Genomic DNA, 144,179 nt, shown 5'->3' on the forward strand with positions numbered 1-144,179 from the left:
TGACCTGGAGAACGAGGGGAAATGCAAGGAAAGAGAGCCTACAGAGACAGGAAAGGGGCAGAGAAGACAGGGCACTGGGAATGCCAGCGCGTGAAAGGCTGGCGAGGCTGAGGGGAGTTGGGTGACGGTGGCCGCCTTCCAGATACCCCATTGACTCAGTGCCCAGCCAGGCTCATTTTCCAACCCCAAGAGCCAATCAGCTGCTCATCACTGCTGCACAGGGAGAGCATCAAAGGGATTTAATAATGGTTGGCAAATGTCAAATTACATTGAATCTAAACCAAATTCCAGACATTTAGGGCTGCGTAGTCATTAACAATCAATTAGTGCACTCAGCTTTCAGTCAAAGCATTTTTCACACCCTTCCCTTTGCGTGACAAGGAAACACAGGCATGGCTTCTTCTCCCCTCGAGGCAGAGCAGGGCCTCACTCCTTGAGAGCAGGCAGTGGAGGAACAAACCGCCTCCTGTTCTCATTGTTTGCATTTCCTCACTTTCAGGAGTGGAAGGAAGCGTTAAGTGCCATTTGTACATCCCGTCCTGCAAGCAAGGGCTAAGGAAAGAGACATGGTCATTTTTCTCTTTCTGTGGAATCCTGAAGTAATAAAAGGGTAAAGAAGATGTCAAGAATCATCTAAAACCTTCTCTCTAGCTGGAAGCCAGGGACGTTGGGCTGCTGTTTGTGGAGGAGGGATGCATACCAATTACACACCGAGGGCATTAGGTGAACTCATTTCACCTCTAATGGTCCATGTTCTGATGCAGCAGGATTTCATTCCAGCAACAGAGCCGTAAACATTTACCGCAAAACAAGTCGTTGCTCTATCGATTGCTGAGTATCTGCTTCATCCTTCCCTTTCCAAATCAGCTCAGATTTATGGTGATTCCCTTCCCCCTTCCTGTTCCCTGAGTTACTCCCCACCTCACCCCACCCCCATCGGTGGGGTGCTGCGGGTCAGAGGAAGAAGATAAACAGGAATCTGTATCTGTACATTTTCAGGAAGAGATTTCACAATCATTTTTTAAAATGCCTTCTTTGCTCCTATTTTTCCCTGCTAGGTCTTCCACAGGCCTATTTTTAGAACAACTTCCTCAGAATATAGAAAAGCCCATATTCTCCAACTGTGACATGGATTCCTTCCACTAGTTTAGTTGATAAAATCTGGATGGGAAACTGAGCTTAGCTCACAGGGCTTTGCTGACAGACAGCGAATTCCTACAGGCTCCTCCAAGCCCTTAGTCGCAGGGGACTTCTACTCTATGCATGAACTTCAATGGTGTAAAGGCTGCAAAGGTTTAAGAAACAAATAAGGCTTGATTCAGAGAAGGTGTCGTTGGTGTCTCGGAAGCCAGGGATAGGGCCCAGACTGGGGCCTTAAGCCCAAAGTGGGTAGGTTGTTAGGTCCTAATAACAGGCTGGTATTCCTATGCCCCAGTTAGGAACTCTGCCAGGGACTGTCTCAACACGGGGCATGAGCTGCCAAGGCCAACTGAGAGGATTGAATCAAAACCAGCAAAATCAAAATGCGCTATCCCAAAGAATTACCAAAGACCTCCATCTCAACACATTTTCGGGAGAGGCTTCCTGGGACTTAATCTGATCCACTACCTCCTTGGAAGTCACCCAGTGTAACTGATGACAGACAGGCTGTCCTTACTGTGACAGATCCCAAACATATGCAGTGTGATGAACAGCCATACCGCACTCTGAGCAAATCAGAGTCATAGGTACCTATGAAAATCCATATTTTTAAGAATCAAAACTAAGAACATAATAGCAAATCTTCTACATTTAAATGCGGCTTTGTTTCGTATGTTTCTCAGACTCTGAGATGCTCTGAAAATGACCTTAAGAAAACCTCTCAAACTGCAGATGTCCAGGCCTTCCCCCAAAGAATGTGATTCAGGTTTGGGAGGAGATTCAGAAAAGTGTCTTTTTAAAAAGCACACTTGGTCATTCTGATTCAGGTGGTCATTTGTTTGCACCCTGAGTAACACTACACACAGCTTCTGTGTACATTTAAGAGTCAATTTCTATTGTGGGGCCCTGCGTCAGGAAGATTTCCCTGGAGAAGGGAATGGCTATCCATGCCAGTATTCTTGCCTGGAGAATCCCATGGACAGAGGAGCCTGGCAGGCTACAGTCCATGGGGTCATGACTGAGTGACTAACAATTCTATTGGGGGAGGGATAATTATATTGCATAATCAAAACCCACCTATATTGTAGCGGGAAAAATTTATATTTGGTATTCTATAATCCTGACTGTCTAAGATTCATCAAGTAGTTATTTTATTATTATTTTATTATTGCACATGTGTCTTAGAAACATTCAAGTGGGTGTGTATATGGCTGACACATATTACACAATACACACAAAGCAGTCACTGACCTACTGCCTGGCAGATCACAGTGTTTAAAAAATGAGGATGTTCTGGAAACTTCCATGTCATCCTATAGTTTTCTAACTGTACCAAGGAAACCAGGAAAAAAACCACAACCATTCTCTTAGTAGCAGTATCTTAAATAATGCTGAAAATGGACACCATCCAACTGGGATATAGTGATACTACAAAGGTATGTAGGAGGGGAGGAGGAGAGAGGAACTTATGGGATGATGGGCCAGGTCTTTGGGATAGAACCAGAGAGAAGTCCAATACGGGCTTGGGAGCTACTTTCTAATACCAGATACTAGGAGGCATAGAGGCGGGAGAAAGAAAAGAGGAAAAAAGAATAAATAGGAACAAAAATGAAAAGAAAAACATAAAGATTGGGAACAGAAAGATATTAAAAGTTCCATGAACCAAAGATAAGATTCAAATTTTGGCCATTCATTAATATAGTCATATTAACATGAGAAATAGAGTGTGGTTAGATATTTCTAAGCAGGAATAGAAAATGACTTTGTATGGATGTGACACTGAGTCAACTCATTTAAGATTTCCAGTGGCAAATCTTTTTTTGTTTCCATGAGCTCACCAGAGGATGTACGATTAGATGCTTATTTCTTACAGCCTGGGCTCTTTGAAAGTTAATCCCATTACCATGTACTTCTCAGAACAGTCTGCAGACTTAACCTTAAGAACATAGTATGGTGTAGAAATGCAGAAAATATATTATCATTGCTTTGTCTCTTAGTGTCTGTTAATGATGATTTTTTAAAAACTAGTTTCACAGAGACTCAAGTACATTTCCATCTTCATGAAGGGACCTTGACTTTCTGCTTACAAGACCAGGCCTCCAGAAGTAGTTGCTTCAAGGAACAGAATCAAGCCCAGCAAACAGTAATGTCTCATCGCTGTTGTATCTAAGGAGTGGCCACAGATTTGCTGGTAGCTGTTTCCTGTGTTTAGTTCTGCAGACCCAATTTCCTGCAAACTTTCATTTTGATCACATAGGAGACTTTGCTGGCAACAAAATAATTGCTTCCTTCTCTTTATGAAGTCATTTGCCTACCCTGTAGCTCTGCAGTGATGGACAGAGAACTGCTTGACTGACTGCTTCCCCGTTCCCCCTCCTTAAGTCCTGAGGTTAGCCACCTACTCTCCTATCCACGGTCCCCATGTCGCTCATCTTCTTTGCACTTCAAGTCTTTTCTTGTGAAATGACAGAATGCACTTATTCACATTAAAGTACAGATCATGGATAGAGTTACCTCCTCCTGGCTGGCTAAAATTTTAAAATAGAGAAGTGTTTAGGCAAATAAAATGATTTTAATAGTGGAATATCAGGTGCCTGAAAGCCAATTGGAAGAATATTTTGGGGGCTGAATCGTGTGTATATGTGCATATACATGTGGTGGGCAGGGAATCCCAGGAAACATGCCATGAAGTTAAACACATCTTTGATGCCATGTTTCATGGCATGCATTTGTTTCTAGGCATTGATTGTTGATTGAGGGACACAAGGAAAGGGTGATTTCCTTGATGCGGTCAACGCATGATGTTCAAGGCTCCATTCTCAGAATAATGGCATGACCTGGCCATGAGCCCGTCCACTGAGAGCGCCTTTCCATGAGGGAAGATGGGTGTCCCAAGGATGGGAAAGCAAGGCAGAGAATGCACTCTCACTCCACTCATGGCTGCATTATCTTCTTCCTCCTAAGAGACCTCTGGGTCCTTAAGTAACTTCCCAGTCATCAAATCAGTCTTTATTAAATTTTCACATGCACTTAGTCTTAGATTCAATTTGAAATGTGCTCCAAGGAGCATCATATGGACTAAATAATTAGCTAAAGAGAAATGGCACAGAATAGATTTTAGAGAATGGCACAGAATGATGCCTCTCCAATACTGCCAGTAGTAATTGAGTCTTACAATGTAACACAATTATGTGAATTTTTTATTTTTGAGTTATACATTTATTGTCAATTATACTTAAAGGGGAAACAGTCAAATCAGTGTTTTTACTTAGGACAAAGGCAATTTTTGCCTAGGACAAAGCTAAAATAGGTGTTTAAGATTTTAAAAATGGGGTTGACTTGAAGAAAAATATTAAGGAAGTATTTGTGCAAGGATATCACAAGAATCTCGAAGGCCATATTCAAGCGACTAAAGTTTAAGAAGCATGGCCAAGGCTAGTTGATCATTACTGCATATCAACAACCCTGGGTTGCCCCTTGTTCTGCAAAGGGTGTGCTGTATGACACTGGGAGGGTAAAAAACCTCTCCGAGCACCAGTATGTGCATGCGTGCCTGCCAAGTTGCTCTTTGCAACCCCATGGACTGCAGCCTGCCAGGCTTCTCTGTGCATAGGATTCTCTAGGCAAGAACACTGGAGTGGGTTGCCATTTCCTCCTCTAGGAGCACCAGTATACTCAAACACAATGGTGGCATTAAAAGAGATCACCAAGGTCTGTTCCAATTCTAGCAAGTGATGATTTATCTACACTATAGGTTACCATCTGTGACTAAAGGGAAGGAAACTGGGAAATTAAGTCATTGTTGTCAATGGGGATGTCATGGCTAGACATGCAGAAGCAGCAATTTGGTTCTTGGGTCACCAAAGAAGAGTAAGGGGTAGAGGAAAATCCAGAGTAAGAAGACCAACGCTATGTGCCAACGCTGTCCCCTGGACCTTCACAAAGTCACATGCCCTCCATCTGTGGGCCCTCTATCAAAGTCACATGTCCTCTATCTATTGAGTCCCAGTGTCTCTGTTTAGGCAAAGGGCCATGGTAGTGAATGATACCTATGCCGTTATCATGCAGTCTTGTTGCATGGCTCCTATGCAATGTATGTGAAGGGAAAGTTCTAATCAAATATAAATCTTGTTCTCCACTACCTCTTGTAGATCTTTGTTGTTTCAGTATTTTTAAATATAGTGGGGTGGTATCTAACCATATAATGGTTAAGCAGGATTTTTAAAACAATAGGTTACATTCAAGTGAGTCAATACTGATAGTTTTGAACAGCAGGGATAAAAGGTTTAATGCTGAAGAAGGAATCACCAATTGGTTCATAATGGGTAACCCCCAAAACCTTCATCATTCACCAATCACCTCAAAATCCTCTTTCAATTAAAAGTTTTAAACATGTCCTCTTCTAAACCTATAATCCTAAGTAGAAGATGAGCTAGCTATACTAAATTATTTATCCGTTCCACTGAGCTTTGCTTTTTACAAGGCTCCTTTCTATTAGCACAGAATTTCCAATCAAATATGTAACCTCAGATTAGAGCTGTCACAAAACCTATTCACTTTACTCCCCAGGTTACCCAGGGTACACTTTGTGATTACTGCCTGTGAAATTAGAATTATAGTTACTTTTTGCACTTACTAAGTTATCAAGCTTGCTTTCTTGATCTGTGAGTTGAGGAGGAGATAAACATTGGTAGAGGGAAACACAAAGAACTTGTAATTTACAAATAGGGAGGATGTAACAGAGGAAGTAGAATCACTCACTGTTAGGACTGGAGTCATTTAGTGTTGGGTCAGACAACCTGACAGTCTGTACTCATACCTGAATTTATGTTATATGATAAAAACAGATGCTTAAAAGTGTTGTGAAGTGGGTAATGTATTTTTAGACATATTTTAAACAAAAGTTATATCTCTAAATATGGAAAATTCAGTCATCTAGAATATTCAGACTAAGAAAGACTCATAATACTGGTGGTGGTGGTTTAGTCACTAAGTCATGTCCAACTCTTGTGACCCATGGATTGTAGCCTGCCAGGCTCCTCTGTCCATGGGATCCTCCAGGCAAGAATACTCGAGTGGGCTGCCATTTCCTTCTCCAGGGGATCTTCCTGTCCCAGGGATTGAACCCAGGTCTCCTGCATTGTAGGCAGATTCTTTACCAATCGAGCTATGAGGGAAGTCCTATACAGATGTCCATCAACAGAAAATTGGATTAAAGATTTACTGAGCATGGCCCTACACATCTGAACAAGACCCAGTTTTCCCCCTTAGTCAGTCTCTCCCATCAGGAAGCTTTCATAAGCCTCTAATCCTTCTCCATCAGAGGGAAGACAGACTGAAAATCACAATCACAGAAAACTAACCAATCAGATCACATGGACCACAGTCTTGTCTAACTCAATGAAACTATGAGTCACGCCGTGTAGGGCCACCCAGTTTGAACAGGTCATGGTGGAAAGTTCTGACAAAACATGGACCACTGGAGAAGGGAATGGCAAACCACTTCAGTATTCTTTCCTTTAGAACCCCATGAACAGTATGAAAAGGCAAAAAGATAGGACTCTGAAAGGTGAACTCCCCAGGTCGGTAGGTGCCCAGGAGATGCTACGGGAGATGAGTGGAGAAATAACACCAGAAAGAATGAAGAGATGGAGCGAAAGCAAAAACAACACCTAGTTCTGGATGTGACTGGTGATGGAAGTGAAGTCCGAAGCTGTAAAGAGCGATACTGCATAGAAACCTGGAATGTTAAGTCCATGAATCAAAGCAAATTGGAAGTGGTCAAACAGGAGATGGCAAGAGTCAATGTCGATATTTTAGGAATCAGCGAACTAAAATGGGCTGGAATGGGTGAATTTAACTCAAATGACCATTATATCTACTACTGTGGGCAGGAATCCCTTAGAAGAAATGGAGTAGCCATCATAGTCAACAAGAGTCTGAAATGCAGTACTTGGATGCAATCCCCAAAATGACAGAATGACCTCTGTTCATTTACAAGGCAAACCATTCAATATCACAATAATCCAAGCCTATGTCCTGACCAGTAATGCTGAAGAAGCTGAAGTTGAATGGTGCTATGAAGACCTACAATACCTTCTAGAACTAACACCCCCAAAAGATGTCCTTTTCATTATAGGGGACTGGAATGCAAAAGTAGGAAGTTACCTGGAGTAACAGGCAAATTTGGCCTTGGAGTACAGAATGAAACATGGAAAAAGCTAATGGAGTTTTGCCAAGAGAACGCACTGGTCATAGCAACCACCCTCTTCCAACAACACAAGATAAGACTCTACACATGGACATCATCAGATGGTTAATACCAAGATCAGATTGATTATATTCTTTGCAGCCAAAGATGGAGAAGCTCTATACAGTCAGCAAAAATAAGACCAGGAGCTTGACTGTGGCTCAGATCATGAACTCCTTATTGCCAAATTCAGACTTAAATTGAACAAAGTAAGGAAAACCACTAGACCATTCAGGTATGACCTAAATCAAATCCCTTATGATTATACAGTGGAAGTGACATACAGATTCAAAGGGTAGATCTGATAGAGTGGCTGAAGAACTACGGATGGAGGTTCGTGACATTGTACAGGAGGCAGTGATCAAGACCATCCCCAAGAAAAAGAAATGCAAAAAGGCAAAATGGTTGTCTGAGGAGGCCTTACAAATAGCTATGAAAAGAAGAGAAGTGAAAGGCAAAGAAGAAAAGGAAAAATATACCCATTTGAATACAGAGTTCCAAAGAATAGCAAGGAGAGATAAGAAAGCCTTCCTTGGTGATCAGTGCAAAGAAATAGAGGAAAACAACAGAATGGGAAAGACTAGAGATCTTTTTGAGAAAATTAGAGATACCAAGGGAACATTTCATGTAAAGCTGGGCTCAATAAAGGACAGTGATAGTATGGACCTAACAGAAGCAGAAGATATTAAGAGGTGGCAAATACTCAGAAGATCTATACAAACAAGATCTTCACGACCCAGATAATCATGATGGTGTGATCACTCACCTAGAGCCAGACATCCTGGAATGCGAACTCAAGTGGGCCTTAGGAAGCATCACTACGAACAAAGCTAGTGAAGGTGATGAAATTCCAGTTGAACTATTTCAAATCCTAAAGGATGAAGCTTGAAAGTGCTGCACTCAAAATGCCAGCAAATTTCGAAAACTCAGCAGTGGCCACAGGACTGGAAAAGGTCAGTTTTCATTCCAATCCCAAAGAAAGTCAATGCCAAAGAATGCTCAAACTACCACACAATTGCACTCATCTCATACCCTGGCAAAGTAATGCTCAAAATTCTCCAAGGCAGGCTTCAATGAACTGTGAAATTCCAGATGTTCAAGCAGGATTTAGAAAAGGCAGAGGAACCAGAGATCAAACTGCCAACATCCGCTGGATCATTGAAAAAGCAAGAGAATTCCAGAAACACATCTACTTATGCATTATTGACTATGCCAAAGCCTTTGACTGTGTGGATCACAACAAACTGTGGAAAATTCTTAAAGAGATGAGAATAACAGGTCGCCTGACCTGCCTCTTGGGAAACCTGTATGCAGGTCAAGAAGCAACAATTAGAACTGGACATGGAACAACAGACTGGTTCCAAATGGGGAAAGGAGTACGTCAAGGCTGTATATTGTCACCCTGCTTATTTAACTTATATGCAGAGTACATCATGAGAAATACCGGTCTGGATGAAGCACAAGCTGAAATCAAGATTGCAGGGAGAAATATCAATAATCTCAGATATGCAGATGACACCACCCTTATGGCAGAAAGTGAAGAAGAACTCAAGAGCCTCTTGATGAAAGTGAAAGAGGAGAGTGAAAAACTTGGCCTAAAACTCAACATTCAGAAAACTAAGATCGTGGCATCTGGTCCCATCACTTCTTGGCAAATAGATGGGGAAACAGTGGAAACAGTGGCACACTTTATTTTGGGGGGCTTAAAAAATCACTGCAGATGGTGATTGCAGCCATGAAATTAAAAGACACTTGCTCCTTGGAAGAAAAGTTATGACCAACCTAGACAGCATATTAAAAAGCAGAGACGTTACTTTGCCAACAAAGGTCCGTCTAGTCAAAGCTATAGTTTTTCCAATAGTCATGTATGGATATGAGAGTTGGACTCTAAAGAATGCTGAGCACCGAAGAATTGATGCTTTTGATCTGTAGTGTTGCAGAAGACTCTTGAGAGTCCCTTGGACTGCAAGGAGATCCAACCAGTCCATCTTAAAGGAAATCAGTCTTGAACATTCAATGGAAGGACTGATGTTGAAGCTGAAACTCCAGTACTTTGGCCACCTAATGTGAAGAACTGACTCATTTGAAAAGACCCTGATGCTGGGAAAGATTGAAGGCAGGAGGAGAAGGGGACAACAGAGGATGATATGGCTGGAAGGCATCACAGACTCAATGAACATGAGTTTGAGCAAACTCTGGGAGTTGGTGCTGGACAGGGAGGCCTGGTGTGCTGCAGTCTGTGGGGTCACAAAGAGTCAGACACGACTGAGTGACTGAACTGAACCGAGAATATTTAATTATGTAAACCATCTCCTTTCCTTATGGCAAAAAGATTACAGTTACCAGCTTCCCCTCTTATTATCTCAGCACAGTGATGCTGTCGCCCACTTGAAATGTTCAATTTGATATGCTTTGACATGTGAGGCTCATTCTTACAGAAAAATAAGTCTTGTTCTAAGTAATACAGCAATGTTATCCTATCCTTCCTTGAACAAACTGACTTCTAAGCCAATGACTTTGGTTATGAGATGGTTGAATGACTTCACAAGTCATGGATCTACTAAATGACCAGAGAACCAGGAGGTAGGGCCAAGGACTCTGGGCCCAGTGTTTTTTTCCCACCGGAGCCTGTAGTTTTTTGTCAGAAGGCTTTGAGTTGCCTGGTTGCCTTGTTGCCCAGCTCACCTGCCTACTTGAAAGATGTGGGCGCAGATGTTTACAATGGTCACAACCATTTTCCTGACCCCTGAAGCATCTACTGTTCTTTCCCCTTCAGTTTTATTAGATGGAGGTCACAATCATTCAGTTTCCCTTCCCAGCTCACTGCAACACTCTTCACACCCATGTTCCTGTTCAGAGACATGCCTGCGCCCACGCAGCAAGTTCAGTCACTATAGTCACGATCTTCAATGGGAAAATAGAAAACTCTCTCATGAGATTCATCGGAGGAGGGATAGAAGTGATTTGCCATTGTTATTTGTTTCTGTAAACTGAAGTGTGAAAGGAAAGCTTGAGAGCCCTGTGGCCTTGGTAGGTGACAAGTGAGGGGTTCGCTGTTGCTCCCAGTTAACGATAGCACTTTTTTCAGAGATTTGCTCTCTGAGGGGTCCCAGGATTCTAACATCAACTAGGTTCTCTGCCTTCCTGCTAATGTGGATGTTCTTTCCTGGAAGTGTATGGAAGAAAAATTTTAGAAAGTATTGTTTTCTATTCTGAGACTCTTTCCCAGGCTCTCCAGCTCCTCCTTTTCAGTGCTGGAGGCTGCTTATGCTTGCACCTACCTTCCTGTACTATGCCTAGCCACACACATGGCTCTATCTCTGGTGAGCCATCTCGTCCCCACTTTGTCATTGATCTTCCCCTTCAATTTATATTGACTCTCCGACCCCTTACCTCAATGATTCCTTCTCACTCACCTCTGTCCTTCTTCCTTCCTCCCTCCACCAACTGCTTCAAGTTATCGTTTCCAAAGCTGCTGTATTTAATGCCATCACATAACAATCTTTCCCCTTCTCTCACCAAATAAACTGCTTTCAATAAGTTGCTTCTAACCCCCAAAACAAATAACATCCCACAATCCACTTCGTTCTAAAATATTGCTTTTCATAACTTCCAACCATTTGCCGTCTTCCTCTCCTTGAAGAAATAAACTGCCTTCAGTGTTCCTTCATATTTGGGATCTGAGCTACCTCACTGAAACCATAAAATACACACACACACGTGCGCGTACACACACACACCCAACAGCCTCCCAAAACGAAGAAAAATGATCTAATACAATCTTTCACTTTCCTTTTCTCTCTCTGAGAAAGAAAACTCTCATGAGGCATATAAGGGCCCATTTTAGTCTCTTTGAGGATTTTTTTTTTCTCTCCAATGAAATAAGCTAAGGAGAAATACAGTAAGGCATTCCAAGGCCAAACACATTCTACTGTTTATTACACATATTACATTCTTAAATAAAAATGCGTCACATAACATTTTTTGCATAGATATCTTACAATATACCAATTTAAAAAAGAATTATGAAACAGACCAGTAACAAAAATAAATTTTTTCTTCATTAATAATTTTGTAACATTAACATACCACCATCATATAATACAAATAATAGTTTTAAATCTTAAGACTTTTGTACAGCAAAAAAACTTGACAAAGTAATATATTTATATATATATATATATAAAAAGCTTAAAAAAAATAAAATGTCAAAAAAAGGCATAACCGAGGGCTATAAGACTGGGTACTTCTGTGATATATTATAAATACCAGAGAAGGCCTGAGAGCATGTGACCGAGGGAGGTGGGGGAGGGGTGGGGGCTGGGAGTAGGTCTCTCCAAACACACTTGTTAGACACATCTGGCAAAAGAAAATGTATAGTGCAAAAACAAAGTTCTTCAAGCAACTGTTAAGAGGATAAGAGAGATTTGAAAGAAAAGTGGTGGTGGCTAGGAAGCCATGTGGTGGGAGGAGGGAGGGGGTGACAAGAGAGAAGGAGTTTGGGGAGATTTATGGAAAGGAAGGGGGAGGCTTCAAAAACATTAAACATTTATTTTTGCCTCTGTGTTATCAAGGAGATCTTGGCCATAACAGGTGTATTTTTCCTCCCTGGAATGAAGCAGAAGTGAAAGATAAATTCAACTAAGTCTGGGTTCAGATTGAAAATGCATGCTGAGAAAAACAAAAATAAAAAAGCTTGAGGACCAGCCGATGAGCCCCAAAGCCTTTCAGGACCGAGATCTGCAGAAATCATTCTGCCTGGAGTCCAAAGGCCTAGGGTTAAAATGTCCCCTCTCCCCACCCTCAGCCCCTCCCCTCTATGTGGAACTCCCAGTGTGTTTTCAATATACTGGCAATTATAAGCATCCATCCCCCCAAAAGATATTAGGCACTGGTGGCTACTCCTCGTAAACGTCAGTAGCCTAACTGTTTTCCTTCTGCGAAGGTACATTAGGTACACGTGCACACGTGTCTAGCTGCATGCACACATACCACCCTCATTATTCTGGTGTGGGGTCCTTTTTTATGGCAGTAGACAGAAGCTGGAGTCAAAGCAGTTTACGATTCCAAAGCTCACAGTTGAAAAAAAATTGTATAAACAGTCCCCAACAAAGAACGCATCAACGTCCCCTCGTGACTGCTGAGAGGGAGCCCTGTTTGAAAAAGAGTATCTCGTTTGGGATATTCGTGAAGTGACAGCCTGGGATTTCTCTCTCCATTTTTGATACCTGTTTCCCGAGCACTTATACGTAAATGCAAAACACCTGAAGAATACAGTACTATCTTGGAAGGGTGCACATAAGAAAGTTAAATTACAGCTTTATTTTTCCCTTTACTGGGATCCATTAGGAACCAACAGAGGAGATTTAAGCGAGTGTTAAAAGTAAGAGAAAACCCTGAAGCCTCAGGCAGTTAGTCATGGGATCTCACATTTACAAGGAGTTTTTGCTTCCTTTGACACATTTTCGTTGTTCCATCTCAAGTATTTCCAAAGATCCTCACTGAGGAAAGTAGACCATCAAAGAGGCATTGATGTATACTCAGAACAGCCCCTCTAGTTTTCAAACTGAGATATCACCATGTTTACCGAAACACATCCAGAGCTGGAATGCAAATTCTCTCCTCCTGCCTCCACCCCCGACTTGGCAGTGGCCACTTCAGGAAGATGCCAGGAAAGTGTCCCCAGGTAGATGTCAACCAGGTTCTACTTAATGAATTTTCACTTTGGCAAAGATCTGGGTGCAAAACTGTAGCCAGAAATGCTGGACCTCATAAGATTTTTTTTTTTAAAGAAACAATGAACCTGGTTTTTGTAGTTAATATGTTGCATCTCCGACTTTCCCAACCTTCCTTCTCCTAAAACCAACTCATGCAAAAGAGAAGCCATTTTGCACTTTGCACTGTATTTTATATTTTATGAAGTGACTTCCATACAGGAAACCATTATGAACCAGTAACATTAATCACCAAGTCCTGTTGTTCTTGCCATTTGAGTTCACGTCTTTTGACTTTGCCATAGAATTCAGGAGTTGGGGCTATAGGCAGACATCCTGAATGCACTGGGTGAGCCGCCCTGCAAGTCCCATTTACTTCCCCTTTGATGCAAATAGACATGGCTAATCTGGAAGCTTATCCCAAACTGAAGTCCTTAAAAAAAATCTTCTCTGGCTTCTAGATTCAAAGATTTTTTTTTTAACATAGGAATCAGTTCTACTAATCATGCGTGAGGTTGGCTGTCTTTTTTACCCTGTTATCGTCAGGCAATCAAAGATGTAAAAAGGGCACAAGAGGTGCAGGAGGGGTGGACAAGGGATACTTGAAGGGCTTTGTAAGGAAGAGCACAGAGAGGAGAAGGAAATGGTCAGCATGAAGTTCATTTTGGGGGGTCTCCGATATATTTATAAAACGCAGCTTTGTCATGGAATCCAAACATCTCTTTTTCTGGACATAATACTCATCAACCACCAGGCATTAAGCTGGGCCAATGAACCATCAGTGGGGCAGGAGGCCAGTAGCTAGGAGCAGCATTATAATTTCAGGTTTCCACATCTTTGACTTACAGTCATGTGGTAGGAGAAAGAAGCACAAATTGAAATAAAAAAAAAACTGTCAATGGCTTCGAAACACTCTTTTTCTATACATTACACTCTGAACCCTGGATAAAGCGTGCTTCGGAGGACCACTACAAGAAACACCATGACAGGTTTTTCCTTTCAAATTGGAGATATCCTGGAATGCTGGGAGTTACCAATTTAAATGAGACAATGGTTTAATATGTTTCAACTGTCCACTAAAGCACTGCTTTGAATAACCTGTCCTCTTGGAAGCAAACTAGCTTCAGGTTATTTCCCAGAAAGCCTGTTCACTCCAGCAGGCTCCTTCCAACCATCTCTGCCATTTCAGAGAGGATGGATACTTGATAACATGCCCAAATGACTACCGCTCTCCCCACCCCACAACAGACAGGACTGGTTAGCGTTCAGAGGTGTCAATCGGGCTACACAAGAACAGTTTCAAAGCCATACGCTTAGCACCCACCAAATTCTCAGGCCAATTCTCGGTCAACAAATGCTTGGAGCCAGCAAGCCCCACCATCAAGGTTCAGTGCGCCCTGCTTGGAGAAAGGTCAGGAGCAGATTACAAAGGACCTCACTGATATAAAAGAGAGGAGAATTGCCCAATATTTCAGACACTGATGAAGACCCAAGGGCCTTTGTTCTGTCACATTCAAATGAGATCTTTTCAAGACCATAGATGACAACGGGGAGCGAACAAGCAATGATTACTCTTTTGCATTTTTTTAAACTTTCTTTTTAATAGAGCCTTGCATTGGTCAGTTCAAAAATTAAATTAAGTATTATAAACCCTTAATAATAGCATTTCGAGAGGCAAGAGCAGCTCCAGCGGGGGAGAGAACATTTGTAAATCGTGGCAGCCACGGCTAATGCCATCACTGGGACTGTGCGTGCAGTCATGCTGGAGGCTGCTCTAGAAAGGGAAATCAACAAACCAACAAAATCTGGGGTGTCTAAAGTTTCGTCTAGTGCACTGACTGGAGGCGCTACAGTTTAATACAGCTGAGGTTCAAGGTCCCTCACACATCCTTCATCCAGAAAGGATGAACCACACATTCAAATATAATCCCATGGTCCGCCCTGATGGACTGGCTACAAACGCACTCAAATGCAGTCGAGAACTACGAGATTGTCAGCAAGCAGTGCTCCAGAAATGTTTCTAAGTCATGTCTAGTTTTAAATCTTTGGAATAAAACTGATTTTTTAAAATACCCTCTGACTAACATATACATAATTGCCTCTGGCAAATGGGCAGATTTTGTGTGTGTGTTTAGGGTGGTTTTTCTTTTTTGTTTTTGGTCTAAATTGAAAAAAGGAAAAAAGAGAAAGAAAACTTGAAGGGCCAGACCTCAGAATGCCCCAAGTGTCCAACTGGCAGCTACAGCATTTGTGATAAGGAGGCTCCTCTGCCCTCAGACGAGTAGTTTCAACATTTCAGTGAAATCAAAGTTTGCAGAAAGCTGAGAAACCAAATGCCAAGGATCTTGAAGTTTGCTGTCATAAATGAATCTGTGTTTCTTATATTTCCTTTCAAAGACTTCAGTTTTGCATCCCAAATAGGTATGGGGTGGCATTTTAACAGTCAATGAGTCAAACAGTCAAAGGAGGGCAGGAGAGGAGCCAGCTGGTATGAAGGAGCAGCAACCATGGGCGGACCAAATGCCATTTTTGTTTTTTTAGACGTGTCTTGAAGGGATGGTCCCAGAATATACAAAATATACAATCTGCCCTAATAACCACCCCACTTGCTTGCATAGGCCATTTAATGGTCCTAAAGGCAGTCTTTGGAGTTGAGGCCAGTGCCAACTAGCTAAGAATGCGGGTAGATGATGGAGACCGATACTGGATGTGTGTGGGGGATGGAAAGTGAGGCATGGAACCCCCTCGGAGTCAGCTTGCAGAGTAAAAGTGAGGCCTCTGTTGATCCCAGGTGCTCTAGGGCACAAGTCATGGTGGGCCTAGCCAAAAAAATTAAAAAATCAGAAATATGTCTCTCCTTTTACACAGACCATGAGAGAAATATCTCAACCCTTTCCTTAAATGTCCACCCTTTATTCCCACAACAGCATTTTGAATTGTGTGTTTTAACAAGTGGGGTGACATGACTCAGTGGGTATGAGACAGGAAGAGAGGGTGATGGTTTTTGAAGCCACTAGACTTGGGAGGCATCCTCCGTTCTCCCCATTCCTGGAAAGAGGGATATTTTTGGCTTTTTTTGTCAGGTCATAACCCAGAGTTACGTTCAATATGCAGCTGCCCTTTGAGACTAGCGACATCTACGCTGAAACTGGTTGTTAGGGTAGCAGTGACACACAGCACGGGGTTGATCACTATGAGCTGAGGTCAGGATGCCTCAGGGGGGATGAAAAAAGTGTGATGTCCCATCTGATTGGCTGCTTCGAGAGCTGGACATCCAGGTGACGAGAGAGAGAGAGTCCTGGAGAGGTTTAGTCCATGGAGAAAAGATAAAACATTTAAGCTTCCAAATAAGCTTTTCAAGTTTTCGTTAGCAAAAAACAGAGAGATTAAAAAGAAAAAATCTAGCACTGGCAATAAGGTGAGGCTCAAGGGATACACTGTGATTGATCATCAAGGACTTTATTCTCTTGGCCACTTTGCAGTCATGCTAGAAGTTTCCAGAATCCCTAGTGCATATGGTGTGCAAGAGTCAAAAAGTAAGAAAAGAACACTCTTCCCTGGAGACCTGGAGAGTGAAGTCTAGAGAAATGCAGGCCAGAAAGGTGTAAGGTGTTATTCCGGAGTCTGCCGCCGCTAAGGCCGTTGGTATCGACTGGAAAGATCTCAATAGTACTAAGAACCAAAACTGATCAACAGTTCTGTGAGGAAGTCGGACGCACGGAATAGTAGGACTTTTCACACACAAAGGACAAATAAACCGAGAGTTAATTTTGGCTACCAAACTGCAATTTGGTTTGCTAGGTCATTTTCCCCCAACTATTGAAAAAGAAACATTAGTGCTACACATATGCAACTTTAAGACGTTGTATTCTCCTATCAAGTTGCACTGAGAAGCAAGTTAAATAAGCCCCTCTTACTGCCGTCCACCTGTAGAGACGTCACATCCATTTTCTTTGATTTCCATTGGCAACAGCGGGAAATAATTCCAATAGCGCTGAAGTAAGCAGCCAGACTGCCTTGCTGAGTTCACCTGGTTTCTTTCTTCTTCTTCTTCTACCATCTGGCTAGGGCAAGGCATAAAGATAGACGTATATATTTTAAATATAGCTGAGTGCATGACTGTGTGTGTGTGTGTCTATGTGTGAGTGCGTGTGTGTGTGTGTGTGTCTGTGTGTGTGTGTACACAGAGGTTTAATAAGTGAGAACTTTCTTCTGCGAGGCAATGGGTCCCCGCCTGAAGTCCAGCCCCCTGCCTCGTGGCATTTCCTTCAGACAACGGCCAGCCGACGCCATGGCAACTCTGGCCTTCAGGTTTTTTAGATATGTCTCTTCATATGGAGGGCGAGGTGGTCAGACCTGGAAAAACACCTAGAGAAGATAAGAAAAACAAGGATATTACAGAGATCTGCATAAAGAACTCAACTTCCATCACCCCTTAGAAAATGAATTAGCCCTAAAAGAGAGAGAGAGGCAGTGCATGTGTACTGGGAAACGAGGTATACAGGGCAGGTGAGCTCAGCAGTCAGAATGCTTGGGTTCACCTCCTGCAATAGCTGTGTGATGGAGCAACTTAACCTCTCAGTGTCTTAAGTCTTAGTTGCTTAGTTCTGTCTGACTCTTTGCGACCCCACAGACTGTAGCCCATCAGGCTCCTCTGTCCATGGAATTCTCCAGGCAAGAATACTGGAGTAGGTAGCCATTCCCTTCTCCAGGGAATCTTCCTGATGCAGGGATCCAACCCGGATCTCCTGTACTGCAGGCAGATTACCATCTGAGCCATTAGGGAAGCCTGGTATCTTAATTCCTCCTCAATAAAATGCGGAAAATTGAGAGCACTTATTTCATAGATTGGTTGTGAGGATTAAGTGAGATGATCTATGTAAAGTGCTTAGAAAATTGCCCAGCCAATGGTAAAATCTTGATTAATATTAAATATTATTATTGCGATTGTCATCATTAAAGAAGAAACAAATGTAAAAGTGTTTTGGAAATAATGTGTGTCATGCTCATACACTACAAAGAACGATTAGCCTGTACTATCAAATGATGACACTCTTAACATTTCAACACCCAGATTTCAGTCTTAAGTTTTACAATGGAAGCCCAGAAATGCTGCCTGTGATATCTGCAGGTCTATATGGGCACTCCACATTCAAAGGGAGGAAAAGCTCATGTTTATTAATAATGGTGTCATATGCAGGCATGTGCTTGGTGTTTCTCCAGTACTACCCTAGACTCAATGGACATAAATTTAAGCAAACTCCGGGAGAGAGTGAAGGACCTGGAAGCCTGGCATGTTGCAGTCTATGGGGTCGCAAAGAGTCAAACACAACTTAGCGACTGAACAGAAACAACAACAATATCCTCAGATTTACCATGGTAAATCTTCACACTCTTTTCGTGGGCATTCATGTGGTAGGGACCCTGAGGCTGGGGTCACACAGCCAATGAGTGGCAGTCGTGGGGTGAGAAGCCAGGCAGATGTCTAAACCCATTCTTTGAACGGTTTCTGGAACCCAAGGTTGGCCACTGAATCCCTTTGTCAACCTCAGAGTGAAAGCAGTGGCTGTTTTCACTCCTTCCCTTCTTTAACACCACCCACTTGATTTTGCCCTGGGTGGTAACTCTTCCACATTCTCAGCTGTATGCGGCTAACCCACCTCCTAAGGCTGAAGTGATGGCCACAGTCATCTGCTTAGTGACAGTCATGTGATCCACAAAGGTCAATGAGAGCAAGTTCTGGGACATTTGCTGAAACTATTGGAAGAGAGACGCTCTCTTTCCACTGGGGCTTAGACACTAAGATAGGAGCTGTGGGTGTCCATGCGGGGGAAAGAGCCTATTTGAGAATGAAATTAACAGAGAAAAACAGGCGAAGGGGTAGGAAGGAAGAGAGTTTCTAGTCCTAAGGACAACATCTAAGCACCTGGACTCAGCCAAGTGTGAAGACAAATCGAATTCTGTTCGTCTTAGTTATAGGAGCTAATAAAAAACCCTGGAAGCTAACTCAGGACTGAGTCAGGGTTCTCTACTTATAGAGTGGCCATTTCTGCATCTCCAAGGCCTACATACAGTCTCAGGTTCTTGGGCTGGAATCCCAGGGAAGTCAGTGCGTCAGACAGCAGTCATTCTGAGTTCTGGGTGTGAGTTCTCCCTTAGATCCAGCTCTAGACACTGGTCTCCATCCTACCTGGGAGAAAGTTCCCAGGTCCCCTGAGACACTTCCTGAGACATCCTTCCAGTTCAAAACTCTAGCTGGTATGTTAGTAAGCTGTTCTGCTCAGGTCAGCAAGGGTTCCTGTTCAGGGCAGAATTTCCCTGTATTTGTTCATTCCTAAAACAAAGAAAGAGAAAACCCCTGGCCCTATCTGCTGACCCCAGCACTCTCCACGCACTGTTTGTGTTCATTTCTCAGATACACATGCCGGATAGAACCTCAAGAAAATGAAGCAAAATAGAACAAAGTAAAATGAAAAAAAAAATTATCATAACAGGAAAAATAAGAGTAGAAAGTGATCTAATTCAGTAACATATTGAATAACAGTAATTCTAACCATAACTGCTTATTTGGGGCTCTGATTTTGGTATAAGCAAGATACTTGAATAATTCCTTGGCATAGCATCTAAAGGGGATTTGATTTACTATAGAAGAGTGATAAATTTTCTTTAAAAGCAAGTACTTGATGTCACCGGTATAAGAAAAAGCAGTACAGCCTGCAGGGAATTTAGTGTTTGTCCTGTGCCGAGGGCACACTTAGTACTATCCACTGCCTCTTCTCTTTCTTTCCCTTTCTCCTTTCCCTCTTCCTTTCTTCCTTCTCTCCTTCCTTCATCTCAACAGCGTAGAGAAAGAAGATCTAAGTCGGGAAGTTCTTTTTGTAGGTATTTCTCTGAAATTAACATTCTTACAAGAACTCTATAAAGAAGGTACCATTCTTAGCCCCATTACCAGATGAGATATTCATCAAAAAGAAGCAAAGCCAAAATCTGAACCCAAGTAGCCTTGACTCCAGAGCCCATGCTTTCAGCCATACCCAGTTCTCAGGCTGAGCAGAAGGTCAAGCTGAACTGTCCGTTTAAAGAACTGGTAGTAGTCACAATTGATGGACGGTCTTCCCCAAATACCTGCACCTCATCCCCAGAACTTGTGAATATGTTATGTTCAAAGGCAAAGGGGAATTAAGGTTGTGGGTGGAATTAATTTGCTGGTTAGCTGACTTTCAAATGGGAAGCTTACTCTGGATTATCTGGGTAGACCCAATGTCACTGCAAGGGTCTTTAAAAATGGAAAAGGGAATTAAAAGAGAAAACCAGAGAGAAGGACTCAATAGCTTTGATGATGAAGAAATGGGGTCAGGAGCCAAGGAACATGTACAAAGCTGAAAGCTGGAAAAGGCAAGGAAATGGGTTCTTCCCTTGAGCCTCAGGAAGGGAATGGAGAGCAACCCACATCTTGATTTTACCCCCAGGGAGATCTGTGTTGGACTTCTAACCCAAGGAACTGTAAAATGATAAATCTGTAAAGATAAATAAGGGTGATACTAAACTTGTGACAACTGGCAACGTCAGCAACTAGAAAATGAATCCAGAAGTTAATCTGGTCAAGCCTGAGCAGCAAGGCTCTGCAAGAAAGCCACAGAGCATGTACCAAGAACTCTGTGTGTTCAAAAGAGGCAAGCAGGGATTCGAGATGGTAAGGAGCAAAGCAGAAGTCTTTGCTACTAGTACAAAATCTTTCTCTTTTCTTTTCCACATCCTGAGAACATACGGGACAACAGTATTTTTAAAAAATTAATTAATGAATTAATTTTTGGCTGTCCTGGGTCTTTGCTGCTGCACGTGGGCTTTCTCTAGTTGCAGCAAATGGGAGCTACTCTCTAGTTGAGGTATGCAGGTTTCTTACTGCGGTAGCTTCCCTTTTTGCAGAGCACGAGCATTACTAGGTTTCATGGGGCTCAGGAGCTGCTTCATGGCATGTGGAAATCTTTCCAGACCAGAGATTGAACCCATGTCTCCTGCATTGGCAGGTGGATTCTTAACCATTGGATCACCAGGGAAGTCGCATGGGACAACAGCATTCTTGATTTAGGACTTCATTTGAAATAACCACTCAGTACTGTATGTGTTCCATACTTTCATTCTCCTTTAACCAACTGCTTAACCTGTGCTGAGTAACTAGCAATCTGTATAAGCATCTGTCTTTACTCTTTAAATTCTTTCAGAAAAAAAAAAAAAGTGAAAACCCAACCAATCCTTTAACATGGTATAAAATATGATCACACCCCTCCTGAATCAAACTAGCATCATTGTTTGTTAAAATTCTAGGAAGAGCATGGATTTAGAATGAGACTGGGTCCCTCACCGTTGAGGTCTTATTTAAATCCAATATACCAGTAGGATACTTAGTCATGATTAATTTATATTTATTAAATTATACTTACTGAGTTCCACATAGGAATAGTAAAGTAAAAAGTAATAGATAAACTCTGCATCTAGAAATGCAGAATCTAGTAATTCTAAGGGTAATATACCCCCAGCGGGTATTTAGGACTGTACAGCTGTCAGATGACCTTAAATAAGAAAGTTCTTAATGACTAAAATTTGTTTACTGCAGAGAACTAGCCAAACCCCTATTTTCATTTCTCTTGCTGATGAAAAGGGCCCCCTAAAGTCACATGGGCATTGAGCCAACAGCAACGCACCAGGGCCCCAAAGGGCTAGGTATAGGTTGATGTTTCTCACCACCTATAAGTGGGCTGACCAAGAGATCAAAGATCAAAATGCCTCCTCTGAACTTCTAGGATCTTGGAGGTACTACCGTGGAGCAGGCTCCTTGGGTTATAGCTGCATATGGCTACTTATGGAAACAGCCCTGCTTACTACCATCAGCAGCCTCTTGCTCTATGGGCTGAGAAACAACACTCATCCCTTTAAGCACCTGATCACTGAGTGGGCTCTTCTGCGCAGTTTGATGGTAAGACAGCCCAAACACCTCATTGCTTTCTCCCCAGACCTGAAGCCAGAGGTCACAAAACTTAATGTCTTTAAGGTCAGGCAGATAAAGTAAATGGGTGCAATGGGTCAAGAGTAAGAAACACACAGCATTTTTAAACCATCTGATTCTACTTCTGTGAATAAAAGAATGTTGCTCTTCATTAAAAGGAGATAACTGGACATGCTGCACAGCAACCGATGCCCTGCCTTCACGCTGGGAGACCGTGGTGAGGGAGGGGGAAGAGAAACGAGTAATCACAGGACCATTACCAAAGGCAGCGGTGACTATTCAGCTCCAGAAAACTATGGCCACCTGTGAACGTGAGTCCACTGTTACCAGATCTTCCAATTTTTCAAAGCCAGGAACAGAGGCTTTTGTGACATTTAGCAATTTGAAATGTTAGCGAAACAAACAAGAACTCATGTATTTTTTAATTTACCCTATAGGCAAAATAAAAGTATAAGTTAGACTTGGTACCTGCTTTAAGGTCAAGAAACCCCAATCTTACTTAGTTCAGCCTCTAAGTAGCACAGTCTGAGGGCTTCCCAGGTGGCGCTAGTCGTAAAGAACCCACCGTTCAATGCACGAGACCTAAGAGATACAGGTTTGATCCCTGGTTCAGGAAGATCCCCTGGAGAGGGAAATGGCAATCTGCTTCAGTAATCTTGCCTGGAAAATCCCACGGACAGAGGAGCCTGGTGGGCGATACAGTCTGTGGGATGGTAAAGGGTTGGGCATGACTGAAGTGACTTAGCACGCATGCCGACAGGGCAGTCTGATTATTCAATTGTATGAGGCAAGAGAGAGATTTCTCAGGCTCATACATACTCCAACAGGATCCAGTGCTCTGCTAAGGGCTATAAATGTCCTCTTTTTTTGAAGGTAAAAGTCTTCTAAGGAATGCCAAGTCCGCGGTCACTCCAGGCTTTCCTTCCATCACTTTGGGACCACTCCAGCTCCCCGTGCCACCTCCCAGACCTGCTCTATTTTCAGCACAGTTCCTGCAGCTGAAGTACAAGGTGCTGCCTGTCAGGAGACACTAACGAGGCTCCACCCCCTGGTTTCTGACACTGCTGAAAGGCACTGACTCTCCTGCCACAGAAGTTTGAGCTACTCGCCAGCTGCCCCAAATACCATATCACAGAGTTTGTACCATCTGCTCAGCAAACTTCTAGCTCCAGAAACCAGAGTATATTTTGATGAGGAAAATCAAGCAAAAGACTAACTGAACTACCCATCCCTGACATCTCCTACACTGAAATATCCAGTCGGTTTGAAATTATTTCTCCATATACATCAGTCAGGTTTAATCCTAATATGTTAAGTGCTGGAGAGATGCATTGTTGTTGTTCAGTCGCTCAGTCGTGTCTCTTTTTGACTCCATGGACTGCATGCCATATCCTTCACTATCTCCTGCAGCTTGCTCAAATTCATGTCCATTGAGTTGATGATGCTATCCAACCATCTCATTCTCTGTCATCCCCTTCTCCAGCATAGACAGTTGAATACTGCTTAATAACTCAGTTGACTTAAGAGGAATACTAAGTCTGGCAATTTCCCCATAACAATTCTTTGCCTGTTTCCAAGGCTTATGGCTATCCATAAAGCACGATTTCCAAATAATAGCCTCACCACCTTTCAGGGAAGGATGACTCATGTGTACCTACTACCACCACACTCTGATAACTCACAAAGGATATATCTTCACCCCCACTGATATAATGCCCTTCCTCATAGGACTGTGGAGCAACATCAACATCACTGAAATATAATCTATAGGAGAATAGCTGCTGATTTCTATAAATTCAGGGGGACTCTGAGGTGAATGGGGCAGAAATGACAAACAGGTTGTATTTTGGAGTAGCAGAAGAGAGCTCTAAGGGACGGACAGACAATAGCTTCATGGAGTATACTTCCTCAGCCTTGGGGTGGGAGGTTATCTTTGGGCTCCAGGAGGCATGGGGGCTTTATTTAGTTCTTCCAGAATGAAGATAAGAGGAAAATAGGCTCTTCAGGAAAAAGGAAAAAAAAAAAAAGGGGGGAAGAACAACGTGAATGCTTCTTTATAAGCATCTTAAAGAAGCACCAAGGCACTGGCCACCCATGAAACGTGGCCACTCCTGTCCTGCTCTGCACCAGAGGAAGGTCTGGTGAGGGGGCTGGGGGAGGCAGGATGCAAAAGCGATCGCATTTCCTCCACCGGAGAGCCAGGCCTCTGCGGACATCCTGCACACCCCTCCTGCCACCCTGCGAGCAAGGGGCCGAGCCGGGGAACCCTGAGGCTTTCAGGGCTTTTATCGTATTAGAAGCATTTTTCTCATCATAACCGAGACCTTTAATATTGCATTAAAAAGATGGTTAATTTTCTTAAGCTTCCTTTTAAACACAGAAATAGGATTAGAAGGATAACACGCTCAGATGCAAGCCCATTATTTGATTACGTCTAAACCTAATCCTGCCTTCACCTTGGCCTGCAGAGTCTCCATTTTGGGGTTTATTGGTTGATAATGCCAGGGCTGTCAGATACTATTACTTGTGTAGTGTCTGTTGCTACGTGCTCTTTCTTCCACTATCAAATGCTGAAGGTCTGAAATTGAATTATAGGATGAGTTCTCAAAGCCTCACCATCTTTTAGACCTTTGTACCTACTTTCAAAGAAGAAAGGATGGCTCAGGCCCCCCAAAACAATGGGAACTCTCTTCAGTAAATTCATTTCTAACAATGCTTCAAAGGAGTCTTATAACTAATCTCTCCTCCTTCATGCAGGCTTTCTACTTCTCACATTGAGAAAAACGGTATTGATATTAATAAAAAGATCAGAAACTACCGGCGACCATTCTCTAGTCTATTAATTTTCTTATTATACTAAAATTATCTGTCACATTATCCCCTCGAGGGTAGGAGTTAGGTCTCACTGATATCTAGAGACCATCACAATTCTGGTGTTCATGAAATACTCATGTAACTGACCTGAGAATCCATATCATCTCTTGATTGTATGCAAGGAGGCACCCTTATCTAATTGGTTTTCTCCATGGAGAAGTAAGAGGCATCGCCAGGCCCGATCTCTTCGAGAGAGGCTTGTGATGAAGCCAGGAGCGCACGACCAACCCAACCTCCCACCCACTTCACCATCTCCCGTTCCCTTCCCGCCAGCTTCTAAGTTTCTTTACCTGTCGCAGTGGTTGCATTTAAAGGGCTTTGCACCTGTGTGTTTCCTGTAGTGCCTTGTGAGCTCATCGCTTCGTGCAAAACGCCACTCACACCCTTCCCATGAGCACTTATAAGGCTTCTCACCTGCAAGGAGAGATGGAATGACCATGGTCAGTGACAGGAACAACATGATCTGGGTCTGTTACCTACTCTTCAGTCTTGGAAAAGGGCTATAAAATCATTCCTGAAAGGCTAAATTTCCTAACATAGTGTGTCACATTTTTTTTAAGCCTCTTAGTGCTTTTGTTGTTGTTATTTTTTTTTTTAACCTTCAAAAGTGGTTTCACAAGATCTTCAAATCTAGAGCTGTCATTTCAGTTCCCAGAGTCAAAGCATTTCCTTCGACTGGAGAGGGATCAATTTTTATTTATTTTCTATTCTCTGGAGCTCTCTGACCCCCCACATTCCAAGCAGAAAGGAAATGTGCTATTTTCATCAGAACCACAAATGCTTCTAATTCTATTTTTCTCCAGAACCTAGAGTAATTTACCATTTCAGCCTTTTTAGTCTTTTCCCCTCTCTTCTCTCCTACCACAAAGTGTAGCCAGGCAACTGACTGACAAGGCAAAGAGCTCAGGGCTCCCAGAACCTCGGTTCCTTCCAGTAAATGTGAGTGGATGGACACTCATGAGGAAAGGCTACAATTTAAGAGCAAAACAAAAAATCACTTAACGATTCCTGGTATTTATGTAAAATATAGTCACGAAAGTCCCATTTAAGAAGATCATCACTTAATGACTCTAGCACATTCATATTCGAGAGTGATACGCATTATTACAAAATATTTTTAAAGTCAATTTGTAGAGCAAGGTTTCAGGCACGCTGAAGCTGCTTAGAAGCATGAAATCCAAGCTCTGTGCTCAAGTGACCTTTCTGAACAGTAAATACAGATGGAGGAATATGGGAGAGAAAGTACATGACTTTTCCTAAGACCTTTTTTTTTTTTTTTAACCCATCAACGTCTGTCACCAAACATGACAAATATTTACTCTTCCAACTGTATGGTGGGCTGGTTCTAAAAAGAAGAAAAGTGATCTCTGAAATCATGAGAGTTACCCAGCCCTGTCACTGAGAGGCTGGTTAGCATAGAGGTTAACAGCCCTCTGAAGCCAACTTTCATAGGCTCAACTTTTGGTTCTGCCCTTAACTATCTATCCTTCGGCAAGATGATAAACTTCTCTGTGCCTCTGTCTTCTTTTACAAATAATAGTAGTATGTACCTCAAAGGGAGAGGATAAATTAATGTACAGATGTACTATATATTAATCAGAACAATGCCTGGCATAGATACAATTAACATAACTGTAAAACAGTATAAATGACCAAACCCGAAATTTCCAGATACACAAGTGCCGAAGTTGTCCGGCTGCCCCATTACTTCTCCACTTTTAATAGCTCAATCTTTCACCAGGCAGCAGTTTAGGAGGCCTTGCCCAGATACTATACTTGACCCGCTTTCTTCTTTCCACCTTTCTCCTTCCCTTTAAACCTAACTACAAAGTGTTCACAATTCTTTATTTGTATCACCTAGAATTGAACCAAACAGGATGGAAAATGTTATTTCATTAAATCGGTGCCCTAGTGAGCCGCTGCTCTGTAAGACCCACGGAGAAGAGGAATGAGAAATACAGGCATCTCTTTTCAACTGAACCAAGAGGACATGAAGGTGGGCCAGAGGCGCAGGAGGAAACCCATTCAGTTTTGGAAACCAGAAAAAAAAAAAAAGAATCACTAAGCAGAGTTAAAAGTTCACCTTCTAGATCCTTACAGCCACAATTTTAGAAAAGTGTGCCTGCTGCAGAGAGAGAAGGTGAAGCGTGATGGGGTCAGGTCAGCTTCAGAGTTAGCACACCTGGGATCTTACTCTGTTTGTTATAGACGCGAGGCCTCAGGGTCCCCATCTGTCAAATGGGGGTGAGATTCCTGTGTCTATTGTGAGGTTGACGTAAGGTGTTGTGTATCAGGCATTTCTGGAGCCTGGAGCAAGGTAAATGGTTAGTTAATCTGAACCCCTATTCCTCCCCATTCGCCTGTATTCTCAGAGGCAGCTAAGGAGACAGGTCTAAGTGGCGGTCAAAGAAACTTCTAGGACTCAGGCTCCAGCCTGCTGAGCCTGGAGTCACTCTGGGCAACCTAAATATTGAAAAATGGGAGAGTCTTTTTAAGTCTGAAGTGTTACCTCAGTATACTGACGGAGAATGGACCAGAAAGACCATGTCCTTTAGATCTGCTCTGAATGAGTGGGATGTTGAAGGGGAACTAAGAGACCCAAGTTGGAGAGAGAAGTACCAGAGAGGACTGTTGGCATCATTTACTTAATGCTACTAATCACCCATGAGCCTCTGTTACTTCAAGGAAATCTGGCAAACACAACAACAAAAAATGGAGAATGAGGCACCAAAGACTTCAGAAATTCCAAATGCCCCTTACTCCCAAAGGCCTTCATGTACAAGTAACACTGGAGGGTCCTGGAACCTTGGGTACCAAGCACACCTCAAAAGCAACAATGAGGCATCTGGAAATGCCATGACATTCTGCAGCAACAAGCAGAAACATCCGGTCCCCAAAATCAATCCCACAATCGAACAGACCCATCCATCATAGGCAACCACACTCTGAAGGACACAGGAAGGACAGAGACAAAATGGAGATTAAAGTGGATGTCTTTGGGTTTTTTTATTAATTTCTAAGTGTTTGCTTTTTCCCTTGCTGTATTTTTTAAAATTAGTTTTGTTCTGTTTTATGCTGACAAATAATGTCAAGGATTTAGTTATTTCCCAGAAGATAACGTGGATGCTCTGTTAATTCCTGGCACAAACCAAGCACCCTCTCCCCAGTAGCTATTTCACAGCATGCTTCCAGTGGCTGTGTCCCTGTTGCAGCTGTAAGACAGAAACTACACGCAGCTGGACTTGGCTCTGAACCGTGTCGCCTAACACTGTCTCCTGCTTCAGCAGGTACTACACAGAGCAACACTGAGGACAAGCTCCCCCGCCCTGCCAGTTTAGCCAAGTTACGCTATTGCGATTCGTCAAGCTATTTTCCCAACATCTGATTAATTAACCCACAAGTTGTCATTTCTGCAAATGCTCATAAAAAATGTAAAACAACTAAGAAAGAACTCAACCAAATGAAGGAGTAGTGCCTGAAACAGGGAGAGTTCAGAAATCAGAGGGACAGGAAAAATAGAATGGGGAATACAATTTCATGTTTAAAGCTCACTCATACCGCAGGGCACAAATTCATGCTTCCTCACAAAATGGCCTCTGAAATGCAATGTGGTCGAAAGCAGAGTGGGCTTCTATTCCATTTCTTACAGAATAACTCTCTACATCGTGATCATCACATTTGATCAAAAAATAATGTCACCATTGCCTTCTGAACATGTACCTCCAATACATGTAGATTAATCCACGAATTGTATAAATGTACTAATGTCCTAATACATTAGGACATTATAAAACATAAACTCAATATAGAAATTTAAAGGAATTAGGGTCATTTAAATATAAACAGGGTCTTCCCCGGCGGCATAGCAGTAAAGAATCCACCTGTAATGAAGGAGACGCAGGTTCGATCCCTGGGTTGGGAAGATTCCCTGGAGAAGGAAATGGCAACCTACTCTAGAAACTCACCTGGAGAATTTCATGGACGGAGGAACATGGTGGGTTATAGTCCATGGGGTCACAAGGAGCTGGACAAAACTGAGCGACTAACTGCTCCCCCCCCACACAAATATAAACAGAAGTTATCAAATTTTCTCCCTGCATTCAAAACGACAGTGTTGCACAACTGTACTTCGAGACCACTGCCCTACAGGGTAAATGAGAAGATCTTAGCTCCACGCTCACTGGTGTCTGTGCTTCCAGCCTTGGTCCCTACAGTCTATTCTGCCTGCAGCAGCCAAAAGAACTCTTTGAAAATATAAATCGGAGCATGTATGTCCCTTACAGGGGACTTTAATCTTTCTATTTCCATATAATTATTTTCTTTAACACCCTCTGGGATTTTATTTTATGCATTGAAAAACATTATTCTGTAGAGGGTTCCACAGGCTTCACCAGACTGCTAAAGAAGTTCATGACCCAAAAAAGGTTAAGAAGAAATTAAAATGTAAATGTTCCACTGGGTTCCTACTGCTTTTAGGATAGAAGTCAAAAGCTTGTAAGGTCCTATTGTATAGAATCCCCACGATCTGCCCTGGCCAACTCGATTACTCATGCCCTACCTGACTGCTCCCACCTCAGAGCTTTTGCACTTGCTCCCTGTTCTGCCTGGAATGCTCCTGTTCCCTCGCTGCCATCAGGTCAATGCTCAACTGTCTCCACTTCAGAGAGATCTACCCTCGGCATTCTCTTTTGAGCAGCAGCATATTTTGTCATCTTCTGGGACCACTTAGTTGCGTCAGACTTTATTTTTGGGGGCTACAAAATCACTGCAGATGGTGACTGCAGCCATGAAATTAAAAGACGCTTGCTCCTTGGAAGAAAAGTTATGACCAACCTAGACAGCATATTAAAAAGCAGAGACATTACTTTGCCAACAAAGGTCTGTCTAGTCAAAGCTATGGTTTTTCCAGTAGTCATGTATGGATGTGAGAGTTGGACTATAAAGAAAACTGAGTGCCAAAGAATTGATGTTTTTGAACTGTGGTGTTGGAGAAGACTCTTGAGAGTCCCTTGAATTGCAAGGAGATCCAAACAGTGAATCCTCAAGGAAATCAGTCCTGAATATTCATTGGAAGGACTGATGCTGAAGCTGAAGCTCCAATACTTTGGCCACCTGATGCGAAGAATTGACTCATCTGAAAAGACCCTGACGCTGGTTAAGATTGAAGGTGGGAGGAGAAGGGGATGAGAGAGGATGAGATGGTTGGATGGCATCACCGACTCAATGGACATGAGTCTGAGTAAACTCCAGGAGTTGGCGATGAACAGGAAGGCTTGGTGTGCTGCAATCCATGGGGTCACAAAGAGTTGGACATGACTGAGCGACTGAACTGAACTGAGTCACTTTGAAATGAGATTGCATAATGTTTGTGTGCCATACTGTCTGCTTCCCCTAGGAGGGTATAAGCTTCATGCAGGCATCTCTTTTGTTCGTTGTGATACCGACAGTACCAAAGTGGGGCCTGGCTCAACCTTGTAGAACACACTGCATGAATGAAGCATCCTTTCTGATTTGCAATGAAGACCCAAGTCCACACAGAGGAGCAGGACAGTCTAAGCGATCTCAGTCCCTCTCTACGTTCTGACCTGACTTAAGAGCAGAAAATAATTGCTGGCTTGTTTAAACCCGGCCATACCTCTGTGTCAGGGACCACACTGTGAAACTCTACAATGGATTAAGTATTACTTCACCATCATAGCTCACTCCCCACTTCTTTCCTATCCACCTGAGCCTAAAAAAGGAGTATCCTGAAAATCTTCCTGTAACCTTCAACTCACACCTGGGATTGGTCTCCTGAGCAACATCTCCTCTGGGAAACCACGTGCGTCATTTTACGGAATTCATTTGTAAAGGTTCTCACTGAAGAAGAGGCTGGGAGAGTGTAAGTGATATGTCAAACGTATTGCACTATACATTTGCCTCTAAGACAAAGACTGTAGCATGAAGTATGAACAGGTGTCAGAATCTTGCATTAAAAGTCTTTTGAAAATAAACATCGCTAATGCAAATTTTCTGCATTCACTTCCTGATCTGAAAAATTTCAAGTTCCTAATCCAATTCCTAAGGAGACCAGGACCTTGACGTACCCAGGTTTCAGTTAAAACTAATTTCATCTATTTACTTTTCTTTTTTAAAAAAATGTAGCTACTAGATTTCTGTTGTCTGGGCATGTTAGGGTCCTAGTCCCCTTAGGACTTGGATTAGGAATTTGTAATTCTGTGGATCAGGAAATAGAAAAGCAAAATAGAAAGGAGGAAAAATACTCTGTAATGGGTTTATATTGCTACTGAGTACATCTAGAGGGAACCAGCAAAGACCTATCAATTGCTTTCACATCACACTCAGCAGCACTAGAGAATTTAAGCTACCTGGGGAATAAAGACATTGAGAGAGAAAATGTCACTACGCTTTCTTAACATTGGAAAAAGAGTAACCAGTAAACATCACTCCATAGTTTGGCAATTGCTTCTCAGGGGGTACCTGCTACAACAAGAAAATACTCCAAGTTCTTAACTCTGCTTTGGAAAACTGTCTCAGAGTTCCTCTTAGATTCAAGATGAATCTTAAATACTTTCTTTAGGTGACTGATGGAAGAATGAGACAAGGACTTTATTTTCCATAATTTCAAAAGCATTTATAGTAACTACATAAAATAAAACACATACTCTTTTATTTACACTACATGTTGATTCTTTTCATTCATTAATCACTTGCTCATCCAAAGGCCAAATAGATGCTATGACCTGAGTTACTGAATTTACAAAAAGCACTAGTCACTTTACAGAGCATGTAAACATTTACTCTATTTTTTTAATTTTTAAAACAACTAATAAAATAAAAACTGGCCTAGGTTAGGTTAACTCCTCATCACTTGGCATGTGTGTGTCCTTAGTCGCTTCTGTTGTGTCTGACTTTTTGCAACCCCTTGGACTGCAGCCCATCAGGCTCTTCTGTCCATGGGATTCTCCAGGCAAGAATACTGGAGTGGGTTGTCATGCCCTCCTCCAGGGGATCTTCCCAACCCAGGGATCAAACCTGCAACTCATGTCTCCTGCATTGGCAGGTGGGTTCTTTACCTCTAGTGCCACCTGGGAAGCCCCTTCATTGCCTGGATTACCACCTTAAAATGGTTCTTTAAAGATCTATAATCTAGAATTTAAACTTTATGTCCTTAAGTAGCTATAGCTCCTATTTTAGAATGCGGAGAGAGGTGAGAAAGGATTTTGACTTAATCCCACAACTGCTGACACCTGTGGTGTCCAGTGTAGTAGTTACGAATCATATATGGCTGTGAGCATTCAAGTGAGCCTAAGGCAACTAAAGAACTGAACTTTTAATTAAAATTTAAAAACTGAAGCAATGTAAAGAATATTTTACACTTTTGTTTTGGTTAGTTAACATATATTGTTAAAATTATTATCACTATTTCTATTTACTTCTTAAAAATGTGGTTACTAGAAAAATTTAAATCACATATATAGCTTACACATATTTCTATTTTGGACAGTACAGGTTAAAATATATCTTCTATGTGGAATTCCCACCATTAATTCAAGTGTAAGGGCTCATCCTTTCTAAACTCTTCCCAATGCCCAGCCCAAAAGCTATGTTCAGATGAGATCAGATCAGATCAGTCGTTCAGTCGTGTCCGACTCTTTGCGATCCCATGAACCGCAGCACACCAGGCCTCCCTATCCATCAGCACACCCAGAGTTCACTCAGACTCATGTCCATCGAGTCAGTGATGCCATCCAGCCATCTCATCCTCTGTTGTCCCCTTCTCCTCTTGCCCCCAATCCCTCCCAGCATCAGAGTCTTTTCCAATGAGTCACCTCTTCGCATGAGGTGGCCAAAGTACTGGAGTTTCAGCTTTAGCATCAGTCCTTCCAAAGAAATCCCAGGACTGATCTCCTTTCGAATGGACTGGTTGGATTTCCTTGCAGTTCAAGGGACTCTCAAGAGTCTTCTCCAACACCACAGTTCAAAAGCATCAATTCTTCGGTGCTCAGCCTTCTTCACAGTCCAACTCTCACATCCATACATGACCACAGGAAAAACCATAGCCTTGACTAGACGGACCTTTGTTGGCAAAGTAATGTCTCTGCTTTTGAATATGCTATCTAGGTTGGTCATAACTTTCCTTCCAAGGAGTAAGCATCTTTTAATTTCATGGCTGCAGTCACCATCTGCAGTGATTTTGGACCCCAGAAAAATAAAGTCTGACATTGTTTCCACTGTTTCTCCATCTATTTCCCATGAAGTGATGGGACCGGATGCCATGATCTTAGTTTTCTGAATGTTGAGTTTTAAGCCAACTTTTTCACTCTCCACTTTCACTTTCATCAAGAGGCTTTTGAGTTCCTCTTCACTTTCTGCCATAAGGGTGGTATTGTCTGTATATCTGAGGTTATTGATATTTCTCCCGGCAATCTTGATTCCAGCTTGTGTTTCTTCCAGTCCAGCGTTTCTCATGATGTAGTCTGCATATAAGTTAAATAAGCAGGGTGACAATATACAGCCTTGACGTACTCCTTTTCCTATTTGGAACCAGTCTGTTGTTCCATGTCCAGTTCTAACTGTTGCTTCCTGACCTGCATACAAATTTCTCAAGAGGCAGATCAGGCGGTCTGGTATTCCCATCTCTTTCAGAATTTTCCACAGTTTATTGTGATCCACACAGTCAAAGGCTTTGGCATAGCCAATAAAGCAGAAATAGATGTTTTTCTGGAACTCTCTTGCTTTTTCGATGATCCAGCAGATGTTGGCAATTTGATCTCTGGTTCCTCTGCCTTTTCTAAAACCAGCTTGAATATCAGGAAGTTCACGGTTCACATATTGCTGAAGCTTGCCTTGGAGAATTTTGAGCATTACTTTACTAGCATGTGAGATGAGTGCAATTGTGTGGTAGTTTGAGCATTCTTTGGCATTGCCTTTCTTTGGGATTGGAATGAAAACTGACCTTTTCCAGTCCTGTGGCCACTGCTGAGTTTTCCAAATTTGCTGGCATATTGAGTGCAGCACTTTCACAGCATCATCTTTCAGGATTTGGAATAGCTCAACTGGAATTCCATCACCTCCACTAGCTTTGTTCGTAGTGATGCTTTCTAAGGCCCACTTGACTTCACATTTCAGGATGTCTGGCTCTAGGTCAGTGATCACACCATCATGATTATCTGGGTCGTGAAGATCTTTTTTGTACAGTTCTTCTGTGTATTCTTGTCATCTCTTCTTAATACCTTCTGCTTCTGTTAGGTCCATGCCATTTCTGTCCTTTTTCGAGCCCATCTTTGCATGAAATGTTCCTTTGGTATCTCTGATTTTCTTGAAGAGATCTCTAGTCTTTCCCATTCTGTTGTTTTCCTCTATTTCTTTGCATTGATTGCTGAAGAAGGCTTTCTTATCTCTTCTTGCTATTCTTTGGAACTCTGCATTCAGATGTTTATATCTTTCCTTTTCTCCTTTGCTTTTCGCTTCTCTTCTTTTCACAGCTATTTGTAAGGCCTCCCCAGACAGCCATTTTGCTTTTTTGCATTTCTTTTCCATGGGGATGGTCTTGATCCCTGTCTCCTGTACAATGTCACGAACCTCATTCCATATTTCATCAGGCACTTTATCTATCAGATCTAGGCCCTTAAATCTATTTCTCACTTCCACTGTATAATCATTAAAGCTATGTTACTACCCTGCTTTCCACATTCACAAACCCTAACATGCATCATCTCCAAAACACCTCATCTCTGTTCACGTGTGAGCAGGTCAAGTCAAATAATGAAACTTCTGATCTAACTCACTGACGGTGAAAATACCGTTGACCTCTTTGGTGTGACAATCTGGATGCAACCAACCTTAATTGTTGATTCTATTAATAAGATGTACTGAACAATGACAGTGTTGGAGATTAAAGTGAAAAAGTCTCAGCATTAGAGGCGTTCCCAGGTTGGGAAACCCCATGTGTACACACAAATAATACAAACCCAATGTGTCTGATAAACACCTGTGTATGGATATGTGGAGGAGTCCATCCCTAAGACTCTCTAGGACCATCGGGGTAGGCATCCCTTGATGTCTCAGTGAAACCTGAATTACTGGTTTGGTGGAGAAAAATGGACTAGACATCCAAAAACAGATTCTTCTAATTCTGGCTTTGCTACGTATTAGCAATACGGCCTGTACAGTCAGTTAACTTCTTCATCCCAACTTACTGTTCTTCACTGTGTGGAAAAGATATTTTAAAAGATCTGTCCTGCTTCCCTTGTCGTTATGAAGATTCAGTGGAATCCAATACATAGAAGTGATTGGTCAATTACAAAGTCCTAGATGGATAAAAGGTTTTGACGATGATGGCAATATCAAAAGGGAGTTCACAGATGTGCAGGAGGCCAGGGAAGACTATGGAAACAGAGACCATTGTTACCTCTATGTGCAAGGCAAGGGCACAAGGGCTCCTCCACGAGACTTAAGCTGGAGCCTAGGCATCACACCAAATTACTCTTCAGACCCACCAAGCTTTGTGAATCACAGCCAGGAAATACACAGGATGAAACAAATCTTTGGGAACTTCTTCCCAGGTGGTGCTAGTGGTCAAGAATCACCTCCCAATGCAGGAGACATAAGAGACTCGTGTTCGGTCTCTGGTGGGGAAGATCCCCTGGAAAAGGGAATGGCGACCCACTCCAGTATTCTTGCCTGAAGAATTCCATGGACAGAGGAGCCTGGCGGGCTACAGTTCATGGGGTCACAAAGAATCAGATACAAATGAGCAACTAACACACTTTTTCCAAAACATTCCTTTTGGAGGTGAACTGTTACATTCTTGGTGAATTTGTCTGAAATGCTGAAGGAAGAGTGGATTGGTCATGAAACTGGCAACCATCACAGATGCTGGAGCAAGTACAGCTCTCAGCAATTAGAATTTTTGCAAGTGTGCAACCTGTGATTCCAATGTAAGTATTTTTAGATACTGCAGCATGTTTCCCACAGCTCAGTTGGTAAAGAATCCGCCTGCAATGCAGGAGACCCTGGTTTAATTCCTGGGATGGGAAGATCGCTGAAGAAGGGATAGGCTACCCACTCCGGTATTCTTGGGCTTCCCTTGTGGCTCAGCTAGTAAAGAATCTGCCTGCAATGTGAGAGACCTGGGTTCGATCCCTGAGCTGGGAAGATCCCCTGAAGAAGGGAAAGGCTACCCACTCCAGTATTCTGGCCTGGAGAATTCCATGGACTATAGTCCATGGGGTCACAAAGAGTCGGACACGACTGAGCCACTTTCACTTTCCCCTAAGGCTAGGGGTATCATGATATTCTCAAAATCAAATTGATTTTTTAAAAATTTCATCAAAATGTGTATAGTATTCTAATATTTTCAGTGAGGTACAATTAATTCTGTTCCCCCAACAAAACAAAAACAAACTCCTGCAACTCTTAAGAGAATAATTCTCATACGATTATAAACTCATTTAAAAATTTAGACCTCAACACTCATACCTTAAATTATATGTGCTCAAGTTTTAAAACAAGTAGTTTCTCATATTTTACTCTGGGGATCTAAACTATTTTCTGGCAACATGGTTAATGTTTTCTGTATTTTTTTCTTATTTTGCTTTGATTCTCACTGGTTTAATTTGGTTGTTATCACCCAATATTAATTTTTAAAAATAGTTTTATCAGCTTTTTAAGGATAAATTCAAAGAAAGTTTAATACCAATTTGGAAATTGAAGTACATTTTAGTGATTACCAAAGTTACAACAAAGTTAAAAGCTAGATAGAAATTAGATTTGAAAAGTTGTTAAAACATTCGTCTCTGTCACCATAACTACACCATGTGAATTATTTGAAACTAATTCATAGGACATTTCTTCCATTTAGCAATAAAGATATTACTCTGTAAATCAGGTTCCCACAATTCAATGTGATATTTAGGTAGGAATTTGATTAAGACCTATGAATTTCAAACACATGGCCAATCTTCAATTTTCGCATTCAAATATAAAGATAGCATGATTGCAAAGGATACATGCAGGAACAGTCTATTACTACAACCATGACTAAAGTATTAATTTCTTAATCATCTTAAAAAATTTAAAGAATGACAAGGAAAACACTGTAACTTTAGCCACAAACAACATGTTCCAAGCTTAACTGACATGAAAAGTATCACCAAGCCACTGTAAGAGTAACAGTATCTCTAATACAAGAGTGTGCCCTTCAGAAGCAAACCAACTTAGAACAGGACCCATTCCCCCCAAAGATCCAGTATGTTTCAAAGGCTGGGAACTCAGGTGTAAAACTTCAAGTGAAAATCAGCAGGAATTTATTCTTGCATGGAGAGAAGTAGTAAGACAAAGAGTAACTGTGGAGCACAGAGCTTTGAAGGAGAGTAGACCTGATATTGAGGAGGATTTGGGGGAGCCTGAGGACAGTGGGAGAGGATTGTGTATCTGGGATTCATGGCAAAAATAGATATATGGAGGTCCAGTACCGGTGTGTAGGGAGGGGAGGCTAAAACACATCTGACCAGATCCCAGACACATGGCAGTCATCAATTGGTACATATCACATTAGTTGATGATGCCCAGTCTACTGTCTTAGAATAACTGTAATTTTCTTTTATTCCTAATGAAAAATTGGATAATATAAGCTCAAAACACTTACTATTAGAATACAGAATTAATTTCCTGCTACACAGGTGGTATACATGAAAAGAGGAACCAATGGTATAGAAAACCCGTAAAAGTGGATAATCCAAAAACCATGTTAGATCTGACTTTGGTAGTTATCTAATGACTAGTGTCAGCATCTTGAATTTGTTCTGATTAAGCTAATGCAATCATTAATTGTTATTCCCTAATGTAGACGGTAGAGATGGTAGAGAAGTGGCCTAAGCAAATCAATATTTGATAAGGTAATTTGCCTTAAATCAATAAACAAAAAGGTAACTTTATCAATCCTCAAAAAGCCCAAATTTGATCATTTACATACAGGTGATGGAGATATGGGCCCTCCCCTGGACCAGTTACCATTCAAGTTGAACAGATATGAATCCAATTCCCTAGAGATTTTGAGTCAAGATTTAAAACATCAGTTTGTCTATATAACTTAACTCTCTTCCAAGATTAACCCCAGGTTTTTTTTTTTTTTTCCCCAGAGACTGAATTTTCCCACTAAATAAGGCATCCCAAATATATACCTTATCCAGGTATGAAGTTTAAGAAAAGACTAACACAAAAGGAAAATATTAGTTTCTTATTTTGACAACTGATAACCTAAACAAGATGCTCTTCAAATACCACTGCCTGGATTTAAGAAGAAATGTCCACAAAACCATCTTACTTCTTTTTCTACCCTCATCTATCCACTACTCTTTCCACAAACCCCTCACTCTCCAACATCCCTAAGCAGCCCTCCCCAGCCCATCCTGCTTACTGGGATGTCATCTACTCAGGATGTGTCTTCCACACGTCACCCCAGCCCAAGCATTTCTTCCCCTCAGAAACCTATAGCTTTATCTAAGCTTTCATTCTCTGGCAACTTTTTGCTATTTCCTGTAGATATTTACCCTTTTATGCCTTGATCATTTGCCCTACTTTTCCCTACCCACATTACATGGAAATTGCTTTTAAAGCAGGGAAATCCTACACCTCCAACTCAATAAATTCAACTGAGTATCCAATGTGTGTCTGGGTACAGGGCTGGATGCTTTCTCACTTGCTTCTTCGTCATCACCTCCTGTCCAGCACCAGCTCAGGCACATTATATGCACTCAGTATGAGACCTGTTAATGAATGGGTCAGTGATCAATCAGAAATCAACAGTAACATACTGTCTTCCAGATGAACAAACCCTAACATGCATTGTTTCCGACACACCTCATCTCTGTTTGCAGGTGAGCAGGCAAAGTTAAATAGCAAGACTTCTGGTCTAACTCACTGATGGTGAAAAATACCATTGGCCTCTTCAGCGTGACAACATGGATCTAACCAATATTAAGTCTTGATTTTAATATGCACTGAGCAATGAAAGTGCTGGAGATTAAAGCAGCAAGGGCCCCTATGTCAGAGGAGTTCCCAGGTGGGGAAGCCCTACCAGTGCACACAAATGACACAAGGTCCGCTGTGTCTGATCAGTGCATGGATGTGTGGAAAAGGCCATCCCCAAGACTCTGCAGAACCATCGGGGAAGGCTTCCCAGAGAAGAGACGTTTCACTCAAACTTGAAGGGTATCAGGGACAAAGGCAGCGGACATTTCAGGGAGCAGGAACACGAGATGAAAAGGGCCAGAGATGAGGAACAGGGGGTTGTCACAGCTGAGGTGAAGGATGAGGATATGAAGAATCGCAAGAATGGCCTGGAACGGTGGTAAGAACCACAGCCTGCGGGGCCTTGATGACACATTCCCACCCCCTCTCAGGAGGCTGACTGCCTTGAGGACAGAGCCCATGTCTTTACATAGCCGGATCCTCAGAGCTTCATCTAATGTGTGGCACAAGGACCTCACAAAGCACCTTCTTGGGCAAGTGATTCTATGCCAGCTCTGATAGAGGTGGGCACCCCTTCCTCTCTGCTCCTGTAACTTCTTTTAGAAGAGTCTTATCTTACTACTTGAGTGATTTGTTTACATGCTGTAGCTTCACAGATTGGTCTCTTCAAGGGCAGAGGCTGGGTTTATTCACCTTACTATTTCCAAGACTTGGAATACTGGAGACATTCCACACACTCTTGATGAATTTGATTGAACAAACATGCATTCTATGACTAGTCCTTATTCAAACCTTCCTTCAAAACTCTGTAACCTAGATCCTCCTACACTCTCTTTCTGTTGCTCTGTAGTAGGAATTAGGAAGAAAACACAATGATTGAAGCTACCCATGGAGTCTATATTAACACACACACACACACACACACACACAACCACCTCCCCTCAAATCTGCAAACAATTCAGCACAAACATATTGACACCCACATATGTAAAAACACCCCCACACAATCTGTCAGCCTATATACCCCTAACCTCAAACAGTCTTAATTTTGTCTGTGCTAAACCCATAGCTACAAAATACTTTTCATTCTCCTACTACATTTTCATCCTGGGATGAAAATGTCAATGCAATGTGACTTTATACTTTGGAAGGGAAAAAATGTGCAAGAATATTAAGATGAGGTTAATTTGACCCTACAGGCTTACTATCTCAAAGTTATTCATTTCCCAGTCACTTCATATTATGCCAATAATGCAATATTCTCATAAAATGCAAAATGTAAATTAAATTTCCATTCAGAACTTCTGGCATGTCACAGGAACCTAGTTTCCTGCAGTTATTTGGATTGTGCAATGTGCTACAAACTAAAATGCTCTAGGGTTTTTTTTCTTACCCTATTAAACGTTTAGGATTTCTGAACCCAAGTGACTCATGCTTAAATGTCTTTAAAAGAGACTATTCTTAAGACTAAGGGCAGAGGAGCAACAGCCAGTTGTCCATCTATATACATTCTCCCCTTTTTTATCATAAGAGACTCCCCAGATTTTAGCTGGGCTCCTTGCCACCTACAATGAGGATTCCATTTCCCAACTTCTTTGCAGTTGCATGTCAGCATATAACTAAGTTCTGGCCAGTGAGATGAGAGTGGAAGTGAAAAGCGCCACTCCATGTTGTACTTTAAACGTTGGGACATCCTTTCCCCTTCCCACTTTCCAAATAGTTGCATGAAAACTAGATGCCTGGAAAGCAGGCCTGGGAATAGCCATCTTGAACTGCATGGATATCGGCTATTTCTTAAGGGCAGAAACCCCAGGGATGGGAACCAACAGGACAGAAGGAGTCTGGGCTTTTGACTGCTTCTCAGAAAACACCTGTCTGGGAGCCTGGACTCTTATATGAAAGAGAAAAAAAATCTTCCATCTTCTTTAAATCTCTGTTAGCTTGGGTCTCTATCACAAATAGCTTCATTTATGTTCTTATTAATTCAAAGGGTAACAAACCAATGAATGAAAATGATACATGCCCAAATGGAAAACCCGCAGTACAAACTTTATTTTACATCTCAAAATTTTTTAAATTCAGAAAGGTTGCCACAACTTCTGAAAATGGAGTATCACGCTTGCAAGTACAGTTTAGTGTAAATACACACACAACACACTCACACTCACATACATGACTTGCAGTCAGGAGACCTGGGTTCTAACCTGACTCTTCCTACTTACTATTTTAGAAAGTTACATACTCTCACTTTCTTCCTCTGTCAAATGGGGCTAACTTCTTCGATTTTGGCCTCACAGGATTACTATGAAGTCTAAGACAGATGACATCTGGGCAAGTGCTTTGTATACTATAAAACACCATGTAAACAAAGTTATTGGAGAAGGCAATGGCACCCCACTCCAGTAGTCTTGCCTGGAAAATCCCATGGGTGGAGGAGCCTGGTAGGCTACAGTCCATGGGGTTGCTAAGAGTCGGACATGACTGAGTGACTTCACTTTCACTTTGATGCATTGGAGAAGGAAATGGCAACCCACTCCAGTGTTCTTGCCTGGAGAATCCCAGGGATGGGGGAGCCTGGTGGGCTGCCGTCTATGGGGTCGCACAGAGTCAGACACGACTGAAGTGACTTAGCAGTAGCAGCAAACAAAGTTATTATTAAAATATTCCCAAATAAACTTCCTTCTTTATGCAAGGTGGCTCATACCAATGCTGAGTGCCCAGACATACCATCCTGGTAAGTAAAAGGCCTGCAATCACCTGTTTCTACCTAAGATGGTCAGAGGTCAGTGTTACAGTATTACGAGCAGACCACCTCCTAGGGCTAGTCTTTCATTTAATGATCAGAGATATCACCCTAAGCCCCCACTTCTCAACTGGTACTGTGTCATTGATTAGAAAGACAAAGTGTTTGGACTAAAGAGCAAAAGTTTTTTAATAGGAAAATAGTCATAGTCCATATACCACTAATACATGGTATATATTTCACCATGTCTCACATCTCATCCACTGAAATATGTTTGACTTTTTCTACTGGATACACGGATGGCAGAATCAAACCCTGATGAGATGTCTCTATTTCCCTTCCTCACACACACACACACACATACATACAGTAGGGAACCAAGTGAGAGAGAAAAACACAAAACATTTGTAGATACAAACAGACAATAAATGTATCTTCCCTGAGCAAACATCTTGAATGATCATCCTGAGCCAAGACTTGTGGCCCAATTCTATCAATCCTCAATCGATAATGATGGTTTATAAACCCTGGGGCAACAGGCTATTGGCTAATATTTACTGAGCACTCATTATGTGTTGTCACTTCAAGGCACCAAGGGCTATTCTCTACTTTAATCCTCTCGACAGCCCTATGAGATACAGGCCATTATCCTCCCCCATTTTATAGCTGAGAAACTGAGAGTCCAAGAAATTCAGCCCAAGTTCACCTGGGTTCACTTTCACCTTGAAAGTGGCACAGATTTAAACCCAGGCAATCTCACCTTCAGAGTCCACATGATATCTTCTATCTCACTCTGCCTCTTATTTAAATGTCAACAATAAAAATAAATGTTCATATTCCTTTTGGAAATATTTTCTGATAAAATAAATCTTTCGACTGAAAGAATGTCACAAATCTTTAGAGGCACCCACACAATAGCTGTTCTAACTATTTTAAAATGAATAAATGAAGGAATATTATCTATTGAAACTAGAAGCCAGAGATGTGAACCACCCCTTTTCGCTCCTGTCAGGTCCCATGGTCTCATCTTTAGCTCATATAATGCTACTACTCACTGCAGGACCTCTGTGTGGGGTAGGCAGTCAAAGTTGATACCACATATCAACTGTACCAGTGGTTTTCCATTTCATTCCCTTCACTTTCCCAAAAAAGCATCAGTTTAGCCCTAGATAAACCAAAATGGAAACCCCCAAGGCCAATGACAAGGGAGGACTTCATTCTTAATCCATACCTCTGACTTTCTGAAGGCCCTGCAGGTTCAAAGGTAGCCTGAAGAAGGCTCCATATTGGGCTAGTTCCTCAAACTCTTACCTTCTGGCATATCTCCCACATCTAGCCTAGAAAGCCAAAGACAGGTATGTGGAGTGTGAGTCCAGCAGGGAGAGAGCGACACAACGGGGAGAGAGAATCAGGCAGCGGCCAGACCACTTGGTCCAATTTGGAAGCCATTTATCCCATCTGGCTCACATTTGAAATGTGAGCAATATGAATAAAGATCGCTCTAAATGTAATATACATGCTGGATCTCAAAGACTTATTATGGAAAGAAATGTAAAGTGTTCATTAATAAATGTTAATATTGATGACGTGGAAATTAAAGTCTAGTACTAAAATTAATTAGTATAGTTAATTACTTTTTAAATAAAGTACACGTGGCTTATATTACATATTTCTATCAGACAATGATCTCATACGCCACGTTTAAGAATCTGGACAGGATCCTAAAAACAATGGCAGCCACTGTGAGCTGTTAAGCAGAGGCATAGAGCACAATCAGATTTGAATCTTTAAAATATCACCCTGGCTACAAAATGGAGAAGGGGCTGCAGAGGGAAATGAGATGATGAAAGAGACGCTCTTGGATGCTCTACAACCATATGGGAGAAAGAAGATGGTGGCTGGAACATGGATGGCACTACTCCTAGCAGCAGAGAGGCAGAGAGCTGAACACATAAAAAACATAGTTAGAAAATAGTGCCAACAAGCTATAGAAAACTACTGAATAAGGGGGAAACAAAAGGTTGTGTACAGGGATGCTTCCCAAGGCTCTGCTATGAATAGAGTGGCTGGGCCATTTGGTGCCACCCTCTAGCAATTATACATCCAAGAAAAAATGGCCCATCCAGTCATCCCAGGGCCTCAGCGCTGTGTCTGCATGAAGCTTCCTCTGCAGGAGGCATGAATCATGGATGCTCTGAGTACTTGGGAACTAGCGCATGCTGTTCCAAAGTGCTTTCCTTCTGAAGAGCTCCCAGAAGAAGTAACTCAAGATTCTGCCAAGACGAGAATCACTTGGGAAAGCTGTAGGAAATGATGATAATTGCTGCTAAGATCAGGAAATGGGCTGAATGCAGAGCAAATGGGATGGACTGCAGTGGAGGTGGGGGTGGGGGGAGTGGCCGTTTGTTCCTGTGCCCCTTCCTGGCTTCTTTCCTAGAAAACCCTGCAGAATATTGCAGGAGAATGAGCTCTGGAGTCAGCCTCTGACTCAGAAGTCAGCTCAGCCCCTCACTAGTTGGGTACCCCTGGGCTTTCCCAGGCTTCTGTTTTTCATCCCTTGGATGGGAAAATCACCACCCACCCTGGGAAGGTTCAGGGTGATTTGATTTTGCACAGGAGTGCCCCAAACTGGGGCTGGGACCTCCCCTCTTTTCTCCTCTCCTCCAGCCCACTCAACACCCGCCATCCCCAGACCTGTCTTCACCTCTCACAGATGAAAGCACGATACCATCTCAAGAAAAGCTCAAGAAAAACTGGGCTGGGTGTTTTGGCATTAATCTCCCAGAGCACCCAGCACGGAGCCAGGCTGCCAGGACACGTGAGGGACACTCCTCTCAGAGCAAGCATTAGCGTGAATAATTAAGGCGAAGCTCTGCTTATCAAAATAAATGAACAAAGGATGCCTCTGACAAAGCAGCCACGTTTTTTTTGGTTGTTTTAAAAGACCATTTTTTCTCAGTTACTGCTCCTTCCAGTTTGATCATCTTCAGAGTCCTCCCTATCAATTTGGGTGAATTAGCAAGCTTCTCCTCCATACAGAGCTGCAGCCATAAATCACCGATATGAGTATGTGTAAAGTTATATAGCATGGGGCCCAGTGTAATAATAAACACATTTATATTTTATAACTGCTGTTTTCTCCACGCTCGAATCAGTTCACTGCTTGGGCCCCAGGGGCCGGGAGGCACCAGTGTCTTTCCCACTACACACACCTCCCCACGCCCTGTGGGAAGTGTTCCGGCTTTGTGTGCTGGTCTCAGACCCACAATCTGCCAAATGCCAGCCGGCTCCTCTTTGTGCCGCAGGGGGAAAAGGAATCAGACCCGTTCCTGGCCCTGTGTGTGCAGCACAGCGGAGACACAAATGAGCAGGTGACCTTTCAAACCGTGTCAAAACGGGCCCTTGACCCAGAGACCTCAAAACTTCAGTGGTTTCACTGTCTAAATCAGCCAAGTGAAAAGACCCATGTTTGCACAATATGATTGTGTTTACACAAAGGTTTAACGCCTCAATAGAGCAAAAGCTGTTCAGTTAATTTTAATTATTGCTTTATTCTTCTCACAACAGATTTAGGAAAAAAAAAATGTTTAACAGTGAGCTCGTTGTAATTGATCCTGCAAACTTGGTGCCTATGGTTCTTCTAACTCGTGCAATGACAGCAAGTGGGAAGGATGCATGAAAGGTTTTCCTCAGTTGAAAGGATTATTTCCAGTCCCTGTCACTGCTTATTTAACATTCTTTGGGGAGAAGATGGACACCAAGGAAAATCACAAAAAAAATTCAAGATCTGACTGTGGGGGAGTGGAAAAACACACATGGGTTAGAAAGCATTCTAATGCTTAGCAGCAAATTCTAAGTAAGCAAGAAACGCATATTAAGTGAGGATGAGGGCCCTGCCAGTTCTAATGATTTATTAGGTTAACTCTTTGGCAGGTAGAATAAATAGAAAGGGGAAGTAAATCTGAAAATATAAAGATGCACAGGAACCCAGTATCAGACAAAGGAAAATCCACTGGCAAACAATCTGCTAAAAGCAGAGCCCTCCGGGGTCACGTGTGCTGTTCCCTCCACCTTCCAGGAATTTGTCTTTCAGTGTTGAAACCATTTCATTCTTCAGATCTCCAGAAGACAATGCAAGTGCCTGTCACTCGGCGGTTCCTGTAGATCCTTAAGGCAGAATGCTAGAAAGCAGCTATTCTTCTCCACCACATGCTCTCCTGAATACAGAGGGAAGATCGTTGCACACCGCAGCAGAATCTTCACCTGCGTTTGGATCTCTGCTAACTAGGGGATTTCTAATTTCTGTATTGATCCCATGTTTTTCTCCTTAAGATATTTTACACATCCATAAACATCCTCCAAAAAGTGTGGCCAAAAAAAAATAGATAAACAGAATTATTTTTAACTCCACGAGGATCATACAAATAAAAATGAGAGCACAAATTATTTGTTCAAACTCCCCAAAGCCCTGGTACGCCTAAGACAGCAACGTGCAACCTACACACCAAGGTCTATCCATCCATAGCCTCTCCCACCTCTTCTCTAAGGCACCTCCACTTGGATTTTCCAGTTTAGTAAGGAAAGAGGACTGCTAAGGTGCATTCTTTTAAGGGATTGGAGAGAAGTTCCTATTTATGATTTATTTCTCTCCTCAACTTTTCTTAAATATGTAAGTGTATTAGTACTGGGCTATCATCTTGAGAATCAATGCCTTGCATTTGTTGGGTTCTTCAAAACTAGCTTTATTTCTTAAAATAGAAAAAAAAAAACACCCAAAAACCAAGATCAAAGATCGTTAAGTTCAATCAAGACCAAATATAGGACTAGATGAGACAATCATTCAGTTTTCTTAACTATTCTAACTTTGTCATATTGGATCCAAGATAACAACTCATCTCTCATATGTGTGAGACAAGAAGGATGGTAAGTATTAGGCCATTTACTTTACTAAACAACTAAACTCATTTATATTCTGTCTGAATTTAGTCCCTTCCCTCTAGCCCCACAAAAAAACCTGATTTCCAAAGGACAAATAGAATGGGGTATGCACTAGGCTTCATCACAAGAAATCTTTGAAAAATCATTCTCAGAGCCACAGTTTCCTCATCTATAAAATGGGAATGAGAACACCTCACAGGTGAATGAGGGTTAAACAAAAAGAGGTAAGTGAAAGCACTTGGTGAGCTGCGACGATCAGTGTGATATCTTCCTGCTCACTTCCTTGGATAAAGCAATCAAGCGCAGGCAACCATTCCCAGGCTTGGTACCCACCTGCCTTCATCATTTCCAATCTGAGTAGGAATGTCTCAGCCTACCCTTTCTTTAGCACATCTGCTCTGGGGAGCTGACTAAATAACCACTGCCTCTTCAGGTCATCAAGATAAATCTTACTAATTCCCTACTGAACCTAAAACTAAGGTCCGATAACAACTGTGATCCAAAACATGGCACTCACCATGACCCCAGGAGGCTAGCTCACTAATCGCAGTCCCTCCAAGTGGCAAGGGATAAGCTAATCTGTGTGAAAGACACAGATGTCACGTCCTCCCTACAGCCACATTCACATGTATGAGAGGAATAATGTCAGCAGTATTATCTCCAAACAGCAAGGACAATGCCACACAATTATAATAGCATATTGTCCATTGTATCTGGGGATGACACGTCTGACAATGTTATTTTCTATGCATGTGAATGCAGCTGAAAGGGCCAATGCATAATTCACATCTCCTGACAAAATGCAAGCCTGAAGTATGTGTCCATTAGATAATGCCACTTAAAATCCTTTTACCTCAGGTAGCACCTTTCTCCCTGAGAACTCAAAATGCCTCCCGGTACTTTCCTCACGGTACTGGTGTGAACCCGACAGGAAACGATAGGAAATGCACTGAGAGAGCACACATCAATTTTTCCCAGTAAAATTCTGGTCTACTTTCTGACTAAAAATATTTATTCTCAGCCTTATTTCTGCCCTAACAATCAACCTTCTCTTTGACAATAAGGAAGCAATTGTTACAATTGGGCGAGACTGCTGTACATGAGAGGACGGGTAGAGAAGGATCGTTAGTGCCTGGTCAGATGGACCCATTTCCTGGCTAAAAGCCTCTCTTTCACCTACCCACCTGGCAGCCCATGTGATTTAAACCCCTGCCTCAGCAAAATCTCAAATTATTACAGGTCAGAAGCCTTCAGCAAGAAGGGAGGGGGTGTTGCCTGTGAACAGCTACAATAATGAATGTTAATTCAAGGAAGTTAAGCATTGGGTAGAGGTGGAGAGACTTTCCTCATATCGTAAGGGGAGCGGGGGGACAGCCCATCTTCTAAGACCCAAAAGAAATAATTATACAATAGTCATATTTCGTCGATTTTTAAAAGAGCACAAAAGGGAGACTGACAGACCAGTGGTCGGGGCTTCACCTTCCAATGCAGGGGGTGCAAATTTGATCGCTGGTTGGGGAGCTAAGATCACACATGCCTCTCGGCCGAAAAACCAAAAACACAAAACAGAAGCAATATTTTAACAAATTCAATCAAGACTTTAAAAAAATGGTCCACATCAAAAAAAAAAAAAAGCACCAAAGGGAAGGCAAGACCTGGTCAGTAACCTTAAAAGGATGAAGAAATATTTTGCAAGTGGTGCAGAGGAGCCCAAAGAGAAGAAGCGAAAGCCAGCTAAAGTTGCGTGAGGCCAGGGTTTCTCAATCTCGGCCCTGCGGACACTTGGGGCCCAGCGAGGGTCTGCTGTGGAAGCTGTCCTGGGCACTGAATTGCACTGTGTAGTGGACTGACCAGCATCCCTGCCCTCCACCTCCCAGAAGCCAGTAGCAACCACCTCCTCCTCAAAGATGTGAAAATCCAAAGTATCTCCAGACATCATCCAATGTCCCCAGGGGGGAAATGGGCCCAAGTTGAGAATCACAACATTAGGCAACTAATGATCTCATATTGGGGGCTAGTGGCTGGGCTGACAGGTTTGCTCTCACACATACGGCCGGCCTCTCACCACTGAGTTGCCTACGTGCTCAGTTGTGTCTGACTCTTTGAGACCCCTTGGACTGTAGCCCACCAGGCTCAGGCCAAGACTACTGGAGTGGGTTGCCATTTTCTACTTCAGGGGATCTTCCCGACCCAGGGATGGAACCTGCCTCTCTTGTGTCTCCTTCATTGCGGGCAGATCCTTTACCACACTGCACCACCTTGGAAGCAAAGCACTGAAGAGAAGGTCCCAATATCCACCCCTGAACAGTCATGGGACTTTCATGTTCCTGCTGGAACCTCATTAACTTCTCAAGTTCATGGAGGGTTAGGGAAGGCCGGCCAAGTGGATCAGCTCCTGTGGTGAGGATGCAGCCATGTGAGGCAGTGGGCACCGGGTGTCCAGCTGAAGGGTGGAGCGGGGCTGACACTAGCTCTGCCACCCAAGTACAGGTTGCACCTGCTCCACAGAAGGGCACCTTTTTCTGATTCACACAAAAGCAAGATCTGGGACAGCAGCAGCCCTGCAGGGTGGCTAGCAGCCATTGGATTCCTCTTCTCCAGGTCTGTCAACTGATGCACCTCATACAGGAAGTAATACTGTTATGCAGATGAGAATTAGCAAAGCCGGGGTGTTTTGTGATTGAGGAGAATGCAAAGTTTGAAATAGCTTTGTGGAATATCTCCTTCCCTCAACCCCCGAAGCATGCTTATGTGTATTGGTGTGTGTGTGTGTGTGTGCGCTACGCCGCTTTAGTCATGTCCAATTCTGTGCGACCTCATGGACTGCAGCCCTCCAGGCTCCTCTGTTTATAGGATTCTTCAGGTAAGAATACTGGAGTGGGTTGCCATGCCCTCCTCCAGGGATCCTCCTGACCTACGGATCGAACCTGCATCTCCTATATCTGCTGCACTGGAGGTGGATTCTTTACCCGCTGAGCCGTGGGGGAAGCCCTAAGAACTATAAACACTGCACTCTTCTCTCCATCATCCTTGTGTGAGGCCTTCTACCTATTTTAAGGATAATTTGAGCAGAAATGATTCTATAGAGTCTGGTCTGATCTACTAGTGACAGGGTTGCTGCTCAGAATAGAGCTTCTCCTGCTTCACTTTCAACAGTGGAGGGTAGATCTCATTAGTATGGGAAGCCAGTACCAGCCATTAGCGCCAAGTAAGAGTTGCCTTTGCTAACTATTTCTGTGCACAGTCACACAACATGCTCTGAGTTTTCTCAATAAAACAGCTCCTTCCCAGGGGGACAAAGTTGCCTCTTCAAGGGACCTCAATTTACATACACTTTCTCAACCATTTAAAGTGAAACCTCCTTGAAGCGTCACTTCACTTCTGAAGAATCTTCCTTCCCACACTTCCAGGGAGCATTTCAATAATGATGAAATAGAAACCTCTACTTAGACAGGAAATGCAATGATATGGAAAGTAATTACACTTAAAAAAAAAATCACAAAACTGACTCTAGGTTTACTTTGCACCACATTTGTTCATTTCCTATAAGGAAAGACAAATAAGGTATGCAAACATATTTATTTCTATGTTGATGTAATGTACCAGCAAAAAGCACTTAGGACATGTGCTGCACACATCAGACGAATGATATCCATAATGGAAAGTCATGGGTCTAGAAGCTTCTCTCTACTCCTTCTTCATGAATAAAACAGTTGGGAAAATCCCATAGTTGCTTTTAGTCCATTTGATTTCTTACTTTATACTCTGTGTGATACCAAGAATGGCTATAAAAAATTTGGTCCATTTAAGAGATAAAGCGGCACTCTCCCTAAGATGTTAAAGATGCTGCTTTGTTACTAAGTTAGGAAAGTTCATGTTTGCACAAATTCTATTAGTGCCCATATCAACTATAGATGTGTAATGACTTGCCAGTTCTTTCTTAAGAAGATCAAATCCATCATTGAAGTAATAAGTCTTCAAATGTCTTGTTTCTTTTAAACGATATTCAAAAGGTAAGCAGAAGAAAGACTTCAAGATTCTAATGTGTTTTCACAGCAAAAGGATTTAGTTGAGAAAGCAGGCTGAGGGGACGCAGGTGCCAGACACTGTGTAGAATTTGCACTTATGCTCCATTAATTGCCAGCATATCTTCCTTTCCCTTTTTCCTCCCTTCCCCCATTAAATCCCTTTGGAAAACAGCAGAGCAGCAGGCCCAGACTGGTACCTAGCAGCAACACCAGGAGCAGAAGTAGCCAATTAGCCTCCAGAATACAAAGAGGGAGAAAAAAATTGATGCAGTTACCTAGCAACCAGAAGGAGCAGAAACAGCTGTGTAGCAGGCCCAGGCTGGTACCCAGGCAGAAAAAGGATAGCCAATTAGCACACTGTATTTAATGCTGATGTGGTTTCCTAGTAACAGGCTGTACAAGTCTGTCTGTTGCATTTTCTCCCTCCTTTCCTCACATTTTCCTCAATCATGCACAGTATTACTATTTGCCCTAATTACTGTTTCTCCACTGCTTCAAGCAGCCATTATTTTGTCCCCAGAGAAATTGGAAGAACTCAGAAAAAAATCTTCTGTAATGACAGTATTTAGTTTCAAATTCAGATTAGCTGAAGGCTTGAGACACTAAACAACAACAACAAAGAACAGAAAAAACAAAAAAGCCAGCAAATAGCCTTCTGCCTAAATTCTTAAGTAACCCATGGCACCTTTTCTTCATGCTAATATCTACATGTGAGTGAAGCAAAAAACACTTAATAATGCATACCGTCATTCTGCTACACACCACATTTTCGAAGAGGCTGAATCCTCTGTGTACTTGAATTTATTCATATTGATTTTCTGACACTCTCTCCTGAGCATGAGGAACATAAAATGTCTTATTACCTATATCAGAGAAGGGAGATGTATCTTTTGTTGCTCTTTTTAAAATACCGATACTGGATTCAATAAGCTCATGACCAATTGAGAATTCGACACGAGGAATCATTCTTTCCTTGCTACAACAGAAGTGGAGTACAGATGAAGAGTGTGTATACTGCAGTAAGGGGATTCAAACACCATGTGTAGGTTCATAATCACACTAATGAATTCCAGTGAGGTGATGTTAAACCACACAAACATACAAAATTAAGACAGAAAATGTTTAAACATGCCTTCTGCACCAGTATTCTAAAATATTTTCTACTGCATGCTGCACCTCTTATAAACTAGGACATGCAGTGGCATCAACCATTTTCCTGGGTTTTAGTCATCAGGGCACAGTTTATGTAAGTCTACATCTTATTTAAGGCCTCCATTAGACTCCTAGAACCTCTCTCACGTAACGGTGTCTTCTTAGAACCAGCTATTATCCTCCTTACAAAATTATCCTGTTCTGAACACTGCAAAGGCTCCAGAAGAAGATGTTAGACACTGTAACACACTTAACCGGGCAATGCTCTCCCATGAAGGAAAAGAACCTTCCCCACTGAGGACAGTGTTTGGCTTCCTGCCCACCACCAAAGGATTGATGGCTTTTGTCAGCTCTAGCTCACTAGTGAAATGGTTCAAACTATTCTATCCCAATAAATTTGGGATTTAAAAACATTTTACCTTGTTTGACAACAGTGCACAATGCTGAACTCCATAAATTAAATGTCAAACCTGTTCCTAAAACAGGGCATTTTCACTTTACTGAATTCCATAAATTAAATGTCAATTACAGTAACGGAGAGAAGATACACTCTAAAGACAGAAACAACAAAAGAAGCTTAAAGTATATGTCTGCTGAAACCAGATGAGTGACGTACAGAAAATGAATTTTAAATTATAAGTTCTATGAATCTAACTTGAATGCAGATAACTTTTGAAGGGAAGAGAGGAAAAGACCCAGGGCTCAAAAAGGAAGAAAGTCTGCCAAGCAGGCCTGGTTTAAGACAAAGCTGGACCTAGGCTCCATAAGGAACTAGTAATGGGGTGCCCTAGTCTTCTACCTGTAAAATCTTATTGGGTCCAATCCTGCATCTGTGCCCAACTCACCTACCTCAATAAGCATAGATGGTAAAGGAGGCAAAGCAAAGACCAAGGAAAGCGTATTCTCTCTGCAGACACCCTTAAATAATTTAAATGGGCTGACCTCCATTATATAAGCGAGGCAGGTCCTTACACTGGCAACCAAATATGGGGACACTGCAGAAATGGGCAGTGACTGTCACTGGTGACCCAAATAGCCAGCACACTAAAAAGCCACTACCCTTTTGATTATTTTGAATGGTCTTGCTATTAACATTCAATATATTATTTTTTCAAATGGCTGAAAATAGCTTACTCTTAGAAAATGCAGAAAATCTGGTAGCAGGGGGAAGGGAACGAGTGGGAAGTGGAGAATGCTGCTCCAGCTTCTAACAGCTCCCCCCATCTTGTCTGCCTACTTGCCTGCAGATTCCTGAAATTCCATAAAGAGGCTCCTAGAATTGAAGAATAAAAAAGTAGTAAAAGATTTCTTATTCTTATTTTATAAACTACTGGTTAATGGATATGTAATCTATCAATTAATAGTGCACCAAATACTTTCTGATGTAAAGGAGGGTGTTGCTGCTCTCAGTCGTGTCCCACTCCTTGTGACCTTGTGGACTGTAGCCCACTGGGCTCCTCTGTCCATGGGATTTTCCAGGCAAGAATACTGGAGTGAGTTGTCATTTCCTCCTCCAGGGGATCTTCCCAACCCAGGGATTGAACCCTTGTCTCTTGAGTCTCCTGCATTGGCCAGAGGGATTCTTTATCACTGAGCCTCCTGGGAAGCCCGAAAGAGGTCAAAGCAGGCCAAAAAGGCAGGAAGTGACCCAGTATAGGAAAGCATCAAGTATAAGATTCTTGGGTGGGCCATGAAGAAGGAAGGAACTAAAATTTTTATGAAACAGGTTTGCCCAAGGCCAGCCAGTTCACCTCCATTAGTGCGGGAAAAACTGAAACTGCCTTGTTGGAAATGGCCAGACCTTCTTCATATGGTACCTGAGGAGTCTGGCTTTGAGTCCCACTATACATATAATGCTGTACATATGCTGTACATATAATATACATATACATATGATGCTGTGAAAGTGCTGCACTTAATATGCCAGTAAGTTTGGAAAACTCAGCAGTGGCCACAGGACTGGAAAAGGTCAGTTTTCATTCCAATCCCAAAGAAGGGCAATACCAAAGAATGCTCAAACTACCCCACAATTGCACTCATCTCACATACTAGTGAGGTAATCCTCAAAATTCTCCAAGCCAGGCTTCAGCAATACATGAACCGGGAACTTCCAGATGTTCAAGCTGGTTTTAGAAAAGGCAGAGGAACCAGAGATCAAATTGCCAACATCCGCTGGATCATGGAGAAAGCAAGAGAGTTCCAGAAAAACATCTATTTCTGCTTTATTGACTATGCCAAAGCCTTTGACTGTGTGGATCACAATAAACTGTGGAAAATTCTGAAAGAGATGGGAATACCAGACCACCTGATCTGCCTCTTGAGAAACCTATATGCAGGTCAGGAAGCAACAGTTAGAACTGGACATGGAACAACAGACTGGTTCCAAATAGGAAAAGGAGTACCTCAAGGCTGTATATTGTCACCCTGCTTATTTATCTTATACCCAGAGTACATCATGAGAAATGTTGGGCTGGAAGAAACACAAGCTGGAATCAAGATTGCCGGGAGAATTACCAATAACCTCAGATATGCAGATGACACCACCTTTATGGCAGAAAGTGAAGAGGAACTAAAGAGCCTCTTGATGAAAGTACAAGAGGAGAGTGAAAAAGTTGGCTTAAAGCTCAACATTCAGAAAACTAAGATCATGGCATCTGGTCCCATCACTTCATGGCAAATAGCTGGGGAAACAGTGGAAACAGTGTCAGACTTTATTTTTTGGGGGCCTCCAAAATCACTGCAGATGGTAACTGCAGCCATGAAATTAAAAGACGCTTACTCCTTGGAAGGAAAGTTATGACCAACCTAGATAGCATATTCAAAAGCAGAGACATTACTTTGCCAACAAAGGTCCATCTAGTCAAGGCTATGGTTTTTCCAGTGGTCATGTACGGATGTGAGAGCTGGACTGTGAGGAAAGCTGAGCACCGAAGAATTGATGGTTTTGAACTGTGGTGTTGGAGAAGACTGTTGAGAGTCCCTTGGACTGCAAGGAGATCCAACCAGTCCATTCTAAAGGAGATCAGCCCTGGGTGTTCTTTGGAAGGACTGATGCTAAAGCTGAAACTCCAATACTTTGGCCACCTGATGCAAAGAGTTAACTCATTGGAAAAGACTCTGATGCTGGGAGGGATTGGGGACAGGAGGAGAAGGGGACGACAGAGGATGAGATGGCTGGATAGCATCACCGACTCGATGGACATGAGTTTGAGTAAACTCCTGGAGTTGGCAATGGACAGGGAGGCCTGGTGTGCTGCGATTCATGGGGTCGCAAAGAGTCGGACACGACTGAGCGACTGAACTGAACTGAACTGAATACATATAACCAAAGTAGCCTGGACTCCCAGAGCTCCATTTACTGCCCAGAATTAGCTTCTTTCTATGAAAAGCTTGTTTCCTCATGATTTATTTATGGGGCTTCAACTATAATTTCTACAGAATTGAAAGTGTATATTTTTCAAAGAAAGACACATCATTTAACAAATATTTTTTCATCTGTGCTTGTATCTCAAATAATTTTTTTCAAAAGTTATTCCAAAGTTTAAGGGAAAAAAGGGTTTTGGTTTTATTACACATGACTGTCTTAAACTCCCCTTGGTTTCCTGATTCAAACAGAATCACTCCACTACTGTTTCAGCTTCAGGAGACACAAGTATTGCCTACCACCAATGGATTTTAACAATATTCTCTTCACCTGCGGTCTTTACAAAGGCTCTATTTAACTTTCTTCCAACCTCTCACTGTAATATATACAGGATAACCCTGATGATCATGGTTATTAATACTCTTATTATATTAGAAACAACTTCTATACATTATTTATTTATTAAAGGGAACACTTTAAGTTGGCCTTCCCAATGCCAAGCCGTCACTGGCACAGACTTCTTGTGACCCTCTTTTCCTCTTCTAGAGCAAACAGAGCTGGCCTAACTTTTAAATCTTAGAATTTATAACATTCCATTACTTCCACAGCCTTTTCTAAAATGAGGTTCCTCTTTTCCCTTTTCCTACCTCCCAACCCCAATCCATGCTCTCTTTTGAAATCAGGTCCTAAATATTATATTTAGACTTCATGAAACCATATTTCAGGCTTTTGCATCAAAAAATGAGGTTCTCAGAGATGGGGAAGGAATAATGTCTAGTACAGTGAGTGTTCCATAAATACTGTCTATGGTGCAGTATTTATTTCGTGGTTCTTCCTTTCTCTTCAATTCTTATTTTAACACTTTGTGACTACCGATTATCCTTTAAAAGGACATCTGGAATAGGCATCCTACAAAGCCTATGTTTATTACCATATTATAATAATAAAATAAATGTGTTTGTTGTGTATATGCTGAGTTTAAGCCATTCGACTCGATATACGTTTACCTAAATTTATCTTCATAAATAGTATGAAGATTTAGCATATTGCTAAATCATCATATGGTAAAGCTCTAAGATTCTCTCATCAACTGTTTTCCACCACCTCATTCACACCCCTTCTTTCAAACTCTTTCTCCCAAGTCCCTGAATATGCTAAATCCAAACTACCAAACCCTCCTATTAAACTCTCTCCACCTTGTGAACTGAACAGTTAACCCCTACGCTAGTTTCCATCCCATAATAGGGGTTTAATGAGTTTCTGCCTCAACACATGGATAAACTTCATTAGCAGCCATGTGTCTCAGCATATTAAAGGCCTTTTAATGTCTTAAAATTGCCCTATTTCAGTTGCTATTGTATAAATTCAAAGAATTCTTATCTATAGAGCTGAGGAGGTTGAAAGTGGTCGATGGGCCCCCTACAGTTCCAGACTGAGGTATTTAATTTCATCCTGCTGATATGCCTGACCTTGAATTAGGGCTTCTATTTATATAAATTAATGTATTATCACATTGGCATAATTTTAAAAGATGAACAGCATCAATAAAAAACAGCCTTTCCAGAGGAGAAAAGTGACTTTGTATCTCAGAATCATCCATGCTGCTTCTGACCACTGACAGGAGCCCTAATCTCATTTAATGCCCTGTCTGTCTTTAGCCTTCCTTATCTGAACAGCCCTTCCTATCTTAACTGCTGGTTATTCTATAGCACAGCACCTGAAATCTATGGGCACTTAATACCTGATTGTAAGATAGCTGAGTGAACAAAGTAAGAATACTACTAAACTATATTAATGCTAAATAGAATACAAGCTGAAGGGAATGGGACAGATTTTAATTTAGTGGCAGGTTGTATAGCCTGGGTTAAGGTATTTACTATTTTTGGTCCTCAGTTTTCCCTGTAGGTGATAACACTTGTTTATATTATTTCATATGAATACAGTACTAACATTTATCATTTTAATGAGTGAATTGAGAATGTTACAAGAGTCTCTTTAATACTAAAGTAAAAAAAATGGTTTCATAGTAATGATCATAATAATAGTAACTATTGCAGCAACAATAATGGGACTGGAAACGGAAGATCATTCCTTCGTAATTTCCTTGTTCTGGTTCTTAGTCACTTGATGAAGCAATATGTTTAAGGATCCTCCTAGTTCTTATCTGTATAGAAGATACTTAAAGTAGTTTCACTGTCGATTTGTATTTAAACTGTAAGTTTCTCATTTCCTCTAAATAATGGGTTATTAAGAAAAATATCTAAATGACAGCATTTCCCCTTATGACTTAGCAAAGAAATTAAAAGCTCAAAATGGAGAAACAAAATCAAACAGGATTTGATTCAAACCCTGGCCCAACCACCTAGGAGCTGTGTGATATTGGGCAAGTTACTTGACCTCTCCTGGTCTCATTTTTCTCATCTGTGAAATGAGAATAGTACCGGTGTCATTAGATTAATGTGGCTTAAAGGGTTATATTCATAAAAAAACTTCTGTTTAGAAAAAAGACAGCAGGCCAAAATGGAGTCATTTGTGCTAAGCCCCGTATCATCAAACCAAGACTTAATACCTAACTTAAGTACAGTTTCCTAAAGGAAATCAACCCCGAATATTCATTGGAAGGCCTGATGCTGAAGCTCTAATACTCTGGCCTCCTGATGCAAAGACCATGAAGCTGGAAAAGACCATGAAGCTGGGAAAGATTGAGGGCATGAGGAGAAGAGAATGAGATGAATGAGACAGAGAATGAGATGGCTGGATGCCATCACCAACTCAATGGACTTGAGTTTGAGCAAACTCCAGGAGACGGTGAAGGACAGGGAAGCCTGGCGTGCTGCAGTCAGTGGGGTCGCAAAGAGTTGGACACAACTGAGCGACTGAATAACAACAACAAAGTAGTTTCATCCTCCTTAGAGAATGAAATCTCAAACCAGTCATCTGGAATTACCTGGTGAGCCCTAGTGAGGTCATCCGCTTGATAGACCCCAGCCATCTTCTGCAAGGAGATGATGACCTTGCCATAAACAATCAGCTCTTTGCTGGTATAACTTCCTTGTCCTGCCATCTTCTGCCTATAAAAGTCTCACATTTTGCTCAGCTCTTCAGAGCTCCTTTCTATTTGCTAGATGGGATGCCACTCAATTTATGAATCATTGAAGAAAGCCAATAAGATCGTAAGTACTCAGTTGAATTTTTTTGAAAAACAAATTTGGGGGCAGTGGTGGGATCCAGTGGAAACTTCAGCCAGTTTCAGAGAATGAGAAACACAGGTGCTGGTACCTGTAAACTTTGAGTTCTTTATCTTTCTTATCATTTCCAAGTGCTGTGGGTAAGTTCCTCTGGGCTCTGAGGTCCACTTTTTTTGTGTTGAGCTCCTGATCTAATTAGCTTTCCAGACTAGGGTTAATGGGCCAGTCTAGACTGACAGGGGGCTTCCCTGGTGGTTCAGCTGGTAAAGAACTGAAGTGAAAGTTGCTCAGTCATGTCCAACTCTTTGCAACCCCAGGGACCATACAGTCCATGGAATTTTCCAGGCCAGAATACTGGAGTGTGTAGCCATTCCCTTCTCCAGGGGATCTTCCCAACCCAGGGGTTGAACCCAGGTGTCCCATAATGTGGCGGATTCTTTACCAGCTGAGCCAACAGGGAAGCCAGCTGGTAAAGAATCTGCCTGCAATGTGGGAAGCCTGGGTTCCATCCCTGGGTGGGGAAGATCCCCTGGAGATTGACAGGAGGCTCTAACAGGGTGTCAGTCCTCAGCCCTTGGTTAGTTCACGGTCCCAGGCCAGGCCTCAGTGGGTCACTGAAGTCCCTAGCCCTTGGCTAGTCCAGTCCCCATTTGTTAGGGTCTGTTAGTTTAGCCTGTAGTTCTTCATTGAGAACAGCTGGAGGTGTGCACCTAAAGCTTTCTCTCGGCCAGCTTACTGTACCATCAGTTTGGTTACTGCTGGTATGTTAATGTGCATGTAAAGACTATTGCTGTCTAGGTTGGTCATAACTTTCCTTCCAAGGAGTAAGCATCTTTTAATTTCATGGCTGCAATCACCATCTGCAGTGATTTTGGAGCCCCCAAAAATAAAGTCAGCCTTACTCCTTGGAAGGAAAATTATGACCAATCTAGACATCATATTAAAAACCAGAGACATTACTTGGTCAACAAAGGTCCGTTTAGTCAAGGCTATGGTTTTTCCAGTAGTCATGTATGGATGTGAGAGTTGGACTACAAAGAAAGCTGAGCACCAAAGAATTGATGCTTTTGAACTGTGGTGTTGGAGAAGACTCTTGAGAGTCCCTTGGACTGCAAGGAGATCCAACCAGTCCATCCTAAAGGAGATCAGCCCTGGGTGTTCATTGGAAGGACTGATGTTGAAGCTGAAACTCCAATATTTTGGCCACCTAATGTGAAGAACTGACTCATTTGAAAAGACCCTGATGCTGGGAAAGATTTAGGGCAGGAGGAGAAGGGGACGAAAGAGGATGAGATGGTTGGATGGCATCACTGACTCAACGGACATGAATTTGGGTGAACTCCGGGAGTTGGTGATGGACAGGAAGGCATGGCGTGCTGCAGTTCATGGGGTCGCAAAGAGTTGGACACGACTGAGCGACTGAACTGAACTGAAAGACTATTGCTAATGGGAATCTCAGAAGACCAAAGTCACAAAATTGACTTTGTGTATGGGTATGGTTGAGCACTTAAAAGCTGTTAGAGCACTTGTCACCTACCTCAAAAGACTCCTGTGTTAGGACAAACTGGTCACAAAACGAGTTAGGCTGATACCAGGTCACCTGCCAATCCCAGGGAAATTTCCACATAACAAGGTAGGCTGTAAAATACCACACAATCCCCAGTCCAGAGCCACATTCCTCTTAGGTATTAATTCTGGCTCCAAGAGACCCAAGGCTTAGCTAAAAAAACTGAGATCCTTAAGTTTCAAAGAATTGAGTACACTACATTCTGGCACATCTGCTTATTTTATGTCTAAGAACTGTGGTCCCAGAAGCTATGAATATCTTACAACAATGGCCGCCAGGCTCCTCTATCCATGGAATTCTCCAGGCAAGAATACTGTAGTGGGTAGCCATTCTCTTCTCCAAGGAATCTTCCCAACCCAGGGATAGAACCAGCATCTTATGCATTGCAGACAGATTCTTTACTGTCTGAGCCACCAGCAAAGCCTCCAGATGGGTTTATGGGAAAACTGGGAGACCAGCAAAGGGTGAGAATTCTTAACAGAATCAGCTCTCCTGAATGCCTGTTATGCCCAGAGGAAAAAGGAAACTAAAATTTCACATGGTCCTTTCCTTTCTAAATCCAGATACATTGGTTATTGATTCTTTCTCTCCCAAGGACAGCTGTTACCTTCTTGTTTGTCTTGTTTTACGTCCTGAGAGCTTGGTTTGTCAATTTGGTGGTGGTTTAGGCTTCCCAGATAGCTCAGTTGGTAAAGAATCCACCTGCAATGCAGGAGACCCCAGTTTGATTCCTGGGTCTGGAAGATCTGCTGGAGAAGGGATAGGCTACTCACTCCAGAAGATGCCCTGGAGAACGGAAAGGCTATCCACTCCAGTATTCTGGCCTGGAGAATTCCATGGACTGTACAGTTCATGGAGTCACAAAGAGTTGGACACGACTGAACAATGTTCACTTTAGTTACTAGGTTGTATCCGACTCTTGCGGCCCCACAGACTGTAGCCTGACAGGCTCCTCTGTGCATAGGATTTTCTATGCAAGAATACTGGAGTGGGTTACCATTTCCTTTTCCAGGGGATCTTCCTGACTCAGAGATGGAAGAGGGATCTCCTGCACTGCAAGCAGATTTTTACCAACTGAGCTACCACGGAATTTGGGTGCCCCAAAATATGACTGGGCAGAAAATGTAGGTTATATCCCCATTTGCAGTTAGATATGGTTGGACAGAAATATGGTTGAACTTCATCTGCAGCTCCAGGATATGGCCAGTCCTCAGGGGAATTGTATTTTTTATTTCTTCCTTTTTTTCCTTTGGCTATCTTTGGCTCTGGATCTTGGGAGGTATATCTTTTGCCCTCTCTTTGGGGACACCTCTTGAGTCCATAGGATTATTCAATACTGCCAGTATTTATTTATTTATATTTATTGTTTGTTTCAGCTGAAAATTGACAAGATATTTGAAAGCATTTTTTGAGTAGCTCTGTGATCAGAGGTTGGCCAAACTAGAAGCTGATATTCAGAGCTTGATGGAAAAAAAATTCTAAACCTTCTCTCCTAAGATAAAATGAAACCATGTACCCAGAAGGAGGAAAAAAATTAAAAAAACAAAATTCTGATGGTTTTATGGAAGGATTTACTAAAATGTTCCAAAGATTTTCATTTCCATCTTAGTTGGAAATCTTCTCCCCAGTATAAAAAAAGTAAATTGAAGATAATGTGGTTGGATAAGCAAATCAACCCTTTAATAAAATCATTTAGGCTATAACTTCTTTAGAGAAATAGAAATTAAAAGCAACTGTCTACATCTTACAAATTTTTGCAAAACCAGAAATGCAGCTCTAGAAACAATATGAAGTCCAATCCCCAAACCTCTCTTATTCATCTCAAAAGACTTGCAGGTTCCCCAGTCCTGGCCTTCGGAAACAAGAGTCCTTCTTGGAGGAACTTGCATTCTTTCCCTGGGCCTTGAGACGTAAATGTTCTACCTGGTCATCTCTAGGAAATCTTATCTAGGCCATCTCTTTTAAATGAAAACTCCAGGGAGGTAATTCCTATTAAAGGGAAAAAAACGGGGAGGGCTATGTAGTTATTTGGAACTTAGACAAATGAAAAACCTTAATTGTCTTCTCCATCAATATTAGTAAAAAGCTTTAGCCACTTGAGCCGTTAATTTATTTTACCTGGCAAATACACAATTTGGATCCAACTTATTTTATATAACTAGTGAGTTTTATATTATTGTACTTGATTCGTGGCTAAAATTTGAGAATGGAAGCTAGACTCTGATGATGGGAAAGACTGAAGACAGGAAGAGAAGGGGATGACAGAGGATGAGATGGCTAGATGGCATCACTGACTCAATGGACATGAGTTTGAGTAAACTCCAGGAGTTGGCGATGGACAGTGAGGCCTGGTGTGCTGCAGTCCATGGGGTTGCAAAGAGTCGGACACAACTGAGCGACTGAACTGAACTGATCTGTCTTTATGTGTATCTACACACACAGTTGACACTTGAACAACACAGATTTGAACTGTGTGGATCCACTTATGTATAGATTTTTTCCAATAGTTGGTATTACAGTACTACATGATCTGCACTTAGTTGAATCTGCAGATGTACTGGAACCATGTAGAGAGGGCAGACTATAAATTATACACAGATTTTAGACTATGCAGAGAGTCAGCTCTCTTTAACCCCACATTGTTCAAAGGTCAATTGTATATGTGTTACAGATGTGTGGTATTATCTACCTTTGGATAGTAAGGCTAAAATTAATTTGTAAAGGGCTTTATTCAATTGCTTTTAAAACAAACAAATGCTACATAAATTAAGTATAATCTCAGAAATAAAAAAACTATCCCAAATGTTTCAAGTTCACAACCTAGTATTATCTCCACTAAATAAAGGGTAGTTTAAGTTTGTTGGTTTAATTAAAATAGACATGTCTATAAAGTTATCAACACTGAAAATAATGCAGGCATACCATTTTTATTCTACTTGGGTTATCTCTATTACAGAATTTTTCACCAAGAAAAATAATTTGGTATACTAAAATTTTCATGAGTAATCTAAACATAACTATTAAGAACAAGTGATTTGAATAGATATAAGTGTGTTAACTATTTCCACTTTCCAGTAATAACTATAGTTTGGTATGTTTATTTAAATATATTCCCCAAATTTTTTCGGTAACTTGAAACCTTAGAGTTTTTCTATGTTAATTTAAATGATGAATATTTAATTGAATACCTAGATTGTTTCTGAATAAATATTGGAACATTAGTCCTGAATGTAGGTTTGTCTACTTTTGGCTTCCTATTACTGAGAAACTTAAGATATTTGGGTTTATTAGTAAACATTTTTTTTGTTTGCCACATTGGAAAATTTATTATGAGGAAGAATGTATTTCTAGACATTATGACATGTATTTCTAGAAATTATGACGTGTATTTCTAAATTTGCCAATCCACAGAATGCCCATGTAAGAGATAGTCCACAACTTCCTACATCTCAGTTTTCACTATGAATTAACCATTCTAAGAGTCATTCTAATCATGTATGTAGTCAGAACTACTTAGAAAAATAAAGGTGAAGGAAAGTAACTGTATGAAAAGTAGGTAAGGAAAGTAAAATGACTCATTGTTTTAGAATAAGAAAGAGGAAAAAAATGGAACAAAATTGTAGACAGTTTGTGTAAGAGGAACCTTGGTTTTATGTGGAGTCAGGATAGCTAGGATTAAAATAAATTTATTTAATTGTTTAAAAAATGAGTTTTACTATCAAAAGTACACTGGTGCAAAATTAGAATTTTATTCTCTCTGTTAACATTACTAAGGTGTTGTTGGACTTTTGGTCTACTTTTGATAACAGACTGTGAAATTTTCTTTATTTTTTAAGTAATCTGCCTGAACAGTGAAGATTTTATGTCATACCAAAATAACTTACTGTGCTTCACACTGTCTTTATCAGGTCTTTTACTTAAGAAAGCCCAATCTTCTCAAAATTAAAGAGCTAAGATTTGCTCACAATTATGTAACTTTCTGTTTTGCCTTTAACAATATCTACTGTCATTTATTAAATGGATATTTTTTACAAACTTCCCCCAAACCAAATTCTAAATGAAGTTTTTTGACTTCAAACTTTTTTGGAATTTTCTAGAGGGCTCCTGGAATATCTCAGGAGATTTGTTCTCTCTCTTTATAAAAAAAGAGATGTTAAACCAAATAGGCTTATTTACTGTGTTAAATTAACCAAGAAGCACTGTCAAATAGGTAATATTAAGTCTTCTTTATTTTGTACTTGTATAGGTATATGTTACAAGTGTTCCAGAAACTGTTTAACATTCCTGGAACTCTCATATGTTCTGGTAAAATATTATCAGTCACAATTTTAGTTACTATCTTAAAATGCTATATATCAGAGAAATAAATATACTTCTTTAGCAAATGAGTTGGCATCAGATCTTCAACAATGGGCATTTTAAAGTCTTTTGTAATTTACAGACAGCTACTGTTTTACTCCAATATTCTTGCAAAAATGAGACTCATGGAAAGGACTTTACCAGGTGCTCCTGACCACTGACACTGCTACAAAATTAGAAAGTAATAAACCTTGAGTACATATCTTACAGCTGAAGAAGGCTCCACATGACATCTAGAACTGGGCAAACTCTGGAGACACGCAAATAAAACTGACTAGGAAGAGAAGTAGCTGAAATCAGTGTAGACTGCCTCCACCCAAGATGCTGGATCAAGACTTCATACTTTAACTAAACAACAAAAACCTTTTCTTCTTTTCTTTCTTTTACTTTGGCATGGTCCTAAAAAGATAACACTATCATCCATATCTCCCAGGCCATTACTAAGGGGGATAACCTTTTAGACTACTGGATCTGCCAGTAAAAATACCAATCTATCGGTAATACTAAAGAACCACTGGTCTTCCCTATGACCACTTTTTCATCTATTCCGAATGTCCTCTAAACTACAATTGAACCTCCCTTAGAAATCATTTAGAGGATCTGATTTTAATGGCCAGAACAACCAGTGCCTCGTTTTCACTTTTCTCTTATTATAGGTGCCCTAGACACAACTAGACACAATGCCTAGAGAAATCCCAGTATATCTGCACTCCCGTGTTCTTATGATTATCTAACTATGATTTTTCCCCAGTCATGAAAAGATCTCACCAGCAGCACCCATCTTTGCCAGAAATTTAGAACATTTTATTTTGAGCTAGATATACTTTCCAAATGCACTGAAAACCTAACTGACCCCTGGTTTGAATGGGCAAATGTAACAAATTCCTGCAAATGAATCCATCAGTAGGAATGGTTTGTGCCCTAACATGATTAATCTTTGTCTGTGTTGATTATCATTCTCCTTGGGCTTATACATGCCTTGATGGCTGGTGTGTAACCAGGCAATGCCTCTTAGGTTGTCTCTCTATGCCCGTGTGTGTGTATGTTCAGTTGCTTCAGTCATGTCTGACTCTTTGCAGCCCTATGGACTATAGCCTGCCAGGTTCATGGAATTTTCTAGGCAAGAATGCTGGAGTCATTGCCATGCCCTCCTCCAGGGGATCTTACCAACTCACAGACTGAACCCTACTTCCCTGGTTAGGAGTGAGTACAAATGATCAGAAACCATCATTAACTCAGAATCCACTGCTAAAGCTGCCCAAGAAAAATCCTTAGACTTTCTGACCAATGTTGCTCTTAATGATGGGATAGCCGTTGATTATCTTATAGCTTCACCAGAAGGGGTCTGTGCTGCATCCAACACCACTCGCTGCACCTGCATTAACCTTTCTGGGGAAGCGGAAACTCCGCTTCATAAAATCACTGAACTTGGCTGAACATAAAATCACTTGGCTTTAAAAAGTGATTGCTTTAACAAGATCTTTCTTTGACATATTTAGTTTTGATTGGCTTGGGTCTTGGGGACCGTGGCTCTGAAGTGCACTCCAGACACTGGGAACTGTCTTGCTTATAATAATAATAGTCTTCCTGGTGCACTTTAAATGCATGTTTAAGTGCATGTCTGTAGCCACTAACCACCAACCAATACTCTAAGACTGAAATGTCAGAAAACGGATGAAGAGAATGACCAACTTAAAACATGTGAACCTTAAGTCATGATCTGTGAATAGCACACAGAGAATCAGCAAAAACTGGGAGATCTTCAGAGCAGTAGCTGGGAGTGGCATTTGATGCCTTAAATTTTTATCATATCTCTCAGGCTAAGTCTGATCAAACTAGGAGAATTGTTAAAAAAGACACAACTGGCCCAAAATGGAGTCACTTGGGCTAAGCCCATGAAATTGGAAGGAAAGTTATGACCAACCTAGATAGCATATTGAAAAGCAGAGACATTACTTTGCCAACAAAGGTCTGTCTAGTCAAGGCTATGGTTTTTCCAGTAGTCATGTACGGATGTGAGAGTTGGACTGTGAAGAAAGCTGAGTGCCAAAGAATTGATGCTTTTGAACTGTGGTGTTGAAGAAGACTCTTGAGAGTCCCTTGGACTGCAAGGAGATCCAACCAGTCCATTCTGAAGGAGATCAGCCCTGGGATTTCTTTGGAAGGAATGATGCTAAAGCTGAAACTCCAGTACTTTGGTTACCTCATGCGAAGAGTTGACTCATTGGAAAAGACTCTGATGCTGGGAGGGATTGGGGGCAGGAGGAGAAGGGGACGACAGAGGATGAGATGACTGGATGGCATCACCGACTCGATGGACGTGAGTTTGAGTGAACTCCAGGAGTTGGTGATGGACAGGGAGGCCTGGCGTGCTGCAATTCATGGGGTCGCAAAGAGTCGGACATGACTGAGTGACTGAACTGAACTGAACTGTGCTAAGCCCTACTTCAACAAGTTGAAACTTATAAATTTAATATAGATTCAGCCTCTCCCAGGAATAGAATATTAAACCAGGCAATCTGAAATGGCCAGGTCAGAACTAGTGAGGTTATCTGCGTCACAGACCCCTACCATTCCCTAAAGGAAGGTGACCCTGCCACAAACCATCAGCTCTTTCCTGGTATAACTTCCTTGTCCAGGTTTCCGCCTATAAAAGTCTTTCACTTTGCATAGCATATCAGAAAGAAAATGAAGTCATTCAGTCGTGTCTGACTCTTTGCGACCCCATGGACTGTAGCCTATCAGGCTCCTCCGTCCATGGGATTTTTCAGGCAAGAGTACTGGAGTGGGTTGCCATTTCTTTCTCCAAGGGATATTCCCAAACCAGGAATCGAATACGGGTCTCCTGCATTGTAGGCAGATGCTTTTACCGTCTGAGCCACCAGGGAAGTCCCTTATAGCATTTCAGAGCTCCTTCCTATAAATGCTAGATGAGATGCTGCCCAATTCATGAATCACTGAATAAAGCCAGTGAGATCTTTAAAATTTACTCAGTTGAATTTTGTTTCTTAATACTCTGAACATTATCTGACATATAACAAGTTTTTATAAGTGTTTGTTGAATAAATAAATTATATTTCAAGCTTTCATTAAAGCACTTTTGTTTATCTCTTAAACACTATACCCATCCTGACACTACAGGAGGCAGGGATCAAGACCATCCCCAAGAAAAAGAAGTGCAAAAAGGCAAAATGGTTGTCTGAGGAGGCCTTACAAATAGCTGAGAAAAGAAGAGAAGCAAAAGGCAAAGAAGAAAAGGAAAAATACACCCATTTGAATGCAGAGTTCCAAAGAATAGCAAGGAGAGAAGAAACCCTTCCTCAGTGATCAGTGCAAAGAAATAGAGGAAAACAATAGAATGGGAAAGACTAGAGATCTCGTCAAGATAATTAGAGATACCAAGGGAACATTTCATGCAAAGATGGGCTCAATAAAGGATACAAATGGTATGGACCTAACAGAAGTAGAAGATATTAAGAAGAGGTGGCAAGAATACACAGAAGAACTGTACAAACTAGATCTTCATGACCCAGATAATCATGACGGTGTGCTCACTCACCTAGAGACAGATATCCTGGAATGCGAAGTCAAGTGGGCCTTAGGAAGCATCACCATGAACAAAGCTAGTGGCAGTATTGGAATTCCAGTTGAGCTATTTCAAATCCTAAAAATGATGCTGTGAAAGTGCTGCACTCAATATGCCAGTAAGTTTGGGAAACTCAGCAGTGGCCACAGGACTGGAAAAGGTCAGTTTTCATTCCAATCCCAAAGAATGCTCAAACTACCACATAATTGCACTCATCTCACATGCTAGAAAAGTAATGCTCAAAATTCTCCAAGGCAAGCTTCAACAGTACGTGAACCGTAAACTTTCAGATATTCAAGTTGGATTTAGAAAAGGCAGAGGAACCAGAGATAAAATTGCCAATATCCACTGGAGCATCGCAAAAGCAAGAGAGTTCCAGAAAAACATCTACTTCTGCTTTATTGACTAGGCCAAAGCTTTTGACTGTGTGGACCACAACAAACTGTGGAAAATTCTGAAAGAGATGGGAATACCAGACCACCTGACTGCCTCCTGAGAAATCTGTATGCAGGTCAGGAAGCAACAGTTAGAACTGGACATGGAACAACAGATTGGTTCCAAATAGGAAAAGGAGTATGTCAAGGCTGTATATTGTCACCCTGCCTATTTAACTTATATGCAGAGTACATCATGAGAAATGCTGGACTGGATGAAGCACAAACTGGAATCAATACTGCCGGGAGAAATATCAATAATCTCAGATATGCAGATGACACCACCCTTAAGGCAGAAAGTGAAGAACTAAAGAGCCTCTTGATGAAAGTGAAAGAGGAGAGTGAAAAAGCTGGCTTAAAACTCAACATTCAGAAAACTAAGATCATGGCATCTGGTCCTATCACTTCATGGCAAATAGATGGGGAAACAATGGAAACGATGAGAGACTTTATTTTGGGGGGGGGGGGTCCAAAATCACTGCAGATGGTGACTGCAGCCATGAAATTAAAAGATGCTTCCTCCTTGGAAGAAAAGTTATGACCAACCTAGACAGCATATTAAAAAGCAGAGATGTTACTTTGCCAACAAAGGTCCGTCTAGTCAAAGCTATGGTTTTTCCAGTAGTCATGTATGGATGTGAGAGTTGGACTATAAAGAAAGCTGAGCACCAAAGAATTGATGCTTTTGAACTGTGGTGTTGGAGAAGACTCTTGAGAGTTCCTTGGACAGCAAGGAGATCCAACCAGTCCATCCTAAAGGAAATCAGTCCTGAACATTCATTGGAAGGAATGATGCTAAAGGTGAAACTCCAATACTTTGGCTACCTAATGCGAACAACTGACTCATTTGAAAAGACCCTGATGCTGGGAAAGATTGAAGGTGGGAGGAGAAGGGGATGACAGACAATGAGATGGTTGGAAGGAATCATGGAGTCAACGGACATGAGTTTGAGTAAACTCCAGGAGTTGGTGATGGACAGGGAGGCCTGGTGTGCTGCAGTCCATGGGGTCGCAAAGAACTAGACACAACTGAGCAACTGAACTGAACTGATACCCATCTTTTTGTTCATAATGTTTTTAGCCACCTTTCCATTTAAAAATAAACTATTTCCCTAAATCCTAATTAAACTTAGAGATTGTGCCACATTATGATTCATGATGACCTGCCTCAAAGCAGGTATCAGATACTAAGAAAATTGCATGGTCATTTTATCTTTTCACCTAAAAAGCATATCTTTACATCTTTCAGTGCAAAACCTAGAATGTTCTATCACCACCCATGGATTAGGCAAAAGCAACTCCAGTCTATGGAGAGCCCTTGTCCAAGTAGCAGAAGACAGGACATGGCCTCTGCTCCTTCCTCTATGACCAACAGTCAAAGATTTCACTGCTGGCCTTTGTCCTGACTTTACCAACATGACTCATCTTAATCGTGTAAATGTGAACATGATTTTATATGAATTTTCATATTAGAGAAGTCTGCTCACTTAACATAAAGATCCATTTCAATCACAGGCTTTTTTTCCTTCTCAGAAATGATCAAGAAGAAATGTGGAAAATTATTTTTTGTTTTTTTGAATAGAAACTACCAACATTTTAACAAATTGATTTTTGCTGAAAATAAACATAATAAAGTAGTATTTTAAAACCTCAAAGTGAGGGATTTCCCTGCAACAAAATTTAGGATTATTTAGCTGTCTCCAAGAGGACAAATAAAACTGTGAACATAATGGTTGACTTATTGAGAAAGAAAAATATATTATACAAAGACCAGAAAACAGTGGAAGAGAAAGGTCTGTAATGGCTTGGCTGCTGAAGGACATTTCTACCCTCATGCCAGCACTAAGTGCTCTTCCCAATGAATAAACCATATGTCCATTTTTATATGCTTCCTTTCACTTAGATCCTGCTACTTCACAATATTCCCTTTGTCCCAGCCCCTGCCTCATCTTCAGCCACCCCCAGCCTGGCTCCCCCATCCCTCACTTCAGCTCCTTGGGCAACCAGTATTTGTGCCCTAGCTACCAATTTGAACATCTGCTACCTGAAAAAAAGAAAAATCACCTCATTGCCTAACATCCTCCAGGGCAAAAAGTTTGAAGGATTCAGCATCCTCAAAAAAACAGCCACAGAAGGACAAAAAAAGCAGCAGCAGCAGCATATCTTTTCCAGCTCAGTAAATTCTATCTATATAAAGATGAAATGAATAACACTTTTAAAAATTATTCACTGCAAGGAAATCCATGTTACCAACAACGTATTGTCTTTCTTTATGCATAGACTGAGACCCACACAGTTTATTTCATTTTTGCAAGTGTGTCTCTTTTTCAACATATTACCATATAGAAGAGATAGAGCATATACATAACTCCAGAGAACAAAATGCCAGTATTTCCTCTCTTTCTCTTGTATTTTCCCCCCCCCCTCTCTCTTTTTACATCCCAAAACACTTCCCCAGCTGAAAGATAAGAAAATATTTTCATTGAATTAAAGTGAGCCCTGTGTTAAAATAGCTTGCCTGAATCCAACCAGAGCTTCATTTCAACACTTGGTCAGCAGCCCTCCCTTATTCATTTCTTTCTATCAATGGCCTCATCTCCAACCTGAATTCTCATCACCATATACCTTTGCCCCCAAGCTTTTGCTAGTCCACTTCCTTGATATGTTTGCACTTAATTTGATTCCATCCTTCATGCTTTTTTCATTATTCTTAGTTCATCCACACCACATAAATTATCACTTTTGTTTTCAGTTCCCCTGTGCCCCCTTCACACCAATTCCAAATAAATACTTCTGATTCTCATCTATTTAATCCAAATTAATTCAGATTCCCTTTCCTCATTGCCCATCTCCACCTCTGCCTCCCCTCCTGTCTGTTTCTCTTTCTTATAGCGCCTACTTTTCCCTCCATGTTTGTCTCTGCAGAAGGTTTTACTGGCAAAATGCTTCTGGAGGGTGCAAAGTCATTGCTTCCTGTGTTGTTTTAGGAAAGCTGTGCTCTACATTACTGCCAGCTTCAATGGGTCAATGCCTGCATGTCCAACTTCATCCTCTATGACGAGTGGCTGTGCATCACCACCCCGACACTGAAATTACGGAAGTGAGGAAAGAAAAGCTTCTTGCTTTTTAGTGGGATTTAACTTTAAGTGATTTATTTCTAGTTTATATAAAGCTGTTTTTCTTTTTTTCCACAAAATCATCTTTAATCAATATCATCAGCAATAGTCAGGACTACAACCAACCCTATTACTCTCTTTAATGAGCTCTTACCATCTGCCAAGTAATTTACATATATTTGGGCTTCCCTGGTGGCTCAAGGTAAAGAATCTGCCTGCAATGCAGGAGACCTGGTTTCAATCCCTGGGTTGGGAAGATCCCCTGGAGGAAGAAATGGCAACCCATTCCAGTACTCCTGCCTAGAGAATTCCAAGGACAGGGGAGCCTAGCAGGCGACAGTCCATGGGATCCCAAAGAGCTGGGCACAACTGGGCGACTAACTTTCACTTTACATATATTTACTCATTTAATTTTCAAAACAATCTAGGAGGTAAATTATCCCTGTTTTACAGATGAGGAAACTGAGACTCAGGGAAGATGCATCAGGTATCCAGGGCATAAATCTAGGAAGTTGTAGAGCCAGAATTCAAACCTGAGTCTCCCTGACTGCAAAGCCCTGCTCTTAACTGCTCTGCAGTACTGCCTTTCCAATAATGCAAGGTGCCTTCTTGGATAAATTCCCCACAGGGAGGATTCTTTCCACTTTAATCCACTATAGAGCAAGTGGTTGCAGGTGCTGGGAAACATAATGAGCTCCACCTTGATAATCACTCTGAGTAGACAATGCCCCAAAAAAATAAACCACAGAAGATGCATCACTTCTCAAAGTTATCCTCCTAACACATCCATTAGAAAGAGGGGACAGGAAAAGGAAGCAAATGCTCTGGACTCACCCCCCAAAAAAGAATCTCTGCTTTCCCAGAGATGCCCAGCCTCCAAACTAGGCAGGACATAGCCTGTCTTCGTGTCAATAATTTAAAAAATGTGCTCATAATCATGAATTCCATACCCTCAACAAAGCTCAACCTTCTCGCTTCATCCTGCCTTCTCTGGTTTCCTGGGGGGAAGAGGAGATGAGTCACGGCTGAAGCCTGGGAGCACTGCAATGTCTTCTAGTTACTTTACTCACCGACTTGAGAAAGACAAATAAATAAAACTAACCTCCAGAACAATACCAGACAGGTGAAAAAAAGGAAAAGCTGACAGTAGCAAGAAGCTTTTGCCTTGAAGTATGTGGACTAGAGGACTCGAACTCAAACTCCAAAAGGAACCATGAGTGGGACTTGAACCTGAGCCACGGGTTCAAAAGTAACCTTAGGATAACTTTCCATGAAGCAAGCAAGGACCACAAGCAAAAGTCAGTTTGAAATGAGAGGAGAACATGCCTAAGTCTTATGCTGTGAGGAAACACTGTCCGCTATCATCCTCCCATGGGAATAACTTTGAAATTCAAGGTGGTGATGGTTTCTACACACACATTATACACTCCTATCTCAGGGAAGCTCCTCTGTTCTACACAAAGACATTTCCCAAAACCGCCTCCCCCAAGAACATTAGAGCTGAGAGGGGCCTCAAAAGCCAAATTGTTTGGTAGATGTAGAAAATGAGGCTACTAGTGAGGTACAGGGATGTGCTCAGGGTGACAAAGCTAGTTAGGGACAGCACTAGAACTAGAACCTAGGTTTCCCCATTTTCCAACCAATGATCCTTGCACCGCACACTTCTCTGGTGACATAGTCCTCAAGTCACCACAGAGCACCCGGAAGGCAAGCAGCAAGCCCAAGAAGAAGAACTCTCTCCAGACATATCTCCCAGCCTAGATCTAATCACCCATTTTTTCCCAGCAACACTCTGATTCTGCTACTTACACTTTCGGAGCTCTTCCCAGTTCAGTTGGTATTGTGCACGCAGATTGAAAAAACCATACCGGCAATATACTTTCAGGGACTCATTTAAAAACCACTAATGACAGTAATTGCTCCTACAATGCTAACCCCAAGAAGAGACACCAGCCCTAAGTTTCTGCCTCAAAGCAGAGGACAAAGACCAGATTCAAGGAAAATGCTAATCTCATTCTTTTCTTCACAAACCCCACTCTTCTAAATTATCCCATCACTCCCAAGATCAGTATGAGTCCTGGGAGTCACCACAGAAGTCCTGAGTAAACTATACAGTCCCTGCCGGTCCCCACCGCCCTTACCACACACATAGCAATGTAATCACTTTAGCAACTTCGCAGTAACAAGCTCATTAAAAAGCAATTCTGCCATCTCTCTATAAAGCACGCGCCAGAGAACAATGCAAAAGAGGAGATGCCAATTAATTACAGAATGATCACATCTAATGAACTCTGAAACCCTCCTGCTGTTGGTGACTTTGATGAAAAATCAGGGATGCTGGAAAAAGAGTAAATAGGGACACCCTGGCTACCTTGTTCAATTGCAATTCTCTCCAAGGTAACGTCTCAGATTCCAGTGTTGATCAAAACCACCGAATCACACCGATAAAACAACGAAAAGTGTCAGGGAAGTGACAGGTGCATACATCACGTACGGCTGTGAGTCATACCACCAGAACCCCTGTTCAGGCATCCTCAGCAGTGTCTGATACTACACCAAGGCTGGCACTGCCCTCTGAAAGAATCTCCAAGCCAGCGAGTGACAAACCCATGTCTGGTGCCCAGGACACCTGGAGATCCTAAGGTTAATGGGTGAGTCACTCGGCTTCCCTCCCAGGCCTGCCTGCCTCTCTATACCTCCTCGTTGGCATGGATGCCACTTCTCGGAACAGAGAGAAGCCCTTCCCCCCACGAGGCTAAAGGACGAAAAAGAAGAAACCACGTGCGGCCAACTTGTACCACTACCTGTGTGAGTCCTCTGGTGGGCCTTTAAGTGGGAGCTTTTTGTATAAACTTTCCGGCACCCGTTAAACTGACAGCGATGAACCCTCTTCTTGTTTTCGGGGCACGCCTCAGCCCCTACCCCTCCTTGCTCACTGTCGCTGTGTCCACTCTTAACTGTCCCAGCTGCCGCCACGGCTGCCGCTGCTGTTGCCACCCCTCCCACCTTGACTGAGCCGAGCGCAGCCTTCTTGGCCACCAGTTTCAACGTCACTGTGCCGTCCACGGCTGAGAGAGTCTGTGAGGTTTTCACCAGATGGCGGCTGAGCTCAGGGGACGATGGGGGCGTTAATGAGGTCACTGCGTTGAGCTGGGCCTGGTTGACGGCTGTGTAGCTGTCTAGAGAAGAGCTGGTTGGCTGGAGGCTGAGGCAGGTCTCAGATAGCAACTTGTCCCGAGAGAGCAGAATGTCCACGGCCGAGCTCTTCTCGCAGATGGTCGCTTCCACGGGGAGCAGCAGGGGGTCTAAGCGCCGGAAGCTTTCCTCGATGCACGGGGGAGGAGAAGCACGGAGGAAACAGTCCAAGTCCTCACCGAAGGTCTCCGAGATCCTCCTGGGCTCCGTCTGCAGGTAGCGTTCCAATTCAAGGCATGTCTGCAGAGGGCAAGGAGGGAGGGAGAGAAACAGCCATCAGAAGCAAAGAACACCAGGGGACCACATGTTGACAGGCTGAGGAGCAATCTACAGGAAGGAACAGAGGATGTTTCCTGGCTCATATCTGAAATCTTCCTGGTGAAAGGTCTGACCTTGTTATTTTTCTCCCTGGACACTTCTGAAGGGTTCACAAGGGTCACATCATATGAGCTCAACTACTACAGTTAATGGGGAACTAGAAACCCAGAAGGGCTATCTCACACCATCAAGTTCCCTGAGAACATTCAATGTTAAAATGATCTCACATCCTACAATCCAATTCGGTAGGTGAGATGCTCTTAGCCTCCCTAGGAGCCCGTATGCAAGCAGGAAGCAAAGAAAATCAGATGAGGTTTTCATAGCAAGTAAGACTCCCCACAGTCCAACTTCATTTTTCAAACAGACTTTGGCAAATCACTAAGCACAATCATTACGTATTGCGAGGCAAGAAGCATGAGTCCCATTACAATAGTTTGACATCTGTCTACATGATAAAAATAAGTTCAAACACAGCTATTTGAATTGTTAAAGAAAAAGACACTAATCTATTTCAATATAAAGTTTTCACCTGGTAAAGAAGTGAGGCAAGAAAAATATAATCAGAAAAGTTCAGAGTTTCAACAAATCTTCATCCACAGTGCTCGTAAGTCTTTGTAAGATGGCAGAAGTGTTTTTATGGCAAAAATGGATATTTAAGTTTATAACCTGAAAGCTCTCCTCACTTAATCCTGCTCTTTCAGAATCTGGTAGAAAACCATAGTCCTAACTTATGTGTTTTGGAGAAGGCAATGGCATCCCACTCCAGTACTCTTGCCTGGAACATGGACAGAGGAGCCTGGTGGGCTGCAGTCCATGGGGTCGCTAAGAGTCGGACACGACTGAGCAACTTCACTTTCCCTTTTCACTTTCATGCATTGGAGAAGGAAATGGCAACCCATTCCAATATTCTTGCCTGGAGAATCCCAGGGATGGAGGAGCCTGGTGGGCTGCTGTCTATGGGGTCGCACAGAGTCGGCCACGACTAAAACGACTTAGCAGCAACTTATGTGTGCTAAGTTACTTCAGTTGTGTCTGACACTGTGTGACCCTATGGACAGTAGCCTGCCAGGCTCCTCTGTCTATGGGATTCTCCAGGCCAGAATACTGGAGTGGGGGGTCATGCCCTCCTCTAGGGGATCTTCCTGACCCAGGGATTGAACCCGTGTCTCTTATGTCTCCTGCACTGGCTGGCAGGTTCTTTACCACTAGTGCAACCTGGGAAGCCCAGTCCTAATTTATGCCATCAGTTCAACTTGTTGTAACTTCTGGGGCTTCAACAAAGAAACACTGCCGGCAAATTTAAAATCTGACTAGCTCCTAATTCTCTGGCTCTCTAGCACTTCTATGTTTTCAACCGGTGTTCTGATTCTAGGCTTTTATTCTGTTAAGAATATATTTTAATGATATACCTGGTTGTGTTGTATCTGTCAACGATTTTATTTTGGTGACATTTCAAAAGATTGGTTTTTAATCAGCCTTCTGGTAAAACTGCATTACTGAATAAGAAAAGCAGATTTTTAACGATGAATCACCTTTGGGTCTCACTGCTGATTTTTAATAGTATAAACTAATGAATGGTTCCAATCTTCATTCAATACTCATGTCACAAGTGTTCATTCAACTACTGTGTTCACAGCAAGGTGCAAGGCTTTCTGTGTTAGAGGATGACACAGTAACAGATCCACGTGACGTACATACAGAATAAACAACTGCAAGCTAAAATTTACATGAATTTACAAGCAAAGTGATACCAAATAATCTAACAATAAAGTATGCTGACAAGTTCTTAAAGGATGAGTGGACAATGAATTCTGTACTCTTATGTTATGGAGGTGTTAATCAAGGAAAGCTTATTGGAAAACTAAGCTTGATTCTATTTTGCTTATTGATTAAATAACAGCTCTTGCTGAGTAGCTTTCCACCACTTTATATCTAAAACCAATACTGCCACCTTCTCAGGTCTAGAAATTTCTCTTATCCTTATTTGTCCCTTTTCTGAATTCTATGTTTCAAAGTTTTTTTCCTTTCCTTTTTCCATCTCATTGCTAAAAATTATCATTTACTTCTTTCCAGTATTAAAACCCCCAGTCTCAGCCCCAGTCAATTCACTTCTGAATTATATTACCCCCAAAAAACCTCCCTTTAATCTTCCCTTCTCTTTTTAAACCATCACCTATCAAGAACAGTGTCTGGTACCCATCAGGCACATAATGTCTACCAACCAAAGATAAACCAACTATATACTATTATTTTTAATCATTCTATTCCACTCCACTGTACAAAAGCTACCTGCTGACCTTAATCTGGAATACGATGAAGCTAGATATGACCACTAATACATGTCTTCTAGAACATAACGCTCCTTTAGCTTTGTTCAAAGAGTAGAACCAGACCTTTGAGACACAAATATGTTCCAGGGGGAAGTCAGCTGAATCATGGGTTAGAAGAGGTCCTTGAGACAGGTCCTCGAGACAGGTCCTCACACACAGGAACTATTTCACAGTCACCAGTGTCTATCGATAGGGCTTTTGGATGTCATATCCTCTTATGTAGTTTTTAGCTCAAAGGTTCAAAAGTCACTAAGAAATTGTGATTGTTATTAACAGGAGGCTTAGATCTCTTCATATTCAAAGTTCTGAGGAACTGAGACATTCTAAATGCATTTACACACTCTTCAGGGAGGATACAAACTAACCTACCCAGTATGCCCTAGTTTGAATCCCAGAACACATGGATCATACTAATCATCTAAGGATGGAGATACTTCTCATCACTTAAATACGGGGAAATTTGGATCACTAAGAGAGGCTATCTCTTGCAATCCTAATACAAGGCATTCTATTCCATCTGAGAGCTATAAACCATGAGAACCCGTCAAAATATGCTGGATAGCCCTCTGAAATCATTATGGAATATTGTTGTCTTGAGAAATCTACTTCTTGTAATATCTGCTGGTAATGAAGCTTAGATAGAAAAGAAGATTTTGTCAACCAGAAACTCATCAGGAGTGCTGGAGAATAAAATGTTAAGGATGAGGAGTATTTATTTCATTGTTAGATTATTTCCAAGCAAAAGAGATAGTTTATCTCCCATATTTAAAAAAAATAATTACAAGAAGTCCCATAAGAAACACCTATGATGTTTAATTGGAATTTGTGGTTTCAGTATTTATTTAGAGATTTCAACACATATACACACAGAGATTTTTATAGTAACAAAGGTGTGTTTGCATGTATGTGTATACATGTATGTACTTCCTGGCTCTGTCAATCAGAAGAATCCACAAGCAAAGACACCGTAATAGTAGTTAGCACACTTGGCATCAAGATCTTGGTTTCTAAATATCATTATCCAATAAAGAGAACCTGGGAGGGAAAAGTTGATTGAAAGGCCTGAGGCAAAGAAAATAAAGATGAGTTTGGAATATCTTGTTGTACCATAAGGTAAAAAAGTGCTCATAAAGTGATGAGTGTATGTCAAAAAGACACATGAGCCAACTTGAAGGAGTTCTCAAAGCCCAAATCTAGGGAATTTGAGCAATAAAAATGAATAATGATAATAACAGATTCTAACCCATGGAATAAAATTAATATTCAAGAAATTCAGTGACATAAAAAAATGGTTGAATAAAAAAACGGAGGAGACAGATCAGCTCCTCCTTATAGTAAAATGACAATTAATAAACATAAGTATTGATGGAAATAGAAGATCACTACTAGTCAAATAACAAAGAAACAATGACTTTCAGCAAGAATCACCAAAGGACGTTAAAATTAATAGATGAAGGTGTAATGAGAAACAAGATATTTGTCTAGTCTCAAAGTATCCCCTCCCAATAAGACATTTATTAATTATAAGGACAAAACATAATAATTTTATAGCAGAGAAACCTGGCATGCACCATCTTAACCATATGATGAAATTTAGCAGCATATTGATATCATATCCCACTGGTATGATAAGCTGAAAAGGGCACAACATTACTCTATGTCACTCTTGCCAAAAGTTCAATAACCTCAATCTTATCATGAGAAAACATCAGACCAATACAAACTGAGGGCCATTCTACAGAATACCTGGCCAGTATTCTTTAAAAGTACCAAGGTCATGAGGAGCAAAGATTGAGAAGCTGTCACATACTGGAGGAAACTAAGACGATCAGACAACCAAATGCAATAGGTCCCTGTCTGGATCCTGGATGAGAAAAAGAACAGGGGTGGGAAAACAATGTAATTCAAAGAAAGCGTATAGATTTAGTTCATGGTATTTTATCAGTGTCAATTTCTTATTCTGATATCTGTACTACGGTTATGTAATACTAAGGTAAGCTAGGAATATGTATACAGCAACTCTATGTACAATTTTTGCAACTTCTGTAAATGTAAATAATTTCAAACGAGAGAGAAAAAGGAAATACCGACTGGCAAACCAGGAGTGTCTCCAGATTGCAAATTTTGATACAGAGTTTGAATGTCTGTTTTTCTATCAGAACCAGAGATTTGCATGCATGCATGTGTGCATGCTGTCGCTTCAGCAGCGTTCAACTCTTTGAAACCCTGTGGACCATAGTCCATCAGGGTCCTCTGTCCATGGGACTCTCCAGGCAAGAATACTGGAGTGGGGATGCCATGCCCTCCTCCAGAGGACTTGTACTACAGTTATGTAATATCAAAGTAAATTGGGAATATGTATATAGGAATTCTATGTACAATTTTTTCAACTTCTGTTAAGTCTAAATTATTTCAAATGAGAAAGAAAGAAAAAAAGAAATACCCATCAGCAAACTAGGAACATCTCCAGATTGTCAATTTTGATATAATGTGAATACTTGTTTTTCTACCAGACACAGAGATTTACTCTGTCCCAAAGACACTCTAGCCAGCAAACTCCAAACTGGAGTCAGCAGATGTCAATTTAACGACATAAATCATGGCTGTCTGGTACCTCACCTTGGAGAAATGAGGCTTTGCTCAGCCTGAGCTTACAGTACAGCTAAAGACTTGAGACACTGTATCAGCCTCCACCATCTCAAAAATCTACTACTGTCAGCAGTGAGAAGGAAAGGTGCCCAAGTGCAAAGCGACTTTCTTATTATTTATGAGTCACAAATGAGTCACTAATATCTTGATTTCAAAATGTATGGCTTCTTTGAGTTTTCTAACAAATATCACCTGAATTTGGCTTTGAACTGATCACTCTGAAATATTTTAATATGCTCTCTCCATTCTCTTCATAGCCCTCTTGTTGAAACATGCTTATTAAAAACCATCATCCAAGACCCATTGTTATTAGTGCTATTCGCTCAGTTGTGTCTGACTCTTTGTGGTCCCAAAGACTGTAGCTGGCCAGCCTCCTCTGTCCATGGAATTCTCTAGGCAAGAATACTGGATCGAACCTGGGTCACCCGCCTTGCAAGTGGATTCTTTACCATCTGAGCCACCAAAGAAGCCCCAATCCAAGACCTAGTCTCTAAAAAAGAAAAAAAATGCAAATCTATTACTGCCATATCTGCAACTTCTATGATAGGATCCCAAGGCATAAGTTGATAGAAAACAAGATAATCCAAGTCTTGCAGCACAAATTCAGTTCACCAAAATCTCCCTGCGGTAGTTACTTTCATAGGATCAAGAAGTATGCAAGAAACTTGTCATATGCAGGCAAGATGATGCCAAGGTTACCAAACAGCTCTTTTTCAACCAGTCCTTATCTCACCATAATTTACACGAAACTTGCCAGGGAAGACTACAAACATCTCCAGGCACTTTTGCCATCTCTCCTAAAGGGTTTTCCTCACCTATTTTTCCTCTCATTAACTTTCCCTCATGCCCATATACTTGATTTTCTCCCCAACTAATTATCCTTTCATTCAAAGTTCAACATAAAGTCTATCTCTTTAAGGAGCCTGGTCTAGGAAATGTTAAGAAAATATGCTGGCTGTAAAGTGCTTAAAAACATTCCTCTTCAATCCTGGACAATTAAATAGTATCTCCAAAATGAATCAAAGGGGCCACAAATTGGTGACATGTCTGGTTTATTAAGATTTATGATCTCCTTAAAAGCAATAATCATATTGTTTAAATCACTTAAGCCTCAAACAATATAAATAATCTTTTAGAGCTAAAAACTACCTTTGTTATCTCAGATGGGAGATATATCTAAGTATTTGAAGTGGTGTAGAGTTGTTAAGAACTTTCTAAAAATTAAGCTGACCTCACAACCCCCATCCATCACCACCACTGTAAATATTTCTGTGTCTTTTAATTAGAACATAAGACAAAGTCAGTGGTCCAATATTCTTGGCACCGCTCAATAGCTGTGTCATTAGGAATATTTATTTGTAGTCTTTGTACTTTTACTCAAGTATCCACACATACTTGAGTTAGTGAGTAAAAAAGAAATAAAAGAAATTGCATTTTGCTAATGATTTCTTTCTGGAAACATACAGTCATCAAAATAAAATGCTACCTACTACTACCTATGTTTATAATCAATCATCAGTCATTTGTGTTCCTGTTAACCATCTGCCCTTCATTCCACGAATCCCACTTACTTCATTCATCTAAAATACAAACAGATAAAACAATCTGGGGAAAGAATATAGATGCAAAAATATGGCGAGACACAGCATTCTCCTTTGCGGAAACTTGCAAAGTCATGCTTCTTCTGAGATCAGACCTTGACCTGCTGATGTTGATGGTTATGATGATGACGATGCTTCTAGGAAGAAAGGAGTAAACTCTGGTTCTCAGAAAGAATGCTCACCCAGGTAACTGCACACACAAGTGAGCTGTACTTGGCTGCCCGTGCGAGTCCCTCCCTGTGATATTTGTTATGTGTGGCTTTGTCACATGCTATTAACCGTGGTGCCACAGTCCCCAAAGAATCTGAAGTGTAGAAACAGGGAGAAGAACCTCTTACCTTTCTCCTGGGAGTATCCCAAAGCTTAATTACTTTTCTGTGATTTGAAATCGTCACACACATCCCAGAATGGAAATTCAAAGTGCCACAAAACAAGCGACTTGTAGTAGGGTAATCTGGCCTTCTTCTATAAAGCAATCTCTTAAAATACTCATTCTTTCTAACATATTATTAGCTATGCTCACACTTTACACTTTTTAGCAAAATATTCTTCTAACTCCTACAGCCAACTTGAAAACTTTATAGGATTGCAAAGTTGATATTTATGGGAACTTTGTGATTTCTTTTTTCCCTTCAAAGGATGATATGATGTAATGGTTCTGTCATATTTCTAGTCTTTTAAAATTAGGTCAGAGTTTAGAAAAGGAAGTGGAAAGCATGGCCAGAGAGTTCTGGTACCATTTTTCTCAGGAACTAGAAAGGGGAAAGGAAGCACCATGATTGATAAGCTCAGTAAGCATATAGGAGAACCTTACAAAACAAGCACCTCAACTCTTTGCCCATCTTCCTGGGTTTCAACATTTCAAAGCATGTTTGAGGAGAAGAAGGTAACACTGAACCTAACTGATGGCAGGCAGGATGCATGAACCAGTGACAAGAATTAACCTTGTAAGATCTAGAAAGTGATGTCTCTGATGATTTTAAACCAACATCCACTTTTTCTTGACTTCCACTGGGGGAAAACATTAGAGTGGAAGGTTAGGGGAGAAAAAATTCTATCTAGATATTGTGGGTAAGCAAGTATATGGTTTAAGTGAAAATCTCTTACTGCATTTTTCAGTTATTAGGTTAAAAAAAAAAAAGAACCCACATCAATAGCACACCCCAGAGGTACAACAGAATTACGCATCACTACCAGAACTGCTGAACTCCACAAAATAACCACAGTACTAAAATCACTGTAACATCGCATTCCTTTCCACTGTTTCTCACATCAACTGGTTGCTGGAGCTGAAACCAAATTAAATATTTCCCTCTAGTAATTTGTACACTCTGAGAGACAGTACTATGAAAATTAATTGAATTCTAAACAAACATCAAAGTTGGGAAATTTCTACCAAAACCTCTTCAGTGTTTCTCCTCCCCAAACTATTTTCAACATACAAAAAAAGTATTTATTGTATGTTTTTCAATGGGGAGTCTGGGGAGAAAGGAGACCAGATTAAAGGCTTGGGGAGAGGGTGATGTCTTTGAAATCAACAGCCTCAAATACTCGTTTCATCTCCCAAGGATGTCTTAGTTGTGGTACATTAAAAAAAAAAAAAAAAAAAAAAAACACCTCAACATAAATCCAAATTAATTGTTAAGGCGAGTTTTAAAGTCACATAACCTAGGCAGAGTTGGGATCCAGGTCTTACGCTCCTTGAAGGAAGGCTCCCCACACCTCCAACAACTTAGAATAGCACTTTCTTCCTTCAGTGTCTGTAATCCTTAAAATTAAGTGTCCACTAGGGAGAAGGCAATGGCACCCCACTCCAGTCCTCTTGCCTGGAAAATCCCATGGATGGAGGAGCCTGGTGGGCTGCAGTCCATGGGGTCGCTAAGAGTCGGACACGACTGAGCGACTTCGCTTTCACTTTTCACTTTGATGCATTGGAGAAGGAAATGGCAATCCACTCCAGTATTCTTGCCTGGAGAATCCCAGGGACGGGGGAGCCTGGTGGCTGCCATCTATGGGGTCACACAGAGTTGGACACGACTGAAGTGACTTAGCATAGCATAGCATAGCATAGGGATAAGGAGGTACATGCATAAGAAGTCTTCCTATCTTGGCTCAGGGTTGTTTTTCCACACATTACTTTTCAGAACACACCAATTAGAAGTCTATCACTCTGGCTTCCATCCACAATTACTGCAACTACCCTCCATCAGCCCTTTAGGAGAGGCACTCGCTATTACTTGGCCACTGAATTAAAACTAAATTCAACTTACAAGTGGTAGATAGACACCACTGCTCATCACAGCTAGATCACTGAAGATGCTTGGGTCCGCTATCAACATACTTCCCAAAGAAGCCTCAATTTAGCTTGACACACACTGGAGGAAATCCCATTTGTTACTTTATAGCTTGAAAAGAAGCTTCATTAGATGTCTCTGCTTCAGTCATCACACTTTCATGGACAAAATAAAATTCATGCCTTAATAATAGTCAATTAAAAATCATCCTCCATTAGAGCAAAGACCTAGCTCTGGGCTGAGTGTGTGGATTAAGAAAGACAAAACTGCAGAAGAGATACCCCTAAAGGAAAAGCCCATCCCCATGTAGGGGAGTGCCAACAGTCCTTGCTTTAAGTCCTGTCCCAGCAACTCACAAGAGCCCACGGACCTGGGAGAAGGCATGCTGTCCAAGGAGTGATGCTTCCTGGGAACAACAGTGATCCTGACAGTTGCTCAGCTTCACCATTAATTTTCCATAAAGAGCAGTTTTTGCAACGAGCGCTTGTGTCAGGAGGGGCCTGATGCTTCAAAAACCTGTAATTATTCTTGGCTCCCCACCCCCCACAGCCTCTGCACCTGCGTCAGTTCAAGGCACCAGCTGGCCATGTCTTGCCTCCTGCCTCTTAAAGGGGTGGGTTGGGGCTGAGGGGCGGGGTGGGCAGGGGAGCCTTCATTGAAAACCCAGACTCACATTACTTGCCTCTTCTTCCAAAATGCAAAAACAAAACAAAAATGTTTCAACTCACCAATCTCATCCCTTCCCCCAACGGGTCTTGCCAAAAGAAACAAATAAACATTAATTGGCTAGAGAGCCTTCATTCAAACCAAGATTGCTGAAAAACACAGTAACAGAGAAAGGTCTGACAAGGGGTTATTAATGCTGTTTCACAACTGCGCTCTTACTCACTCCCCCACTCACTCCTGTGAACTCTGCACACACATGCACACACCCTCCCCAAACTCCCCGGGCCCCTCTGCACTGAGTGGCCAAGATGGGAACATGCCGAACCCATGACATCATCTCCCCTTCCTCTCCCAAATCACTTGCACAGGCTGACTCAGGCTACTGGGATTTTTTTTTTTCTTTAAAGCAAACTCATTTTATGGACTCCCTTCTGGACAATTGTTATATCCTCCTCAGTCGGGTAAATTAAATATATCCTTTCTCTACCTCCCATAAAAATTACATATACATATATGATTGCTTCTTTTTACCCTGAAGCACAGTTGCCCATGTGTACAATGTACACACACATACACATACCCAGTCAAAGCTTGAATTTCCCAAGAACAACAGGTTCAGTTCTCATCAGGGCCCTCAGTGGTAGATGCAATTTAGTGATTGGTGATCACAGAGGATATTTTCAAAACCAAGAGAGTTTTCAACAACTTCCACTGTGGAATGTTAAAGGTGGAGGTACTAAGGAATGTTTGTTCTGCTCCTCAGACTGCAAAGTGACAAGCAAAAACATAATGAAAACCAAGCCCTGAGCTGCTTTTCCTGACACAGAAGGTTGTACACTGACTTCATTTGAGGTACTTGGAATCCACTTCTCAAAATATTTCAGGTGGCAGCAGGGGTGTACCACGGGGCTGCTCACCCCAGTTAAAGAAACTGGCCCCGTGTGCTCTGAAAGGCAGAAGAGAAGGGATGAAGAGTCGGCCCTGGAGAGAGACTGCCAAGGGCCAATATCAGGCTGCACTACTTACTAGCTCAACTCACTGCTGGGCAAGTTACTCGACCCCTCTGCCTCGCTTTCCTCATCTGTAAAATGAGATAACAGAAAAACCTACAGCACAGAAGTGTGTGCGAGTTCCATCCCTCTCAAGTGCTGAGTACCTAGAACAGGGCCTGAAACACACACTCTCTAGCCAGTATAATGTGTTCTTTTTATTACATGTCTAAGAACATTGAGGGCATGAAAGGGAAAATAAAAACAGCAAATAATTATCCAGGTAAAGCAATGCTGTTGAGTAGGAAAGATTAAGTGATCTACCTCATGGGGCTGTTTTCTCACCTACCAGGTGAACGGATGGGGGGTCTTAGGAACCTACTCATCTGGCGGTTCCAAGATGCCATGAAATAGTGGTAAAAGGGTAAAAGTGGTGAAAGGTGGGAATGGCTCATTGAGAACAGGTTCGAAGGAAGAGACACGTGGCTCTGCTGCCCAAGAGGCTGGTGAAAGGAAGGAGGCTGAGAACCCAGAAAAAAGGCGGTCTTTGGCCTCTTCACAGGGGACTCAGGAAGCTTATGACACTCTCTAACCCATGTTTCCAGATACTGTGAAACTAATCCTCTGCTTCACCGTGGGTATTGGCCTCACTAGCATTTAATCTTCACTAGAATGTGGATTCCTCAGATACCTGGACTTGTTTTTCTCTCATGGTCCGTTTGTCTTGTTGAATGAATGAATGAGTCAATGAATAAATGAATGAAGCAACTTTCAAACAATTCCATCAAAATGTCAACATATTTGAGCACAATTCTTGTCAGGTAGGGGTCCAAGAGTATGATAAAAGCCAAAATTCTTCCTCCTTCACCAAAAGAACATCAGAAAAAGTATGCATGCATATATAATCAGCAACAGTCCTTGTAGGATTCCACACTATTTGAATAATTAAATTCTTCATTAAAAAAGTAAAGTTTTAAATGCTTACTCTCTGGGATACACCCAGCATTCCTAAATGAGAGGCATATTTAGATTCCTAAAAGGCCATAGCGCAGCCCTGTGTAGGAAGTAAAAGTCATTTCGTCATCTCAGAGAATGTTCCTCTTCCTTTGGCCACTTCATCTTTTCTCCTCTGGCCTCCGGAAACCACCAGGAAGAGACGCCAGAAAAACACAAGTGGACAAGCTGCTATGTCCAATTTTCATTTTTTGTTGGTAAAAGGGCCTGGTCTGGGAATCAGGTTCAATGTCTCCCTTTCTGATGCTGCCTCTCCCCTTCCCACTAAACTACTAACCTGGAGCAGAGAGTTCATTTCCTTCTCTGCAAAATGAGTGAACCATCCTCGCAAAGACTCCTTCCAGCTCAAATTCTTGCTGACAATCCTAGCCAGCCATCACATTTACTTACTTGCCACGGCCAATCAGGTCCTACGTGAACTTGTCTTGCCTTCCTCACCTCTTACCCTTCTCCCATGCACACAAACACACCAAGTTCAGAGCCGCAGTGCCTGCTGTTACCTGCTTTCTTTTAACCTATGATGTTCTGGTTTAACTGCCACCTATTCAGAGTCCTTTGATCTGCCTAAATAACTCAAACATCCTATTCATTCTCTATTAGACTACCTTGTTTTATTTGCTTTTCAGTTACTTGCCAAGCCCTGGAAAGATCCAAATTGTTTGTTTTCATGTTTACTGTCTATCTTCCCTACTATTAAGGAAGTTCCAGCAGAGTAGGGACCTCCAGCTTATGTGCCAGTGAATCTCCACACTCAGCACAGGGCTTGGAAAAGCCATCTACACATACTAGTTTAATGGGTAAAGGAATCAATGAAGCCATTAGTCAATGCCGAGTTCTACAGAGAATGATAGCTGGTCTCTCTAGCCAAGAAATCTATTCTAAAAGGTGTACCTTACGAAGTCAAAGGGCTCCATCAACATTTTCCTCCATTCACACATCAGCACCGAGAAAGCATGTGCTGATGATTCATTCTCATCGGACTGAGCAGAATGGAGTCTCTGCTCAAGACAAAGGGATCAGTCTTGGGTCCTCACACTTGCCCATTTCCAACAGATGCAAGGAGGGCATTTCTTCTCAGAAGTCGGTATTGCATCATGTGTTCAGGGTGTCACTCAGATGAGCAAACCCACCCTCTCCTGGCTTTCCGCACCAGGAGCTTGTTAACTGGTGCCCTGAGGGAACAGACTAAGGGTAGAGGCTCAAGCCTCTTATATCATTTATTCCCATTTCTACACCCAAAAGGGCCTCCCTGGGAAAGGCAACTCTGGTCACTGGTCTCTGCAGCCCTTGAGGGTCACAACCATTTGGTCCCCAGTGTGGGTCTCCCCATATTCACTGGTCTTTCCATGAAAGAGTGCATTTCAATTTCACAGGCAGCGAGGATCCTGTTTTTTGTCATCTTAAATAGCCTCACACTCCACTTACATAGGTGAGGTCCTGGGAAATTCCTATTTTGGCCTCTTCTGGTGACTTTCCCATAAATTCCTAAACACAAAACGTTTCGTTCCTCTCCATTCCCTTTAAGAATTTTACATAAAAAGATATCTCTACTGAGAGATGCTATTTATTTCAGGATCATTATCTCAGAGATACAGAGCTCTCAAATACTGAACCTGGAAGTAAGCCAAAATCCAATTAAGAGGGTATGGCGTTTGAACTAGGCAAGAGCTAAGGGTGAAAATACTGAATATAAGCTGTACAGGGTCCCAGTGTATGTGAGCGTGTGCACGTGTCACTGACAATGCAATGCAGATTCTTTTTCATGTCTTTCAGATGCTTTTCCCTAAACTCATTGTTGTTTCCAGAATCCCAGAGCCAGTCCCTTTCTTGTTTATTATGTTAGGCAATAGGAAGCTTTCAATGATGGCTGGGAACAGGTGAGGGAGAAAGGAAGAGATGGTTTTCCATCATGTAAAGAAAAGAAAAACTGTGCCCAGCCCATTTCTGAACCACAATCCAATGTTGCAGATTTCAAATTAACAATTCAACCCAACTTGACAGGGAAGAATCAAGTGTTGAGGCCCTGAAGTTTGGTTTCCAGTAGCTCTGGCATCTCATTCAACCCTAAGTGGCTCGCCCGGTACGGCATGACATGCACTTTCAGGCGCACCAGTCTTCTCACTGAAGAAGAGACACTAATTTGAATCATCACTGCCATCCCCTCTCCTCTTTGTTCCTGTCTGAACCAATTTCCATACAGTTTCAAAGAAATCATCAGCCCATGCAAAGGGGAAGTCCCAATGGAACAAGAACTACATTAGCAGCATAAGGGGGAAAATCTAATTTCCAATCCAGTTGCTTTGTTGTTTCAACCTCCAAGGAAGGTTGCTACATATGCACAACATAAATTAAGTTTTAAAACGCCACCGTGATTTAAAATTAATAAAAACTCTCATGGGGAAAAGGTGGTTTTTGGTACAAATCTCCTTACACAATTGAAGGTCAACTCCACCAGAGCTTGTGGGTGGTCTCGGTCTTTGAGATCTCAATCATATCAGCGAGCAAAATATTTCAAAATGCATATATTCACTGACATCAATGCACATACTTTTAAATAGTTTATGGTGGATGAAATCTCAGTGTAGGGTGGTATCCACATTAAAAATTCTTAAACTACCTTGTTGACAGACCTCACTGAGATGTATTTTAATGCTTCAAATTAAGGATTCCATTTTGGCATGACAGGATATGCCAATGAGATTTCCTAGTGCCCTGCTTACTGGGATAAAACTCATGGCAAGACACCAGTGTGACTACATCATTAATTAACCTGAACCACATACCGGAACATTGCTGCTAATAAAACTCCCCTATAAAGAAAACATGTTTTCTCAACTGAGAATCCTGGAATGTGGGCCCCAGCAGAGCCACAGCCTTAATTAAGGAGATATTCTGATGTTGTGTCTATATTTGCACTTGTCATAAAATTTGGTCATGTTTGGCTTGCTCTTCAACAAATTGAGATCTTGAATGTGCTTTTTGGAAAAAGAAAATAAAAATGACATCTACACCATCAGGATTTGCAAACAACTATATGAAAGAAAGGATTACTTTTGCTGAGGCAGGGATGTACTATCTATGTCGTTCTTGAAAACACACTCTGAGCTCTGAAACCACGATTCACTGAATCAGAGATCCACAGAACCCCTCCATTTTCTCTAGAAAACAGGCTGACAGAATCAGGAACAAATCATAAATATAGCAGCCAGGTGAAACTGGGACTTTTCCAATCCAATCCGTATGAAATGACATATAACTTCTTTATAGAGAACTGTTTTGTGCAAAGCTTCTGAAAATGGTTGTCAATGTTTTCATGTAACCTTAAAGTCCTCCTATGAGTCTAACTAGACAACAAGGATTAAAATTCCCTTCCTATTAACGGGGAAGCCTTTCTGGTAAAGAAAAATGGGTTTTCCATACTTCTATAGCCGTACTACCAACAAAACCAGAAACAGAACCAAAGGATTCTTGGGCTTTTCCCTTAGGCTCTTTTTCTGGTCCAACTCTGAACCTTCTATCATGATCTCAAAACATAGAAAGTTCAACAAACCATCTGCAGTAAGCTTGAAGGAACAGATTCCTGACAAAGGCTCAGGATCTTCCCAAATTGTAAGCACAATACCCAAATTTCATTCCACAAGCTTTTCAAATATTTGTGTAATTTCTGTGTAATTTCTCCTGGTAAGAAGGAAACAAGAAGTCTTAGTTTTGACGACACCCTTTATTAGGAAATTTCTGAGTTTTCTCTGGCTGTTCCAAACCTTGGTTGGATTGTTAAAAGTAATTAGAATTTTAGTCATTGCAATTTATCAACATCAAGTGTCATCAATGAAACAGAAAGAAATGGAATCAGTATCATTAAGATCTGAACTAAGAAAATTTATAATTATGGTTTACTAAGAACCTAATTTTATTTTTTATTGGATTAATGATAAATATATGGAAACTATAAGTGATTCATTTTTTTAAAAGGGGTAGTTGAACCTGCCATTCAACATCTTTTTAAAAATTTTCCTAGTTTTAATAAACATAAAAATGCATATTTGACCAAACCAGATTCAACATCCCTCTCAACCAGTGCCCTTCAGAATACTCAAGCTATTTTCAACACCAGTACTATCAATCACTCATTTCTTTTGTTTAAGATTCAAATAAAAAATGCAGCCTGAAAAAGGACATAGAAGGAATAGAAGCAGCAAGAAGAGGAAAAATAGCAGCAAGCGAAACAGATGAACAGCAAGCATTTCACTCCTGTGTAAAAACCCTGGATGCCAATACCTCTTCTCAGGTGACACACCTCTAACCAAGGAGATCCATCAAACTTTGGGCAGCAAATCAACTCAAGGGTAAAAGAGACACTTGGCCTTGCTCCCTACATGGAAACTAAACCTTAATTTTAAAGTGCTTTTGTCTATAATCATTTGGTAGTCAGCTGAGAAGAAAGATGGCTGGCATTATTGTGATTCAGAAAGGTGTGGTTGTGGAAGACCATCTTTATTAAAAAATCAAGGAATTAAGCATCTTATTGGGATGGGCACCTAATCAATCTTGGATATCAAAACCTTTCCACTTTGGGACTTTTTACAGATATCAAAGGCAATGTGGGGTCACAGAGAGAACACAGACTGGAGTCAGGAGGACTTTAACCAGCTCCTCCCGTGTAATTAGCTTTGCGGCCTTCTTCAAGTCACCTCCTGTTTGGTCCTTGCTTTCTCATGGCCAAATCTTGCTTGTCTAAAGGAAGCAAAGCATGTGGAAGATGAAATTTTACTATTCGGATCCCTCTGCTTATGGGAGTCTTCCGGTATCTCCATTTCAGATTGTGGACTGCAGTTTCTGCCCAATCTCCCAGGTGAGATCCCAGGAAACAAGGCCACACAGTTGTCCTTGAGGTGCTGGGGTAGACAGGTGGTGTTTTTAAGGATCCCCAGGTGACTCAGTGGTAAAGAATCCGCCTGTCAATGCAGGAGCCGTAGGAGAACCAGGTTTGATCCCTGGGTCAGGAAGATTCCCTAGAGGAGGAAAATGGCTACCTACTCCTGTATTTTTGCCTGGGAAATCCCATGGACAGAGGAGCCTGATGGGCTACAGTCCATACAATCACAGAGAGTCAGACATGACTGAAAAACTGAGCATGCACGCGGGCACACACACACACACGCACACACACACACACACACACACACACACACACACACACACACACACTTCGAGTAGGTATCAATGCCCTTCCTGATAAATCTAGGTCAGGATTCACACACTCAAACACCTATAGGGGCCAGGATTTAGTGGAAAGAATATGACAACAGAGATGGGTGGGAACTGCAGTAAACCTTCCTCCAAGTTTTCCTATGAAACTGCTCACTTGAGGAGAGACCCATCTGGAGGAAATCACAAATGAGCAGCACTTTCATTCATCTTCTGCTCAGCTACCCTTGCCCAGCACCACACAGCTGGAATCCCTGCTCTTGAGAAGAATCCTGACACAAGAAAGGGAAATGTGCAGAGACGTCACCAAGAAATGTCAAGCAGGAGAGGGCAAGCGCGGACAAATCTACAGAAGCCTGGAGGCCAGGCACCAAGTTTTAAACCTCCCTCGGGCTAAGCACAGTGCTCGGTATCATCAGCAGTTGCTCAGTAAATTCTTCTTAAGTGAATTTTTTAAAAAGAAATCTTGATTAGGAGCCACTATTACTTATCATTCTGTGCTCTTCTCAGAAGTGACCAGATCAAACTGGTTGCTTTGATGAACAGGATAACAGCCAGGGAGAAAGAACTTTGCTGGGATATGCAGAGTACACCCATTTGAACTCTGTTGGCCTTTCAGGGGCAGGTACTGTGTCTTGTCCTTCTTTTAAATTAATTGAACGATTATTTACTGAGTCTCTGCTTTACATCAGACACTTTGCTAGAGATTTTGGGGAGTCCTAGGGCTCAAAACCTGCCTACAAGATGCCCACAGTATAGCTGGGACAGAGGGATAGAAATATGCTCAACTCTAAGAGAGTATGTGTGTGACTAATAATTAGGACAAACCACGTATGACGGCATTGCAGCAAAAGAACCAGCTCACTTTCCTGGAGAGGTTGGTAAAGGCCACGTGAAAAAGTCACACTTGAGCTGGACCTTGAAAAATGAGCAGGCTTCTGTTAAGTGGAGAAAGGGGATAGTGACATTCCAGAAAGAGCACACGGACACATGAAAGCCCCACTGTGTGCCTGGAAGTGGATGAGCAGACTCATGGTTCTGATACACGGGGGTAGCTATAAAGGGGCAGCAACAGCATCCCCCGGGCCCAGAAAATGCAGTTTTCGGCTGAAAATGATGTTGCCTGTTTGCTCTGGGCTCAGTTTTACCAGTATAATTTGCTAAACAGCAATGGCTGTTTCTCTAGTGCATTGGGGATAATTCAGGGAAAGATGAAGAGCTCAAAAAACACTAGTAAAGCCCACTGGTCATATTAATGCTACCAAGTAATACTTCTGAACCAAATGTTTTACAAAGTCATCTGAGGCTTTTTCCATTTCAGATTTATACTCCTAGTTTAAGACACACATATAATAAGCCTTCAAATGAGAATAAAAGAAGAGATAAATATTATTAAAAAGAACGCTTAAAAAATGCTAGTATATCAAGCACAAAATGAAATTCAGCCCTGAGTTTCCTGGTAGCCAAGGTAAAATGATCAACAATAAGTTAAGAACTTCTCATCATCAAGAAAAAGAAACATCAGTTCCTCAGATATCAGTTGATCTGTGTATGCCAGGTTTAAAGCAAGAGCTGGAAGAAGACAAAATATGGAATAAAAGAGAAAGAATAAGAGGAAAAAAGGAGATGATTAAAAAGTATATCTCCCTATTTTTTTAAGGAAAAAAAAAAGTGGAATTTCCTCACTAAAACCATCAAATGTTTTGCTGGTGAGGGGACCAAAGGTTCAGCGCCTGGATGTGTTTTTCTCCTTTGTAGCCCCTTTCTGTTGATGTTTTTCTGGCTTTCTAAGCAAAGAGGAAACCTCACCCATTCCTGTAGACATGCATTTATGACCACATTCTCCTGGCCAATAACACTAAGCGGCTCCTTTTGGCACCTCTCAAGGGTGGAGCGTCAAGCAATTGGACCTGGTTATGAAGTTGCTGTTGCTACTGCTCAGGTTGAACGCTGGCAAGTTCAGGGAGGACTCCAGGGCAGAGCTAACTCATTAAGGACAAAATGTGCAGGCACATTTGACCTTTGGAAATCCAGCCCTGGTTAGAAGCTTCCAGAATCAAAACAACAGCTCCAGGCTGGAAAGAGAGTTGGAGGAAGCGTACTATGAGCACTGGACCCATCCCCGCCCCCACATTCCCCTGTGACTGAGAGGCTCACAAAATCAATAGAGCAGCATTATTAACTCTGCAATATCATAAGAGAAGGCTCTGCTCTCTGCCTTAGTGGAGAGTGAAGACAGCAGAAAGGCAGGCTGGCTCCAAGGGAAAGGATGCTTCATTAAAGTCTGAACTCTCGGGAGGCAAATTCATCTAAGCTCTACAGATGAACCCAGTATTGATATAGCACCTCCTCCACTCCCATAAAAGTTGTGCCCTTGGTCAAGGAGAAGTCTCAGAGGGAGACAAGCTAGTCTGAATGACAGGGAGTTATTGTTTGGTTTAGACTTCCAAAAAGTCACGCCAGGGGGCTAACCCAAGGCAAAAGTTTCAAAAACATCATAGAAATGTTCAGTCACAAGCTTTATAGCATCCCACTGTTGCTAATTTTTCACCTTGTTTTCCTGGGTCACCGACAAGTACCAAAATGAACATTTTCAAATGTCAGCAGAGGAGAACACAGAGCCTCTGTTATACCTGCAGGGAAATGAAACCACCAGCCCTATCCTTGCATCCCTTCTGATTTGCTTAGGACTCCCAACCAGCTGGGTCACGGCTTCCCGCGCATCAGTCACATGACCCAATTCAGCTGCCTCTATCACCAAGTCAGTATCACCAACACATTTCATGCACGCCTGAGGGAACAGGGTTCATTTCAACCTTCCCTTCATGTGAGGCTGTACCTTGGTCTCTACAATATCCTGCCACCATCCCTCAGGAATGCCTGTAATTGTCACTACAAGGCTGAAAGGTGCCTCAGACGCCAGGAGCAGGGAATGGCAATCCACTCCAGTATTCTCGCCTGGAGAATCCTATGGAGGCTGGCGGGCTATATAGTCCATGAGGTCGCAAAGAGTCAGACACAACTGGGCGACTAAGCACACAGCACCAAGCTAAGCAAAGTAAGTTTTCAGATGCATCTTTATCCCCAAAGCCTTCCTCCAATCATGCAGATTAAGCAAAAGTCTTCTCTGTAAAGTCATTGTTGTCTTCAGCGTCTCTGATTCTCGCATTTGATTCTAGATAGAAGGTTAAATATCCCTTGTTACAAACCATACTTACATCAATTCAATCCATTTGCTATTAAAGAAGCATCACTCTTTCCAGAAAGGTTTTTTTCCTTTAGCTGGAATCAAATAAATACGACCTGATATGTTTATCAGTATTGTTCACATCACTCAACACAATGGCAACTCACCAATCAGTCCTGAGGCAGAACTTAAGGAACAGAATGCTTATCACATCTATATTTTTTAAAACTGCCACCACTGATGACCATAAATTACCTACTGCTTTTACGTGTACAGATTTTATAAGGAAGTGCTGCATAGTAACGTACCATTAAAGGTTTAACTGACGTGCTTAGTCAGAATCTCCTGGCTGCCATGATTTGCTGTGACATGAAAAGACCATTAGCTTTTCCTTTTCTTTACTTCCCTCAGTTTTTCCTATGAAAGGAATACAACAAATCTATTGGAAAATAAGATGAGGTTAAAAAAAACAAAACCTTCCAACGATAATACAGTTACTCAAACACTGACAATACATCCAGTAAGTATATGGAGTGTGACAGCCTTTTTGTTTAGCAAGATTAAAATTCCAGCTACATACACAGAAGAGAATTTACACACTCAAGAGGAGACTCATGATAAATGAAATATATGCAATAAATGAAACAAAGATCATAAGTATACTAAATCCAAAATGTTTGTTCCATTTTAGATTTCTTGAGTGTCAACTACATACTTCCAGGAAAAAGTTTTGAGAAGAACATTTTGGGGAGTATATAAAAAAGCTATGAGATGAGCAGGAAAATTCCTTAACTATTTCAGATGTGACTGGGAAAATCACTGAGGAAATATTCTCTCCTGACACCCTGTTCTTTTCCTTATATGCCAATCACAATCTATTTATCTTGTGGGTCCACTCTAGATTCTAGCAAGGACAGCATCTGTTTGGGTCATTAATACATTCTCAGCACCGAGTACAATGCTTAGCATATCAAAAGCCTTCAAGAAAAGAAGAGAGGAAGGAAGAGAAAGAGAGAGGGATGAATTAAATTAATCAATTAAAGAAAAGGAACCAAGAGAGTGATGTCACCAGGATAGCAACATAGGTGGTTCCTGGCTTCACAAGAAGAGCAACTATCAACTATTCATGAGATAATAGTTGTTATCTGAGAAATCTGATAGAAACTGAGTAAATCACAAAGAAAGAGAACCAAACACAAATCATAGAAGAAAAATGAAGCATAACTACAAAACTGAGCATTCCCTACTTCCTTCTCAAGCATCCCGATGGTTAATTACAGAGGAGTATGACTGTTCCGACTCCTTCACCCCCTGTTAGTGGATGACAGACTCTGATCAGCAAGAGCCAGCTGACTTCAGGGACTAGGAGTGAGTTCTATTCTGATGTGAAGTGGCCAAGAAGAGGCAAGTGGACAGGTGGACAGGTAAGGGACAAAGCAGTCTCCACACCAGCATTTTTGGAGACTCAGGATTCTTCTGTTCTCATCTCTCTACCTCCACCACTCTTCCTTGAGGCTACCTGCCTGCAGTCCTCAAATTCTTTCCATTTTTACTTGCAGGGTGAGGTTGGGGGAATTCAGGACAGACTAGAACTCAACACACCCAGGGTCACTCCCCTTCCCTAGCTGCTCCCAGTCCCTTTCTGGCCAGTGTTCCTCAAGGAGCAGGGCCTAGGACCAAGGTCCCTTGAGCCCCTTCCCCTGAGTCAGACCAAGATAAAACCATCATTGCTGCTTCCTGTCTTCCTTCTACCCTGGAGCCTGTCCCCGTTCTATACTAGACTCCTCCCCTCCTCCGCTAGAATTCCTCAGAGGCACGGGGCTCCCTCTTCCAAGTAAGTATCTCCCAGGATGTCCTGCAAGTAGAGCTTCCAAACTTCTTTTTATCACCTTCCCTCACTCCTGCCCAAGAAAGCTATTGTAAGAGAAAAGGTTAAAGAAAAGAAAAAAGAAAAACACTCTATAGGCCGTGCTCCTCTCTCGTCATACTAACCCCTTCCTGGAAAGCTTTGCCCCCTGCTGTGGGGGAAGCCCTGAGGGGCCAGGCAGGCAGTGCTGAGCTGGGGACCTGCTGCTCAGCTGGACGCACATTTCCTTCCCCTGGATGAGCAGCCTACAAGCCGTGGGGTGGGGGTGCGGAGAGGATTCCACAGTAGCTACTGGGACGCCAGAATGAGATGGCACTTCCCAACTGGGTCTCAATCCAGTTTTATCCACTTGAAACCTAATATTTAACCTCTAATCTGTCTGGTTCCTGTATCTACTTTCTCAAATGGGTTGGGGAGGGAAGAAGGGGAGTTAATTTATTGGCCCCACTAAAAGAAGAGCAATCATGGTATAATTATAGACAATTGTCAGCAGTCCAAATTATTGATCCTCTCAAGAGGCTGGGTATTCTTTTAAATGAACATAAGACTGAAAGAAAAAAAAAAATCACAAAGAAAAGGCAAGAGGCCCATCACTTCATCACAGGATCGCTCTTAAAAAAATTGAAAGTAATGAACACAGGTGAAGGTCAAAAAATTTAAACAGAATAGAAAAGGTTTAAAAAATAAAATCTCCCTTTCTAATTCCCAGCACCCTCTCCTCCTTCCCCCTCAAACTGTCAATAAGTATATCCTTTTATTTGAATGTATATATAGAGAGACAATTGTATTTCTTCTTTTTTCTCATTTACACAAAAGCTAATTGGCTTTTTAACAGCTGGGAGGCCCCAGCTACAAACAAGCTGGGGAGGTATGACCTGGATTCCTTCTCAATTACCCCTGCCTTCTGCCTACAGCCCCTTTTGCCCCATAAGAACATCATCCCTGTATTCCAAGGTATCCCCACTTACCACACCCACCCCACTCCCTCAGAGCAAGTCCCTCAAAAAGAACCAAGTCATCTGATGGCTATGGAGTAAGATGCCCTCACTGTGGGGAACATAGGACTCTGTATTATTTCTGCAACTTACTGTGAGTCTATAATTACTTCAAAATAAAAAGCATTTCTAAAATGAAATAAGTTACCACTCGACAGGGAAAACCACAGTGAAGAACCTGAAAGTAAGAGGACGATAAGTAACAGATGATGACAAATTTCTCTGATAATACAATGTGCCAACATCAGCCCCAGCCTCTGTCGCTTCTTTCCACCGTGTTCACTGACCAGGGTTGTAGCATCGGCCAGTTCTTGCAATGCCTTAGGACAGGTTTGATTTTCTTTAACGAACAAAACATTATTTTCCAATAAAACTGTTTGTTGCAAACTTGAAAATGTTACCACTAGATCTGAAGCAATTTTTGTTTTGTTCCGTTTTTTTCTTAATAGCTGATTAAGTTTCTATCCTCTTTTAAAAAAATCAAAACTAAACTTTAAAAGTAGGTAAGTATTTAAGTTTGCAGAGAAAGGTATGGCTCTCCAGATGGGGAGTCCATCCAATTCATGATCTCAAGCATTTTATGGCCACACTTCCTTGCAAATCATATTGATGGCAAAGATCCAGCTGCATACTCAAGTGTTTTGTCACATTCCTGACCCCAGAATCAAATTTCTCATGTGGGAGGTTGAGCCAAAGGTATGTCCTGACAAATCCCTACAGAAGTAGATTCCTGTCCATCTCCACTTCCGCTTAAAAGTCCGAAGAAGGGCAAACTGGAAGCTCTGAGTTTTAAGAAGCCCCTTAACAGAGAAGGCAATGGTACCCCACTCCAGTACTCTTGCCTGGAAAATCCCATGGTCGGAGGAGCCTGGCAGGCTGCAGTCCATGGGGTCATGAAGAGTCGGACACAACTGAGCAACTTCACTTTCACTTTTCACTTTCATGCACTGGAGAAGGAAATGGCAACCCACTCCAGTGTTCTTGCCTGGAGAATCCCAGGGACGGCAGACCCTGGTAGGCTGCCGTCTATGGGGTCGCACAGAGTTGGACATGACTGAAGCAACTTAGCAGCAGCAGCAGTAGCAGTAACTCTATCAAGGCTGAGAGGAAGGCCATGTCGGCCATCCAACCCTGATGAGAGAGAGAGGCCTGTGCTAAGCCACTACATGGGCTGCTCCTAAAAACCTTCGCTTTGAATGGAGGTCTTTGAATAAGGACAGAGCTACTCAATCCCCTAAAACAGGGATGGGCTAAAACCCTAGTGGCCCTCTCTTAGACAGGGATCCAGATACTCCCTCATTCCCAGCTTCAGGATGAGGCAGTATGAGAGAGGGCCTTTGGACCTCACACTCTGAGTTCCTAAATTCTTGTCAAAATGGCACCCATCTGAGCATCCTGAGTTGAAGAGTTCATGGAGCTTGACCAACGCAGTCAGTGTGGTACTCAAGTCAGAGAGATCAACCTCCCTTCTTATCTACAGTTATCTCCGATCTGGGTTGTCTAGGGTGGGATAAAAGTCCATGTCCCTGAGACCATGAATGCTGCTCTGTCACTCCAATCCCTGTGCAGCATAAGCTAGGCTTTTCTGGAAGTCAGCTGAAAGGTCCTGGTAAGTCCAGGACTTCCTAACCAGGCCAAGTTCTTATCTTATCATTGAACCACATGTGACAGACATTGTTAATGACTCACTTTAGCCACACAGACTTCTACTTTCAGGAGCAAACTGTCCCCAAGGTTCTCCTTTCTACACAAAACCCAAACTGCCTTCATCTCTGGGCATCAACTCACAGACACACACCCAATTCTTTCATGAGTGTGATAAAATATTTTAAGTTTTAAAAATTTATCTGGAAAGAATCAATTAAGCTAAACGTATTATCTTAATCTAGCTTTGACATACTATATTTACTAAATTTACTTTTTTCAAAATTTATTTAAAAGCTAACACACACACAAAGAAATTAGAAATTATGTCCCCACTTTTAGAAAACCAGTAGGAAGATTTTTCAAAGTGCTGCAAGTAAGGGACAAGAGCCCCACTTGAACAAGTAAGAAGCTACTATATCCATGCTCAGAACACTGAACAGAAATCATAAGGAAGAAGAAAGTCAACAGAGAGTGCTAGTTTAAGTCTGAAACTAAAGCCTCTGCTACCACAGAATAGAAAACAATAACATTATGTAGCATATGATAGTTTACAAAGCACTTTCACAGCCATGTATCATTTGATTATAATAATCCTATTATTATAAACCCCACACTGCAGATGGGAAAATGCAGTTTAGCGATTTGCCCTGGTTTATATTTACAAAGTCAGAACTAAATTCCAGTTTTCTGACTCCAAGTCCCTTGAATTCTCTACCACATCAGTGTTCTTCATATTTCACTTCATCCCACGTTCATACATTTTTACCAAATCAGCTTTCCATCTGTATAATCATTTCCCTATTATTTACATTTATAACTGCCTCATGAAGGCACTGAATCTTGTAATAATCTATAATAGAAATGTGTCTGAAAAAGTATACGTGTGTGTATGTGTGTATATGTATCTGAACCGCTTTGCTGTACACCTGAAACTGACACCACATTGTAAACCAGCTATACTACAGTAAAAATTTAAGGCTGCATATATTTTAAAATACTTTTCCTATAAATGATCATCAATAAAAAATAACCATAAAATTAAAAACAATATAACCAAAATGATAATATTAACTTTTAGCTGGACATTTGACTGTCAAAAACTCTGGGTTTGGTTTCTGTTTTCTCGTCATTAAAAAGAAAGAAAGGAAGAAAAATGAAAAAAAGGAAGGCATAAAGAGAGGGCAGGATGGAGGACAGGACAGAGAAGGAGGAAGAGAAGGAAAAGATCATGAAGCCTTAAGGACACAAAGCTGAGACTTTCTCCTAGAGTTAGTCAGAAGGATTGAAAGAAAACTGAACCGGGAATAATAATAAGGCCTCCCAAGGTAATTCTGTTGTTATTTAACTCTGTGCTCCTGAGCCCACAGAGGGTAGCTCACCCTTTGAGAAGCACTGCCTTGAGCCATGCTTCACCACACATTATGTTAACATGGGAAGACATCTGAAATATTGAAATGGGATAAGTTAGGAGTTTGGGATTAATATATATACAAACTACTATATATAAAACAGATAACCAACAAGGACCTACTATATAGCACAGGAAACTATACTCAGTATCATATAACAATCTATAATGGAAAAGTGTCTGAAAATGTATATGCATGTATATATGGATATATATATACCTGAACCACTTTGCTATACACGTGAAACACCACATTGTAAATCAACTATACTACAATAAAAATTTTAAAATAAAGTATTTCAAGTAAAGCAAATTGCTTGAAGGTCCAATACTGGCTTGGACTTAAATAATGCTCTCTAAAGCTCAGGCTTTACAGTAAACTCCGAGAGATAATGGAGGCCAGGGAAGCCTGGTGTGCTGCAGTTCATGGGGTCACAAAGAGTCAGACACAACTTTGCGACTGAAACAACAGAGCTCAGGCAGGTTATCTGCAAATCGAGGAGAAAGAAAAGAGATTGCGATGAGATGTCTAATAGTCCTCAGATTCTAATATTTGTAAAATCTTAAACTCTTTGAAGAGGGTGCATAAAAAAAGAGATCATGAATGCAGAAACAAGAGGAAAAGACACATCTTGGATAGGAAGACAAACAATTTGCATTCTGCTTCTCTTTCACAGAAGAACTGTGCAAGGACATTTGAGGGCCATATAAGGTCTGCCTGCTTTTTTCTTCTTGCTTTTATTTTCTACCTTTCTTTCTTCCTTTCTAAAGATACTTTCCAGAAATATTTTAATAGCTGTCAATTCACATAGTAAGATAAACAACTATTTAGTTTTTAAAAATTAATTAATACATATGCTAACAAGATAATGAGGCTGGACCTTTACTTAACCCTCAGAGTTTTTTAAAAAGAAAAAGTAATTGGAGATTGTAGCAAAGGAGGTATACCCAGCATCAAGTAATTCAATGGAATGACTGGCTTTTTTAACAGGAAAAGAATGACTTGAAAATCGCCAGCCAGTCAACCTAAATGATATCCTTAGTAATATCAGGGAGCCAATACAAAAGAATAAATTTTTTTAAACACCCCTAATGTAGAATAGCATCCTGAAAGCATTAGAAAATGAAGGCCAAGTGCCTTGCTGGCAGTATTTGAGTGCCAAGGGCCAAAAAAAAAAAAAAAAAAAGCCAATTACTTGATTCTCAGGAAAGTACTTTATTATAATGCCCTAGAGTTCTTCACACAAAAAGCATCACTTCCTCAGTGAAACAAGTCATATAAAATCCACTTCCACAAAAAATTAGCAGTTAAAGCTGATAATGGGGTTCTATACAACATGCTTCTATATCAAGACTATGAAACCTCAGCAATGGATACACGTTTTTCTTCCACAAAAACGACTTTTCCCCACCACTGATCAGTTGTGTGTCATGAGTGACAAAAGAAACCCAGACAATGGCAGTCATTTGTTAATGAGGGTTGTCTGACCAGAAGAACTTTTTTTTTTTGGTATTGTCTCATTTCACTCCCATTTCCACCAAGAAGACGCTGCAAGCTCAGGAAACTTAAGAGTCAGTTTCCAAATTGGAAAATGTTGCAAATACCAATAAGGAATAAACATGCTCAGCAGCAACTGCTCAGCCCAGGCGGGGAGAGGGGTAAACCAGATGGTCTTTTCCAACCCAGATTTCGATGATCTACAACAGAACCTGGATGACTCGGAGAAATTGAGATGCAATTTGGAATCTGCTTTATAAAATAGAATCCCAAACAAAGACATTCAACAAGGCAGAGAAGTCTAAAAAGGAATGAAAATGGATTCCGGGTAAGAACAGAAATCAAGCCAGCTTGAGACTCATGAAGAAATAACGGCTGTCCCCCAAATCACAGCATTTTTGGAGGGGAAGGTGACTTAGAGAGCTGACAGTCTGGGGGTCACAAACTCAAATGCATGCTCACCTGGCTAGAGATCAGAAACAAAGCAAGGTAGAAATAGTGGAGACAAGGTTAATTGAAGAGTGCATGATGTGTCTGAAAGCATTCCAATTAAAAAGAAAACTGAAATAGGTATGCTGGCCAAATAAAACAGCTCTTGAAGCCAGTTTAGCCTAGGAGCTTCCTGTTTGTATCTGATCATCGGACTCCTCCTAACTCTACCCTACTGTCTACACATGAGGAAACTGAGGACCAGAGAACTCATATCATTTGATGATAAGCATGCAATAGTGTTTGCTTGTAGCAGGGCCAAAATGCTAGGATTATATTACACACCGAGATGATGTTAAATGGAAAAAAATGAAATGACATTAAGGTAAAAATCTTGCATGCCTTTAGATCAGGTGTACTAAGTTCACAGAGCTTATTTTTTCAGAGGCCAAATTATATCATCTAGTTAAAACATAAAGCTACTGAGAATTGCTGGAAGATGTATGCAAGGAGAGGTTGTGCAAAAAAACAAAACAAAAATCCTAAGTAGTCAAGAGTCAGATATCCAGTTTTTCAAAAACCAGTGTTAAGTCCATAATTATCTTTGTCACAACAGTCCTGAGTAAGATGGCAAGTGGAGTTCCTGACTTCTATTTTCCAGGCAGTAAAAACGAGGGACAAAGAACCCTCACAGTTTTATTTTTAATGGATTCTTTAAAGTTACATGCTCAAGGTTCCTTCTAGATACTCCTCAAAAAGCAAGGTAAGAAAAATCCTCTCCATTCTTGGTATTGGGGAATGTACATTTTTTAAAAATTGGGTAAGCTTAAGACTTAAAAAAAAATAAAAAGTGAAGTTCCGAGGGAAAAAATTTCATTGAGATATATTAAGTGGTGTGAAATCTCCCTAGGAAATTCATGAAGTCCAGAGAAGGATGACGAGATCCTCCCCTAGGGCAGCTAGAAGCAGATGAGACAAAGAACTGGAAATCTTCTTTCTGGGAGCCCCCCCTTCTGTCAGCCAACGGGACTTTCCTTCCCTGGTTTCTGTGTGTCTAAGAAACACACAAACACACACTCCTCAGAAGGAGGAGATGCAGTCTGTACACACAGCTGGCATCTCTTGACATAAATCTCTCCATAGGTACTGGGCTAAACCTTCAATATGAGGAAATAATCTTCAAGTTTTATAGCAGCATATGCATGATTCTTCCCCCTCCCCCATAAAACTCCCAACATGAACAACCACATCATGAACAACATCAAATTATTGCTTTTCAGAGGCCAATTCAAAAACACCCACTTTATCACAGAAAGAATATTCCTTGTGTATGTGAGTGCTTCCATTATGTCTTATTTGAAGGGGGAAAATGAAATAAAAATCCTATCGGAGATATTTATAGATCTCATAAAACCTGATTCACTCTCATAAGCTGCTGTAAGCTCAGTCATCAGGTAAGGCAGAAAAGGCAGGTGTAGTAACCGGCACTGTATTACAGTATATGTGCCTAATTCTGACTCACAAAGAAAAATATCCACATGCCGGGAAAACTTAGGAAAAGTCCCAAGTAAGACTGGAAAGAAAGGGAATGAGTTGGACATGGGCGTGAGCAAGCCAAGCAAATCCCAACAGTATCAAAGGAGGCCGAGTTTTGGGGGGCAATGGATATTGCGAGTATTTCCCCACTACTAAGCGCAAGTGATTTCATGAAAGCTGCTCTGGTGGGATGGATAAAGGAAATACCATGCCTTCCCATCATTCACCTTCTCTTAGACACTCGAGATGACTAGGGCCTTAGAGAAACCAGTGATACTATTTAGAAAAAGAGTACTGTTTTCAACAGAAGGAAGAATGGTTGAAAATGGGAAAAGAATTTGTTGAGTGGATCCTATGTGTCAGACACTGGGCCAGAGAGCCAACATGCCTGCTCTTACTTAGGCATTATTGTCTCTATTCCACCCATGACAGAATAGACTCAGAGATGTTGGGTGACTTTCTCAAGGCTCCAGCTCTGCCTGATTTCAACACCTCATGTAATTTGACTAATACAAACACTATGACCTTAAGAAACCCTAACTAAAGTGTCAGTCGCTCAGTCATTGACTCTTTGCGACCCCATGGACTGTGGCCCACCAGGTTCCTCTGTCCATGGGATTCTCCAGGCAAGAATACTGGAGTAGATTGCCATGCCCTTCTACGGGGGATCTTTCTGATCCAGGGATCAAACAAGGTCTCCTGTACTGCAGGTAGATTCTTTACCATCTGAGCCATTATAGGGCTCTTTTTCAGATGAGAAAACCAAGTCCCAGAAAGATAGGCCAGAAAGCCTTCAAATCCATACAGTTCCACTGAGTCCCAAGCCATGACCTTTGGCTTCTGCCTTGGTGTCTCCTTCCTAACTAGGAGTCAGTATAAATGTAGAAATTCAGAGTCCTGAGCATACTGCCTGGGCTCATTCTGAGCCCAATCTGACTCAACCAGACTTCCAAGTTGTGTGACTTTAGGCAAGTCATTTAATAACTCTCACCTCAATGTATCCATCTGTAAAAGGAGGATTAAGCAGAACATATATCTCACAGGGTTGGTGTGAGAGTTAAATGAAATGATGTATATAACGTGCTCAGATGAGATCATCTCTAGGAAGTATCTGATATCTATTAGATATTATTCCTAGAGGAGGGCATGGCAACCCACTCCAGTATTCTTGCCTGGAGAATCCCATGGACAGAGGAGGCTGGTGGGCTACAGTCCACAGGGTCACAAAGAGTCGGACACGAGTAAAGCAACTTAGCACAGGTATTATTATGATGCTTGTTATGGTGACAGACAGAATGGCCAAGTTGAAAGAAGGAAGAGGAAAGAATGTTCCACCATGGGTTTTGCAACTCATCTGCTTTGCAGCCACATGAATACAACTTGCTTCATCTTCCTCTGCCCCATTTTTCTCACCTCTGAATGGGAAATTCTGTAATATCTGCCTGTTCCTTAGTTACAGAAAGAATGTGCCAGTGACAAGAGATCCTGATCAAAACACCCTGAGTCCTTGAGAACAAAAGCTCAATACAGATGTCTGTTAGACTCTTACAAGCCAACGTGAACATCCCCATCACAGGGGAAACCATCTCTTGGTCCATATTAAAGAAAGAAAGAAAGAAACTTAATACAGGGAGGTAAATGCACAGGGGAGGGCCGGGTCATCTTGGAATGCAGAAGGCAAAGCCAAAGACTCAGTGTGACACTGAGCAGCATCTCAGGGAGCTCACAGGAGAATCAGCTCTGCACAGGGGGCTCCTCGCAGATGACATCCTTCACCTCTTAGACAGGAGCTGTGCTCTATGAACAGGGTCTACAGTGGCCCTATGAACAAACACTAAGAGCTCAAAAGGGAGGGATGGGGCCATCTATTTCCACTCCTTTGTATGCCAAGCAAATCTGCCGCCTCTCCAAAAATAAGAGCCAGCACTGTGACCAGTCCATTGAATTCCCGCAACCTGAGCTCTGGAAGGTGAGCATGAACGCAGGGTCAGGAGCAGGCAGGCACTCCCTTGTCGAGCGATTGCTCCACAGCTAATTGCCGTTTTCACAGCTGGGTTGAGCTTTCCAAAAGATATCCTTCAACCCTGAGCTCTGAGCTCCTCTCCTGATGTTCTCTCTTGCCAACCATACCCCCATCAAAGACAGTTTATAGATGAAAGGATGCAGCTACAGTACATACATTTTTGCAAACATCACAGTTTGAAATCGAGGCCTTTCTAAGGCTTCTTTGTGAAAATCACCACATGCCCACAGTCATTACCACAAGAGCTAAAGCCTTCTATGGACAAGGAGGCGGCCCCCTTGCCTGAATGTCCTCGGTGGCAATTCTTCTACAGTTTATTTTTGCTCCTCTTACTAGAAACTTGGGTCCTTTGAAATTCTTTATAAACAGAGTCTACTTGCAAACAGTGAGGTCAGAAAGAAATCTGTTGAACTGGTACCTAATACCTATCTGGCATCATCCAACAGATGTTCATGCATGCATCCATCCCTTTAAAACCACAGAGCGGGCTGAGGTAAGTGGAAAATCATGGTCGAGAGCCTGCCGAGAATGAATTATTTGAAGCACGGCACGGCTGGAGTTTAGTGCCCACCACCACAAAAGTACCAGAAATGGAATTTGACCAGGTTAAGCAAACCTCTAGTGGGTCAGAGGAAATGTAAGCTAAATGAGACTGTACTCAACACTTTAGGGTAAAGGAAAGCAAAACAAGAAAGATCAAACAACACTTGGACAGTTGCTATTAACCAAGGAGCTGGATGAAGTATACCCACGACTACCCTGCTTTATTATAAACCTCTTTTACACTTAGCTTCCAAGTTATACAAGAAATAAAATATTTCCATATAAGGAATAGCCAACTACAACTTTGATCTATCTGATATCAACCTTCCATAGATTAAGAGCTCAAAACCTTGGCTGCATATTGGAATCACCCAGAAGATTATTAAAAAAAAAAAACAAACACTGATGTCTGGGTTCCACCCAAAGGAATACTGATATAATTGGTCTGGGGTACAACCACAGTTGTGAATCATTACTGCACACATAGTCAAATCTTAAGTCACAGTCATATCTTAAGTCTTAAATATCCACTGATTATCTACCATGTGCATGGCTTTCTAAGAACCTGAAGGGTTATGTATTAAAAGTTTATTCTCAGAATTATAACCAAGGCATGGACTTTGCTCCAAATCATACAACCTAACTGGAAAAACAGGGTAATGGGGAAAAAAGAAAAACTATATTACAGGACAAAACTGAAAAGCATCACGAGGAAGTAGAAAGTTCTACACAAAAGTGTAGAAATAGCAGCAATTACTGTTGGCAAAGGGAAAGTGAGGGAGTTTCCTGGATGATGTGGCAACCATCTGAAAGTCAAAGGATGGGTAGAATTTGGACAAAGAGACTCATGAGGGAAAAGGAAAAAGAAGGGAAAAGTCTGAAGGAAATGACATAAATGAAGACAGAAGCAGAAAGAGCACAATCATTCAATTTGTATGGCAGTGCGCATGGTAACAAGAGGGCAAACTTGTAACTACTACCTAGCCTCAGTCTAGGAATACTGTGACTCTTAGACGTTTGGCGTCATCATACGCAAAAGAGGGAAACACCAACAATCTGAAACACGGTGATTGAGGTAGAAAGTCAATCCAGGTGAGGTGGCCAGGCTGCCCTGGGGCAATGGCAGAACAAGAAGAAAGCCAACCAGGTGCCGTATGGTGAGATCCAAATCAGGGGGATTCTTCAACCGATGACAGTCAAGGGAAAGAGAGAAGCCACAGATGATAGAACCTTCAAACCTGGATCCCAGAAGAAAGGCGATTAGTACAAGAAACAGGGGAGCCAGGAAAAGGAGGACAGACTGGATGAGCTCACACTTCGGGGTATATTCAGCTGAGGTCATAACTGGACAATCCCAAAAGTCTTTAGTGTCAGCCCCCATGTTTCCAATTCCAAACCGTGAGACTGAACTCAGGAAGATACCGGAGCTGGACATGTAGATTACAGCTTTGATGAAATAAAGAAGTCTCCATTTGGGAAGCAAACTTCAATTTCTAAGATCTTAGAGGTGAAGCCAATCTGTGAGACAAGTTCCAACAGAGAACTTTTACCATCATCACTACCAGAGATTGGGTGGAGACGGGCCAAAAGTTGCTGGGAAGTAGAGTGAAGAGCGCCCCAAGTTTCCTTTCCTCGCTAGAGTCACTCAAAATTAGGCCAGCACAATCCTTCCAGCCCCACAGGACTTTTTTAAAAACACACAGAAGTTGACTCTCTTCCCAACTGCTTATCACAATGTGCAATATTTTTTTGTTTAAATTTGTAAAACATTACAACTTCACTGCCCATCCAACCCTCTCAAGAAATCTTAAAACACTTCAGAAAAGCTTTTCCTGAATTGGCACATGATAACTGCTACAGTTTCACGCAGTCTCTTAGTTGGCAAGTTGCCAGAGACAAAGCATTTCACCATTTCGCACTTGACGCTTTCCACATAAAACCCCAGTTCCACCATCCATCCAGCTCCCTACCACATCTATCTCAATGCACCTCCTTATTCTCACTCCATTTGTTATCATTTAAGTGACAGCACTTTTTTTCATAGGGCTGGAGTTGTAATTGGGGGCTTTTGTTTTGTCTTTTTAGTACAGTGTACATTTTCCAGGTTACCACACATTATTAAAAGTGGAAAAAGAGATAAAATGACACACATAAGCTTTCTCCAAGATATCAATAGCTTGGTTTAGGGCCCAGACAATTCCCAAACTTCATGTACAAGGGCTGTTCAAAGTAAAAACAGGATTTTTTTGCCTCCTTTTAAGGGGAAACAGGGAAAGAAAGAGGAGGAAAGATGAGAAGTAACCCAAAATATACTCAGAACAACATGATGAAAAGCAAGCAAATGGATCATGTGGACATCTGAAAGAGTCTGGGGCCTAGGACCGCCATCCATGTTAACAACAGCTGGACCTTGGAAGGTTCAGTGTTCCATCTGGCTTCAACAATCACTTGGTCCTAGCCTAGTGTTTTAAAGAAACCAAGAGCCTTTCAGGATTTGAAACTCTAAGATTATCTGCATCTAGCTTTGATAACAGGCCTGGGGCCTGACTTTTAATATGACCCTTAGGAAATGTCAATAAACCCATATTCAGAAATAGATATTGCATACGGCTCTACATTAATTATTTTAATTACCTATAATCATTTCCGAATGACACAGACAGGGATGCTGTTTCCTGGCCATTACGGACATGTGTATTTACGCTGTCTACTCATCTGCCCTCAAAGGGCCACCAGCCCCATTACCCCATTAGCTAAAACAAAAGCACAACAGAACTTAGTAAATCTCAAGTATGTTCTTTAAACAAGATTTTAACAAGGTGAGGCTATATAGAGAGGCATGGGTCAGTACTCAAATTCAGGACTTCAAATCTCTCTTTTTGGCAACAGTGTTCTGATAGTGCATTACTGAATTCTGAACATGCTCACTCTCCCCTACTGGAGTCAAGCTCATACAGGGCAGAGCCTATAGCCAATTCAAATTCACATCACCCAAACAGTATTTTGCACATAACCAAAGTAAAGGAATGAAGTACTGACTGTGAAGTATTTTCCATATTTTCATATAAATAGAGAAAAGCCCACAAGGTGTGACTGAGTGCCTCGACCAGCTCAGTCAGCAGTGTGAATCACTGTGAAATCATAAGTCACTCCCATGTCAAGCAGGCTGATCCTAGATGGATCTCGAAGCTGCTGCTGACCCTCAGCTATCCCTCTGTATGTCACGCACGTGGTGGATGGGGACAGCTGGAAGCTGCTCTAATGGAGAGTGCAGCAGACACAATACACTCAGCAGGACCAAATTCTCAGGGTCACAACAAAATACCAAGTGACGAAAACAAAAAGGTACCAAGGCAGGAGAAATGATTCTCCAAATTAGCAGCAGAAAACAAAAGTGAAAGAACAAGAAGGGAGAGGAACAAGATGATGACTAATTTTAGGTAAAAACCTGTTCTAGTAATGCAGGACTTGATTTGGGGAACACTTAAATTGAATGAGGAGAGTTTCTCCTGTGGGTGTGTGATGTTCTAAAATAAGCACACAATGTATCTGGGCAGAGGAGTATTTCTTAACTTGCAGGTGTTGCATGTAACATTAATGATTAGCTGCTGTATCTTGTTCCACTGACTTTAACACCTTTAGTGCTTGTACAGCTTCCTAATCACTGTTCTTGGTAAGATCTGGCGATCTGGGTTAAAAATTTCTACCTGTTCACGCAAAGCAAGCACTCAGTTGATCTGGGAAAACAAAGGGGTGTATTTGTAGAGAGATACATCTCCACCCCTCACCCTTCTGGCACTGCTCAGGTTACGTTGGGGAGCTGTCCTAAACTTTCAGCAAATCTCTGTCCCAACATACATGCTAACTGATAGACTGAGTGAACCGGAATCACAGAGGCATTCTCTGCATTTGCCAATCATGGAGGCCAGCAAAGGTGACTGAAAACTCCTGGCATGCTACTGCCAAACTGCAGAGATAGGGGGTGTCTCCACCCCATGTGACCAGCTACCCTCTCAACGTGAGTCATTTGGGGCTGGCTGGAGGAAACTGCCTTCCCTCCCCAATAAGCATAGGCTGATTAAAGAATTCTGCATTGCCTTCTTGTACGCACAAAGTTAAAATGCAGGAATTCTCTGATGGGAGAAGAATCTGAAGATTTATAAGAGAATGGCAACTAAAAGCTCCATTAGGACCCTCTCTAAACTATTCCCATTTAAGTGGAGAGGCAAATAGCCCCCACTGGCATTTATATTTAGAATGGGCTGAGAGAGAGGAAGAGCGCATTTTGAACACTGAAGGTCTCTGACATACCCATACATAAATCATTTCAGGGTGAGGTGTCACAGTGCATCTTCTGCTCTGCCCTTTAAATGGATTGGACCCCAACATCACATTCTCCTCAGGGTAGGGAGTGGGGGTGGGAGTTACATGGAGAACAAAGAAGTCACCACTTCCTTTACCCCCTCTCCCGCAACTAAAGACAGATGTAGTTAAAAAAAAAAAAATCTGCATTGTAACATTCATTCACTTTAAAATACCAAACTGAAACAGGTAGACTTAATGATCATGTTTAGAAACCCTAAATCTACACAGAGATGTATCTATTCAGAAGAACATGGAAATGAATCTGTTAAAGAAAGGCTAAGTGTGTGATTGATGGCATTCACATGTGCTTTCATTTGTAAAGCTACATTTATTTAGTGACTGCATCCTTATAAAGGAAATCTGGGTAACAGGGGCAGTTCCAATTTTTTTTTTCAGTCTGCCAAGTCACTGTTTCAAATTTTTTTAAAAATAGGCTTATGGTAACTAAAGAACGCACAAATCACATACAATAAATAAATAAATAAATAAAAAGCCAGCTATTTTATCCTTTCAGTGTGGTTAGCAAGGCTCCTTTGTGTCTACAAATTTCCCTGGGTGGTGCTGTTGCCAAGAAATTCTAATTCACGACAAGGTTTTCTGCAAACTGGGGACAGAGGCAAACCTGCGGGTGCAGGGACCCTACAGTTTGCTTTGTCTTTCTGGCTGAGACAGCACCTGGCTGCTCGGGCCTGTAGAAGGCAGTGCGAAGGCACGATCCCCGTGTAGGAGAAGCAACGTAGCTCACGGACCAAATCCTATCCCTTGCACCATGAGGCTGCTCTTGGAAGGCAACCATTTTTGTAGGCTGTCCCCTAGAGATGCTTCATACCAAAGGCCCTTATAAAAAGTGGTTCAGGGTGCCTGTCACCAAGATGAAATTGCAGTGTTATGGGGACGCTGCAGTTCTTACAGTAGCCAAGTATGCCATTAGTTTAAAACAATGGGGGAGTGGGGGAGGAGGGAGGAATGTTCTATGATTTATTTATTTGTTTCCAGTAGCAGTGGAAAATTTTCTCTGAGCACAAGGGAGGCCTGAAACTGACCCCATCTGCCAATTATGAATCAGCATTAACAACAAACATAATTCCATAAGAGTTTTCCAGTAAACACACCATGCTCCTCAATGGCATGAAGCAAGGCTAAGTGTAAATAAGACTTAGAACATCATTACTTGACCTGTACTCATGAAACAGCAGTCTAGGTATGAAGAATATATCAAAATTCTAAAAGTGCTTGTAGCTTCCCAAAGAAAAATAACCATCAATATTGTATTAAATCCTTCTTCATCTTCCAAGTCAGCAGCACATCCAGAAAAATCATGATTTCTGACAGCAACAAAACTCATGAATGGGTCCCCCGTTATCCATCAAGTGGTACCCTATACACTACGCTAGCTTCTGTCCTACCTTTGACTTTTTTCTACTTTTGCTCAGACAGCTCTTGGAAAATTTCCTGCAAGTTTCCGAAGGGCTTAAGGCTGGTGGCCGTAGGAGTTGTGCGTCAGCTGAATTCCATAAAATAATAGACCACATAAGCACAGCGTAATTTACAGTTATATGACAGGCAGGGATGATGTTACTTGAGCCAAGTGCTTAAGTATGCAGTCAGAGCCCAGGAATGGAGAGCTGTTAATGTAGGATGTCCATCTGGATTTAAAAATTATACCGGCAACGATTTTCACAGTTGGAGCTGGATGTGGAGAAGACATGATTGTCCCAAAACCCAATGTCAAAATGATGACCCCTGTGACAGGAGATCCATGACAAGCTCACTGACTGTTAAGCAGGACAATTATCTCAGGCAAGAATTTAAAATAAAACCTCCATCCTTAATTTTCAAATGCACAGATGTTCTTGGGTTTATCATCCAAGCCAGTCTTTTCTTAGGAACCAAACCAGATTACTGGAATCTCTGCATTTCGCTCATCTCCTCAAGGTACACTGTTCACTTTCAGGAGTACATCTAATAATTGCTCCTCATTTGACCTCTAAAATCTGATTACCCCAGAGCATCAGCAAACTTCCTCCGGCCTGGGGTTCTTTGTAGCAACCTTCCTGAGCTGATTTGAGCAAAGGAGACTTAAAATTTCACCATCTGATGGTTGATTTGGAACCAACAATTGCATGTAACCACATTCCCCTCCTTTATACTCAGAAGCAGCACAGGGGAGGGTGTAGGGAGAGAGAGGAAGAGAGAGAAGTTGGAGATATGTCACCAGTACGAACTTGGGAGTCCCAGTCACCTTTACAGAAAGCATTTGTGACTAAGGAGTCCAGAGAAGAAAGCTCTTTGGAGTGACAGCTCATTTAGGACTGTGTCCTCAACAAGTTATATTTCAGTATGGACTATGAGCATGCTTCTGAAAGAGCGTGGTAAAGGATCTGAAGGTGAGGGTAACAGGCAGTAGGACAGGATTAAGGCAAGAAATAGGGAAGGAGGTGCAGTGGGCTGAAATTCCTTTGCCCACAGATAGAAACTAAACTAGAGGTTCCTCGAAGTGGGTGAGATGAAGTGAGGAGGAAGGGGGGTGGGAGGTGGAGAGAAAAGCAGAGAAAGCTTCTGAGGAAACAATAGATCTAATACATCCTCTAATTATCAAACCAATGATGTTTCCTTATAGATCTAGATGTTCTCATGGATGGTCTAACCAGATCTAGAAAGGCAGGTTTCCTCTGGAGAGGCCTTCCCCAAAAAGCAGGCTTTACTACTGTGAAAACTTGAACCAAAACAAAGTTGGGTGATTCATCAGGGGGGAACGTTGTAACAAATAAAGCCAACTTTCTTTCCTCCAAGCCTACTTAACAGTTAGTCACAAACAAGGGTTGCCTAAATCAACAGATTCTCTTCCCTAACGAGTCTAGACAGTTGTTAATAGGCAACCAATTCAACACCAGTGGGCTGACAGTGTGAAATGAAGACTATTTCTGAAAATGAAATTCTGGCAACCTTTTGGTTTAATTAGCATGTGAAATAAAAGGAGGAAAAAGCTCCAGTGAGACCCTTCATGAGGCAGTCTCATCAAGGATGGAAGAAAGGATGCACTGGAGAAATGCCTTATGCTAAAAAAGTGTGCGCTGTGTGTGCCTTTAGAGAAGGACAAAGTCAAACACATCTGCCAGCATCCTCAGGCAGGAATGCATGTGTGGACCCACAGACACCAGAGACCAGTATCCAGAGAAACTCCAGCCTGGAAGAATCAGGGGAGTAACGGCAATTAGTAACAATGGTACAGAGGATCACCTCCTTACACCGAAAACCAAACCTCACTCGCTAAAGCAGCGACTGTTACATCCTTAGACTCAAGCCGGCAAATCCCGCTTTGGATCCTGGCAGAGGAAATCCAGCCGTTCATTAGCCTTAACAAGCTGCTGTCACGAAGCAGAGAAGTTACATGAGCAGCCACACACCAAGCCTCTCGCAGCCCTCCCCAAGGGCAAGCACGTTTCTCCAAGACGGATTGTGCACGTTCACACTTCCTCCATGCAAATCTGAATTGTCTTCTTGGACTTTCCATGATACACATTGTAGAATTTTGAAAGAATACTAAAGCATACTCGTGTCCCTCCACCTTCCCCCCATCCACCATCTTTCCTGAAGAAATGTCCCCTCAGCAGCTCCCAATCCTTACTGCGAAAAACCACCGTTTCTGCAGCAGATCTGGCACTTTCCACTGACCAGCACTTTCTTTATTCTACTTCACAAAGCCCAGTGAACTTGTCACCAGCCCCACTTCCCCCTCCCTGGGACACCTAGCCAACTTGGCACTGGTGCCCTTCAGCATCTTAGGAGTTTCTTAACTAGTCCTCTAAGACAAAGTCAGAGGCATGGAAGCACACACCACCCTTTGTCGGAGGTTGTGCTAAGTGGAGAGGGACACCAAAGGAGAGAGGGAAGCAAGGACACACGCAGAGAGTGATCTCTTTCCGTGGATATTGCACTGGGGAAGCCTACAATGCATGGTCAGCACTAGATAGATATATCTTCCCATCCTCCTCCAAGATATCCTTGAGTACCTTTTATAACTGGGTTCCTCGCCCTCCTGCCCACCTTCTAATCTCAAAATCAAGTTCCTATTCTTTATTGACACTCGCTAATTACTAGGAAAACACCCCGCTTTGCTCTTACCACCCCCCACCCCCCCGCATCTGACGGCCGTCAGCACCAGTTGAGAGATGAACCTGATTTAAGGTACCAAGTAGGTACAGCTAGTGCATGTAGGGACGCGGTAGCTGTCTGCGATGGCTCGTTAAGCCCCAAACCCCCTTCCCACCCGGCTCCTCCGAACCCCAGAAGTTAGGCAGGTCTCTGCTGGGGGACAGTGAGCCCAACAAAATGTGCACAAGGATGTGTGTTGGTGACTGAAACGCAGGCAGCTCGGACCGGCTGCTCAGCTCTGCACACTATACGGGGTTAGGGGGTGGGTGGAGAGGTAAGCATATGACTGTTTCCAAAAACATTTTCAACAACAAACAGCCAAAAGGGGGGTAAAAATTAAACAAACAAACAAAAAAATTCAACCCCAAGCCCACACCAACGCAGCCCCTGCGAGTCCGCCGCCACCACACGATTTACACAAGTAATTTAAATCATTCACCTGCTGCCAGGTCTCCTCCAGGGATGGCAAAGCTGAGAAGTAGCCGGTGTCGTGGACAAGTTGTAGCTCCTGGAATATACTATAACTAGCCAACACGTCCATGTTGCTGCTGCCGGGCAAAACCGGAGGAGAAACCCTCCCCCGAACACAGTTGGGTCTGTTTGTTTGTCAGTCTGTCTGGCTCACCCCCCAAGAAGGCAGACATCCAGTGGCCCTTTTGTTTTGTTTTGTTTCAGTCAACTAAAAAGGAAAAAAAAAAAAAAAATCAATGCAGGAGAGAGGGAGAGAGGAGGTGAGAGAGGAGAGACTGAGTGGGGTGGATGGAGAGAAGCATCCAGCGTGTACAGTGCAGACGGCTGCCAGGAAAAGGGGACTTCTCCACGGGAGTAACAATTCCCTTCCAGGGCTCTAATCACTCCAGCTCGTGGATCAGGAAGGGGGATGCAAACTCACTGATACGAAGCTGCCATCTATTTCTGCAGCGCTGTTCGCTCCTAATGCAATCTTTGCTCTTTATTTTGGGAGGTTGCATTTTTTTTTTCTCGCGATCGCTTCTCTCCCCCCCTTTCCTTCCCTCCCCACCCCCCACCCCATCCTCGCTAGTTTGTAGTCTCTCCCCCTCCTCCTCCTTTTCTCCTCCTCCTGCTCTTCCCCCTCCCCAAACTCCCTCCCTCCGCCCCGCTCTCCGCGCAGCCGTGGGATCTCGGAGGAGGGCGTACATTAGGCCGCGTGTGACCATGTAAGGTAAACAGGGGGCTCATGAAGTCACTCAGGACCAATGGGGAGCGCGGAGCGGGACCTGAGGCGGGGCTCGGCCCTGGCGGCGGGCGCCGATTGGCAAGCTGCGAATCTCCCCGCTGCCTTACAAGGCGGTGCGAGGCGAGCTATTTTTAGAGGGCTATATAACGGGGTTGAGGCCGCCGCACAGCGGCCGGGTAGCGTGAGCGCGAGGGACGGGGAGGGTCGCGGCGACACTCTCGCCGGCTCCCGGGACGCCGAGGCGGCTGGGTTCGGGCCGCACGCCGGCCTTCGACCTTCGCTTTGGTGCCAGATGGAAACTCGGGCGGCCGGAGCCGGCGCCCCTCAGAAGGGAGAGGGTCGTGTATCGCCATTCTGGCGTGGACGCGGCCGGTCAGGAGGTGAAAGTCCAGAATGCGGGGTTAGGATGCCTCCTGGAGGAAGAGCAAGGTGGGAGGACGAGGAAGCCGGCGTGGGGAAGAGGGCCAGCCACTTCCCACTCCGCCTCCCTCCCAGGCCTGGGGGCGGGGAACCGCGAGGGAGGGGCAGCACAGAAGAGTTCCACACTTCCTAAAAAATAAACCGGAGCGGGGGAGAAAGGAAAAAGTCACCAAAAACCCCTTCACGAATTCCCCACCGGCTACCAGAGTGCAGAGAAGAAGCGCCGGAGGAGGAAGTGCCACACAATGGAACAGAACAAAGGGGAGCGGCGCGCAGACAGCGGCCCGGGGCCCGCCCCGCGCGCAGGCCCCGCCCCCAGCCCGCCGGCGCCAAGGAGCGCGCCGCCGCGCCCCCAACCCCCTGCCCAGCCCTCTGACCCCGCGCTGGGGACCCGGCGAGGGTCGGAGTGCCAGCTAGAGTTAATTGGAAGGGGAAGTATTACAAGAAGTGTGTGTGTTAAAGACAATAGAGGGAATCAGGGTAGACGTGAGGTCCTGGCAGGAGCAGGCAACTTGTTTGGGGTCTTAAACGTGAGGCCCCTCTTGTGACTTGAAGATAAAGTGTCAGTCAGCCAAGCTGCGGTGGTGAGAGGAGGACCCAGATTGTGTTTTTGATACAGCTAACGATACAGCTAACGTATAGAGATGTATAGATCTAGACCCTATTATCTCTTAGCTGAAAGCCCTGCAGTATGCCAGTTGCTAGGGTTGACCCGTTGTTTGCTTGACCTTAAATGGTTAGTGTAGCTGAAGCTTCCTCAAAATGCACTGTGAGCTGAACTTCCACTTTTGGAATGATTGCAGAATTTGGTACTTAGTCAGAAATGAGAAACTTAATTCAACTCATAATGGAAGAAACACATCCATGTTAATCACCCTTCTCAACTCTCTCCTTCTGACAATGTGGAACTCCATATCACAATATTTGAAAGATTCTACTTGATAGGACAAACACAATTTGAAATTCAATATTTGCCAGGGGAAATTAAACAGGAATTATTGAGTTGAGGAAAGTTTATTTACTTCTTGATGTCCTGAATTCTGTTGGTCAGATCTACAGCATCCAGTGTATGTGTATAAAATTGGTGCACTTACTGCAAGCGTATGCACAAGAAATGCACAAGGATCTTGGTGCGCTTAGTGTTATGTATACACATTCATGGTACTAGGAGATAAATGGTATAAAAAGATTAAAAGTCCTACATGAATAAGGTGATATTATAATAGCGCACATATAAGTGCCAGTATGCAAAGGCTATGTGGGCCTTTCCTGTAAGCAGAAAACCACTTAGAGCCATCACACCCCAATTAATGCATTAACTGGATCCTTATGACCATTGATAGTACCACTTACTAGCTGTGTGTCTTTGAGCCAATTACTGGCTCAGACCCTCAGGCTACCTTTCTTAGAAACAGTAATAGTGGTATCTACTTGCCTGATCGTTATGAACAGTCAAGATGTCCTAAAATGATGTTTGTAACTTACCTGACATACTGTATCTGGTGCTATTAGGTGAATACTAAATGTTAGCTGTTATTATCTCCTGGCTTTAGCTGAGTACATATATCTGAACTAATCAGGCTCATAGGGGGATATACCAGAGTCTTAGGGAAGGAGGAAGATAGAATCCTCTTGCCTATTTGGAATAATGTCTCCCCTTACCCCCCACCCCCACCCCCACCCCACATGCTATTCTGACTGGGTGGGGATAGGGAGGAGACCACCCAGAAATACTGGGGCAGAAGATATGTTCAGAAGTAATAGGGGAAGAAAAGGAAGCTAAATATAGGAAACTCAGGAGGCAAAAATCAAGGGAAGACCAGAGAACCTAATGTTTGATGTTGGAAACTCAAGTGAATTTTTTTTTTGTTTTTGTATCATGCTATTACCATTTTGAACAAAATATGACATACCTGTTAACTTAGGAGTCCAAAGATTTTACAAGTAATATTTATTAAGCAAAGTGTGCCAAGCTGCAAGGCCACATAAACATTTTATATGCAATTTCACCTTTCATCTTCATGACAATCCCAAGGTAAGTGTTTTTATTATTCCTAACTTTATGGATAAAGATACCCAAGGTTGGAAATACTAAGTTGCTCAAGGTTAGACAACCAGGAAGCAGCCAAACAGGGGTTCAAACCTAGGAGCACCTGACTTCCAAGATTGTGTTCTGAATGGGGCTTTCTGCAAGGTAAAAGACTGGGTTTCTTGGTTTTAAGTCAAGATTTGTTAATAAAAAACTTCTTCAGTGTGGAAAAGGGAGGCTTCCATTGAGGTTTTTCTCATGTAAATTGCCATACTAATAGAAGAATTAAACCAAAATTTTAGTGTAAATCCTAAAACCCTCATTATGACTTTTTTCAAAGTTTCTAGAATTCATTCTAAGAGATTTTTCCAACAAGGCTCTCCTAAAGGCACGTTTTCAAAATTAGTCATGTTTAGCTAACTTTAATAGCCTAAAGATACCTGGTTCACATTGCAAAGCACATGCAAAGGATCTGAAGGTACAAAATAATCAACAAATTAAGATCACAAGGGAACTTTGGCAGTCAACAAAACAAAACAAAAATAAGTAGCACTGCTATAACTATTGTGTAGTGAATGCTTTCTCTATACCTGGGATTTTAAACGTGTTCAAGTCTGATCTTCACCGCAGTCTTTTGAGGGAGCTATTATTGCTCCATTTTCACAGATGAAAATACCAAAGTTCAGAAGGTTCACATAATTTGCCCATTGTTACATGTCTCAGTGGCAAAAGCTGATTCAAATATAGGTCTGACTCCAAGTTCACTCCAAAATCTATGTCTCCCGCATGTGTTGCCTTAGAAGACACTGATGATACTTTTAAAAATATCAGCCTTTGAAAATCATCGTATAGGAAACACCTAAGAGTAAATAATAAGTTCATTTTATTATGAGGATATTTATGACCAAAATAGTAAAAATTTTATATGTAAATAGAAGCAGTCAAGACATCAGACTGTTACTACCAGAAAAGTTCTGTGCCATAAGTACAGGAAGTGCTTATTATCCTAGTGTGATTAGCACTGAGAAAGCTTCCTTGAAGTAAGTCTACTTAAAACAGGGACCAAATTTCAGAGCAATTAGTGAAAAAAGGTTTGCCAAGACTTTTTTTGAAAATCTCAACATTTTTAAAACACATCCTATCTTGGACAAAATTTATAAGTACAACTATGTGCAAATTGTGGAATGAATAAATAGTACATCAAGATGATTATCGGAGAAGGCAATGGCACCCCACTCCAGTACTCTTGCCTGGAAAATCCCATGGACGGAGGAGCCTGGTGGGCTGCAGTCCATGGGGTCGCTAAGAGTCAGACACGACTGAGCGACTTCACTTTCACTTTTCACTTTCATGCATCGGAGAAGGAAATGGCAACCCACTCCAGTGTTCGTGCCTGGAGAATCCCAGGGACGGGGGAGCCTGGTGGGCTGCCGTCTGTGGGGTCACAGAGAGTTGGACACGACTGAAGTGACTTAGCAGCAGCAGCAGCAGCAAGATGATTATTGTTGGCTTAATTTTTCCTGGACAATATGAAGCACCTAACAACATGCTTTATTTCATGTTTGACTTTTAGAGAATAATCAAAAATAGGATAATCAAAAACATTTGTAAAAATGTGTGAGAGCTTCGGTTTTCCCAAGGGTCTCAGTTAATCCTTTGATATTCAAACTATTCTCTTCTGAAGCACCCATGTAGTCATCCCAGTTGATTTTACCTTCATTTGTTTGTTTAACTGTAAATCCTCATGTGCCAGCTTTACCGATCTCACTTCTATTGATCTTATACCTTTTGCAAGATTTGCCCCTTCACTTTGTAATAGAATTGGGTGTATTTGCATTGTACTAGAAATGGCAACCCACTCCAGTATTCTTGCCTGGAGAATCCCACAGACAAAGAAGCCTGGTGGGCTACAGTCCATGGGGTCGCAAAGAGTTGGACACGGCTGAGCGACTAACACACACACACATAAATGTTTACCATCATGGGGGAGGGGCGAGGAATGTGGTGTTTAAAAGAGATGTTTGAAGGGGGCACTAATTTATAAGTGGCCATATCATTAATAGTACTTTCATATAGTATTGACTTTTGCTTCTCTTTACAGTCTTACTATAACAGAAGAAAATGTGAACTTAGGAAGCAGGCTTTACTTGTATCAGAGAAAATAAGAGTGCCAAGGAGATGGAAATAGAGATGCCAAAGAGACTCTGTTAGAGGCAGTTTGAACCTGAAAGAAAATGTCTGTGGCCATACACACAGTGACATACATACATACAACCAGAGAGTTATTTCATGATTGAAAAAAGAAATGGCAGCTTCATCAGGCCTCTCATGTTCTGGACAAAATATTCCTTGAGAATACACATCTCTTCTTATTTTCATTCTTTACTTACTCTCAGCTCATAATTTGGCTTCCTACTTGTTCTGCCTCCAGGGAAAGAATGTGCTGGTTACAACCACAGGAGTCTGGTGGTCATTGTGACAGTTCTGGTTGTTTTTGTCCACACACAGTCCTTTTAGTTGTACGTGTGTTCCTTGTGAGTTTAGTTAGTATGGGTCTGATTCCCTGGGTGTGTCCAGTTTTGAGACTCTTAACATGTTGAGGTTTCTGGATATGATGAGTAAAAAAACAAACAACAGAAACAAAAAAAAATTCTTGGTAAATTAACATGTAGCCTCTTGCCATTGACTTTTCAGAATTCTGTGGGTATGTCATAGTTTAATAAAAACATTTCCTTTTTTTAATCAGATGTTAAAGTCAGCCCTGAATGTTGAGTCTGCACTGCAGTGGATTATACTAAAGGAATTAAAGGGGACACCTGAGGTACATCACCAGTGATGGGCATGTTGCTCTGATTTAAGTAGTCAATTTATTGCTTAATAAAAATTGACTTACCGTAATGATGTAGGTAGGGAATTCAAGAATTCAGCAAGAAATCACTGTCAGGAATGTCCTGTCCAGACCTTAGACTGTTGGACATGTAATGCCATTATGACCTTTGGTACATAAAGCCTGTGAAGATTAATGTCTACAGCCACTTTTCCAGCCTGAGCTACCAGCACTTAGAAGTGTCAATATTTTCTAATGAAAAGCAAAATCATCATCTAAATTCAATCAGTCATTCAACATATATTATGTAAAGCATTCAGTCGTTCAGCATATCTTATGTAAAACATTTGGTCATTTAACATATTATACAAAGTGCATAGGTTGAAAATAGAATGGTAAGCACATACACTTTACCAGTGTCAGATAGTTGAACTGTATCTCAGACGTGAGAAAAAAGCATTTGAAGTCTCTAGTCCTACTTTCACAGAGCTACCACTTCCCTCAACAACATTCCTTCCAGGAGATGCTCCAATGATGGGTAAATCCCAGCAGGCACTGGAGTAAACCACTACGATCAAGTCTGGCTAATTTTCCCCATCTGAGAATAGAGTCACAAGCTATTCGGGGTTTCTGGACAATGATTTTGGAAAAGAGGCCAATAGAAAATGAGAAAAGATTTTAAATAATGAAAAGAAGGATTTCTTTGGCTATGTAATGATAGAAATGCCAAGGCAGTTGTGAAGCTAGTGAAAAATTAAGTTGCTCATGTTTTAGGTTTTATTGCCCTTTACAGTACGTGAGGCAATTTATAGGATTGTGTCGTGTTTCATCCTGAACAATTTCTATTGTGACATGGTGAATACAGCCCAACATTACTATTAATATATAAATATCACTGTCAATGTTTTTCAGGATATTATCATTTTTCTTTTAAACATGCCATTTCCAAAGGGTTTGGTATACACTTAATGGGATTTAACAGCAGAATGCATCTCAGATTTAGTAACGGAAATCAATGGGAGAATAAGATTGATTTGATACAAAGTCTGGACCACAAACTTTGCTGACAATGCCCATTCCTTTAAGTGAGGGATACGTATTCCACAAGTGCCCAATGATGAGTTTTTATGTGGATGATAGATCTGAGTAGTTTGGAAGATTAATAATGTCAGCAGCAGTTTTTTGCTGACTGGTTGCTCATTTGAATTTCACTGAATTTTCTTTACCAGAAGGATGCTTATTTGAATGGTTAGGAGAACCAGCTGAGTCACAGTTTTTAATACTGGTTACCGCTTTTCTCAGGAGTAAGCAAGTCATGTCCACTGGCTCAATGGACATGAGTTTGAGCAAACTCAAGGAGATAGTGATGGACAGAGAAGCCTGGCATGCTGCAGTTCATGGGGTTGCAAAGTCGGACCCGACTTAGCAACAACAACAACAACAAGGCAGATAGCCTAACCTCCCATTTATGCAGCCCAGAAAGCGGGGAGGTATGTGTAGGAAGCACCTCAGTGTCCATTTCAGAATGCTTCACAAACCCTCTCCCAGCTCTCATCATCTCCCCCTGCTGCTTTGCAATGCTCGAAGATTTTTCTAGCAGTCATCGGGGTCACCACATTTTGGTTTCACTCAAGCTGGTCCCATATATGACATGCTCTTCCTTTTTGCTGGGAAGCTAGGGAAATCCCATTTGATGAAGACCAAAATTCAGTATAATTGAGAGAGACTTACCCAATTTACCTAAAATGTGAGATTCAACCTGGCTCCTTTGTGCCATACATTAACGTGTCCTTTGCTTTTCTGCAGCATCCATCCTTGATCTTTGATGGAGGTCCATGTTAAACCCCTCTCAAAGGTTATTGTCCTTTCCCTGTGTTTATGGGCATCATTGCGCTCTTGAGATTATAAATTCCTAAGGAACATTTGTCTGATCTCCCTATAGAGAATCTAATATCTGTTACAATAAACACAAGCTTAAAAAAAAAAAAGCTAACTTTTAAAAGATCATGCAAAATATTTTTAGTAAAATTTAAAAACAATATTACTCTTTCCCAATATTGTTAGGGCATTGTATTGTTTGCACTGGTTTCTGTTAGGTTGGCCCAAGCAGGAGAAAATGGCATTATCTCAAATGATGTCAAATGTAGTTGAAAGAGAAAGGAAGATCTCAGGCTCCTGGCAAAATTCTCTGTAATTAAAATAACAAAATCTGCTTAAAGTATATGAGATATATTGTCAAAGAACCCACTTTACAGGGTGATTCAGAGAGAATGTATTTTTTGAGGGGTATCTTGTTTCCTTTAACTTTTTTCTTTTTAAATTTTTACAGTTTGTGTTGGTTTCTACTGTACAACAACTCCAATCAGCTGTAATTATATATATATCCTCTCCCTCTTAGCCTCCCTCCCCTCCGCCCCATCCCACCGCTCTTGGTCATCACAGAGCACCAGGCTGAGCTCCCTGTGTTACACAGGAACTTCTCACGAGCTGTCCACTTTGCACGTGATAGTATATATATGCTAATGCTACCTTCTCCATTTGTCCCACTCTCTCCCTCCTCAGTCGTGTCCAGAAGTCCATTCTCTACTTCTGCATCTCCATTATTTCTCTGCAAATAAGTCCATCAATACCATTTTTCTAGATTCCATATATACACGTTAATATACAGAGTGAAGTAACTCAAAAAAAAATGGTATACAGAGATAAAGTATATTTTAAAACAAGGTTCTACCTGATCTATCAGGAAACAGCCAGTTACATTTGTTACATTTTAAGAGAGACTGTAATCTTGACTATTGTAACATTTCACAAAGTGGAATATACCTGAAATAATAGACTTTTCTGGGAACTAGTAACAGCATTAGCAGAAAGAAAGCTGGAGAATAGGAATTTGTTAAATTTGAGTTTCTTGTATACTGACCTGGGGTAAAGGATGCCTTGATGCTAAATGGCCTTTAAAGATCACTTAGACAGAATAGAAAGAGATCTACTTTAGCAGCTTGAAAGTAAGTGATTTGTCAACCTTGAATTTCCCCTTTCTGACTTGTCTTTACCATGGCAACCTTGTGATCTGTAATTTGGTCTTCTGAGTGGACTAACTTATATAAGATTGCCCTTTGTAAACATATGGTATCAATGTTATTTATTTACCTACTTTTTATTATTTCTTCTACTTCCAGAGGGGAAGTATGAATAAACATATTAAAACACAGGAAACATAATACAGAAAACTATTAGCATTAAAGAAAAGACAGAAGTTAAGTACCAAAGTATCAGGGAAGAAGGAGATAGCTCAGTTGGTAAAGAATCCACCTGCAATGTAGGAGACACTGTTTCAATTCCTGGGTTGGGAAGATCCAGTGGAGAAGGGATGGGCTACCCACTGCAGTATTCTTGGGCTTCCCTCGTGGCTCAGCTGGTAAAGAATCTGCCCGCAGTGCGAGAGACCTGGGTTCAATCCCTGGGTTGGGAGGATCCCCTGGAGAAGGGAAAGGCTACCCACTCCAATATTCTGGCCTGGAGAATTCCATGGACTGTATAGTCCATAGGGTCGCAAAGAGTCAGAAACAACTGAGTGACTTTCACTTCACTCCACTTCATTATCAATCCAGCTGTAGCTCCTATTAAGTGGTGATCAAGATTTATTTATAAACTAGTTCCTTGTAAATTTGCCTAGTCTGAACTAATGCATAGACTCTTTTCTCTGTGAACATAGTCATTTGCTTTTTAAGCTGGCAAAACTGAACTTCATATGTTTCACTTACGGTGGACCCACTAAGATGTGCCCAGAGGGTCTCATTTAAAGCTTCATCATTTCATTTACTCAACAATTATTGAGCACCTATTTTGTCAAGCACTGGCTGGGGAAAGGGACTAAAAGGTTAAGTGAAACATGATTCTTGTCCTTCTGGAACTAGGATGTTAAGTGAAAGGAGATTTAAATAAAAAGTAACATGAGTGATATGGCAGACTAGATTATTGGACCAGACTCCTTTTATGTAAAAACAACCAAAATACTAGGATATAAGTCTTGATGAGCTGACAAGATAATAAGGAATTATTGAGCTAAAATCTAACCAAAAGTGGGATTCAACATCGCTGCTGGCAGTGAGCACTTCTAAACTCAATAGTCTCAGCACTGGCTGTATATTAGCAAGAGCTTAAAAATTGTCACGTGTGCTTCCAGCAAAGGTCAACTAGCTGGTATTGGAGAAACCCTGCCCTTCTCTATCCCGAGAACAACTAGAAAATCTAGACAAAAGATAAAAATTACATGATGAAGTAACAATGCAGCAATAACTCACTATGCCTAGATCCTGGAGAGAAAGGAAACAAAAAGCAATAGACCAAAAAATCAGCATGGTTTTATCTCAGTGGAAGTAATTACCAGAGAGAAAGCTGAGAGACTCTGAAGCTGAGCAGAAAACACAACTGAAAAGGAAGGTGAACAGAGGATTCAGTAAATTCAAAAGGCTGGGAGTATGAATATTACAGTTCAGAGTTGACTAGGAGGTTAAGGGAGGGCAGGTGTAGAGGGCAGAAAAAGACAATACTTTACCAGGGCTAAAGTCTGGCTTTGATAAATCACAATACTTGATTGGAGTAAAGTAGTCTGCCCCTAGTCAAGCTGTCTTCAGAAGAAAAGAGGAAATCCTCTCTGCCAGAAAGATAATCCAAAACCTTGAACTAATCTACATTAAAAAATTTTTTTTTAATATCCAGCTTCCCAGGTGGTTCAGTGGTAAAGAATCCACCTGCCAATGTAGGAGATACAGGACATCCAGTGTAGGAGATACAGGACATCCAGTTTCGATCTCTGAGTTAGGAAGGTCCCCTGGAGGAGGAATGGCAATCCACTGTAGTATTCTTTCTTGGAGAATTCCAGACAGAGGAGCCTGGCAGGCCATAGTACATGGGATCACAAAAGAGTTGAACATGACTTAACCACTTAGCCACTGAGAATGCACACATGCACTCATTTAAAAACAAAGAGTTATAAAAAGGTAAAATTTCCCTGAAGCCAGGATTTTAAAAATTGGATAGTAGAAATAGACCCATAAGAGATCCAGACATTGTCGTTTTCAGACATACACTTTATTTTTTTTTAAATTTTATTGGAATATAGTTGAGTTACAATATTGTGTTAGGTGTAAAGTGATTCAACTATAAATATACATATATACATTCTTTTTCAAATTCTTTACCCATATAGATTATTACAGAATATTGAGTAGCATTCCCTGTGCTGTATACAGTAGGTGCTAGTTGATTGTCTATTTTATATATAGTAGGGTGTATGTTAATTCAAAGCTCCTAATTTATCCCTTTCACCCCATACTTCCCCATAGGCTTATTTTCAAAACCTATGAGTCTGTTTCTATTTTGTAAACAACTTCATTTGTCTCTTTTTAAACATTAGATCCCACATATGAGTGATATCATATATTTGTCTTTCTCTGTCTGACTTGTTTCACTTAATATGATAATCTCCAAGTCCATCCATATTGCTGCAAATGGCATTATTTCTTTCTTTTTATGGCTGAGTAATATTCCATTATATATATATGTGCCACATCATCTTTATCTATTCCTCTGTCAATGGACATTCAGGTTTCTTTCATGTCTTGGCTATTGTAAATAGTGCTGCAATGAACATTGGGATGCATGTATCTTTTTGAATTATAGTTTTGTCCAGATACATGCCCAGGAGTGGGATTGCTAGATCATATGGTAGTTCTATTTGAAGTTTTTTTAAGGAAACTCCACACTATTATCCATAGTGGTTGACCAATTTACATTCTCAAGAACAGTGTAAGAGAGTTCCCTTTTCTGCACACCCTCTCCAGCATTTATTATTTGTAGACTTTTTGATGATGGGCATTGTGACTGATATGAGGTGATGCCTCACTGTAGTTTTGATTTGCATTTCTTTGATAATTAGTGATACTGAGGATCTTTTCATGTGCCTCTTAGCCATCTGTCTGTCTTCTTTGGGAAAATGTCTGTTTAGATCTTCTGCTCATTTTTTATTTTATTTTTTCAATTTATTTATTTATTTATTTTACTTTACAATATTGTATTGGTTTTGCCATACATGGACTTGAATCTGCCATGGGTGTACATGTGTTCCCCATCTTGAACCCCCCTCCCACCTCTCTCCCCATTCCATCCCTCTGTGTCATCCCAGTGCACCAGTCCCGAGCACCCTGTATCATGCATCGAACCTGGACTGGTGATTCATTTCACATATGATATTATACATGTTTCAGTGCCATTCTCCCAAATCATCCCGCCCTCGCCCTCTCCCACAGAGTCCAAAAGACTGTTCAATACATCTGTGTCTCTTTTGCTGTCTCACATACAGGGTTATCCTTACCATCTTTCTAAATTCCATATATATGCATTAGTATACTTGTATTAGTGGCTTACTTCACTCTGTATAATAGGCTCCAGTTTCATCCAACTCATTAGAACTGATTCAAATGTAGTCTTTAATGGCTGAGTAATACTCCATTGTGTATATGTACCACAGCTTTCTTTTCCATTCATCTGCTGATGGACATCTAGGTTGCTTCCATGTCCTGGCTTCATTTTTATTTTTATTTTTTGACAAAGAGTGGCATGAGTTGTTTGTAGATTTTGGAGATTAATCCCTTTTTGGTCACTTTGGTTGCAAATACTTTCTCCCATTCTGTGGGTTGTCTTTTCATTTTGTTCATAGTTCCCTTGACACTTTAAAATAACTATCATTAATATAATCAAGAAATTAAATGACAAGATATATACACACACACATATATTGTTGTTGTTGTTCAGTTGCTCAGTCGTGTCTGACTCTTTGCAATAAACTGCAGCACGCCAAGCTTTCCTGTCCTTAACCATCTCGTGGAGTTTTCTCAGACTCATGTCCAGCAATGCCATCCATCCATCTCATCCTCTGTCGTGCCCTTCTCCTCTGGCCCTCTATATTTCCCAGCATCAGGGTCTTTTCCAGTGAGTCAGCTCTTCACATCTGGTGGCCAAAGTATTGGCGCTTTAGCTTCAGCATCAGTCTTTCCAATGAATATTAGTCAATCCTTTAGAATTGACTGGTTTTATATCCTTGCTGTCCAAGGGACTCACAAGCCTTCTCCAACACCACAGGTTGAAAACATCAATTCTTCAGCCATCAGCCTTCTTTATGTTCCAGCTCACATCCATACATGACTATTGGAAAAACCATAGCTTTGACTATATGGACCTTTGTCGGCAAAGTGATGTCTCTGCTTTTGAATATGCTGTCTAGGTTTGTCATAGCTTTTCTTCCAAGGAGCAAGCGTTTTTTACTTTCATGGCTGCAGTCACTGTCCACAGTGATTTGGAGCCCAAGAAAATAAAATCTGTCAGTTTCTACTTTTTCCCCATCTATTTGCCAAGAAGTCATGGGACCAGATGCCATGATCTTTATTTTTTGAATGTTGAGTTTTAAGTCAGCTTTTTCCCTCTCCTCTTTCACCTTCTTGAAGAGGCTCTTTAGTTCCTCTTCACTTTCTGCCATTAAAGTGATATCATCTGCGTATCTGAGGTTGTTATTATTTCTCCCAGAAATCTTGATTCCAGCTTGTGATTCATCCATCCTGGCATTCCACATGATGTACTCTGCATATAAGTTAAACAAGCAGGGTGACAATATATAGCCTTGGCATACTCCTTTCCCAGTGTGGAACCAGTCCGTTGTTCCATGTCTGGTTCTAACTGTTGCTTCTTGCCCTGCATACAGGTTTCTCAGGAGGTAGGCAAGGTGGTCTGGTATTCCCATCTCTTTAAGAATTTTCCACAGTTTGTTGTGATCCACAGAGTCAAAGGCTTTGGCGTAGTCAATGAAGCAGATGTTTTTCTGGAATTTTCTTGGTTTTGCTGTGATCCAGTGCATGTTGGCAATTTGATCTCTGGTTCCTCTGCCTTTTCTAAATCCAACTTGAACATCTGGAAGTTCTTGGTTCACATACTGCTGAAGCTTAGCTTGAAGGATTTTGAGTGTAATCTTTTTAACATGTGAAATGAGTGCAATTGTATTGTAATTTGAATATTCTTTGGCATTGTCTTTCTTTGGGATTGGAATGAAAACTGACCTTTTCCAGTCCTGTGGCCACTGCTGAGTTTTCCAAATTTACTGGCATATGAGTGCAGCACTTTAACAGCGTCATCTTTTAGGATTGGAAATAGCTCAGCTGGAATTCCATCACCTCCACTAGTTTTGTTCGTAGTAATGCTTCCTAAGGCCCACTTAACTTCACACTCCAGGATGTCTGGCTGTAGGTAAGTGACACTATAAAACAATAATAATAAGGTCTATCAGATTTTAAATTATGTGGAATTAAAATATCACAAAAGTAGGGAAGTAAGTAGAGTTAAAATATTCTCATATCTTTGCATGGTCCCAGGACATGAGCCTGGGGTCCTCAAGGCCTGCCTGGGGACAGCCAGGCAGCAGCCACAGAGGCCACCAAGCCCGTCCCTCACCCACAAATGAGCCACAAGGGCCAGAATAAACAAGTGCTGAACTGCCAAAAAAAAAAGTTCAAATGTATATCAGACTTGAACAAATCAAAGAGAAATGTTGTGATTTCTAAGGTAATCACCAAAAGAGTAATTTAAGGATATCAGATAACAAGCTAATAAAGGAGGAGGAGTAAAATTATTAACCTAGGAAAGGAAAGAAAAAAATAGAATAGTTGATACAAATAGCAAATAGTAAGATGGTAGCTTTAGGCCCAAGTATATCAGTTTATTTCAGTAACTGAAAACAGCTAAACTGCTCAATTAAAAGGCAGTGTCAAACAAAAAGCAAAACTCAAGTACAATGAAATTTCTATTTTTGCAGATCAGAGTGGTATAATATTGACCATTTGAAATTTTTCAACCAGAAATATATGCTGCTTAAAGAGATACTTAAAGGAAAAAAAAAAAAAGGTTGAGTATGAAAGAAAGAAAAATGATAAATCTCACATATGTAACCAAAACAAATCAGATCTAAGATTATTAGACAAATTAGACCCTATGTTAATAAATTAGGCATAAAAAGGGTAGCTTATGAGTCCACTGAAAAGAGAGAACACTTCTAAAACTATTAATTTAGCCTCAAAAATGACAAAATAGAAGAATAAAAGTAGAATAATTTGGAACCATACTGAGTTTAATTTTTAATTTTTTTTTAATTTTTGAGTTTAATTTTGTTTGGTACTGATAGAACAAACAAACTAACTAAAAGTAAAGAGAGAAAGAATTTTATCAAATTGTCTACCTAATTGTCAAATATAGAGTATGGCACTTAATGCCTATAGAAAACATATTTTCAAGTGCATGTGGAACATTTACCAAAATAGGCCATATGTTGTGCCATACACAAATCTCAGCAAACTCCAAAGAGTGAAATTATGCAGAATAGATTATTTTACCATAGTTGGAATTAAGCCAGAAATCAATAGCTAAAGATAACTGTAAAGACCCCATGTGTTTGGAAATTCAGAAATAAACTAGTAACATCCTATAGGTTAAAGACAATATCACAATAAAATTTTAATGTACCTTAAGCTACTTAAAGATGATATTTAGATAGATGTGTAACAAGTATAGCAAAATGGTACTGATGGAATACTCACTGGAAAATTTTGTTGTATTCAGCTCAAGTTTCCTTTCTGTCCAAAAATCTAAATCTAAAATGTTCTTGATTTCATAATCTAACACATTTGCTGTCCCTCTCAACTCCATGTCAACTACAAATTGGTTAGGCCTAATAATAACATAATGGTCATCTGAGTTAAATTCACCCATTCCAGTCCATTTTAGTTCGCTGATTCCTAGAATGTCAACATTCACTCTTGCCATCTCTTGTTTGACCACTTCCAATTTGCCTTGATTCATGGACCTGACATTCCAGGTTCCTATGCAATATTGCTCTTTACAGCATTGGACCTTGCCTCTATCACCAGTCACATCCACAGCTGGGTATTGTTTTTGCTTTGGCTCCATCCCTTCATTCTTTCTGGAGTTATTTCTTCACTGACCTCCAGTAGCATATTGGGCACCTACTGAGCTGGGGAGTTCCTCTTTCAGTATCCTATCATTTTGCCTTTTCATACTGTTCATGGGGTTCTCAAGGAAAGAATACTGAAGTGGTTTGCCATTCCCTTCTCCAGTTCTAGGAATCAGCGAACTAAAATGGACTGGAATGGGTGAATTTAACTCAGATGACCATTATATCTACTACTGAGGGCAGGAATCCCTCAGAAGAAGTGGAGTAGCCATCATGGTCAACAAAAGAGTCCGAAATGCAGTACTTGGATGCAATCTCAAAAACGACAGAATGATCTCTGTTCGTTTCCAAGGCAAACCATTCAATATCACAATAATCCAAGTCTATGCCCCAACCAGTAATGCTGAAGAAGCTGAAGTGGAACGGTTCTATGAAGACCTACAAGACCTTTTAGAACTAACACCCCAAAAAAGATGTCCTTTTCATTATAGGGAACTGGAATGCAAAAGTAGGAAGTCAAGAAACACCTGGAGTAACAGGCAAATTTGGCCTTGGACTACGGAATGAAGCAGGGCAAAGACTAATAGAGTTTTGCCAAGAAAATGCACTGGTCATAGCAAACACCCTCTTCCAAAACAGAAGAGAAGACTCTACACATGGACATCACCAGATGGTCAACACCAAAATCAGATTGATTATGTTCTTTGCAGCCAAAGATGGAGAAGCCCTATACACTCAGCAAAAACAAGACCAGGAGCTGACTGTGGCTCCGACCATGAACTACTTACTGCCAAATTCAGACTTAAATTGAAGAAAGTAGGGAAAACCACTAGACCACTCAGGTATGACCTAAATCAAATCCCTTATGATTATACAGTGGAAGTGAGAAATAGATTTAAGGGACTAGATCTGATGAACTATGGAACGAGGTTCGTGACATTGTATAGGAGACAGGGATCAAGACCATCCCCATGGAAAAGAAATGTGAAAAAGCAAAATGGCTGTGGGAGGCCTTACAAATACCTGTGAAAAGAAGAGAAGCGAAAAGCAAAGGAGAAAAGGAAAGATATAAGCATCTGAATGTAGAGTTCCAAAGAATAGCAAGGAGAGATAAGAAAGCCTTCCTCAACGATCAATGCAAAGAAATAGAGGAAAACAACAGAATGGGAAAGACTAGAGATCTCTTCAAGAAAATTAGAGATACCAAGGGAACATTTCATGCAAAGATGGGCTCGATAAAGGACAGAAATGGTATGGACCTAACAGAAGCAGAAGATATTAAGAAGAGGTGGCAAGAATACACAGAAGAACTGTACAAAAAAGATCTTCATGACCCAGATAATCACGATGGTGTGATCACTGACCTAGAGCCAGACATCCTGGAATGTGAAGTCAAGTGGGCCTTAGAAAGCATCACTACGAACAAAGCTAGTGGAGGTGATGGAATTCCACATGAGCTCTTTCAAATCCTGAAAGATGATGCTGTGAAAGTGCTACACTCAATATGCCAGCAAATTTGGAAAACTCAGCAGTGGCCACAGGACTGGAAAAGGTCAGTTTTCATTCCAATCCCAAAGAAAGGCAATGCCAAAGAATGCTCAGACTACCACACAATTAAACTCATCTCCCATGCTAGTAAAGTAATGCTCAAAATTCTCCAAGCCAGGCTTCAGCAATACGTGAACCATGAACTTCCTGATATTCAAGCTGGTTTTAGAAAAGGCAGAGGAACCAGAGATCAAATTGCCAAAGTCCGCTGGATCATGGAAAAAGCAAAAGAGTTTCGGAAAAACATCTATCTCTGCTTTATTGACTATGCCAAAGCCTTTGACTGTATGGATCACAAGAAAATGTGGAAAATTCTGAAAGAGATGGAAATACCAGACCACCTGACCTACCTCTTGAGAAATCTGTATGCAGGTCAGGAAGCAACAGTTAGAACTGGACATGAAACAACAGACTAGTTCCAAACAGGAAAAGGAGTATGTCAAGGCTATATATTGTCACCCTACTTATTTAACTTATATGCAGAGTACATCATGAGAAATGCTGGATTGGAAGAAGCACAAGCTGGAATCAAGATTGCCGGGAGAAATATCAATAACCTCAGATATGCAGATGACACCACCCTCATGGCAGAAAGCAAAGAAAAACTAAAGAGCCTCTTGATGAAAGTTAAGGAGGAGAGTGAAAAAGTTGGCTTAAAGCTCAACATTCAGAAAACGAAGATCATGGCATCTGGTCCCATCCCTTCATGGGAAATAGATGGGGAAACAGTGGAAACAGTGTCAGACTTTATTTTCTTAGGCTCCAAAATCACTGCAGATGGTGACTGCAGCCATGAGATTAAAAGACGCTTACTCCTTGGAAGGAAAGTTATGACCAGCCTAGATAGCATATTGAAAAGCAGAAACATTACTTTGCCAACAAAAGTCTGTCTAGTCAAGGCTATAGTTTTTCCTGTGGTCACGTATGAACGTGAGACTTGGACTGTGAAGAAGGCTGAGTGCCAAAGAATTGATGCTTTTGAACTGTGGTGTTGGAGAAGACTCTTGAGAGTCTCTTGGACTGCAAGGAGATCCAACCAGTCCACTCTGAAGGAGATCAGCCCTGGGATTTCTTTGGAGGGAATGATGCTGAAGCTGAAACTCCAGTACTTTGGCCACCTCATGTGAAGAGTTGACTCATTGGAAAAGACTGATGCTTGGAGGGATTGGGGGCAGGAGGAGAAGGGGACGACAGAGGATGAGATGGCTGGATGGCATCACTGATTGATGGACGTGAGTCTGAGTGAACTCCAGGAGCTGGTGATGGACAGGGAGGCCTGGCGTGCTGCGATTCATGGGGTCGCAAAGAGTCGGACACGACTGAGCGACTGAACTGAACTGAACTGAATAATAACATATATGTAGCTTCCCTTATGCTCAGCACTGTTCTGGGTGCTTTACTTGTATTATTTCATGCTCATAATAATACCCTAAATTAGCTACTAATTGTTTACCCATTATACAAAACAAAACAAAAAGAACAACAACTGAAGCTTGGAGAGATTTAAGTAGCCAACCCTGGGTCACACAGCTCCTAATTGATAGGCCAAATCTGAACCAAAAGTCTCCATGCTTAGTCATTACCCTACGGTTTGCCCCTTTAAATCTCAGGGCAATCTAAAACAGACAAGATTAGAATGCTGAACAATTTAAAGACTACACTCTAAGTTAACCCACTTCAGTTCAGTTCAGTTCAGTTGCTCAGTCGTGTCTGACTCTTTATGACCCCATGAACCACAGCCCACCAGGCCTCCCTGTCCATCACCAACTCCCAGAGTCCACCCAAATCCATGTCCATTGAGTCGGTGATACCATCCGACCATCTCATCCTGTGTTGTCCCCTTCTCCTACCCTCAATCTTTCCAAGCATCAGGGTCTTTCAAATGAGTCAACTCTTCAAATCAGGTGCCCAAAGTATTGGAGTTTCAGCTTCAACATCAGTCCTTCCAATGAACACCCAGGACTGATCTCCTTTAGGATAGACTGGTTGCATCTCCTTGCAGTCCATGGGACTCTCGAGAGTCTTCTCCAACACCACAGTTCAAAATCATCAATTCTTCTGTGCTCAGCTTTCTTTATAGTCCAACTCTCACATCCATACATGACCACTGGAAAAATCATAGCCTTGACTAGACGGACCTTTGTTGGCAAAGTAATGTCTCTGCTTTTGAATATGCTGTCTAGGTTGGTCATAACTTTCCTTCCAAGGAGTAAGCGTCTTTTAATTTCATGGCTGCAGTCATCATCTGCAGTGATTTTGGAGCCCCCAAAAATAAAATCTCTCACTGTTTCCTCATCTATTTGCCATGAAGTGATGGGACCAGATGCCATGATCTTAGTTTTCTGAATGTTGAGCTTTAAGCCAACTTTTTCACTCTCCTCCTTAACTTTCATCAAGAGGTTCTTTAGTTTTTCTTTGCTTTCTGCCATGAGGGTGGTGTCATCTGCATATCTGAGGTTATTGATATTTTGCAATATCAATATCAATATCAAGATTCCAGCTTGTGGTTCCTCCAGCCCAGCGTTTCTCATGATGTACTCTGTATATAAGTTAAATAAGTAGGGTGACAATATACAGCCTTGACGTACTCCTTTTCCTATTTGGAACCAGTCCGTTGTTCCATGTCCAGTTCTAACTGTTTCTTCCTGACCTGCGTACATGTTTCTCAAGAGGCAGGTCAGGTGGTCTGGTATTTCCATCTCTCAGAATTTTCCACAGTTTCTTGTGATCCATACAGTCAAAGGCTTTGGCATAGTCAATAAAGCAGAAGTAGGTGTTTTTCTGGAACTCTCTTGCTTTTTCAATGATCCAGTGGATGTTGGCAATTTGATCTCTTGTTCCTCTGCCTTTTCTAAAACCAACTTGAACATCTGGAAGTTCACTTATGGGACCTATAATGTCAGTAGACTGGTTATCACACACATCTTTCATCTTGTCCATGAGGGTACTATGAACGATTTCATTGGCTGCTTTGCATAGATGTCTGCAGTCCCTCTGCCTCTGGCTAGCTCATCACTTAAATGAGGACATTGAACTGTTTGGCCTGACTCCATCTTGGGGCATAGATGCTGGATCCTGGGGATTGTGGCTTCTCTTTTTGGGTCCACACAAATTTTTGGTTTAATAATTCTAGAATTTTGCTTAGAAATGGTGTCAAGATTTAGAATACAGTCTGACCCAGGAGGGGAGTTGGTAAACCCCCAAATACATTTTTATCAGGATACACATGGTATTAAGGGAAACAGGATTCTTGGCTACGGGTCTACCTCATTGGTACACTAGCATTGCTTTGCAAAATTTAACTAATTTTAAAATAACATTAAAATAACTTTTAAATAATAGTTCAGTCTGTCCTAATTCCATCTAGACAAGTCTGTACCATTTGCTTATAATTGTCCTTGATTATATGTTTCTCCTTCCAACTTTTATACATTATTTTAGAAGCTGAACTTATTGAAGCTACTCTAGGACAGTCAAAGCAGTATCTTTAGATTCCTTACAATTTTTTCCTTGGTAGAGTCCTGCGACCCCATGGACTGTGGCATGCTAGGCTCCTCTGTCCATGCAATTTTCTAGGCAAGAATAATGGAGTGGGTTGCCATTTCCTACTCGAAGGGATCTTCCCAACCCAGGGATTGAAACCACGTCCCTTGAGTCTCCTGCACTGGGAATCAGATTCTTACCAATTGAGAACCTGGTGCCGCCTGGGAAGCCCATTCATCAATATGTTGTCAGAATTTCAGTTCTGAACAATTCCTTCCCTTTTGGGTTCAGCCTTCCTTTCAGTGATGTAGATATTGCTATTCAAAGTGTGATCCTTGGACCAGTAGCACTGACAACACCTGAGACTTGCAGAATTGCTACCCACACCCTAGACCTACTAAACTTGCAATCTGGTTTTTAACCAAATCCCTGGATGACTTGTATGCATGTAAAGTCTGAGAAGCACTGTTATACATCAAGGACTCATGACTTCTCTTTTTCTACACTTGTTAAAAATGGCTGCCTGAATCCTACAGCAAGTTCTATCTGGCTGTACCCACCTGCCTGACTTCTATTTACTCTGAGATAATGGGGTTGTTTCCTGTGGTGTCACTTCATCAGATGGTGCCTTCTTTTGGTAAGAATTAGATTTAGAGAAACTGCTGTTCCTCTTTCACTTCCTCTAACTTCTAAGAGAAGTCTGTTTTTGTTTCTACTTTCCTTTATTTCCAAGACACAGAAGCTGAGATATCTCCTCCTTAATTATCCTTTTATATTGAACAAACAATTTACGATGTACTATATGTTAATTCAAAGGCAGTTTCATATTGGCTATTTTATTTGGACCTCACAACTGTTCTATGATGTAGCTAGGGTTAAAATGCTCAGAGCATAAATTACTATTCTCATTTGTCAGATAAAAAAGCTGAAGCTTAGACGCTAAAGCAACTTGTGTGGAACCATACAGTAAGTAGTGGCAACGTCACTGCTGTTATGCGGACCCCTTCTATTCTTGCCACTACTTGTATTCGCTCAAATCTCTGGGCTGTGTCAGAGGGATAACTCCCCACCCTAGCCTCACCTACCAAGATAACACTCCCCTATGAAAAGTGCTCTGGCTTATCTACCCAATGCTCAACTTTAAATTAGCAGAATCCTGATGCTACAGATGGATTGTGTTCAGCTGTATACATATTGCTCGGCCTCCCTTTATGTTAGGGGTGGCCAGGGACACCCTTCTGGCCAAGGAGATGTAAACAGAGGTCATGAGGCATGGATTAGTATGCTGGGGCTGCCATAACAAAGCACTACCAACTGGGTGCTTAAACAACACAAGTGTATTATCTCACTGCTTTGGAGGCTTTAAGTCTGAAATGAAGGTGTTGGCAAGGTTGGCGCCTTCCACGGGCTGTGAGGGAAGGATCTGTTCCAGGTTTCCCTCCTCAGTTTGGAGTTGGCTGCCTTCTCATTCCCATGGTGTTCTCCCTGTATGTACACTTTGGTATCCCAATGTGGTCTTTTCATAAAGACATCAGTCACATTGGGTTAGGGCCCACCCTAATGACCCCATTTTAATTTTATTACCTCTGTAAAGACCCTCTCCAAATCAGGTCACATTCTGAGATATTTAGGAAGCATTCTGGGGTGTTGGAAAAGACCCTGATTCTGGGAAAGATTGAAGGCAAAAGGAGAAGAGGGTGGCAGAGGATGAGATGTTTAGATAGCATCACTGAATCAATGGACATGAATTTGAGCAAAGTCCAGAAGATAGTGGAAGACAGAGAAACCTGGCGTGATGCAGTCCATGGGGTTGCAAAGAGTCAGACATGACTTAGTGACTGAGCAACAACAACTCCAACATACCCTTTTTAGGGGTGTGCAATTCAACCCTGACATGGGAGACCATGGGCTTCTGGGGGAGACTTTGCTTTCCTCGTAAAACGGGACAGCCAGAGGGTGCCGTCTTTCTGCCTTGTATTCAGTCTCAGGAGTTGGAGCTGCCCATCTTATTGGGATAAATAGGGAAAAACCAGGAGAACTAAGGAGTTGAACCAACATTAGGAACTTCCTGACTCTTCATCTTTTAACATGAGACAAATTAACCCCTATGCTAAAAGTCCTTGTAGCAGGTTTTCTGTTATTTATAGCCAAACACATATATCACATTCTCAAAGAGCTAGCTTTACGTGATTTTATCAAATAATACCAATTAATCCAGAGTGAAAGTGCTAGTTATTATCAAGCTATGTGTACAAATGATTTAGATTGAAAATGAGATGGGCCGAATTGAATAATGAAAGTACCGTACCTCTGCAGACATTCTAGAAAACAATGTCTAAGAAAAATATGTATGTTGGAGGCTGTCCACCAACTGCCAGCCAACTCACTTTTGTTGCTAGTTCTTGAAGGTGACTGGGTCTTCCAGCCCTCAGTGATGTTCTTGACAAGCCAATAAAAAAGATCCTGCTTGCTATTCTTGCGTTTATACTAAGGCTGCAGTGTGAGAAAACGAGGTCATGACTTGTAACCCTCAACAGTGGAAGTTTCAGCAAGTCCCTCCTTGTACTCCTTTGATGGCTGAACATGAGATCACCTCTGCAGTTAAAATTTAGAGTCTTAAATGCACCTCTGTCCCCTTTCACAGGCAGGCATCCTGTAATGATCTCTTTTGGAATTCTTGGGGAAGTTAAAGAAGTCTGATAGCAGTGCCTGTTGTGTTTCCAGATACTCTTTAAGTGTAAAACAAAACACTGGGGAGAGAGCAAGCTTCAGTTATCAAGGCAGGAAGGATCTCTCTGAAGGGGAACAGGCACTAGACTAAGGCAGGAGGGGAACCTTGGAAGAAAAATTTAAGGAGGCGCTCATGCGCAGCGCAGGGCAGCAGAGGGTCAGCCCCTCTTAATGTTTGCCCTGGGCGTTTCTCCTGCCTTACCCTCTTCCCAGCCCTGCCTATCAGTAAGAATGATCTCTAACAGACACTGTTATCCCCTTGAATTCATTTCAGTTGCTATACATCTGCTTTTTGCTTTTAGCCGGTATGTTTTTATTAATTTCAGTTGACTAGTTATACTTTTCACCATAATCCTGGTAAGGACACAATCACAGAAAAAGATATTTTCTTTCTACGCAAGCATTTAATGTTTTACAATGATAACTCCAAATAAGTGAGTACCTATGTGACCAAATATATTATGTATAATAGACACTGAGAATTTCTGCAGTCCAGGCATCCGCATCCCACTTGGTAGATGAGTCTGTGCTTAGCATGTGTGCTCAGTCATTCAGTCGTGTCTGACTCTATGCAATCCCATGGACTGTAGCCCGCCAGGCTCTCTGTCCACGGGATTTCCCAGGCAAGAATACTGGAATGGGTTGCCATTTCCTCCCCCAGGGGATCTTCCCAATCCAGGGATCAAACCCTCGTCTCCTCTCTCCTGCACTCGCAGACAGATTTTTTACAACTGAGCCACCTGTAAAGCCTACAGATGAGTCCCAGAGAGAATAAATGACCGGCCTTCACAGCCCCACAGAAGACAGGCCACTCCAACACAGCACCATGGCTGCACTCACTTCCTACACTCTCGTCAGGCCTCGAAATCCCTGCTTTCTAAGCTTTTCTTGCTTTAATTCCCATAATCACCACAAATTCTACCTCTTCGTCTCCTGATCAGGTTTTTCTTTCTTGAGTAAAAGATTTTACTATTGCTTTGCTTTTGTGGTTTCTTGTTTTCCAGCTTTAAAAAAATTTTTCATTGAGTTTCAGAGTAGATCAGTATGTCAAGTTTTCTTAAAACATTCTTTAAGCCATTTTTTTAATTTAAATGTCTAGAGGGCAGAGCTAAATGGGGCCACTAGGTAAGAAAGCAGGATGGCTCCACACACATAGAGGGGATGAGGAAGGAGAAATGGAAAGGCAAAATCTTATTAGGCTTTGTAGGTCAGGGAAATCCTTTCTAGGCTGGATTTTTAAACCTTTTGAATTTTAATTGGAAGCATTTCTCCAGGGTATTTACTTTAACATGACTGTGCACTCTCAAAAAAATATTCCCTATCCATATTAGAAAAATATTACAAATCCCAGGAAGACAAAGTTGCATTAGAAGGAAGAATTTGATGATATGCCCTTTCTGCTTCAGATGTAACCATGAAATTTCTGGTAACTACAAAAGTTGCCAGACTTCTATTGAGCATGTCTGCTGAGAAAAACCCAATGCTCACGGGTGTGATGCATGACTATCTGGTCCCACCTAGGAATCACCAACAATTCTTAAAAGAAGTGAGCAGTACTCTTTTTGAGAGATTTATGTTCATCCTCACCAGAAAATACTCCCAAACTAGACAGTAAAAGATTAGTTTGAACATATCTTTATTAACCTGGGGCTATTGTTGCTGCCAAGTCACTTCAGTCGTGTCTGACTCTGTGCGACCCCATGGACTGCAGCCTACCAGGCTTCTCTGTCCATGGGATTCTCCAGGCAAGAACACTGGAGTGGGTTGCCATTTCCTTCTCCAGGGGCTATTATTAGAAAGGTATAAAAATTAATGGAAAAAAACTTAAAGTCACCCCAATTTCCAGCTTTGACTTGAATACAATATATTGCTTATTCTTTTTTAAGGAGAATAAAGAATCTACCTGCAATGTGGGAGACTTGGGTTTGATCCCTAGGTTGGGAAGATCCCCTAGAGAAGGGAATGGCTACCCACTCCAGCATTCTGGCCTGGAATGGGGTCCCAAAAGTTGGACACGACTGAAGGAATTTCACTTTCACTTAAAAAAAATTTTTTTTTATGTTATGTTGAAGTATAGTTGGTTAGGTCTTCCCTGGTGGCCCAGCAGTAGACTTCCAGTTTACTGGAAGCAGAACTGCCTTCCAGTTCAGGAGACCCGGGTTCAATCCGTGGGTCAGGAAGATCCCCTGGAGTAAGAAATGGCAACCCACTCAAGTATTCTTGCCTGAGAAATCCCATGGACAGAGAAGCCTGATGGACTATGGTCCATGGGGTCACAAAGAGCCGGGTACAGCTTAGCGACTAAATAACAACAACAACAAATAGTTGGTTAACAAGGTTGTGATAGTTTAGGTGTACAGCAAAGTGATTCAGTTATACATATACATGTATCTTTTCTTTTTCAAATTCTTTGTACAGTTTTACACACACACATACAAATACACATTCCAAAAGATAGAAAATTTCAATTGTTTCCTTATAACAAATGCAAAAATCAAGGGACAGCTAAGTTATTGCTCATCTATTTTTAATTAGTGCGTACGTACATTTTTACCCAAACTGGAAATGATTCTCTTCATCTGGCATATAGGCATATTATTACCACTGCGACTATTGGTAACAAGGCAGATTATAATAGTACATTTGTTTAAATAGTACTTTTTGCCTTTCTGTCTGGCTTAACGTATTTTTATAGTATTGTCTTCTCATTATTATCTCCCCATAAAGGAGGTGACATCATTTCTGATTTATAGATGTAAAAGTCAGGTACTGAAAATCTAGGTGATGAAATGTGAGGTCAAACTGTCATGAAAAGTTGATCCTTCAATACACTTCCTATATTTGAATTATTTAGCTCTTTTTAAAGACAGAAAATGGAGTAGAGTAATATGTAAGGAAGAATTTTCCATTGAAAGAGTGCTTCAGCCTTAGAACACATTTTCAAGTCAGGATCTTCCTTTCCAAATTCCTTTAAACATAGCACAGAAGACTAGGGATTTTGGATGGTTCCAAAGCTGACCCACCTGAGCCAGGGCATTTCCTGGACAAGCTTGAAAGAACTCTGAGTAAGAATTCTTGTGATGCTATGACTAAGTGATCGTGCCTTGCCTGCTTCATCCACCTCTTACTCATATTTTCCCAGAACTCTGCTTATGAAGAATCACTTTGGCCTCTCCTTGGAAACATACTCTCCCACACTACTTTAGAGTTTTTGCCTTACTCCAGGGCAGTCTCCCCATTTGACACTGGGGTTAGAGGGAAGTTTCCTGTCCATGAGACTCAAAGCTAGAAGTGGTCTCAGCACTAATGAAGGATACACGACATGTCCATTGATTAGCCATTCATTTGGGTAGGGGTATCTCTTCTCTCCAGGTTGCTCCCTGATTCATTGGAGCCAACTCCCCACCTTCAACTTCATTTCTATTCTGCAAGTCTCATGGATCTTTGCAGTCACAGGAGGCTCAGAGAGACAACAGTATATGGGCATGGCCATGACCTCCACTGTCAGCGTTTAACATGCAGGATGATTCAGCCCAGCCATGAAACAAGAAGTGGATGAGAGTGGAGATGGGAGGGCAACCATCCACACTCTGCAACCGGTAAGATTGTTAACCTCCCACCTTAGCAAGGGCAGAGTAGAAACTGCACGAATCAATCTAACATGCAGGCTCTGTGCGTTTTAACTCTAGCTTAGGTGCTTTCTTTGCTGCCGTTTTCACATTTAGACCTAACAACATCTTTTCTTGAAAACGACTGTGCCTTGAGCATATGTTCAATGCTTTTACATATACTAGTTCTCAGTTCAGTTCAGTTCAGTCGCTCAGTCATGTCCGACTCTTTGTGATCCCATGAACTGCAGCACGCCAGGCCTCCCTGTCCATCACCAACTCCCGGAGTTCACTCAGACTCACATCCATTGAGTCGGTGATGCCATCCATCCATCTCATCCTCTGTCATCCCCTTCTCCTCCTGCCCCCAATCCCTCCCAGCATCAGAGTCTTTTCCAGTGAGTCAACTCTTCACATGAGGTGGCCAAAGTACTGGAGTTTCAGCTTTAGCATCATTCCTTCCAAACACCCAGGACTGATCTCCTTTAGAATGGACTCGTTGGATCTCTTTGCAGCCCAAGGGACTCTCAAGAGTCTTCATTGGACCTTGCTTCTATCACTAGTGGATAGCTATTGATTTTTGGTCCTCTAGTATCCTGAATTATCCCCATTGATAACCCTACTCTGATTTTCCTCTGAGAATGACCTCTTTTCCCCTCTCAGCCCATGAACTTCAGGATAAATTTCTCACTCTCAGCTCCAGGGCTGTCAGTCAGTTCAATTCAGTCACTTGGTTGTGTCTAACTCTTTGTGACCCCATGGACTGCAGTATGCCAGACCTCCCCGTCCATCATCAACTCCCAGAGTTTACTCAAACTCATGTCCATTGAGTCGGTGATGCCATCCAACCATCTCATCTTCTGTCATCCCCTTCTCCTCCCACCTTCAATCTTTCCCAGCATCAGGGTCTTTTCAAATGAGTCAGTTCTTCATGTGGTGGCCAAAGTATTGGAGTTTCAGCTTCAGCATC

The 144,179-nt window shown here is 41.7% G+C and overlaps 1 protein-coding gene across 4 annotated transcripts; it reads right to left on the reverse strand.

Annotated features, from left to right (window-relative positions):
- Positions 1 to 11,299: 11,299 nt before the first annotated feature.
- KLF7 (Kruppel like factor 7) lies at positions 11,300 to 116,413 on the reverse strand. Of its 4 annotated transcripts, none has more exons than XM_027565521.1 (5): positions 116,244 to 116,365; positions 115,791 to 116,030; positions 74,236 to 74,869; positions 25,273 to 25,396; positions 11,300 to 17,472 (listed from the first exon to the last, which is right to left on the reverse strand). In XM_027565521.1, the coding sequence occupies exons 2-5, from the start codon at positions 115,890 to 115,892 to the stop codon at positions 17,421 to 17,423; spliced, it is 912 nt and encodes a 303-aa protein (XP_027421322.1). In that variant the 5' UTR covers positions 115,893 to 116,030; positions 116,244 to 116,365; the 3' UTR covers positions 11,300 to 17,420. The 4 variants fall into 4 exon arrangements, with proteins under 4 accessions (XP_027421322.1, XP_027421342.1, XP_027421331.1 ...); XM_027565541.1 differs by having other exon boundaries at positions 74,239 to 74,869; positions 116,244 to 116,364; XM_027565530.1 differs by having other exon boundaries at positions 74,239 to 74,869; positions 115,791 to 116,413.
- Between the last annotated feature and the right edge of the window lie 27,766 nt (positions 116,414 to 144,179).

This window comes from Bos indicus x Bos taurus, chromosome 2, assembly GCF_003369695.1.
Source record: "Bos indicus x Bos taurus breed Angus x Brahman F1 hybrid chromosome 2, Bos_hybrid_MaternalHap_v2.0, whole genome shotgun sequence".
NCBI classification, from domain to species: domain Eukaryota; kingdom Metazoa; phylum Chordata; class Mammalia; order Artiodactyla; family Bovidae; genus Bos; species Bos indicus x Bos taurus.

What these genes read in the sequence shown, in the direction of transcription:
- KLF7 (XM_027565512.1), bottom strand. Translation starts at nt 115,892, where the DNA reads ATGGACGTGTTGGCTAGTTATAGTATATTCCAGGAGCTACAACTTGTC. An exon ending in TGGAGGAGACCTGGCAGCAG is followed by an intron (nt 74,870 to 115,790) that starts GTGAATGATTTA and finishes TGCCCTCTGCAG; the next exon opens with ACATGCCTTGAATTGGAACG. An exon ending in AAATGCAACCACTGCGACAG is followed by an intron (nt 17,473 to 25,272) that starts GTAAAGAAACTT and finishes TATCTTCTCTAG; the next exon opens with GTGTTTTTCCAGGTCTGACC.